The following is a 144,179-nucleotide window of genomic DNA, read 5'->3' as shown; positions in this document are numbered from 1 at the left end:
TACCGTTGTAAATAGTACCGGGAGGCCGGCTCATCCTCAGAGGCCTAGCCTTTTGAAGGGGAAAGCTGCTGCAACTGGGAGCCCAGCCTCACCTCCACCCAGGGTGCCCTCATAACTCCTGGGACTCTACAGCCAACCCTGCCAGGGACCTGCTACCTTGGCTGTGGTCCCACGGTCAACGAGTCTCCAGCCACCCTGGGCGCAGGCTCCTGTGAGTTCTGAAGCGTGCTCCCCTCTGACCGGCCCAACGCCTTAGCCCAGAGCATTGCAACCATGCAAGCAGCAGACATGTGAGCAGCCCACTCCTGTCCAAGGAGCAGCAACCCCATGAGCAGCCTGTCCCAGGCCTAAGAGCAGAAGCCTCACGTGGCCTGCCCCTGTCCAAGGAGCAGCAGCTGTGTGAGCAGCCCACTCCCTTATCCGAGGAGCAGCAACCACATGAGCAGCCTGCCCTGTCCGAGGAGCAGCAGCCTGCCCACAATTAGCAATGGCAGCCCCACGCAGCCCGCCCCCGTCTGAGGAGCAGCAGCCACACAAGCAGCCTGCCCCCATCCGAGGAGCAGGAGCTGTGTGAGCAGCTCACACCTGTATGAGGAACAGCAGCGCTGCAAGCAGCCTGCCCCCATTCGAGGAGCAGTAGCTGCCCAAGCAGCCTGCCCCAGTCCAAGGAGCAGCAGCCACACAAGCAGACCGCTCATGTCTGAGGAGCGGCAGCCCTATGCAGTCCACACTGGTCTGAGGAGCAGCAGCCACATGCAGCCTGCACCTGTCTGACGATCAGCAGCTGGGTGAGCGGCCTGCCCCCATCAGAGGAGCAGCAGCTGCATGTGCAGCTCACTCCCACCCGAGGAGCAGCAGCCACACAAGCAGCCTGTCCCCAGTCAGAGGAGCAGCAGCCACGCGAGTAGACTGCCCCCATATGAGGAGCAGCAGCCACACGTGCATCTCACTCCCACCCGAGGAGCAGCAGCCTCCCGAGCAGCTCGCCCCTGTCCGAGGAGCAGCAGCCACATGAGCAGATCGCCCACATCTGAGGAGCGGCAGCCCTGCGCAGCCATCACTCGTCTGAGGAGCAGCAGCCACACACAGCCTGCACCTGTCTGATGAGAAGCAGCTGGGTGAGCAGCCCACCCCCATCCGAGGAGCAGCAGCCACATGTGAAGCTCACTCCCACCCGAAGAGCAGCCACTACGCAAGAAGCCCATCCCCCATCCAAGGAGCAGCAGCTGCACGAGCGGCCCACACCTGTATGAGGAGCAGTAGCCCTGTAAGCAACCTGCTCCTGTCCAAGAAGCAGCAGCCTCACAAGCAGCCCACCCGATCTGAGAAACAGCAGCAGCATGCAGCCAGCCCTGATCCAAGGAGCAGCAGCTGTGCTCAGCCTGCCCCCATCTGAGGAGAAGCAGCTTCGTGATCAGCCCACCCCTGTCCAAGGAACAGCAGCTGTGTGAGCAGCCTCCCCCACCAGCCAGAGGAGACACCACTGCTGCGAAAGGCACCCACCAGAGAAGCTGCTGCCAACTGAGGAGCAGCCACTTCCGGGACCACCCAAGGAGCAACTGCAGCCCAAGAAGCCATTGCCACCCAAGGAGCAGCCCCTGCACTACTCAACATCTAGATCAGTCGGTGAGACCAAAAATGGGTAAACAAAAAAACCCCAAAGGAAAGAAAAGGAAGAATTGTCAGAAAAGCAGCTAAGTGAAACAGAGGCATGCAAAATGTCAGAAAAAGAATTCAGAATAAGGGTCATACAGTTCATAAACCGGATGGAGGAAAAAAATCAACAACTTATGTAAGAATCAAGAAGAAATGGATGAAAAAAATCAATAACTTATGTAAGAATCAAGAAGAAATGAAGAGTGATATAGCTGCAATAAAGAACACCATGGAAAGTTTCAACAGTAGACTAGGAGAAGCAGAGGACCGAATTAGTGAATTAGAAGACAGGGAAGCAAAACACACCCAAACTGAACCGCAATTGGAGAAAAAAATTAAAAGACAAGAGGAGAGCCTAAGGGAGCTATGGGACAACATGAAACGAAGCAACATACGAATAATAGGGGTGCCAGAACAACAGGAAGAGGAACAAAGGTTAGAAAACCTATTTGAAGAAATAATGTCAGAAAACTTCCCTGAGGTGGGGAAGAAAAAAGTCACACAAGCACAGAGACTTCCAAATAAGGTGAACCCCAAAAGTCCCACACCAAGACATATCACAATTACCATGGCAAATGTTCAGGACAGAGTGAGAATCTTAAAGGCTGCCTGAGAGAGACAGAAAGTTACACACAAGGGATCTCCCATTAGATTATCAAATGATTTCTCAACATAAACACATCAGGCCAGAAAGGAATGGAAGGAAATTTACATAGTGATGCAAAGCAAGGGACTAAATCCAAGAATACTCTATCCAGCAAGGCTATCATTCAAAATTGAAGGGGAAATAAGAAGCTTCACAGACAAAAAAAAAAAAAGGCTCAGGGAGTTTATTACCACCAAGCCAGCAATTGCAAGAAATGCTAATGGGACTGGTGTAAAAAGAAGAAATAAAAGCTAATAAAGAAAACAGGCACAAAAAATAATAATGGCTACAAACAAGTATCTTTAAATAATAACTTTGAATGTAAATGGACTAAATGCTCCAATCAAAAGACACTGAGTGGCTGAATGGATAAAAAAAAAAAAAAACATGACCCATTTATATGCTGTCTACTAGAACCCACCTCAGAATAGGGGCCTCACACAGACTGAAAGTGAAGGGATGGAAAAATATCTTTCAGGCAAATGGAGATGAAAAAAAAAGCTGGGGTAGCAATACTTATAGCTGACAAAATAGACCTCAAAGTGAAGGCCACAACAAGAGATAAGGAAGGCCATGTCATAATACTAAAGGGATCGATACAACAAGAGGATATAACCCAGATAAACATATATGCACCCAATGCAGGAGCACCCAAACACATAAAAACACTCCTGGAAGATATCAAGGGAGAGATCGACAACAATACAATCATAGTAGGGGACTTTATTTTATTTATTTATTTTATTTCTTAAAGTATTACACAGGTCTCCTTTTTGTCTCCCCCTTGACATTCCCCCGGCTTCCCCCACCCTCCAGTGTCTTGTGTCCATTAGTTATTCTCGTATGCATGCATATAAGTCCTTCGGTTGATTTCCTACTCCCCCCAACCCTCCCCAGGTTTCCCACTGTAGTTTGACATTCTGCTCAATGCTGCTCTGCCTCTGTATCCATTTTTGTTCATCAGTCTATAATGTTTCTTATTATCCATAAATGAGTGAGTTCATGTGGTATTTTTCTCAGCTTCCCAGGGCCCCTCTCAGTCTCACAGGGGCCATCCCAGCCTCCTGGGGGCCGTTGCAGGCTCATCGGGGCTGTCTCAAGCTCACCGGGGCCGTCTCAACCTCACCGGGGCCGATTCAGCCTCACCGGGGCCGTTTCAGCCTCACTGGGGCCGTCTCAACCTCACTGGGGTCATCTCGACCTCACCGGTGCCGTCTCAACCTCACCGGGGCAGTCCCAGTAGGGAACTTTAATACACCACTGACATCACTGGATAATTCCTCTACACAAAAAATCAGCAAAGAAACAGCAATCCTAAATGACTCACTAGATCAAATGGACTTAATTGACATCTTCAGAACATTTCACCCCAAAGCCATGGAATATATGTTCTTCTCAAATGCACATGGGACATTTTCAAAAATAGATGACATATTGGGTCACAAGCAAAGTCTTCCCAAATTCAAGAAGATTGAAATCATATCAAGCATATTCTCAGACCACAATGGCATAATATTAGAAATAAACTACAATAAAAACAATCCAAAAAATTCAAACACTTGGAAGGTGAAAAGCATGCTATTAAACAATGATTGGGTTACCAAAGAGATCAAAGAAAAAATTAAAAACATCCTGGAAACTAAGGACAATAAAAACACAACAATCCAAAATCTATGGGACACAATGAAAGCAGTCCCCAGGGGGAAGTTCATAGCTCTCCAAGCCTACCTCAAAAAAACAAGAAAAAATGATAATAAATCATCTAACTCTACAACTCAAAGAATTAGAAAGGGAGCAAAAAGAAAAGCCCAGAGTGAGCAGAATAAAGGAGATAATAAAGATCAGAGCAGAAATGAATGACATAAAGATATATATACACATACACATATATACAGATCAATGAAACCAAGAGCTGGTTCTTTGAAAGGATAAACAAGATTGATGAACCTCTAGCCAGGCTCAACAAGAAACAAAGAGAGAGGACCCAAATAAACAAAATCAGAACTGAAAAAGGTGAAATAACAACAGACCCCACAGAAATAGAAAAGATTGTTAAAAAATACTATGGACAACTCTACCCCAACAAACTAGACAACCTGGAGGAAACGGACATATTCCTAGAAAAATAAAACCTTCTAAAACTCAATCAGGAAGATTCTAAAAATCTGAATAGGCCGAAAACTATGGGAGAAATTGAAGCAGTCACCAAAAAGCTTCAAGCAAACAAAAGCCCAGGGCCAGACGGCTTCACAGGGGAGTTTTACCAAACATTCAAGGAAGAACTAAAACCTATCCTCCTCAGACTATTCCAAAAAATTCAAGAGGAAGGAACACTTCCAAGCACATTCTATGAAGCCAGCATTACCCTAATACCAAAACCAGATAGAGACAACACAATGAAAGAGAATTATAGGCCAATATCCCTCATGAACATAGATGCCAAAATCCTCAACAAAATTCTAGCAAATCGGATCCAGCAGTAGTACATCAGAAAGATCATACACCATGACCAAGTAGGATGTATCCTGGAGATGCAAGGATGGTACCATATCTGCCAATCAATAAACGTGATACATCACATAAACAAATTGAGAGATAAAAATCACATAGTCATATCAATTGATGCAGAAAAAGCATTTGACAAACTCCAACACCATTTCTTGATAAACACTCTCAGCAAGGTGGGAATAGAAGGATCATACCTCAACATAATAAAAGCCATATATGACAAACCCACAGCCAACATCATACTCAATGGGCAAAAACTAAAACCATTTCCCCTAAGAACAGGAACAAGACAGGGATGCCCACTCTCAACACTCCTGTTTGACATAGTGCTGGAAGTACTAGCCATTGCGATCAGACAAGAAGAAGAAAGAAAAGGAATCCAAATTGGAAAAGAAGAAGTAAAACTGTCCTTATTTGCAGATGACATGATACTGTACATAGAAAACCCTAAAGACTCCATCAAAAAATTATTAGACTTAATAAATGAATTTGGCAATGTGACAGGATACAAAATTAATGCCAAGAAATCTATGGCATTTCCATACACCTAATAATGAACTTACAGAAAGAGAGACTAAAAAAGCAATCCCATTTACCATCACACCAAAAAATTAAGATACCTAGGAATAAACTTGACTAAGGAGGTAAAAGACCTATGCGCAGAAAACTACAGGACACTGAAAAAAAGAGATAGAGGAAGACATAAACAGATGGAAGAACATACCATTTTCATGGATTGGTAGAATCAACATCATCAAGATGTCCATACTACCCAAAGCAATCTATAGATTCATTGCACTCCCCATTAAAATACCAACAGCATATTTCACAGACCTAGAATGAACTTTCCAAAAATTCATCTGAAATAAAAAAAGACTCCGAATAGCTGCATCGATCCTGAGAAAGAACAAAGTAGGTGGGATCTCAATACCAGATATCAAGCTGTATTACAAAGCCACTGTTCTCAAAACTGCCTGGTACTGGCACAAGAACAGACAAACCTATGCTCAATTAATATTCGACAAAGGAGGCGTGAACATACAATGGAGCCGAGACAGCCTCTTCAATAAATGGTGTTGGGAAAATTGGACAGATACATGCAAAAAAATGAAACTAGACCACCAACTTACACCATACACAAAAATAAACTCAAAATGGATAAAGGACTTAAATATAAGACAGGAAACCATAAAAATACTAGAGGAATTCACAAAATCTCAGACATATGCCGAAGCTATTTCTTCACTGATACTGCTCCTAGGGCAATGGAAACTAAAGAGAAAATAAACAAATGGGACTACATCAAAATAAAAAGCTTTTGCACAGCAAAGGAAACCATCAACAAAACAACAAGAAAGCCCACTGCATGGGAGAACATATTTGCAAATGTTATCACCGATAAGGGTTTAATCTCCAACATTTACAGAGAACTCATACAACTTAACAAAAGGAAGATAAACAACCCAATCAAGAAATGGGCAATGGACCTAAATAGATACTTTTTGAAAGAAGACAGAAGAAAGGCCAAAAGACATATGAAAACATGTTCAAAGTCACTAATCATCTGAGAGATGCAAATCGAAACAACAATGCAGTACCACCTCACACCTGTCAGAATGGCTATCATCAACAAATCCACAAACAACAAGTGCTGGCGAGGATGTGGAGAAAAAGGAACCCTCGTGCACTGCTGGTGGGAATGCAGACTGGTGCAGCCACTGTGGAGAACAGTATGGAGTTTCCTCAAAAAGTTAAAAATGGAACTCCCATTTGACCCAGTGATCCCACTTCTAGGAATATATCCCAAGAAACTAGAAACACCAATTAGAAAGGATATATGCACCCCTATGTTCATAGCAGCACAATTCACCATAGCTAAGATTTGGAAACAGCCTAAGTGCCCATCAGTAGATGAGTGGATTAGAAAACTGTGGTACATCTACACAATGGAATACTAAGTGGGAGTAAAAAAAAAGGAGGAGTTCTTACCATTTGCAACAGCAAATGGAACTGGAGAGCATTATGTTAAGTGAAATAAGCCAGTCAGAGCAAGATAAATATCACATGATCTCTCTCTTTTAGGGAATATAATGAACAACATAAACTGATGAACAAAAACAGATCCAGAGACAGAGAAGCATCAATCAGACTGTCAAACCTCAGAAGAAAGATAGGGAAGGGTGGGGGTAAGGGGGAGAGATCAACCAAAGGACTTATATGCAAGCTTATAGGCCTAACCAATGGACATAGACAACAGGGGGTGAGGGCATGAGAGGGGTGTGGGGGGTAATGTGGGGATAATGACACATATGTAATAACTTAATCAATAAAAAATTAAAAAAATAAAAAGTTGTTCTACTTTGGCAATCCTAAGGATTTTAGGCAATTTAAATCAGCCCCATTGCCAGAAAGCCCTATTATAATCACCAATATAATTGGATAAGTTATCAGTAGGCATGGATTTTTCTGCTAATCAGTGGTGACTGGACTGAGAGGCTGCACTGTTGTATTAATGAGCATGTCTGCATGATCGTAGGCTATATATACTGCATATCTGTACCCATGCTTTATAGGAGTGTGAGGATGCCCTCCCCTCAGCTGCTGCCACGCCCACAGGTCAGAGCACAAGCTTCCACATTCTCCACACCCGGGTTTCAGTACCAGCTCCATCACGCATCTTGCTGTGAGATCATGGGCTGCTTGTCTTCTAAATCTGTCTTCCGAGATATAAGACTGGGATAGTAATGACTGCCTTATCTGAGTACAAAAAGGATTAAATGAGATTCTGCACATAAAATGCTTAGAATCTAGTGCTTGGGTAACTGCCACCAGTAAATAGTAAGTATTCTTGCCATTGCCTCCTAGGAATAGCGATCAAACCATTTCCAAGCTCGCCAATGCCTCTGTTTTGAGCCCAGCTTTGTAACTCCACTCTTTTTTATGTCATCTGAGGAAGACCTGTGTGGTCTGTTTCTTCAGGCATCTCTTGCTCACCGCACTGTCTACTCTGAGCATGCTGGGCTGAATGGAGTGAATGACACCAAGAAGGAGAAATGGGACACCCATAGAGCAGGGCAGGAAACAGCAGCTCCATGTGTGGCCATGGTAAGTCAGAGTCCAAGTGCTCTTGTTTTAGTGTAAGAGTTTTGCTGTGTGTGTATCCGAGTTGGGAACATTGTTTCTATATTTTTTTATCTTTTCATAGAGCCCAGAACCAGCTGCACCAGGGACTTCGTCTGGTCAGCAATGCTGAAGCCCAGCAATGCTCCACCCCAGATGGGTGGAGATGCTCAGAGGGAAGTTGGGTCACTCTTGGGTGTTAATGGAAAAGACCCGTTTCTGCCTGAGGAGCTGAAGTATGGAGCCCTTGAAAGACTGACTGGATTCTCTCCCTACTTTGCATAACAATCTTGAACTTGGCATTTCCACTTTCATAAGAGGGGGAAATACTGGAGAGTTCTGAGGGATAACACAAATCTTCCTTCCTCAGTAGCTCAAGAGTTTCACTTGAGAAGTAGAAGGAACCAGAATGTTCACATAAAACCAGGACAAGCTCACCTGGACATTGACTCGGGGCTCTAAAAGTCATCTGCAACATCAAGTGGTTGCTCAGATTCCCAGATGGGCGTTGTCTGTGTCCATGTATTACCTTTTCCATGTTCGTCCTCTTCCTCCTAACTGGCAATGTGCCCCGGAGTGAGCCAGGTGCTTTGTGTTCCATTCATCCATCTGAGTTCTCAGCACCATCGTATTAACATGACCACTTTACAGATGGGAAGCTTAGGGCCAGAGAAATAAAGGGATCTGCCAAAGGAGGAGGAGGCAGCAGCATGTAGGAGGACCTGGCTCCAAAGTTGGCTTTGTCCATTGTCTCATGTGGCCATTCCACCACCAAGCCCTGGGTCCTGCTTCTCCAAGTCTTGGAAAGCCCAATCAGGAGATCAGTGCTCTAGGCTCTTCTCCTCTGACTCACAAACTATGAGCTCAGGGAAGTCCCTTCCTCCACTGGGGCTTGGCTTCTTCAGCTATAAAATGAAGGGTGTATTAGAGGACCTCTAGGGCTTCAAGGATTCTTAACCAAGTTTTAGGAGAACACTCATTTCTGCCAGACTGCCATGGAATCTCTTCACCTCACAAACCCTCACCTGAAAGTGTCAAGATAGAATGCAGGAAACTAGTATTTATTAAGAGCTGACTTTGCACCAGAATTGTGCTTGGTGCCATTAGCCAAAGTTCCTGATTTTCATTAGGCCTGATGCTAATCTCCTTTAAAATGATTCTGGTATACTGCACAGCAAAAGAAACCATCAACAAAACAACAAGAAAACCCACTGCGTGGGAAAACATATTTGCCAATGTCATATCTGATAAGGGCCTAATCTCCAAAATTTATAGGGAACTCATACAACTTAACAAAAAGAAGATAAACAATCCAATCAAAAAATGGGCAAAGGATCTAAATAGACACCTTTCAAAAGAGGACATTCAGAAAGCCAAGAGACATATGAAAACATGCTCAAAGTCACTAATCATCCAAGAGATGCAAATCAAAACAACAATGAGGTACCATCTCACACCTGTCAGACTGGCTATCATCAACAAATCAACAAACGACAAGTGCTGGAGAGGATGTGGAGAAAAAGGAACACTTGTGCACTGCTGGTGGGAATGCAGATTGGTGCAGCCACTATGGAAGACAGTATGGAGTTTCCTCAAAAAACTGGAAATGGAACTCCCATTTGACCCTGTGATCCCCCTTCTAGGAATATATCCCAAGAAACCAGAAACACCAATCAGAAAGGATATGTGAACCCATATGTTCATAGCAGCACAATTCACCATAGCTAAGATCTGGAAACAGCCTAAGTGCCCATCAGTAGATGAATGGATTAGAAAACTGTGGTACATCTACACGATGGAATACTATGCTGCTGTAAAAAAGAAGGAACTCTTACCAATTGCCACAGCATGGATGGAACTGGAGAGCATTATGCCAAGTGAAATAAGCCACTCAATGAAGGAAAAATACCACATGATCTCACTCATTCATGGATAATAAAGACCATTACAAACTTTTGAACAATAATAGATACAGAGGCAGAGCTGCCTCAAACTGATTGTCAAACTGCAGCAGGAAGACCAGGGAGGGTTGGGGGGCAGGAGGGACGGGGGTAAGAGATCAACCGAAGGACTTGTATGCATGCATATAAGCATAACTAATGGACATAAGACACTGGGGGGTAAGGGAGGCCAGGGGATTGTCAAGGGGGGGGGGGGGGGAAGGACACATATGTAATACCCTTTGTAATACTTTTAGCAATAAAAAAAATAAAAATAAAAAAATAAACATGCTACTATTGGTTCTCGTGAAAAAAAAAATGATTCTGGTACTTATAAACTCTTCCTCATTTCTGGGATTTGTTGTGTTTCCACTCCTCTATGTCTACAATGCTTTCTTCCTGTCCACTTCCTGCAAAAGAACTCAAGCAAGAACCATTTACTTTGGATGGCATTGCACAAGAATGCCCTACTGTGTTGATTTTGGGTAAAAAGCTGTAGAAAAGAAGGCTGGGAAGGAAGGTTGGTTTAACAAGAATGAGCATAGATGATTTTTCTCTAAAGGGCTGAACATAGTGTTCTGACTTCCCATTAATCTGGACCTTTTGAAGGACCTCCAGGGCCATGAAACCTTGATTCTTTTTGTGCACAGGGATAAAAAGATTTTTCTCTTATTTCTATAACTTCCCAGGAATCTTTTTGGCATGTGGGAGTGTCTTGCTCAATCATCACTATTCATTCAGGATTAGAATTCATGGATAACTAGGAATCATGAAAGAAGCTGGGTAGAGAAATATCTCAGAAGACTTTGCCCTTGGCCTTTAGATACTTCAAAGTGAAAGTGGCAGTTAAGAACCTTGTAAAAAGTCTTAGAGACCAGCCTTCAAGAAAATTATAGCCCTAGCTAGGTGGCTCAGTTGGTTGGAGTGTCATCCCATACACACACAAAAAAAGGTTGTGAGTTTGATCCTCTGTTGGGGCAAGTACGGGAGGCAATTAATTCATCTCTCTCTCTCTCTCTCTCTCTCTCTCTCTCTCTCTCTCCACTCCCCCCTTCCTCTCTCTCTAAAATCAATAAACATATCCTCAGGTGAGGATTAAAAAAAAGAAAACTATTTGAGGAGGCCACACCCACCCATACTTGGCAACCCCCGTGGTCATGGTTGGGACTCTGGAGGCTTCCAACTTCATATTTTATTGAAACATATAGGCTGAGAAGCTCCTAGGAAGACTAAAGCTTTAGCCCTTGCTAGCTACAACTCCTAGAATTCAGTTAAATTTACATTAATTCAACAGATTTATCAAAACCTTGCTATTCGCATTGCTAAACCCTAAAGTTTCTCTGGCTTAGTACAACTGAAGCTGATTTCTGGGGGAGGACAAGAGGTTGGGTGGGAGTTGAAGGGATTTCCTCACAGTCCTCCTGGAACCAGGCTGGGGTTCTGCCATGGCCTCGCCCTGGGTGACTACACCCAGTTGGGGGAAGGAGGAAGAGAGTTGGACAATCTCTTAGGAAGGTGCAATGGGCAGTTATGCCAGCACACTCTGGGTGGCCCAAACTCACCCACATGGGTCCAGCTACTGTTAAGAGGACTGGGACATGAAGTTCCCAACTGGGCAGTGTGCATGCATACTGTGTGTATGGCATTGCGCTTCCAGAGGGCTGATAGTGCAGGTGGAAGTGACAGTCACTTCTCTTGCTCCCTGCACCCCTTTGCCACTCCCTAAGCACCTGTCCTTCATCTCACCATTCCCTCCATATTTTCTTACCTCCAACACACACACACACACACACACACACACACACACACACATACACACACCCTTATTGCTTCAGGCCTAGTGCTATTTTCTCACAATGTAATTTTCATCAGTCACTGCCTTGCCTAGAACTCGAGGGGACACCTTGCTGCTGCATTAAGGATACACTCCTTTGCCCTTTGCTTTAGAACCCTTATAATAAGACCCCCACTCTTTAGTCCCACATTCTATGAAGCCTCCCAACAGCTCTCATCTTAATTGGAACTTCCACTTGGTTACGGGGAGTCCTGCAGTTTTTACACATTTCCCTCTTAATTTTGTATGTCTGTTTTAGTGTTCTTTGTTAGATTGTACATTCCTTCAGCAGAAAGAACAAGCCTGATAGGGACAGCTCCTGCTTCTCACTGCTCAGTGTTCTGCTATCATCCTCCAACTTTGCCTCTTCAGAAAAGCTGAGTGTAGTCCTAGGCAATGTTCTTATTCATGTGTGAGTGCCATCTGGTGGTGAGAGTCACTGTGGGCTTAGAGAAGACATTTCCTGACCAATCAGGACCCACTCATGAGTATTAATTTTTTTTTCCTTGTTAGTGTCTTTTCTGACAGAACACCAAGAATCCATTTCAGCCAGAGATCCATGCTTTAATTTAATATCCATCATGGACCAGGCTTTTATTTATTATGCATTCACATATATTATCTCAAATTGTCCACAGTTTAGTGCCATAGATATGATCATCCCCATTTTTTTTCTAAAGAGAAAACAGGGGCTTCCTATCAAGGATGAGGTGAAAATTATGGACCAGTGAGTAGAAGAGCCAGGTCTTTGAATTCGAGTCTCTTGGCTTCAAATCCTATGCTTTTTTTTTTTTTTTACTATTAATTGATAATAATCATTGATGTTTCAACATTGGAACCCATGTAATTGGGACTTAAGGGTTTGGGAAAGAGTTATTTGACAGACCTAGGTTTTAATTCTGAATCAGCAATCGACTTCATTGAAGCCACCAACCTTCTGGAGCCTTCCCCGTTTCAATCCCAACCTGTGCAGATCAAAGAAAGTCTGTGCTCCTCTGGCATATTCTTTTGCTAAAAGCTTTTTTCTTTTCCTTATTTTTTAAAGAATATGTTCCAAGGACAAGGAGAAACCAAACTTGAACTCCACCTGTCTCCAAAGCACGTGATCCAAGTTTCTTTCAGGGTGTTGCTATCTTCTAGACCAGTGATTCCCAAAGTGGGCGCTACCGCCCCCCGGTGGGCGCTGCAGCGATCCAGGGGGGTGGTGATGGCCACAGGTGCATTTGGAGGCGATGAGTAACTGCTATTAAAATTTTTAAAAAATTAATTTCCAGGGGCTGAGTAATATTTTTTCTGGAAAGGGGGCAGTAGGCCAAATAAGTTAGGGAACCACTGTTCTAGACAAGTGTATTCTGATACCGAGAACTCTAAACCAGCCTGGGAATTTAGATTGCAAGCTCAGTGCGTTCTGGCTCTGCCTCAAGTTTGGCACCAGAGTTCAGGGCGACAGCAATGGATGGCAGCACCCAGCAGCAGCAGGAAATGCTCCCAGCCCATCAGCCCAGGCAGTTTCTCTTCTCTTTTCATGTTGCAACCGAGCCCAGAAGGTGACCCTGCTTCCTCCATTGCCTGGGAGTGCCCACAACAGAGACTACTGATATTTGCGTAATGCTCTATGGTTTCTGCAGTGCTTCTTAGACACAGCTAAGCATTCAGTCTTTGCAATAACCCATGAGGTGGGTGGGTTATATCGCCCATTGTACATCTGTGGAGTCAGAAGGTCAGATATTGAATGACTCACCAAAGATCCCCCAGTAAGGAGCAAAACCCAGCTTCAAAGCAGCTCCTTGGATGCAGGTCGTGCTGTGCTCAGCACACCCCCATGTGTCCCATCCTGCACCAAACCATGGTTCTCGAACATGCTTCCTTCCCAGCCTCCAGGCCCTGCTCTCTGCCTGGGAAATTCCATCTCCTTCCACTATCTCCAACTGCAGAATCCCAACTTCAAGATTCAGCTTCAGTGTCAATTTGTTACAAGGGTTTTCCTGATTTCCTCTTGGACTCTTCCTCTCCTGTGTCTCATGCACTTAAGAAAAAAGTCACTGCAGCCTACTGAGTGTTGTAGTTACTGCATTCACGTCAGCCTGTGGTTTGCAGAGTCTAGAAGAATGCCTTATTATATGTGGCATGATCTCAATAAAGTGGTTATCCAACTGAATTCTTATTATGCACCAAAATAAAATAGTAACACTGAACATTGGTTGGCACTTTCTGCATGCCAAGCTTTGCACATCTCACATAGTCCTCACCTCCAGCCTATAAGGTAGATCCCATCAGTGTCCATATCTCAGAGGTGAGAAAGCAAAATTTAAGTTTATGTAACATGTCCAGGGTCACCCTGCTAGTAAGTGGTAGAGCTGGGTTGAACCATTTTCCCCACTGCCTATAAGGCGGGGACAAGCTCCTGGGCCCTAAGAATTATATGTTTATTTCCTCCCCAAAAAAGAAGACTTGTCTCCAGGATGAGGCTAAATTAAGGCAAAATTGTCCTTTGACTTTGCTAGTCTGCCTTTTGGTCAGAGACTGGCAGCCATCTGTGGAAGGTTGGCACTCGCCCTCATCCTCAGCCCAGAAAGAGCCTGGAAATAGAAGCCAAATTCTCTTGAGCTCTCAGGTGTGAAAGAAAGGGAAGAGAGGGCTCATCCTGGCACTTGAAGTCAACTCAGGATCTCTGCCCGCCTTTCATATTAGGGGTAGGACCCCTCACTTTCCACAATTTCAGAGCCTCCTCAAAATGAAAATGGTAAACCAACCAGCTTGCCATTTATAGAATGCCAGTTGCACACACGGAAAGCTCAATGCATAGTATTTCTAATTCTGAACAGCACAAGCATTGGGAATCACCCTTGTCTTACTGACGGGAGACTGAGGTGCAGAGAGGTTAAGTCACTTGCTCCTTGCTGCTCAATCAGGAGGTGACAAAGCCAGCAGTGAGCTGGGGTCCAATGCAGGCTGCAGCTCTGCCTTGTAGGAGAGGGAGTCACAGTCCTGGGACCCTGAGGGGAGTTCCCATTTGTCCCAGGCTCATCTGTGTGTGAAATGCAAACACCTTGCCTAGGATGGAGCATAAGCATCTTTCACAGCACAGGCCCTTCCTGCTTCTCTCTGTAGCAGGTCCTTTCCCTTTGTAAAGCCACCTGCAGGGGCTGCCAGGATTGCCCACCCCAGGGATGGCTCTGCTTCAGTCCCCTGACCTTCCTGATACCTTAGCAGTGATTGGAGGGCAGGCTTGGAGGCTGGACTGTCCTTGGCACATGAGAGCTAAGAGTTAATGTTGTCAAAAGCACTGGGAGAAAGGAATGCAGGGCGGGATGAGAAAGGGCTATGACCCAGGCCCTGCTGAGTTTTGGGACTGTCCCTCCTTTGTAGTAAGGGAGGCGCAGGCAGGGAGCTCCCCCAGACACGGAAATGCTGAAGGGTTTTCCCCAGAGACACTACCCATGCAGGGAAAATGACAGGCCTTCTTTACTAAACTAGCTGAGGCCCAGGGCTTCACCCTGAGGGACATGGGGGGTCACTGCAGAGCCAGCCCCATACCTGGGGCTCAGTCAGGACCCACAAGGTTCTCTCTAAGAAGGAGTGTCTTACTGCCAACAAAAGCTAAGTAGGAGGCAGCGTATGAAGTAGAAAGAAAGGTCACTTCTTAGTACTATAAGTTATCTTGTGGGTTCAAGTTCATGAAAGTAACTTACTATAAGTAGCCAATGAGAACAAGAAGGCTCTTCTGCCAGATACAAACATTTTAAACAGGAGGTATGGGTGGTGTTTGCTGAGATTCATGCCAATGTCTCATTTATATTTTTTGGTGGCGTATTATTGAGAAAAATCCATGTTCATGTGGATCAACTATTACACATTCCCAAAGTGTCTTGCTTTGCAATTACAGAATATTTTATAATTAGAATGGGCAGAAGACTTATTTCAGAGTCTACATTCAAACACACTAACCTAGCAGCTGAAGTTAAAACTTTGTGATTTCCAATGATTTATATGTTGGCTGTTACATCTTTGAATGTATTTTCTGTATCAGAAAAAGTTAAGAAATTATACTTAGGACGTGAAGATAAATCCTTGTACCTCTCTGACAGCAACCCAGGGTGGACCCTTGGTTTCTGCAGAGGGTGTGTGGGAACCACGACCCAACCAAGTCAAAGATGACTTCCTGTAGAACTCTGGCACCTGCTGGGCTGCTCATTACAAATTGTGTGTAGAGTTTAGTACAATCCCGGTGAGCCTGTCGCTGGGAATGGCTGCATTATAGTGCTTAAGAACATGGGTTTTGTTGCTAGACAGAATAGGAATCCTGGGTTTGAATAGAAACCCTGTTACTTAGCAGTGCATTTCTACTCTCTGAACAGAAAAGGTAATATTTCTGTAGAAATTGAACAAGATCACGTATCTAAAACTCCTAACCCAGACGGTGGTATTTAGAAAGCACTTACTAAGAGGGAGTGGGAACAATTACATGGGTGGCTGCCATGGGCTGAGCACTGTGCAGGCTGTTGGGCGCTATATGGAGTCAAAGTTGAGTCACGGGCTCTCCTGTACCCAGGTCCACACACACAGCTTGTACTGGATTAGGGTGTCCAGTAGCAGCTCACGCTCAGAAACAAACGGAATTCATTACCACAGACTATATTAATCATTATTATGGCTAATGATCTTAAAATAATATCCATCTTCCTTACCAGGGCAAATGACCTTGGACTCAAGCTGATGTCCACAGACCAGCATCCTGGCGTCCATCCTGGAACGTGTTATAAATGCCGATGCTCTGGCCCTCTAAAAGCACATGGTGTTAGTTATGTGCTGAGCCCACTTCCCCGTCTGAGCTTTTCAGGGCTCACTCTTCTCTTGATGCAGGATATCTGGCCAGCCACTCCCCCTCCATGGTTCCCTCTGAATGAAGGTTGAGCTCCACATCTACTAGCTACTCTTATAGTTGATTTAGGACTCTCAAAAAGTGGCCCTGGGCTCAGGTCAGGGTGAACGGGCGCCTACTCCAGCTGGCTCTTTCCAGGCTGATCCTTCAGACCACAGGCATGACCCCTCCCAGAGGCCACTGGGAAGCAGTTTGAGAGCTTGTTTGGAGGTTCTAGCAGGGGAGCGCAGCTACTCGTATACCCTTGACCGAAGACCGGTCCTCTCCTCGGGGGGGGGGGGGGGGGGGGGGAAGGTTGTCCTCTTCGACCGAGCGCGCAGCTTCGGGAGGGACGCACATGGATCGGTGAGAGAGGAGGGGGACACCCGCCTAGCCAGCCAGATCAGCTGAATCAACCCTGGCAATCAATGGGGTGACAGATGTCGCAGCCAGATCGCCCTCACATCCAAAGCAGTTTGGATACACAGAGAGCTGCCTGGAGGCTGGGTTAGGGGGTGGGGTTGGTGCTTTTTTTTTGCCTGGAGTGGGGAGTGGCCTTCCTTCTGTCCTGGCCCAGGGACTTGCTGCTACTAAAAAGGATAGTGGTCACTCACCTCTATAGAGAACAATGATGAACATTTCAGAGAAGGTTCTACCAGCCAAAAAAGCAAACACCAGCTGGCGTTGAGCAGACCAACTCTTCTCACTTTGTGCCCTAGTGAGGACTTCGGCCTCTGTGCAGCTTGTCCCTCCTCAATGCCTGGAGCTCTGATTGTAAGATCTCATGGGTAGAAGAGACTTTGGAGACTTATAACCCCTACTGCAGTGGCAGCTTCTGAAGTGTGGGAAGTATGACAGGGGTGGCCACACTAAGACCCAATGAGAAGCAGGGAAGGCCTGCTCCTCCAGGCCCTGTGCAAATAACTGCTTGAGACCCCCTGGTTTGCTCCTGGAGCACAGCTCCATGGAGGGGCCTATACACTTCGACCAAACTGACAAGATGTCAGAGTCCAGGTGTGGCTCGATCTGGCTGCTGTGAGGGCTGGGTGTCTTGACTCTATACTGGCCGTTAGAAGAGGTGAACGCGATTCTGTGGCCTGGCCATGGGTCAAGGAGCTCTATCTGGGGAAAAGAGGGGAGACACTGGAGCCAGGCTTCCCTGGGGCTTCAAGACACTCACACCCCTACTTCCTCCCATGGTTTCCTCTTCCTAAATTCAGGATTCTGCCCTGATTTTTTTGGTCAATACCTTGCCTGCTCTTGCCTCTTTCCACCCACCTAACTAACCTTGCCCCTTTCCAACCATGCTCGTTTCACACCCCACAAGGCTTGGGTTTTAGCCCTTCCTTGAAGTTATTCCAAGGCCTCTAGCCCTGGAGCTCACTCTCCCTTACCTCTGAGTGCCTTCCTCCATCCTACTTTGTTCACCAGGCTTCCACTCACTTCTGTGCTGTTTTTTCCTACACAGTTTCCCGTGAACTGAGGTGGCCCCATCATGACTGTGATTGAGGTACAGACTCAGTGATAGGAATGCATATTGATTTTCTCAACTTGTGTGATTTTATTTTCACTTCAAAGGATCACAGACAGAAATCAGCATAAACCAAGGCCCAGGTTTTGAAAAAAGTCTGAGTGTGTCACAGAGACCGGTGCACACACTCCTGGTCCCGGCAGCCTCTCAGACACCCACTCCTTCCTACCAGGAGTGAGCAGATTCACCCGGTCATGTTCTCTGTGAAGAAGGCATTCCTACAGATGGCCACCGCAACATCCTGTGTGACTCAATGTCTCCCCAGGCACACGTGCCGCCATCTGCCACCTGGAAGAGCAGGGACAATTCCCACACCAGGTCTTCAATCCTCTGAGCTAGCTGGGCCCTCCTCACCTTTAGCATCAGGGCCTGGTCGCTCTTTAGGACCCAGGTTCCTGGATGCCCTCTGTCTGGGCCACCTGCCTCCACTGGGTTAGGTCTGTCTTCTTGCCACACAGAAGGGAAGATGCTGGGAATCACCTGAAAAGAACACAAATGGAAAGAGGAGAGGTGACCCCAAGAGAGTTCTGAGCTCACTCTACCTGGACCCACCATATGACCCTGGCATAACTGACAGTCTCTACCCATCAGAACACTTGGGCAACAATACCCATCAGAACACTAGGGAAGATGCCAACAAGTTACTCCAGGGACTGACCTCATGAGTCATTAATAAAGACATTGTGTTCCCTGATTTTATGTTGCCACATTAATGCATAACAACAACTAATTATATCATTGCTCAATCATCATGTTTAATAATTTGAAGCAATTATTGAATAATTAAATCTTCTTACATTTTATAGCCCCTTAACTCATCCTGTGTTTTCCTTCCTTAATAGCAAGGATATTTACATAATGTCTCTTTAAGCATGAAGTTTTCCTGTTACTTTATTGTCACCAAATCACTGTCATCTGAGTCCCTTGATACATCCGATGATAGGTCTCTGTCTGCACCTGGTTCTTCCACAGTGAAACTGCCATAAAGCTTGGGGAAGGAATGCGGGGTGTGTTGAGACTAGAACACAGGGGAGGCTGGCACCTGCACTTGGATTTCACCAGGAGGATCAGCCTCGGGGGTTCAGGGGTTCAGGGACCCTTTGAACCTCAGGAGACACAGCTCCTGCAGCCCTGCTGGGAAGGGCATCTATGTATTTCCCACCATTGTTTTGTGGCACAGATATCTTTCTTGTCATTTTTGTCTTAAGAGAGAGGTCAGTTTAGTCAAAACTAACTGATTTTCCAGACCCTCCCCCCAACATGAAGACCCGGGCACACATGATGTTCTCATGGAACTCTGAATTCAGGGAGCAGTACAGCAATCCCTGCCCCAGCCTTGCCTGGGCTCCCACTCCAAGAGTAACTGCAGCAGGTGGCCTCTCTAGTCCTGAAGAGGGGGCTCCTTGGTGACATGAGCATCCTGGCACTTGCCCATTCTAGGAAGCCTAGAGTAGGTAGTGCCCACCCAGCCCTCTACCACCCAGAGTGTCACCCGCCTCAGCAGGGTGGGAATGAGGGTGAGATGAGGGGGCACTGGGCTCAGGTTCAAGGGTCAGGGGGCCACACACACACAAAAAAAAACAGCAACCCCTCAGGCCAAGAGAAATAGTACTTCAATGCAGTATTTTAAAAAATCAAACTGGCAAACTGAGGCCCATCAGCCAGCTGCAGACACGACATAATGATTACTTTTATCTCTTGTCTTTTTCCCCTCCAACCTTCCTTATGTCAATACCTCCAGAACCTGAGTGAAGATGGGGAGCAATCCAGATGGGAGATGCTTCTCATGGACAATTCCTTATTCCAGAACGAGGCACTATTAATCAGGCTGCATCTAGAAGAGCTGTTTTTATTGTTCCCTTTTCATGTCTTTCCTCAATCTTTCCAGGCCATCAATTTGCTTAGACACCTGCAAGCCCAAGCTGACTGAGTGTGCTTCCCTATCTCTATACCCATTTGCCAAACCAAGCAGGCAAAACAGGACTTTGACTTGTGAGCTTTCTGGTCAGAACTGGTTGTTCTGGTCCCAACCCTTTCTATTGAAGGGGCTGTGACTCCCTGGGTACCACACTGTGGACAGCTCAGGAGCTGAGATGGTGATCTGTTGGGCTTACCACGAATGTACTACCCTCACTTGTGGATGGTTGGCCTGGCTTGTCCTCTTCTCTCTGGAGCTCTATGGCATGAGCAGTGAGCTGGAAGAACTCCTCATTCAGCTCATCCAAAGTGTCTTCTACCTGCCATATCTTTCTCTAGAAACAAGGGACATGTGGCCTTCATTATTTTCAGTTTTATGCTAATTTCAATAAAAATTCACAGAGCTCTTGCTTCACCATAGAAAGTGGGATCAGAGCTGGACAAGAGCTGAAGTCAGATCTGCTCTCAAAGAGCTCAGAGCCTAAAGACAAGTAAACCCAGACACACAGTCCTGCACAGTGAAGGCTACCATGGAGACTGCAGGAGCAGGTCATCTAACCCAGACAGGTATGGTTAGGGAGACCTTGCTGGAAGAGGGGACATCAAAACTGAATCTTAACAGATGAATAGTAATTAGCTGGTGGACAATGTTAGAAAGGCATGCTAGGCACAGGGAAAGCACGTGTGAAAACACAGAGGTATGAGAGAGAATTAGGAACATTCGTCAGCTGTCAGTCCATCTACCCATCCATTAATCCCATAAGCAAAGATTTATTGAGCACCCAGCATGTGTCAAGCCATTGGCCAGTTCTGGGACTCATAAACTTCCATGGGGTTTCCAGTCTATCAAGAATGGCAGGCATGGAACAAGGAAGTATGAGTGACAAGCGTTACCTGAGGGGAGTGTCAGGTTGCTATGGGAAGTAGTCAAAGCTCAGCTTGGTGATAACATGTAATTTGTTAAGGAAAATGGAAGGAGATTATGCTGGGAAAATGGAGGTGGTGTAGGAGCTGGGGAAAGCAGGCCATGAAGTGCCTTATGTGCTGGTCTTGGCTATTACGGCTGAGACTTTCTTTTCTTTTCTTTTTTTAGTTGAGACTTTCTTATTAAGAGAACCCTCAATTTTTGGGGAGAGTTACTGTACACAGCTAAAAAACTGTTCTTCTCAGATTCTTTTATAGTTAGAGATGATCATGTGACTAATTTTGGCAAATGAGATATACAAAAAATTATTGAAGAAATAAATTCTGGAAACTTCTTTGAAAAAGAGCTGACATGATTGGCCTGTGCCCTTTTACCTTCCCACCTTTCTAGCAGCCATCGTGTCAACAAGTGACCATGAAGATGAAAGCTGTGTTCTATAGGCTGTGAAGCAGAAAGACAGAAGCATCCTGGAGTTGGTAAGACACCATGGGTGCTATGGGTTTTCTTTTGAGCATGTTGATTTAGGCCCCTGAATTCATACACTGTCTAACTGCATGGTGGACTCAGCTGTCACAGAAAGGCTACCTCTTGCTCCATAAATGAAATACCATGTAAAATACAAATTCAAGTGCAGAGACATGTTTGAATGGGGACTCTCCCAAAGCCAGAGATGAATAGGTTAGTCAGGGGTAGGAAGGAGGGAGCTGAAGGTACGTGGCTCGCAGTTGGCATCTGAGGCCTTAATTCCCAACTTGGGAAGGTGTTGAGGTCACAAGGCAATCATGGTGGGGGAACTGGTCCAGTGCTGCCTGAATCAAGTCTGAACCCAGGAGGTGGCTGTCCCTTCCCTTAATTGGAATGCTAGCTTGGCCATGTCCTTCTCATAGTGGTGGCAGAATTGCAAAAGGCCTCTTGAAGCTCTTAGCAGGCATCTTGCTCAGGGTTGAGGATGGAATAAAATTGACAGGAGAAATTGGAACCATGAGGCTGTGCAACCACTGCAAGAGGCTAGAACCCTCCACCCAGATGAGAGACACAGAAGCCAATGTACCCCACTGTATGTGAGCAGAGATAACCACAATTGCTCCACAGGGCACCTGCACGCTCATGCAGGGGACAACCCCACTGGGCACAACTCATAGACAAAAACACAAAACAGAGGGAAATCCAACAGCATGAGGGCCAACAGACAATGAAAATACACCCAAGAGACTAGAGAGTGCAGTGAGATTTGAGCACAACTATCATATAAGCATGTTTAATTGTGAGGAAGACAAAAGAAGAACTATAACCCATAGGCAAGACTAGGAACATTATGGAGAAAAAGAGGAATCTAGAAGTAAAAAAGAGAAGAGTGATGAGATTAATGGATTGCAAATGGACCAAGCTGTGGTGAGTTTATAGCAACTTGTGAGGGAATTATGTGGGATGGAGCTTGGAGAGGCAAACAGATGGCAAATGTAAGGGAGAAGTGAAGAAATACAGATGTAGACATTTTAAGTCTGGTCTGGCAGTATCCAGACAAGTATGTGCTTTTTTGCATACATATTTCTACCGGTGCCTGTATTAAGTGTGTAGTTTACTATTACACCAGCCTCTGGGACACCCTGCTGAAATGATGTCAGTTTCTGGAGTAGGGCACTAGGTTTGTAACATCTGAATGCCCTTCTCCCTCACCTAACCCCTCTCCTGTAAACACTGGTGGAAAGGGACAGGGCGAGATCTCCTTCCTCTGATTCATCTATGTCTCTTGAGCACGAGAGTGAGAAAATAAAATGGACTCACTATAGTCAAGCTGCTAACTTACTAAATCAAGTGAGCTGAGTCATGAGGAAACAATTCTGTTCTTGTTCTAACTAGTCTGGGAACATCAATTTTTGAACGAGTGTGGTAATATTGCTAATATTGTCATGGCCACTGAGGTAGATCCCCAGGGTCCCCATTCTCCCCTTTATGCTTGTGCCTTGCTCTGTTTTTTTACAGGCAGGGCCCTCCCTTGGGGGAGTGAGGGAGTGGAGAGGGCTTTTTTTCTCACCCTTTGCCACTGGGCTCCACTATCTGACTTGCTTTGGCTTTTAGGACAAGCAGATGTCACCCTATGCCAGTCCTTAACCTGGACTTCAAGAGGCCTTTTGCAATTCTGCCACCACTATGAGAAGGATATGGTCAGGCTAGCTCACTGGCCCTGGGAGGGGGAGGAGGGATTCAGAGCACAGTTGTCCCTATATAGTGTCACAGGCAAGTCCAAACCAGAGCTGGGGCACAGGCAAACCCCAGACAACCAGAACTGCTGGAGAGAGTCAGGCCAGATCAACTGAGCCCCCAAAACAGGAGAAAAAAAGGCTTATTGTTATCTGCTGTTTATCCTGCAGCAAAGCTAACTGATATGCCCAATAATCATTTCAGTTTCTCCCTCTCTTCCACAAGCTGGTCTCACTCCTGCTTTTATGGCCCCCTCTATCTCTGTTGTTCCCTTTGTAAGAAATTGCATGTACTCAAAGATGACATCCTGTTGTGCATGCAATTCTCCATCTTCATCTTTTATTTTAATGGCATTAAAAATTCTCTACAGACAATCCTGTAGGTTGCTTAGTGTAAAAAAAAAATTGTCTACATCATTTTTAGGAGAGATTAATATTTCATGACTAGAGGCCTGGTGCATGACATTCATACACGGGGAGGGGGGTTGTCCCTCCGCCTGTCCTGCACTCTCTCCAATCTGGGACCCCTCAGGGGATGTCCAACTGCTGGTTTAGGCCCAGACATCCCTCTCACAATCTGGGACCGCTGGCTCCTAACCTCTCGCCTGCCTGCCTGCCTGCCTGCCTGATCGCCCCTAACTGCCTCTGCCTCGGCCCTCACCACTGTGACTTTGTCTGGAAGGAAGTCAGACATCTGGAAGCTGTCTGGTCAACCTGGTCTAATTAGCATATTACCCTTTTATTAGTATAGATAGGGCTCTCCCATAATTCAAGTAACATATTTTTAGAAATTTAGGTCATCTCCATTTTCTTTTCCCCCCATTTACTTTTATATCATAAAAAAATTACAAGGAAAATGTTTCTTCCTGTTTGCCTGTATTTAAAATTACTTTCCTTAGATTCTTGGAGTTGGAGATATTGAGGCAAATGGAATGAATATTTTAGAGGCTTTTGATGCAAAATTGCCAGATAGTTTTCCAAAAAGGTTTTAACTTTTTACCTTTAACCAGCTGGATATGAGAATGTGGATCTCTTTAAATCCTCACAATTACTTAGGACTTCAGTTAAATGTTTTAAGTAGGTAAAAAGGGCATTTATGCCTGGCTGGTGTGGCTCAGTAATTGAGCATTGACCTATGTACCAGTAAGTCATGGTTCAATTCCAGGTCAGGGCATATGCCCTGGTTGTGGGCTCAATCCCCAGTAGCGGGCATGCAGGAGGCAGCCAATCAATGATTCTCTCTCATCATTGATGTTTCTATCTCTCTCCCCCTCTCCCTTCCTCTCTCTGAAATCAATAAAAAAATAAAATTTACATATATATATATTAGTTTAAGTAACATTTCTCTGCTTCTTTAAATGTTTTTCATATAATTTTACTGGTTTCTATTTCCTTTCTCTTAGAGCCATTTACACATTGTTCTAATAGAGGAAAATAGGTTAGGGGTAAATTTCTGACCTAGAGAATCCTGTTTTGTGTTATTATGGAATCATGTCTGTTGGTGCTTTCCTTTGGGTTCCTCGCCCCCCCCCCCCGACCTTGTTTTAGAGATTCTTTTAAAACTTCACAGGCTTTTACCTGCCCTCCAAATATTGCACAGCACCCTCAGAGGTGGCAATGAGAGCAGGTGGCCCAGCGCTCCTGCTGTGAAGGGGGCTTTGGCCTCAGAGCTGGCTCCTTCTTACCTGCAGCTCAGGAAAGCCTCGGTGTATGTGCCGATGTCCAGAATCTGGGCTCATGGTTCCTCCTTTGCTGTCATCCTGGGGTGGGGGGGCGGGGTGCGGAGAGGGCAGGGGACTGTCCAGGTCCCTGGCCCTGCTGGAGGCTGGGAATAGAGGAATGATCCTTTAAGGTCTCTGCTGCCCAGTAGCACATCCCAAAACCCCACAACCAGAATAAAAAAGACATTGGCTCCCTGGCTGGTGTAGCTCAGTTGGTTGAGTGTTATTCCATGTACCAAGAGGTTGCCTGGTCAGGACACAGGGCTGCATCCCTAGTAGGGTGTGCAGAAAGCAGCCCATCAATGTTTCTCTCTCACATCAATGTCTCTCTCTCTCTCTCTCTCTCTCTCTCTCTCTCTCCCTCTCCCTTCCTCTCTCAAGTCAATAAAAACATTAAAAAATACATTGGCCACTTTTAACTTCTCCCTGAGGTGCCTGAGACTGGAGAAGGATTCGATATTTATGTGATGTTAAAAGTGACAAACCCTCAGATTTCCTGAAGCTGGACTAACCACCCACACAGCCTCCCTGACACCCCAAATATGCTGTATGGATTATTTTGAGCTAAAGATAATGAGAAGAAACAGATACAAGAATAGCTCTCTGCTTCCCCCTATTTGTCTAAAAACAGGACATAGCATTTCAAGGTGTCACCCCTTTACCAAGGAGAACAGAAGTTAATCACCTGAGGTGACACTAGATCCTTATCAGCTCAGACACTAGCAGGGAATTTACATGAAGACCTCGCTAAAACTAGCCTTCATCGACCATTGTTTCCTTTTCACCATTCGCCACTCTCAACACTCAACATTCTTTTTATTCATCTTGTCACATCTCTAAAAATGTGTCCTTTAGTGAAGGTGCTGTATGCCCCCCGTTCTAACCACTCCTCTGAGCACCTCGTCCCTGAGGCTCCAGGTTCTGTTGGTTTTTCTCTTATTGATCAGTCTTTGTCAATCTCATTACAGGACCCTGTCCAGATGGGTAGAGGAAAAGACTTTTCCTTCCTTACATCTGGCTGACTGTGAGCACCTCCAGAAGGCTGCACTGGTCAGGGCCTCTCTGCACGGTGCTTCTTCTGTGGTCCAGTAACTGCTCTCTGTCCTCCAGGCTTAGGAGGGCAGAGGTGGTGGCCCAGCGAACTGTGCTAACCTGTATGGTTATAGGTACCTGCCACACCTTTATATGCCATCTCTTATTACACCCCCCTCAGATTTCCATCTAGAATATCCCATTAACTTCCTGCTCAGACCCTGGTCGGTACATTGCTGTGCTGTTCAATGCCCCTTGGGCAACTCAATTCTGGATCTCATTTCTGCACCTTGAAATGAGAGGGCTGGACGTCCCCTGGAGCATTGGGGCCCCTGGGACTGGCCTGTTTCTGAGCCATATCTCCATGTCTCCATCAATGCTGTTCCCCTCCACACTGACTACCCTTCCCAACCTTCGTAAAGCCTTTCTCAAATGAAACTATGCCACCAACCTTTCCTGATCCTCACAGGCTTAGTTAAGCCTCTAGAGCAGCAGTTCTCAACCTGTGGGTCACGACCCCTTTGGTGGTCAAATGACCCTTTCACAGGGGTCGCCTAAGACCATCCTGCATATCAGATATTTATATTATGATTTATAACAGTAGCAACATTACAGTTATGAAGTAGCAACGAAAATAATTTTATGGTTGGGTCACAACATGAGGAACTGTATTTAAAGGGCCAGAAGGTTGAGAACCACTGCTCTAGAGCCTTTTATTATAATCATTTGTCTTTTCTAACTCCTCAGCCTGGCATCAAAGGCAGCAACAAACATCCTCAGGTTGTAGCTTGAGCCACTGGCTACAAAGTGTTTACTCAAGATTTACAAGGTTCAGGGCAGAGATCAGGCTAGATCCAGACCTCTGAATTCCAAACCTGCCTTCCCCTGTGTTATCCTTCTTTCTGAAGTCTTAATCCTCCAGGCCCTGGGACTTCAGCAAGAGAGTCTAGATCCTCCTCCCTTTGCCTTCAGGAGACTTGAATTATTTGGATATGCTTTCTAGTCACCATCAGTAAGAAAACCAATATGAGAGATGTTTCTGGGAAGAAGGACTGCCCACCACCTAGCTGTGTGGCCCCAGATGTGCTCCGTAATTTTCAGGTCCTATAAGTAATACACCTTTATCTTTTCAAAGTTTCCTGATGTTTATTGCTGAGGGCATCATGTATTGATAATAAGAACCACAAGGGCTGGTCCCGCCACAACATTGGTTATTAATGGGCTGAGACCAGCAAGCTCCCAACATGTGGACAGAAATCAAGTCAACATAAGCAAACAAGTTCATCTCAGCCTCAGGTTGACTTGGGAGAAGAATAAACAGGTGGGACCAACCCCAATAAATGACATGAGTTCTAATGACTGACTCAAATGAGTGAACTCCTTGGCAACCCAGAGTGGCCATGACAGTTACTGTGGGCAGAGAGCCCCTGAAAACTTGAGCTGGATTTAAGTGGGTTAAGGCTTTAAATCAGATTCTTGTTATGCGCAATAAGATTACCAGTGCGAGGGAGCTAAGGGCTGCACCCTAAGTACACAGCTGCTGCGTGAAAACCTCAGTGCGATGCCTGTCCGTCCCACCATGCACTTTGGTTCCTCATATGAGGGCAGGACCAGGGGCTTTGGGAGCACATCATTCGCCAGTTGAGGGTCTTGTTGACAGGCGGAGAGAGGCTGTTCACCAACCTGACCAGAGGCCTTGAAAGAACAGATATTCTTGTAACTTTCCTTCAGTTCTGGGCCCAGGAAAGGATGTGGTGGACAAGGGTAGTGCTGCTAAATCAACCTGGGCACGTGCACTGATCTGAGTTGGGAGTCCCCATCTCTGTGTGGCCTGGTGCCTGATTACCTGGTCCTCTTGAGGGCTCCAATCTTCTGCCCTGTAGTAGTTAAGACCCAATATGGGTTGTGGCCTCCCTTTTAATACCTTCAGACATCCAAGGGACATGTGCCATGGCCATGAATTCTGCCTTATTGCACTGGGGGTTCCATGCCCTCTGTGTCTACCCTTCCTTTGATATGCTGAATTTAGGGCAGGATCTGTGCCTGGTGCCCCCCTGAGCTCCATATGAGGGGCCAGATCACAGGCACACTGGGGAGTTTGTCTCCACGATCTCTTGGAGGTGATTGAGAGCTGAAACTAAAGGCTAACCTTTGAGCACAGACCATGCACCTGGGTTTGTGACCAGAGTGCAGAGTCACCCGCAGAATCCTGGGTGTATGTGAGTGTGATATGTGACTATGTGATGTATGTACATGTGTATGCACATATGTCAGTGTGTGAGTGTAAATGTGCTCAGGTTTGGTTGAGTATCTGTGTTTGTGAGTGCCTATTGTGTGCACTGCACACAAGTGTATATGAGAGTGTCTATTTGGCCTGAGTATGTGGCATATTGCATGTGTATAGTGTGTATATGCATGTGAGTGTTGTGCATTTGTGTGTGGTTGTGTGTACATGCACATGAGTGTGTGTATGCATATGGGTGAGTGTGTGTGAGTGCATGTGTGTGGGCGCACCTAATGAGTCTCCATGGGTCAGGCAGAGCTGCTCTACACAGGTGGGCTCTGTTGCCTGGGGGCTTTTCACCTTCCTGCTGGTCCCAGCTGGTGGCTCACATGCATGAGAAAGTGCAGATGCCAGGGCCATAATCACTCGGTCAAGCTCTAGCTGAAAGCTTAGGGGAGAGACACTGGGGGTGCAGCCTGGGAAAGAAAAAAATGAACAACCTCAGACACATTCATGTCATTTGACCACAGACACCTGGCCTGATATCCATTCACTGTTCCCCAGTTGTGAAGCCTGTGTGCCTCTCGCCCTTTATTCTGTCTTTGCCTCCTATTCCAGAACCCACTTCCAAATCTCTCTTTCCTCTAGGCAGCCGCTCCAGTGTAGACTTTTGCTTCCTGTCTGTAGACTCTTTTGTGCCTACAGAACTTTTGTGAGGAGTCCTTTAGAAAAACAAAACCAAAGATATAAACTAGGGAGACTGTCAACAGCCTTAGGATTCTGGTCACTCACATCCCACACATGACCAGCCCTAAAACATGAGGGTGGATGTGCTTGCAGGAGAGCTGAGGGGGGACTTTGCTATGCCATGTGTTACCTGAGTCTTCCTCTCTTCCTAGCAAACAGTATCTCTGCTTGGGCCCGGGACCATCTGTGATCAGGGTCAACATTATGGCACGGAGCACTGAGCACAAAGTGAGAAGGTAATCCTGAGATGCATAGCTAGGTGCTCCTCAAATTTAGAGTTAATATAATGACTTTCCACCTGCCTACACAGCCCCACCCCTGCACCTGCCTCTCACCTGAAGGACGCTGCCAGCACTCCCTGGGAGAAACTCTGGTGTGGCTCCAGATTCTTTATGCTGTCTGGTGTCTGTCCTGGTGGCAGCTTTGGACCCTGTCTTAGTCAGGGTGCTAGAAGTCAGGATACTTAGAAGGTCCTGGAAGAGCCAAGGCTGTGTCACTCACTCAGTTATGAGTGTCCTTCTTGTCTTGGGCAGTTTCCAGGAGGGGTGTGGCTGACCTCTGGGGCCATGGGGATGTCTCACTGTGAGTCCCCAGAGCTGCTGGCTGGCTCCCCTGTAGAAGGCCAGTGCATCGCTCCCGTGCTTGCTCAGCTGGGCCACTCTGGTCTTCGAGCTTGTTTGAGAGTGTTTGGATGCTGAAGTCTTCCAGGGCCCTGGCAGGGAGCGGCCTCCCTGTGGGAGAGGCCTTGGAGGGAGATGGTGGAATGGGCAGGGCCCTGGGTTGGGGGGTGGGGGGTGGGTGAGAGCTCTGAGGGTGGGGGTGCTGCCTGCAGGAGGAAGCACACTCAGGATGCTCAGGGGTAGGGGTAGCACTGGAGAAGAAAGGTGTGATCGGGCTTGGTGGATGTGGGAGAGGAAGTAGCAGTGGCTACAGAGAGAGCCTCCTCTGAGGGAGTGTGACCGACAGGGGCCCCTGCAGCCTCTGACTGTCCTGTCCTGAGTCCTGGCATCACTCTGCCTTGCTGAGGGGGGTCTCCCTGTCTTGATGGCCCATCAGCCACCTGATGAGGCTGTTTGCTGGGTCTTCCAGGCTGTGTCTGACTTCTATTCCTTCCTTCCACCTGAATTTGTTTCGCTGTCCCCACTTTCCCATCACTGTCTTGTGCTTCCCCATGGTAGCTCTCGCCCAACTGCTCTGTGGACTCCTGTCCCACCCCATGAGCTTCTTTGAGGGGTGTCCACAGTGCTCCCCACTATGCTCATAGACAGCAGGCACTCACTAGGTGCCTGTTTGGCTGAGTTGTCTCCTCCAGCCTTCAGGCCGGAGTGTGGCTCAGACTGGCACCAGGAGAGCAGGTAACTTTGAATCAGGTCTTAGACCCCTTGACCTTTCTCCCTCAAACTCTGCTCTGATAGAAGGATCTATGAAGGAAAGAAGGCCTTCCTCTGGGGAGCTGTGTCTTGAGGAAGAAGGAAGGAAGGGGGTGAGGCCTCATGCTGCCCTATGTTCAGTGAGGCAGGCCCTGCAGGAACGTGAGTGTGAGGCTGAGTGGGTGTCCACTGCAACCCCCATGCCACCCTTAGTAGGCCAGGTGTGTGGGGGGGAGAAGGGGAGCCCCATTAGCACTGGCAAAGTAATGTGGCTCATTCTGAGCAACACCCAGGGCCCCTGCCTATGCAGAGTCTGTTTTGCCTTTCTGTTCTCTGTCTGTGGCCAAAGTGGGGTCCATCCCCTGAGCCAGTCAGGTGCGGTGGCGGGGGGGGGGGGGGGACTGTATCGGAGGGCAGCTTTTCAGAAGAACTGGGACCTCCCTCCATCAATATCCTCTCTTCCACCTGTGCTGGACACATGCTGCAGTGAAGGGCTCTTCACCCTCCCCTAAAGGACTAGTCCTCCCCAAAAGAACCGTGCCCCAGCACCCCAGGGAGGCCTGCCTAGCCCACCTCCTCCTGAGAGAGCTCCTAGCACTGGGCTCCTAGCACCCAGCTCTGGGCCTGAAAGGAGGCTGCATTTAGGGGTTAAAGTGCTGACATCCATCCCTGATTCTCTGTAGCCCCTCCCTATGTCCTCACCGCATAAGCTCAGCACATGCCCATAACCCACCAAGGTGACACATGGTAGGAAGGGCAGACTTGATCTAAACCCAGTCAATCTTCTCTGTCCCCTGGGAAGGCCCTGTCCTCCCTGTTTGGAGCCTTCACCAAGAAAGCAATGACTGGCCTCTCAGCCCCATGCCAAGGCCCACCCTGGATAGTGTGTGAGTGTGTGTGTGTGTGTGTGTGTGTGTGTGTGTGTGGTGTGAGGAGGCCTGTGTGCAAGTTCATATCGCTAGTAAGACTCCGGTGCTAGTTTGAACCCATGACCATGCTCATGCCCACCACCTTCACTGCCTCCTCCAAGGCCCCTGCCCATTCGGCTCACTTCTTGGATCCCCGCAGCTCTGCAGTTAAGAACCTTTACTTGGCACATAGTAGAAACTTGATAAATATTAATTTTACTTCTTTAAAAACAAAACAAAAAACAATGAAGGCCACTGCTAAGCTGTGTGACCCCAACCAACAAAAACTACTGGGTCCTTTCTCTGTCCCTTTATCTGATGTTGCCTGAATTGAGGCAGCCCAACTGTTCCCCCAGCAAGTGAAGAGTCTCCGCACCATGGGGCCTCTTCTCCATGCCACTCTGCACGCGCTTCCTGCTCACAGTGGATGCTAGTGGCCAGGTGAGGCGGGGAGGTCTGGGTCCCTGGTTCTCCAGGTGTGAGGAGGAACTAACAGGGTAGGGAGTAATCCCATAAAGGGACCCTGTGGGCAGTTCTCGTTCTGCCCCATAGTAAGCAAGGGCCAGTTAGCCAGGACTTGACAGCCCTTTGGTCGCCCAAAACTCCTGACCTGCACAATTCTTCCTTCAAACCTAGCAGCACCCTCTCTTCAGCCTTGACCACAAGGGAACCCTGGACAATCCACTTATTCCCTGAGCCTCAGTTTCTTTGTCTATGAAATGGGGGCAGTGCACACCTGGAAACATCCACCTATAGGTGCTATTGTGAGGACCACATGGACAGCATGAGTGCCCCTCAGACTGTCAATACTGTAGAAATATGAGATGTAGCCCAGAGCATGTACCTGGGTGAGGAGGAGGTATAGGGCAGGTGGACAGAGAAGGGATGTGCTTCACCCCAGTGTGGTACCTATCACATGGATAATGGCTTTCTCCTGGGAATCAGCTCTTTCTCCAGAGCCCCAAGGACCCTGGACTTCATGGAATAGAGAGCTGGAAAGAAGCACCAGCCTCAGTGCATAGGCGGCACAAGGCTTGCACGGTCCCGAGTGCCAGAGACAAACCCAGATCAGCCCAGGAAGGCACCGGGCTCATGGCTGGGGCAGGGCTGGGAGAGGTGTGAGGGACATAAGAGGACTCACCTGTCCCTGAGTGGTGCATACTCAGTGGGCACATGAGGCTTCCCCAGGCCCCCCCATTGAGGCCTTGGAGCTCTCATAAGGCAGGCCTGGGCCAGCGAGGGTCTCAGCTTCAGGCCCAGATGCATCAGCAGTGTGGTTGCCAAGCCAACAGCTAGCAGCACCCCTGCACAAGGTGGGGAGAGGGATGGGGGCCACATGGTATCCACTTAGAACCTCCCCAGGCTGCTGGGCCCTAGATTGCTCTGTTTTGCATTTGCCTCCATGTCCTTGGTTTCAGTGTTCTGCTGCCTCATAGCCCCCTATAAAATAAGGTCCTGCTCCACCTTGCACCCTTCGTGTGAAGGCCCCTCTAAGACACTGCTGCTTGGCCCTCCCCTGCATGTTCCAGCACCAGGCCTGCTCCATGTGGTGTACTGGCTGCCCTGTGCCCAGGTAGCTTTGTGCCTCAGCCACTACAGGGCTGCCTTCTCTTGGCCCACTGGGCAGGGGCCATGATTGTCCCTCTGCCTGGGGCTCAGCCTGCAGAGCTCAGTTCAGACTGAAAACCAGAAGGAAAGAAGATGGGGAAACCCACAGAGGTGAGGATAGGCATCTCTGCAACCCTGTGATTCCACCTGGGGTCCTGTTCACCATGGAGGGATCCTATTCACGGAGCAGGGACTCTGCATCAGGGCAGGTCCCAGGACTGAGGGGAAGGGAGGCTGAGGAAGATCACCCCTGGGAAGGAAGTCCAATTTTCTTTTTTTCTTCTTTTTTTTCCTTTTTTTCAAGATGTTTACAACATTCTCTTGGGTTTCAATCCTACTCAACTACATGCACCTGAACTCTATCAAGCCTACATCACTCAGGCACATGGGGCCACTTGTTTGGACCATAGGTTCAAGCTTACAACTACAGCTGTTGGCAATAATTGTGCTGGACAGGCCCTGCCCTCCAAGCTGGGACTTGCACGTGGCAATGAGAGGACTGTGCCCTCTCCTCAGTCCAAGGCTTGAACCTGTCCAAAACACTGTAGCGGCTCCCCACAATAAAGTTTTTTGTTAATTAAATCTTTATTGTTCAGATTATTACAGTTGTTCTGCTTTTTCCCCCCCATAGCTCTCCTCCACCCAGTTCCCACCCCACCCTCTGCCCTTACCCCTCCCACTGTCCTCATCCATAGGTGTACGATTTTTGTCCAGTCTCTTCCTGCACCCCCACACCCCTTTCCCCCCAAGAATTGTCAGTCCACTCCCTTTCCATGCCCCTGGTTCTATTATATTCACCAGTTTACTCTGTTCATCAGATTTTTTATTCACTTGATTTTTAGATTCACTTGTTGATAATATGTATTTGCTGTTCATAAATTTTATCTTTACCTTTTTCTTCTTCTCTTCTTAAAGAATACCTTTCAGCATTTTATATAATGCTGGTTTGGTGGTGATGAACTCCTTTAGCTCTTTCTTATCTGTGGAGCTCTTTATCTGACCTTCAATTCTGAATGATAGCTTTTCTGGGTAAAGTAATCTAGGTTGTAGGTTCTTGCTATTCATCACTTTGAATATTTCTTGCCACTCTCTTCTGGTCTGCATAGTTTCTGTTGAGAAATCAGCTGACAGTCGTATGGGTACTCTCTCGTAGGTAACTGACTGTCTTTCTCTTGCTGCTTTTAGGATACTCTCTTTGTCTTTTGCTCTTGGCATTTTAATTATGATGTGTCTTGGTGTGGTCCTCTTTGGATTCCTTTTGTTTGGGATTCTCTGTGCTTCCTGGACTTGTAAGTCTATTTCTTTCACCAGGTAGGGGAAGTTTTCTGTCATTATTTCTTCAAATAGGTTTTCAATATCTTGCCCTCTCTTCTTCTGGCACCCCTATAATTCAAATGTTGGTACGCTTGAAGTTGTCCCAGAGGCTCCTTACACTAATCTTCATATTTTTGGATTCTTTTTTCTTTTTGCTTTTCCGGTTGGGTATTTTTTGTTTCTTCGTATTTCAAATCTGACTTGATTCTTGGGATCCTCTTGTCTGCTGTTGGATTTCTGTATATGATTCTTTATTTCAGTCAGTGTATACTTAATTTCTAGTTGGTTTTTTTTCATAGCCTCCAGGATCTCACTAAATTTATCGGCGGTTTCCAGAAAATTCTTGAAAAACCTTATAACCGTGGTTTGAACTCTATATCCAGTAGTTTGCTTTCCTCCATTTCTGTCATTTGTGACTTGTTTCTTTGTCTCCACATTTTTTATGCTTCCCTGTGTTGGTAGAGTGGCTTTGTGTGCTAGGTGTCCTATAGGGCCCAGTGGCTCAGCCTCCCCAATTACATGATTGGGGAGGTGGACACTCTTGGTGCACCCCTTTGTGGGCTTTGTGCACAGTCTTGTTGTAGTCTTGTTGTAGTCTTGTTGTAGTTAAGCCTTGATTGTTGTAGGTATCACTGGGAGGAATTGACCTCCAGGCCAATTGGCTGTGAGAATCAGCTGTGTCTATGGTGGGAGAACTTCTGTGCTGGAGACACCCTTCTGGGGCAAGACTTGCTTCAGTGGGGCTTTGGTGCTCACTGAGTCTGCCCCCTGAGTGTGTCCCTTATGGATCAGAGGAGTTGTAATCTGGATGGTCCCACTCTGACCACTGGGTACACTGGCACTTGATCTCTAAGGAGGTGCTAATTTAGCCTCTGCCTGAGGCTACCCAGCAGGAGCTACGAAGAGATCTGCAGATTCCCCTTCCTTTGTTGGGGTTTGGAGGTGCCCAGATGAGGCCCAGCTGTGAAGCAATGCAAGCTGCTGTGAGGCCTTGGGCCTTCTCTTGGAAGTTCTCAGTCTGTCTGGCTCAGCCTCTATTTGTTAGGTAATTCTCAGATTGCAAAGGGCCAGGGCATTCATATGCAAAAGCCTCTGCCACAGCCTGGGTCGGGTGGGGTCTCAGGGAATCAACAGGGAGGAGCAAGCAGCTATGTCTGATCCTCAGCCCTGCCCTAAGGAGCCCCGCGTCTCAGTGTCCCTGTAATTGCTGCAAGCACCTCTGAGGGAAAGCCGCCCTCAAGTTCCGAGTTCTGCCCACTGCCAGACAGTCCAGTTTCTCCCCGTATGAGTCCTGGGTCCCCAGAGACTTCCCGGAACTAGAGTTCAGAGCAGTCGGGAGCTTGTGACTCCCTCCCGATTCAAAAAGACAGCCGCGTCGTCAGGTGCCAGCCCCTTTCTACGCACGCTTGAGCCTCCATACCTCTGCACTTTACTTCCGCAGCTCCTCTGAGTCTCAGTGTGCTTTTCTCTTTCCTTCTAGTTGTAGAATTTCCACTCAGCCAGCCTTCCTGTAGTTCTGGATGATGTCTGTTTTGTCTTTTCGTTGTATTTTTGAAGTTGTTGTGGGAGGCAGCAATTTCCAGTGTTTACCTATGCTGCCATCTTGGTTTCTCTGGAAGTCCAATTTTCTTTGCCTGGTAACAAAGCCCAGGTTGAAGGACAAGTTCATTCTTATGCACATATGTCATCTCTGGGACAGTGCCAAAGTCACAGAGGAGGCTGGGTCCTGGCTCCTCTGACCCAGTCCATACCTGTGATTGCTGTCCAGTTGGGACCGAGGTTTGGCAGCTTGTGCCTGAAGATGCTGTGCCTGGCAAGCTCATATGGGGAGGAGGGCTGTATGGGGGCTCAACCTGGGTCACAGGCCACCCCCTTTTTTTTCACCAGCACCACAATCATGCTCTCGGGCAACCCATTGTCTTGAAACATGTACATGCCTGGATCTAGGAACTGGTAGGCAAACCTGGGGGTAAAGGCCAGAATATGGGAGAGGTGGCTGCTAGCACCAGGAAAGTCTGGGTGGCTTCTCCCCACACACAGGTAAATGGTCCTAGGGAAGCTGCCTGTAAGCCCCATTCCTCCCACCCAAGCACTCAGGAGGCCACACTTGCTCATGATCTGCAGATTCCCTTCCTCCCATGTTCCTTATCACCCTGAGGAAGAGGCTGTGACCTAAACTCAAAAACCCAGCCAGCCCCTCGGAGCTCCCAGACAGCCCCACTGCATTTACCTGGAGAAGTTGAGGTGAGTCTCTCGAACCAGGTGGCCAAGTTTCCTGAACGCCCCAGAGTCCTAGTGGGGGGTTGCTACTGAATAGGTGCTCTCTTTGGTACACAGGGTAGTGACTAGCTGAGCGATCTGGGGGTCCCCAGGCTGCAGCTATGGGTGGCCCACATGAAGGGAGCTTAGTGTCATGTCCTCAGTTTCCATCAGATGTTTCTTTTTTTTTTTTTTTTTTCGCTTAAAGTATTACAAAGGGTATTATATAAGTGTCCTTTTTTCCCCCCCGCCCTTGACAAACCCCTACCCTCCCTTACCCCCCAGTGTCTTATGTCCATTAGTTATGCTTATATGCATGCATACAAGTCCTTCGGTTGAACTCTTACTCCCCTCCCTCCTGCCCCCCAACTCTCTCTGGCCTTCCCACTGCAGTTTGACAATCAGTTTGAGGCAGCTCTGCCTCTGTATCCATCATTGTTCAAAAGTTTGTAATGGTCTTTATTATCCATGAATGAGTGAGATCATGTGGTACTTTTCCTTCATTGACTGGCTTGTTTCACTTAGCATAATGCTCTCCAGTTCCATCCATGATGTTGCAAATGGTAGGAGTTCCTTCTTTTTAACAGCAGCATAGTATTCCATCGTGTAGATGTACCACAGTTTTCTAATCCATTCATCTACTGATGGGCACTTAGGCTGTTTCCAGATCTTAGCTATGGTGAATTGTGCTGCTATGAACATCTGGTTACATATATCCTTTCTGATTGGTGTTTCTGGTTTCTTGGGATATATTCCTAGTAGTGGGATCACAGGGTCAAATGGGAGTTCCATTTCCAATTTTTTGAGGAACCTCCATACTGCCTTCCATAGTGGCTGCACCAGTCTGCATTCCCACCAGCAGTGCACAAGTGTTCCTTTTTCTCCACATCCTCTCCAGCACTTGTCGTTTGTTGATTTGTTGATGGTGGCCATTCTGACAGGTGTGAGATGGTACCTCATTGTTGTTTTGATTTGCATCTCTCGGATGATTAGTGACTTTGAGCATGTTTTCATATGTCTCTTGGCTTTCTGAATGTCCTCTTTTGAAAGGTGTCTATTTAGATCCTTTGCCCATTTTTTGATTGGATTGTTTATCTTCTTTTTGTTAAGTTGTATGAGTTCCCTATAAATTTTGGAGATTAAGCCCTTATCAGATATGACGTTGGCAAATATGTTTTCCCACGAGGTGGGTTTTCTTGTTGTTTTGTTGATGGTTTCTTTTGCTGTGCAGAAGCTTTTTATTTTGATGTAGTCCCATTTGTTCAGTTTCTCTTTAGTTTCAACTGCCCTAGGAGCTGTATCAGTGAAGAAATTGTTTTGGCATAAGTCTGAGATTTTGTTGCCTTTGTATTCTTCTAGAATTTTTATGGTTTCCTGTCGTACATTTAAGTCCTTTATCCATTTTGAGTTTATTCTTGTGTATGGTGTAAGTTGGTGGTCTAGTTTCATTTTCTTGCATATATCTGTCCAATTTTCCCAACACCATTTATTGAAGAGACTATCTTGGCTCCATTGTACGTTCTTGCCTCCTTTGTCAAAAATTAATTGAGCATATTGGTTCGGGCTACAGATGTTTCTAATGAAGTGACATTTTATCCTTCCATGTATGTAATAGGTCATTGATAACCTGGGTTCCAGGACAAGATCTGTCTTCCCTCAGCCTACAGAGGGAGCACACTACATGATGACTTGCTCTGAGCAGGGCCACCAGGCCCTGATGCCCCTTGTGGATAAACACAGACAGATTCCCTGGCACCTTTGGAGGTGGGACCTACTCAACTCTGTATCCCTGGCAGGTGACACAATACATGCTGAGAGTGAACAGCTAAGGGGGTGGAGAGGGCTGCTGATAGAAACACAGGCGGGTGTGGCATGGCCTTTCCTGTGCACAGGTGTCAGCTCCTTGTCCTACACAGCCCCCATGCCCTGCTACCTCCCCCACTGTGTGGAGAAGGGGGTTAGGGTTATGGTTAGAGCTAAGGTGGACCTGAGCCTGGGTGCTGGAGGGCGGGGGGGGGGGGGGGGGCGGGGCGCGGCGGGAGGCCCTCCACTGTCAGTGAAGGCCATCTTGTGGAGAAGACTCAGGCTTATCCTATGAGTTCCAAGGAGAGGGACTCAAAGGGAGGGGAACTATCCTTATAAATCAAGGTGTCCTAGAGGGAGGGGCCTGCTAGGAGGCTGAGGGTCTGGTCTTGTTAAGGCTTTAGGCCCTGGCAGGACAACTGCCTGGCACAGAGCAGGCCTGCAGGGGTACTGGAACCCAGGTCAGAGGTCACCTCAGTGAGTTCCCTCCTCTCTCCCTGCCCCCCACCAGGCACAGAGGTCTAACACAGCCATGGGCTGAAGGGAGGGGTCACGGAATGTTGGAGCTATTCCAAGATGTGAAATTGAGGTCTATGGTGAAGTGGCCTATCATGTGGAGACCAGAGGGAGGGCACAGGCCTGGAACTGGCTACTTTGAAGGCATGATCTGTATGCAACCTCACTGGACGGCCAGACAAGGGAGGGATGAGAGCCCAGGCTGGAAGTAAGGTATGAGAGGCATCACTCACTGTGGGGAAGAATAAGAAGCTGGAAAAGAATCATGTGTCCTTCTACCAGGCAGATCACTGGGTTTAGAATCTGGAGATGAATGCTGGGGTCCTGGGAGATAGGGTGCTCTGGGCCTGCAATTGGATAATGCCTTTGTAGCTGGGGGCTGGACACAGGTGATCCTGGAGAGTTTGGGGAAGGAAATATGGAGGACCTGGGCCTATATGGGGGACACCACACCTACATATTGACCCTATCCTGTCTTCCTTTCCATTTAGGATCAGTGTTGGCCCTTCCTCAGCTCTTGCTTTCCCACATGGCCTTTCCACATGGCCAGGTGCTCATCTCCTGAGGCAAAGCTAGAGGTTTTCCCCAAAGCTCCCTATCCCAAGCTCTTCCTGGAAGAGTGCAACCACACCCCTCACCCATCCCACCCTCTCTGGGCAAGCCTGGGCTGCATGCAATCTGACTGCTGGGATCTCCTCTTACTGAGGAAAGAGCCAAGTATGTCTTCTCTGGAGATGACAAAGCCAAAGATGCCATGGGATCACACTGGGCCAGATGAATTGGGGCACTCCTCTGGAAGACCTGGTCTGGGCCTAGAGTGCTCACTACCTCCTGAGAACACACAGCACAACATATGTGCCCAGGAAAGGGAAGAGGGGCAGGGAAGCTTCAGAGATGGATGAACAAAAACCCAGACTGATCCCTCAGCATAGCCTTGGTCAGCCTTTCTCTGGACATTTCTCCTTTCTCACTACAATGTGCCCAGGTGGCCTTCTGCACCCTGGGCCCCTCCTCATCTTCAGAAAACACCCCTGTCTCAGCTCAGGCCCCTGTATTGGGTCATCCTTTGCCCCTCCTTCTCTCTACTTGCAAACATCCTACATAACAAAACAACTTAGAAGTATTCCCCTATCACCCCAAATCTGTCTAGTCCTCATCCTTTCAGTAGCAAGCAGACACAGCTGCCCAGAACCTTCTGACAGACGGACAAACAGGGTGAGCCAACAAACAGGCCCTGGTCCTCTCCCACTCCCATCTCCACAAAACTTTGAGGCCGTGAAGACAGCCACAGCCAACACTGAGATGGCCAAGAGATGGCCCTGTCCTTTGGCTGGAGGTCTGTGCTAGGACTAGAGGCTCACAATTTCTGTGACTATGATGAATAGTTTTATATTCCTGGGTTGATGCTTTCTAAGGTCCCTTTTGGCATCAAACTGGATGGTTAACATTGACATGAATGGCACTTCCATCTTCCTTCCTGTCCTTCCTCTAGCCCAGGGGTGGGCAAACTTTTTGACTCGAGGGCCACAATGGGTTCTTAAACTGGACCGGAGGGCCGAAACAAAAGCATAGATGGAGTGTTTGTGTGAACTAATATAAATTCAAAGTAAACATCATTACATAAAAGGGTACGGTCTTTTTTTTTTTTTTTTAGTTTTATTCATTTCAAGCAGGCCGGATCTGGCCCGAGGGCCGTAGTTTGCCCACGGCTGCCCCATAGAATGGAAATCTACACAGAGAACAGATTACTAGGCAGGGAAAACCAGTTATCACATGGGCCTTCCTTTCTGATAACTGGCTCTATCTCCCCTGTCCCCAGCAAATAAAGGCTGCCCTCCCACCTAGCCTTTCTTGGAACTGGGCTCACCCTTTGGGTGCTGTTTCCAGCCTCATCCTTCATGCTGAGGACCAGCTCTCTGTGGGGGCCCCAGGCCAGGGAAAACTTGGGGACCCTGGCCAGACACTGGGTGTCACAGAGCTCTTCTGCTGAGACATTCCCAGCACTGGCAGCTGTAGAAGAAGAAAGTGGGGAGAGCTGCCCTCTCCCAGATGCCCCCCCATCCAAGGACTGAGCTGTCAAATCTTCCTAAGTAGTGACTGCACTTGTAATGGAGGACCACGAATGATGTTACCATGCCCTTTCTTGCTCTTGCTTCTGTGCCAGGAGGCATGTCCCAGAATGGGAGCCATGCCTGGGACAGAGGGCCTGGCCTGGTTGAGAGGCCCAACATTTTTGCTCTGGGCATCCTGCTGCGGCAAGAGTGAGGGCAGAGAGCTGTTCAGCCTGGAACAGTCCTGTTTATTTAGCAGACTTCCTGGCACAGCAGTCCACCCCTCCCCTGCTTGCTAAGGCTACTCTGTCCAGGCCAAAGGTCAGCTGGAGCACTAGAACTCAGGACAAAATCGGGGTCCCCTGGGTTTAGCATCTACTCAGGGTCTGTTTCTGGCAGCTGACTCAAGGCCCATGGTGTCGACCTCGCTGTCCCTCTATACAGCACCTCCTCAGACGTGGCTGCTGGCCCCCTGCTGGTTTGCCTGGCTCCCTTCTGGAAGGAGCTTGCACTCAACTTTGGTTCCCATTACGTGGGGTCCTACCAACACTCACTGGATGGGCCTCTGAGGATGGTCAGGACCTGTCTGGAGATGGTGACTTCATTCTGTTCTGAGTGGCTTTTTGTCACTCACATGCCCAGTTCAGTGCTGAGCTCCCTGCCCACCAGGTGACAGAAGGAGGAGCAGTCGTACTGCTGGGGGGACACACACTTGCCGGGGGCAGCCAGGTGAACATCTCCAGGTGAGCAGCGTTCGATGACCTGTACCTTAATAGGTCCTGGAGGAGAGTCTGGAGTGGGAGCTGGCTTAGCATCAGAGAACATTCTAGACACAGGGGCAGGGCCTCTGGGGAACCAGGCCCCTCTGAGAGGCCATCTAGTCAATGTGCTAAGATGAGGGTTAGGCTTGAGGGTAGGGGGGACCTATAAACATAATAGAAGACAAGTCTGTTGCCTTGGGGAGATAATACACAGCAGCTAAGATCACTTCCTAGGAAGTGAGGGAGGATCAGCTGGAGTGAAGGTGGGAGCTAGTCAAGGAAGGCTTCCTGTAGGTGATGGTGAGACTGGTTTTGAAATAAGGTTATAAGGGCAGGACACTGAAGAGGTCAGAAAGACCACAGCATGTCAGAGTTTTCTGTACCACAAGGCTAGCTGGATAAGGTGGCTCCCTCTAAAGATATTGCTAGAATTTAAAAAGAAACCGGCCATAACTGGTTTGGCTCAGTGGATAGAGCATCGGCCTGCGGACTGAAAGGTCCCAGGTTCGATTCCAGTCAAGGGCATGTACCTTGGTTGTGGGCACAGCCCCAGTAGGAGGTGTGCAGGAGGCAGCTGATCAATGTTTCTCTCTCGTCGATGTTTCTAGCTATCTCTCTCCTTTCCTCTTTGTAAAAAAAATGATAAAATATATTTAGAAAAAGAAAAAGAAACCAGATACAGAGCTGACTGTGGTGGGAAAACTGAGAGCCTGCTGCCACCAGGGCTGTGTGCCTGGGGAGGAATGCTGTGCTCTAGCCCCTGGTTTTACAATGCTCCAAAGGCACCATTTGCCTATTGATGCTCACCTTGTGGACCCAGAGCCATCCTGACTGCTGTAAGCTTCCACAAAATGCTCCTTGATTCAAACAAGAGACGGGAACACGGCAGGAAACAGTGAATGACCTAATCACTCCACCATTCTGCACAATACCGTGACTCTGGCTCTATAAAAAAGGGCCTGTGTCTTGTCAGGACGTGAACTCTTGGCACAAAGGACCGAACATTAACCAAACAGCCCAGGAAAAGTGCCTGGCACACAGAGTACTCCACACATACTACCTGTTCTCACTCCCCTCAGGTCTTTCTTCCTGCAGTTGCAGGGTGATGGGTATCTGGGGCTGACAGTCCTCGTTGCTATTGCTCTCGTCATTCTCCAGGCCCCTCTCTGTCGTAGGACCCATCTGACTTCTGGAAGACCCTGTTTAGGCCACTACATGTGCAGTGGGAGGAACCTGGACACAGATTGGTCCGGTCACCTGTCACAGGTCCCTGACAGTGAGCCAGAGACAGAAGTCAACTCTCCATCCCTGTCCACAAGGAGTTTGTGATGCAGACACCTTTACCAAACCACTGGCCTTAGGATCTTTGAGGGAATTGAATAAGATCTTCTAAATCAGTGATTCTCAACTTTGACTTTGCATTAGATTCATCTGGGAAGCTTTTATTTTATTTTATTTTATTGCTGCAAAAAGCTTTATTGTCTCATTTGGTCCAATGCATGGGAGAGGGCTCCAGGGTGGTTAAAGGAATGGCTAGTAGTTTCGGGAAGAGGCTCAGGTAAAAGCCAGAGACGCGGGGGCGGGGGGGGGGGGGGGGGGGTGGCGCAGGGGGGGATGAAGTGGCGGGGGGGCTCGAAAAGGCCTCTGGGCTCCAAAGGCTCCTAGTCGTACTCAAGGGCAAGCCTTTCGAAAGGATACTCGCCCAGCCCAGCCTAGGGGGCGGCCAGCCTGCGGATGTTAGTCAGATGGTCGCCCATCTTCTTGATGAGTTTCACCTCTTCATCCAGGAAGTGGTTCTCCAGGAAGTCACAGAGATGAGGGTCTGCACGGGTAGAAGCCAGAGCATGCAGATCCAAAAGGGCCTGGTTCAGGTTCTTCTCCAAGGCCAGGGCGGCTTCCATGGTGTCCTGAGCTTTGCCCCACTCATCCTGGGAAGGCTTCTGCACGTCCTGGAAGAGAATGCAGCTGCCATGCTTATTTTGCAACTTTAAGAGATACTCAGCGCCCTCCCGCTTCTTCTCCGCCAACTCACGGAAGAAGTGGCCCACATCCTCCAGAGCCACATCGTCAGGGTCGAAATAGTAGCCCAGAGAGAGGTAGGTGTAGGAGGCCCGCAGATGCAGGTTGGCCAGGCGATTGACCGCAGCCTCCACCTCGGTGGAGTAATTCTGACGAATTTGGGAGCTCATGGTTTCGGCAATAAGGAGTTAAGGTAGAAAAAAACTCAGTGTGTTGGCTGTTATCAGAGGTGGTCCTGAAGGTGGTGAGTGGATGAGACGCAGGAGAGTGGCTAGAGTTTGGAAGAAGGGGCATCCCTGGGTCTGTTCCGTCCAAACACTGTTGAAGCAAGAGACAGATCCAGGACCTCTGAGTGCGCTGCCTGGGAAGCTTTTAAAAAGCATTAGTGTCCAGGTCCCCTTTAGACCAATTAAGTAAAAATCTCTGAGGTGAGACAAGGCATCTACTTTTAAAAAGTCCCTTGAGGGCTTTAAGGTGTAGCCTGAGCTAAGAACTATTGAGGTAGGTGAAAAAGTTGATGTCTTGTGAAAGGTGTGGTTCCTGTTCACGATTAAACAAAGTCATGTGGGGCCAGTCCTGGAGGATGGGCAAAGGCCTGTCTCCAGGGGACAAGAGGAGAGAGCTCTACAGAGACTGAGGCCTCTCCAGAAGCTTGAAGGATGGACTGGACTGGAGGGGAGGAGCTGGGAAAACAGAGATCCTCAGCAGAGAAGAAAGTAGTGGGAGGGGAAGTTCAAGTTTTATTTGGGAGACAAGAGTGCAGGTAGATGTTTTTCTGGGAGAGGGAGCTGGGAGAGAGGTGTGATTGGGACCTCCTAGTGGAGTAGGGCCCATTGCAATTCTGGACATGATGGCATTTGTGTCTGTCCATGGAAAAAAAAAAACATTCATGTGAAGTTTAGCCCTTGTCAGTTTGGTACAGGTAACCGCTCATACCCAGTGGATAGTGACCAGTGGAACTGCAGCAGAATTATTTGAATGAATTTATTGAAAGTTGACTTTTTTTCCTAACATGGTCATATTCACTTCCCAAAAGAATTCAGGGACCATTAGTAAGAGAGGTAATTATTTCCACTGTACAGAAGGAAAGGACTTACTTAATACTAAAGTGACAGAGAATATTCTCCCACCGGCCAGGTTCTAGATGGTCAAGCCCTCTCTAATGTTCTGTATTCTAGAATGTTCTTTGGCTTATCTGGACCAGCTCCCTGCCAAAACCCTAGGTATGACCACAATGTAGGAGTCTTCCATGTCTCCTTGTTGTCCAGAGCACTGGACTTCAAACTTGGTTTTTGGAGCTCTGTAGTACCACAGAGGTGTATTGGGCACTTCCTGGGTATAGGAGTGACTAAGTGGAAGTTGTTATGAGACCTCACTCTTGGTTCAATCTGAACCACTTTGCTTTTACATGTTTTATATTAATTCCTTAAATGAGACCTCTTTTGAAAAAGTATTCTGTTGCTAAAGAATACTTTGAACAAAAGTCTGAACTATTGGTCTGGCATTGATGACTATGGAATTAACCAAAGATCTATATAAAAAGCATCATTTAAAAACTATCTTCCTCCCACTATCTCAACCCAACAAGATTTTACTCATCCTCATTCCTGCTTAAATATAACATTTTCCATAAATTTTCCTGATCCTGACATGCAGAAGCAATTTCTTTCTATTTTGAACCATACAGATTTCCTTCCTGGTGGCACTTGACACTTCTGCCAATTTGTTATATATTTTTGCTTTCTTTCTATTATACCTATCAGTATATTCCAAAGTGCCTTTGTAGCACTAACAACAATAATTGGAGGTTAGCGTTTGTGAGATTACCTTTAAAATAAATTAACTAAAAAAATTATCCACCTCATCCCCAAAGTGGAAAAGGCTGTTTACAAAAGTGTATATTCTTACAAGACTTTTTTTCTACCTTTGGCAATGGCAGACTCACTTATTTCAGGCCAATTTTCTGATGAGTTACAACCAGAGAAGAAAAAAAAAAAAAGATACATATATATATATATATATATATATATATATATATATATAACAACTATTTGAAGGAGTAAAGAACTTAATTGAGAACTTGGAAAAAAGATTCTGGACAGAAAGGAAATCCAGAGGGATTAGTCCTACATATGGGACTTCAGGATGTTCCATAAGGCCATGAGGGCAAAAATTGGGCCCACCAAGGAGGGTCTCTGGGAAACTGCACAGGCTTTCAGTCAGACCACTGAAGGGCTACCCCCTAGTAAGTACTGACTGCAAGTAAACCAACTCTGTCAAAATCTGATTTTCTGAACCCCTAATTGAAATGAGCTGGTTTGTTCTCACTGTAATTGCCTTTCAGAAAGTAATTCCTCTATGGAGGAAGGTAATGGCATCCAGAATTTCAAATGTCCTCTAAAATTTTCATTCATAATGTCTGGCATTCAATAACAAAAATAACTAGGCATACAAAGCATTCCCACAAGTATTATGAAATCAAGAGGAAAACCAAATAATAGATGCAGGCTCTCATGAGATCCAAATGTTGGAGTTATAAGATATGATATGCACTTTAAACTGTCATTAGTTTGTTGGATAAATCAAATGACAACATGGGGAATTTCAACAGAGAACAGGGAACTATAAAAGACTAATAGAAATTCTAAAACTAAAAGGTTCAATAGCGAAAAATAAAATATCAATAGATACATTTAATAGATTTTATGGAACTGAAGAGAAAATTAATGTAATGGAATTGAAAAAATATCCATATTGAATCTCAGAAAGAAAAACTAAAAGATGAAAAATGCAGAAAATAGTGCAAGACACATGTGCATGGTAATATCCTATATAATAAAAGCCTAATGTGCTAAGTGTCCGACCATTTGTTCAACCTTCGACCAGTCACTATGACGAACACTGACCACCAGCAGGCAGATGCTCCGATTGGTAGGTTAGCTTGATGCTGGGGTCCGGCTCATCGGGACTGGGTGAGATAGGCTGAACACACCCTGGAGCCCTCCCGCAATCCCTCCACAGCCAGCCAACCTCCCTTGGTCCCTCCCTGGCCAGCTGGCCCCAATCAGCCCTTATCAGGACTGGGCTGGTTTCAGCCCGATCCCCGCAGGCCAGGCTGAGGGACCCCACCAGTGCACAAATCCACCTACCAGGCCTCTAGTATATATAACATGTATGTAATTGGAGACCCAAAAAGAAAAGGAGAAAGAGAATAGGGTACAACAAATATTCTAAAATATAATGGCTGAGAATCTCACAAAATTGATGAAACATCAAACCACAGATTCAAAAGTGCTAAAGAAAATCAAATAGGGTGAGAGGAAACCAAGATGGTGGCATAGGTAAACACCGGAAATTGCTGCCTCCCATAACCACTTCAAAAATACAACTAAAAGACGGAATGGACATCACCCAGAACCACAGGAAGGCTGGCTGAGTGGAAATTCTACAACTAGAAGGAAAGAGAAAAGCATGCCGAGACTCAGAGGAGGCGCAGTGCAGAAGTAAAATACTAAAGTGCAGAGGTGCATGTGGAGCGGGCTGGCGGCTGAGGGCACGGTTGTTGTTTTCAATCCGGAGGGAGTCTCAGGCTCTGGGCTCCAGTTCCGGGCAAGTCTCTAGGGACCCAGACTCATGCGGGAGAAGCGGGACTGTGTGGCATCGGTCGGAACATGAGGGCAGCTTTCTCTCCAAGGGGCTTGCAGAGATTACTGGGAAACTGAGAAGCAAAGCCTCTGAGGGCTGGACTGAGAGCAGCCATAACTGTTAGGCCCACCCTGTTGATCCCGTGGGACCCACCCCGCCCAAGCCCTGCAGGGAGGCTTTTGCTAGATAGCCCCAGGCAAAGGCTAGATTAGCACCTCCCTAGAGATCTAGGAGCCAGGAAATCCAGAGGTGAGAGTGGGACCATCCAGTTTGCAGCTCCGTGGAACCATAAAGGACACACTCAGGGGGCAGACTCAGTGAGCACCAAAGCCTCATTGAAGCAAGTCTTGCCCCAGAGTGGTGTCTCCAGCACAGAAGTTCTCCCACCATAGACACAGCTGATTCTCACAGCCAATTGGCCTGGAGGTCAATTCCTCCCAGTGATAACTACAACAATCAAGGCTTAACTACAACAAGACTGTGCACAAAGCCCACAAGGGGGTGCACCAAAAGTGTCTACCTCAGGTAATTGGGACACTTAGCACAGAAAGGCACTCTATCGACACAGCGAAGCATAAAAAATGCCGAGACAAATAAAACAGGACACAAAGGACAGAAATGGAGGAAAGCAAACTGCTGGATATAGAGTTCAAAACCACACTTTTAACGTCTTTAAAGAACTGTCTAGAAGCCGCCGATAAATTTAATAAGGCCCTCAAAAAGACTGGTGAGACTGCCGATAAATGTAGTGAGATCTTCAAGAAATCTAGTGAGACCCTCGATGTTGTGATAAAGAACCAACTAGAAATTAAGCATACACTGACTGAAATAAAGAATATCATACAGACTCCCAACAGCAGACCAGAGGATCGCAAGAATCAAGTCAAAGATTTGAAATACGAAGAAGCAAAAAACACCTAACTGGAAAAGCAAAATGAAAAAAGAATCCAAAAATACGAAGATAGTGTAAGGAGTCTCTGGGACAGCTTCAAGCGTACCAACATTCAAATTATAGGGGTGCCAGAAGAAGAGAGGGCAAGATATTGAAAACCTATTTGAAGAAATAATGACAGAAAACTTCCCCTACCTGGTGAAAGAAATAGACTTACAAGTCCAGGAAGCACAGAGAACCCCAAACAAAAGGAATCCAAAGAGGACCACACCAAGACACATCATAATTAAAATGCCAAGAGCAAAAGACAAAGAAAGACTCTTAAAAGCAGCAAGAGAAAGAAAATCAGTTACCTACAAGGGAGCTGATTTCTCAACAGAAACTTTGCAGGCCAGAAGGGAGTGGCAAGAAATATTCAAAGTGATGAATAGCAAGAACCTACAACCTAGATTACTTTACCCAGTGAAGCCATCATTCAGAAGTGAAGGTCAGATAAAGAGCTTCACAGGTAAGAAAAAGCTAAAGGAGTTCATCACCACTAAACCAGTATTATGTGAAATGCTGAAAGGTATCCTTTAAGAAGAGGAAGAAGAAGAAAAAGGTAAAGATACAAATTATGAACAACAAATACACATCTATCAACAAGTGAATCTAAAAATCAAGTGAATAAATAATCTGATGAACAGTATGAACTGGTGAATATAATAGAATCAGGGACATAGAAAGGGAATGGACTGACTATTCTTCGGGGGGAAAGGGGTGTGGGGGGTGCGGGAAGAGATTGGACAATAATCGTGCACCTATGGATGAGGACAGTGGGTGGGGAGTGAGGCTGGAGGGTGGGGTGGGAACTGGGTGGAGGAGAATTATGGTGGGAAAAAAGAGGAACCTATGTAATAATCTGAACAATAAAGATTTAATTTTTTTTTAAATTAAAAAAAAAAAAGAAAGTAACTGTCAAGCTACAATTTTCTGCTTAGTTAAAATATGCTTCAAGAATAAAGCTTTAAAAAGACATTTTAGGCAAACAAAGTATTATAAAATGAAATTTTAAATCCTTCATAGCTTTTTAAATAATATTAAAATACATCTAATAACAAAGCCAATGAGATATATACAAGGGCTCTACCTAGAAAATATAATAAAACAAAAATCATTACTTAAAAAAATAAAAAGACCTAAGTAAGAGGAAAGTTAAGCCACGTTCAAGAATTAGAGGAGTCAATATGATAAAGATGTCATTTCTCTCCCAAAGGATCTGTTGTTTCTATGCAATCCTATAGAAATTCCAGCAAGTGTTTTTGTGGATCTAATTATATAGAAATTTAAGGGCTACAAATAGCCAAGACAATCTTGAAAAAAAGAACAAAGTTGGAAGACATAGACTACTATATTAAAATTTATTTTGAAGCTAAAGTGTTTAGGACACGATGATGTTTATAGAAGGACAGAAAAGACCAGTGCAACAGAACAGAGATTCCCAAACAGACCCATGTGTATATAGGATGCTCAATTGATGATAGACATGAGTGATCTTTCAATAAAGGACACACACACACACACACACACACACACACACACACACATACACACACTGGGACAGTGGAGTCTCAGAAAAGTCCATTCTCTCACTTGTAAACAACTACTTTCAACAATGAGGTCTTTCTCCAAAGCCCTACACCGCTGACTCTCAAAGCTGCAGGGCCCAGGAGAGATGGTGTATTGGGACCCTGTATCTGGACACAAGGGCAGTTACCTATTTGGGGGAGGCGGGAATGGGTGACATTCACTAGGGGGAGAGAAAGCAGAGTTCCCACAGGGAAAGCAACCAGTCTGGCCAGGCTGGGCACTGAAGGTGCCAGCAGGGCATGGCAGGCATTCTCCGCTCTCCAGCCCAGCTGCTGTTTCTGAAGGTTCCTGCAGGGCAAGGCCTGGGGCTGTGAGTCCCTGAAGGACAATAGTGCCCCCACGGGGCATGGCTGGCTGTAGTACTGCTCTGTCCCTGCAGGGAAGTGGAGTGAAATTCTGAGCCATGGACTCTGGTGGCAGTGGAGAGCATCTGTGAGAGTAAGAATAAGCATGTTGGGAGAAGGGGGTAAGGGGTGGGGGAACAGCAAAGCAAATACAGGGGAGAGTCTGGATTGTAGGGAGAACAGCAGCGGCTCTGTACCCCACCCTACCCCAGCCTGCTCCTCAGAGCACACTTCCATCTCAGCAGACATGGGCGGCATAGCCAGCACTGCTGACCACTAGGTAGCAGTTGTCTTATTTTCAAGAAGACCTGGGCTACTGGCTCCAAATAGTAACTTGCATGGTAGGTACATAGCCTGTAATTCACAGGTTTTTAACTCTCACATCCAGACAGATGTGGCACCTACCTGCTCTGTACCCTCCTTCTCTGCTGTTCTCCCCACATTCTTGAGTCTTTTTCTATCAGGTGGCTGACCCACTTGGCATGCTCCTTGGCATGCTCCTGGGGCTCTGCAGGTAGGTCCCTCTCTGCCTGCTGCATCTACCCTCCTCACTAGGCTCTGGCCATTCCTGCCTTGAGGCCCAGGCCCCCAAACTCACCCTGTTGGCAGCTGAATCCAGAGGGGCAGGACTGGCAGGACAGGGCATTCAGGGTCTGGCTGTGGTAGGTGCCTGCATCACAGAGTCGGCAGCAAGTGTCCTCGTAGACTCTGAGGTCACTTCGGTTCGGGGCCTCAGAGCCGCCAGGGCACACATGTGGATGGGTACTGCCCAGTCTGGGACCCACAGTAGGAGCCAGCCCTGCATATGACCTCAGCCATAGTAGGGAAACACACAGCTGCACAGAGTCACAGCCCCCCAGATCCCTTTAATGCTGATGAGGTCTGTGTGTGTCTCATTGCACTAGGAGGGTCCTCTGATATTCCTAGGCTTTGTCCTTAAGCTGGTGGGGTGGGGGGGTGCAAATTTCTAATATTATCCCAGATGGGGGCCCTGGATTGCCTTGCATCTGATGGGGCCTAAGCAGGTCAGGATGCCTTCCTGGAGGAGGCTGAGACATACTCAGGTGGCCAGGCCATAAAATAGAGTCCAGGCCTGTGCTCACTGCCCACCTCACCTGGGCAAAGGGATATTTAGCCTGGATCTAATTGTCTAGGGATGGGGGACACAGTCAGGAATGCTGAACATAGGCTTGGAGTCACCAGATGAAGTCCACAATACCCAGTCATAGTGGAATTTCAGATAATCAACAAGTAATTAACAATGAATAAACAGAGTATAAGTACTCCCAAATCTTGCATGGCCACATGTATATCAAACATGTACTTGTTGAAATTCAAATGTAACTGGATTTCCTATATTTTTATTTGCTAAATCTGGCTGCCCAACACAGGATTGCCCTGGAGACTGCTGAAGGACCTTTCAGTGCAATTTGCTTCCTTGTCCTCCTCCCTGGACAGAAGCAGGAGCTGGGAAGCCAAAGCAAGGTGCACCCCATACTGGTTTCTTTGGGACACTGAGTGGTTGACTCCTGTCTGGAGAGCCTGGAGGCTGAGATGAGGGGGTTCTCTGACTCACCCAGATAGGGGAGGGCACTTACAGCTGCCCTGGGCCAGTGTAGGTGGAGGAACCAACAGGGCAGGCATAGCCTCCAGAGCAGAGTGGGGGGGGGACCCCAGTCTGGGACCTACAGTAGGAGCCAGCCCTACATATGACCTCAGCCACAGTACCTGAGGGAGATGGGGCAGAGCAAGGCACCTTGTCCTTGGGGAGATCAAGGTGGCACAGACCCAACCAAAGACTAGGTGAGCCTTGAGAGCCTATGTGATGTGCTTGGTGCTAAGTCTCAGGGGTGAGGGCATGGGGACAGGATAAGGGCACTCCTGGAGGAGAAGGGCTGGCAGACTCACCTGCAGGGCACTCAGATCCAGCTCTGCATGTGATTGCAAACACGTTTGTATGGCCTCTCAGCTCAGTCTCTGGGCAGTAATAACCAGGGGGACATAACTCACAGTCTTCCCGTGATGCTGCCCCTGGCTCTGTCCAAAAGGTACCCAGTGAACAAAGAAAGGCACCCTGACCACCTGGACACCAGTGGCCTGGAGGACACAGGTGGCCTTCAAAGGAAGAGAGGCCTAGGGGGAAAGCATCAGGCAAATAAGGGATGCTGCATAGGCCTCTCCTCTCCAAAGCCCTCAGCATTTGGCCTGGAGGCAGCATCTCACCTGGGAATGGGCAGTGGTACCCAGCGGGAGAGGGGTGGCACTCTGCTCAACTCTAGCCTCCTTCTTCTGCCAGGTAGGTGTGCTCTGGGCAGGCCTGGCGGGCTCTTGTGTGGGTCTCCCTCCTTCCAGGGCAGTAGTGGCCAGCAGGGCAGGGGTGGATGGCTGGATCTCCTGGAGAGCAAGGATTGTGCTCTCTTTCCATCCTCCTCCTCCTGCTCAAAGGGCCTCCCCCAATGCCTTTGTCAGGACCAGTACCCTTCAGACTGCAGTACGGGTGTCTCACTAGCTTTGCACCAGTGCCCATGGGGGCAAGGTTCACAGTCCTTTTGCTGCTTGGCCCTAAGGGCAGCTGCCACAGTGTGAGGTGGGCACAGGGTGGGCTCTTCACCGCCCTCTGGGCAGTAAAAACCTGAAGCACATGGGGTCATGTTGGGCCCTGTGGAAGGCAGGGAGGCTGCCCCATTGTGAGGAACATGTATTCAGGGGGCCTGGGGACTCTACTGGTCCAGAAGTTGAAAGGTCTGGATGCCAGTCTTGGCTCCACCTGCTTTTGTGTTTGTCAAATCAGTAACTATCTTATTGCAGTAGATGCATATTCATATTACATTCATGCCATGTATATAATCACACACGCGTGCATATTCATATACATATTAGATGTACAGCAGTGTGAGTCAGCTATTTTTAGAGTCTGTTTTGCCTTGGTGGCAGTTGAACAGCCTTGCACTCTGCCTCTTTCACACCCCAAGGGCAAGAAATCAGCTGTTTCCTGGCAGGCATGGCTTGGCACACAGCTGTCCCTGGGGACACAGGGTCTGGGAGTCCATGGGACCTAGTGTTGGCAGTCCATCAGTCCCAGGTGGGCAGAAATAGCCAGGAGGACATTTCACCCATACCTGTTCGCCTCTAACAGCCAAGGAGAGCAGACAAGAATGAGAAGAACAGGATGGAGGGCTGATCTGGGCCTGGGCCCCAGGTGATCTCACTATAACCCACAGTGTAAAGTACCTTGGACCTGGGCCCCAGGAGAATGCAGCAATATACCCATGTACACAAGAAAACAAGATAAGACACTTTACCTAGTGGTAAAAGAGGCATGAGGCCCATGTGCCTATGTGCCCTTTAGCAAAAGGTAGACTCCTAGACTTCTTTCCCCTGAGTTTGTGGAGCTCAGTGGATAAAGAGCGGTACTTGAGGCTTCCAACAGCAGGACACACCCCTCCAGAAGAGCTCATGAGCCCTGCTGTCCTCACTGTGGGAATGAGGGGAGAGGGAACCAGCTTTCCACCTGCTTCCTTCACTGCCTCAGGGAATGTCTCGGGCCTGCTGAGCCTGGGCTCTGAGGGCCATCGATCTGATCTCCAGCTCTGCAGCAGGAGAAAGCAGGCTATACCTAAGGGTGAACTTCCTAAGATTGGGAGATGAATCTCTATGAGAATCTGAGGAACCCTCTGCTATCACGTTTTAAGTAGAAAAGATTCTGCTTTGAAGCAGGTTCACCTCTGCAGGAAAAGTGAAGCAACTCTTCTGTTGACGACCCTATTCCCAGTCTTAGGAAATTGTAGTCTCATGTGCCTTCAGCAAGTGTTGGGAGCTTTCCCTGAACTAGAGTCCCCAACGTGCTTTCCTTTGTCTGGCTACTCTGGGGACTTGGGCCCTGGGCCTGTCTCTACAGTCTTGAGAAAGGATGGAAGCTGGAGGGTCCCCACTCAGTCCTGGAGGCTGTGAATCCCTGAATCTCAAGTACAGCATGCTCCCAGTGACTTCTGTTCCTTCAAGAATGTCCTCTCTGCCAGATGTGGAAGACAGGCACAAAACACACACTGAGTGGGTGTGGGGCATTCAGGTGGAATTTGGGTGCCTCAAGGCCTGCTCTCTGATGGTACTATTTAAAGGTACTGTGTATTGTCTGTCCAGCCCAACCCATTACAAAAGCTATGCATATTGTAGAAAATTCCAAAACAGAGGTGGAAGAAAGAATCTTTTCCCCTGAGTGTATGTGCAGAACACTGGCATCACCTAGAAGCACAAAGAATTTTGCCTTTAAGAACTTACCCTGTGTGTTTAGGCTGAGACTGAACAAATATTTTCATTTCATACTAATCCTCCCCCGGTTTGTTAAAATCTAGGTCTGTGCTAACTGTCCTGGCTCTCTTTACTTCATTGTCAGGCTTCTCTCTCCCTGCTCAGGCCTGTATGGCTAGTGGGGCTGTGGTAATACAGCCAGCCCCTCACCCACAGGCCAAGGGCTATTGGGCTTCTCCCCTAGAGGGCGCAGTCTGACTGCAGCAGCCAGAACTGAGTGACGGCTGTTACTGACCTGCAGTAGTGGCCAGGGGTACACACAGAGCAGTCACTCTCTTCGTGGAGGCCCACGGTGTCCTGAGGAGTGAAGGTTCCTGGAGGACATGGCAGAGGGGACCACATTCCTGTAGGAGGGGAGCAACTAGTGAAGATGGACAGCCAAGGGCTGGGGTCACATCAGTGCCTGGACCTGCCTGGACAGGCTGATCCACGAAGTGTTTCTGTCCCTGCTGCCCTGGATGGTGTGAGTTTTTCGTGCTGCTTTCTCAGAGATGATGGAGTGATAAAATGGTGGTGACTCAGTCTGTCTCCCTAGGATCATCATCTTTTTACAAAAGAGTAACTCCCTGGTGGGGGATTTTCAGACAGCAGTGAAGCTATTTTGGAAGAGGGGTTATTTATGTAGCCAATCGGCTCAATGAGGCACCTATACTGCCAGCTCTCAGGCTGAGTTGGAAGCCTGTTGGGTGCATCTCACTTGGGAGTCACCCTGCTGCCTTGCCTGGTTGGACAGGATGTGCCTCCTCCTCCAATTCCCACTCCCCATCCCACCCACAGCTTTCATCCTCCTGGGAGCCTGAGCGTTTCCTGGTGCACATGGGGTGTGTTGGTAAGTGCCAGGTGTACACCAGTGTGTATATCTTCAATGAAAAGTAAGGGAAGAAATCCCTCGACAGGGAAAAGGTTTAAAGGAAGTAGCTGGATCTACTTTGGGGAAAAAATATGACCAGGATTAAGAGGCTGAAAGGTGCGAATTTAGTGAGAGGGGGTTGAGAGTGAGAGTCAGAACCTCAGCACCTTAGCAAGAAGGGGCCTGGGAACCCAGGGGAACAGTGCTTCCCAAAGAGGGGCCATATGTCCAGTACAACACATAAGTAACCACGGGGGGTGGAGGGGGCAACAGTCCAGACTCTTTTTTTAAATCCTCACCCAAAGATATGTTTCTTAATTTTTTAGAGAGAGAGGAAGGTAGAGAGAGAGAGAAACATTGATTGGTTGCCTCCTGCACTCGCCCTGACCAGAAATCAAACCAACAACTTAGGAATGTGTCTTGGCTGGGAATCGAACCCGAAACCTTTTGGTGTATGGGATGATGCTCCAACCAACTGAGCCACCTAGCCAGGACGGCCAGGCTCTTTGAAGTTGGAATGTCCTGAGTATTCTGAGGAGAAAGGCCACTCATTTAAAAGGGGCACATAGCCCTGGCTGGTGTGGCTCAGTTGGTTGGAGTATTGTCTTATATACTGAAAGGTCACATGTTCGATTCCCAGTCAGGGCACATACCTAGGCTGTGGGTTTGATCCCCAGTTGGGGTGTATATAGGAGGCAACTGGTTGATGTTCCTCTCTCTCTCTCTCTCTCTCTCTCTCTCTCTCAAATCAGTGGACATATCCTCAGGTGAGGATTGAAAAATCTTACCTAATAATAGACGGAGCGAAGGCCTGGGTCCGGGTGCCAGAAGAGAACTGGTGCTGGCAGCCAGGGGAAGGGAAGGCCTATTGCACGAATCTCTTGGTGCAACAGGCCTCTAGTAAATAAATAAAATAAAATAAAAGGGGCACATATATCTTTCATACCATAGTCCTGGGGAGAACCATCACCTGTGGATCAAATACATGCAAAGGTAATACATGTACAACTCCTAAGCCATGACAAAGACTATTAACACCTATTTGTGGACATTTATTTGTCTGCTAGACTACTTGGGGACCACATATATGTGTGTACATTTCTGTGTGTGCAATTTGCATGTACCTGTGTATAGCGTGCATGTATGTGAATCTCACATAGTGTGCATGTGCGAGTTTGTGTGTGAGTGTGAGCTCATGCCCAGTGTTTTCAGGATGACTGGACTCAGACTCATGGACAACAAACTTGTGTTCACAGTGAGACCACCGCAGAGCCCTGTTTCATGCGGTGCACAGGGAGCGATTTCCAGATTATCAACCCAGACTTTGTTGTCTTTGTCTTTGTCAAAATGGGTAGGGTCAGTCATCTTCGTCGACCCCCTATCAGTCAGGCCCACTCCGAGCAAGTGGAAGGGGAGCTGGATCACCTCCCGGGAAGCCATAGAGCTCCTTCAGGAATTGGGAATTAGTTAGGAATTAGGTGGATTGTTTAAACTCTGAGTGAATGTCTGGTGAAAGTGTGTGAGTGTGGAGGGAGGGGGCCTGCTCTCTCCTCTCCTTTATGTAGCTCCATGACTTTGGTTACGGAGTCCAAGTGGGCCCCAACCTGTGGTTCTGCGATTCATCATAAGGCATAACGGTGACTCACCCCCACGTGGAGGTGACCAGGCCTGGGGTTTATACGGGTGCACCTTAGCTAAGGCGAATCTAAGCTCCCAAGGGACGCGGCCAGGTGAGCATCTGCATGAGGATCTGTCACCCCCTCCCTTGTCTGTCTCTCGCCACCGATCATCATGGGGTCGGGACAAAGTAAACCCACTGTTCTCAATTGCATGTTAAAAGAAAAAAAAAGGACCCGATTGAGGAATTATGAGTAAACAGCTGTTTGTGTGGGACTAGCCAATTTACTACAGAGAAGGGGGACTGGATACAGCTCCAGCCTGGGCTAGTCTACTGAGAGAGTGTAAGTACGGTTGTTTGTCTGCCTTGGCTGCTCATTAACTGGTCTCTGTGAAGTGAAAGCTACTTTGATTTGTTCTACATTTCTGTTGATACGCCTGGCTCGTTTGGGCTGGACCCGTGATAGTCTGCAAAAGTTTCTTGCAGCTGCGAGAATTATTTTTCTCAGAGTCTTTTGCTCACTATAAAAGGGGAATCAGCCCACTTAGCTAATAAAAATTTCTGTCTTTCAGTTGCTCTTACCTAGGTTGTAAATTTACTGTATTAAATTGAAGTTCTGGGGTAGATTTAAAGGTTATTATGTTAATGCTTTTGGTTTGCAGAAATTCTGTGAACGGGAGTGGCCTGCTTTCCAGGTGGGATGGCCGGACGTAGGGACTTATGATATGACCACTGCTTATCAGGTTCACCATGTTGTCTACGGCGGGCTGGGTCACCCCGATCAAATTCCCTATATTCAAGTGTGGGTTGATATTTTGACTAAAAAACCAAGGTGGTTAAAGAGTTGTCAGAATAAGGAAAAGAAATTGGGACAGAGACGGACAGTCCTCTTGGCTTCAGCCCAGAAGGGCAAACCTCCCCCTGTTTTCCAAGGTCCAAGTGAGGAGGCACACCCCGGGGTCAGGCCTCCCCCATTTGCTCCCCCACCTGCCAGTCCGATGGTGACAAAAGACCCCGATCCGGAACCCCTGCCTCCTCCACAGCTGGTTTCCCTTCCTCCGGAAACACCAGTCCAGGACCCAGCTCCATTCTCCCCTCCTGGCACTAGGCAAGGGACAGCGAGCATATGGAGACAGAGAGAGAGAGATGGGGAGAATCTGCAGGACCCTGCAACATCCACCAGTCCCGCAGTTCCTATATTGCCACTATGGCAGACAGGCTCTCTGGATCTGGGTCCAGACAAGCAGCCTTTCATGGTCTATGTCCCCTTTTCTACCAGTGACCTGTACAATTGGAAGAACCAGAATCCTTCTTTCTCCCAGAATCCACAGGGGTTAATCTCTCTTTTGGAGTCCATGTTTTTTACCCATCAACCTACCTGGGATGACTGTCAGCAGCTGCTGCAAACCCTTTTCATTTCAGGAGAGAGAGAGAGGGTCAAGGCGGAAGGGAGGAAATTTGTACTGGGTCCGGATGGACAGCCTACATCTGACCAAGACAGATTAGAGGCTGTGTTTCCCTCCAGGCAACCCGACTGGAACCCCAATAGTGACAGGGGAAAGGAGGCTCTCGATCGGTATCGCCACACTCTATTGGGGGGCATGCGAGCTGCTGCTCAGAGACCCACAAACCTCTCTAAGGTGACAGAGACAGTCCAGGGGCCTAACGAGAGCCCGGCAGCTTTCCTCGAGAGGCTGCACGAGGCCTATCGGGTGTATACCCCCATTGACCCTGATGCCCCGGAAAATTGGAGGGCTGTCAATGTTGCATTTGTTTCCCAGTCGGCCCCAGATATTAGGAAAAAAATTGCAGAAGTTAGAGGGCTTTGAGGGGAAATCAATCTCTGAGTTGGTTGAGGTGGCCCAGAAGGTTTTTAACAATCGGGAGGACCCGACGGCAGGTTTAAACACCCGGATGGCAAAGGTCCTCCTGGCCATAAACGAGAAAAAACGCCCAAGGGGCTGGAGAGACAACAAGGGCCAAGAAAAGCCTCGTGGGAGAAAAGGAGTCCGATCCCGGCTTGGGAAAAATCAGTGTGCATTTTGCAGAAAGGAAGGACACTGGAAAAGGAAGTGCCCTGAACGTGCAGGGGAACCGACTCCCATATTGGCGGAGGAGGTGGATTAGGATTATCAGGGCTCAGCTGGCCCCCGAGAGCCCAGGATAACCCTGACAGTGGGGGGCCAAAAGGTGGACTTCCTTGTGGAACTCATGGCACTCACTCAGGCCCTCTGATGGGGAAAGGGAAAAAAGAGTAAACATTTCAGCTTCCTGAAAACAGCTGCCCTGAACCCGGCCACACTCCTCCCTGGTGAGGAGGCAGAGGCCCCTTTGCATGACTGCGAGGAGACACTGACTACCCTCACTTCCCTCCATGAGGACCTTGTGGACCAGCCCCTGCAGAATCCGGATGAGACCCTCTACACAGACGGGAGCAGCTTCGTAGAAGAAGGTACCCAGTATGCGGGGGCGGCAGTAGTGACATGAGGAGGAGCCAGGGGAGATCTACAATCTGCCAGGATTAGAAAGAAGCCCTGGTGAGCGCCCCGGCACTCGCCCTGCCAGACCTACCCAGGGACTGCAGGGATATATCTCCTCACACTACCCTTACAGGAGGACACGGGAGCCACCTTAAAGAAGTCTCCTGACCTCAGGAGGAAAGGAAAAAGTTCCTGAGATACTTAACCTCCTGGCAGCCATATAGGGGCCAAGGAAGTGGCTAAAAGACCAGTAGGGCCCCTAGAAGTTCTCATAGCCCTGCCAGCACGAAGGCTCCCAGAGAAGCCTACTCGTCTGCCAGAGGAGCAGAGGCTAGCTGAGAAACTAAGGGCCTGGGAAGGAGAGGCTGGATGGCTAATTCTGCCAGACAGGAGGCCTATAGTGCCAGAAGCCCTGGGGCAGACCATCGCTTCCCAGACCCACCAGAGTACCCACCTGGGGGGAACGACGCTATCAGAACTACTAGGAAGAGAATTTTACATCCCAGGGCTCCAGAAAATATCCCAAGACTTGGCTAGAAGGTGCCAAGTGTGTGCCCGGGTGAACCAAGGGCCCCCTTTTGTGGCCGCGCCGGGGTAGCGATTCCAAGGTCAGAACCCTAGAGAACACTGGGAAGTGGACTTCACCGAGATACCAGGAGGACAAGGAGGGTATAAATACTTGCTGGTTTTCATTGATACCTTCTCTGGCTGGCCTGAGGCATACCCAACCAAGGCAGAGACAGCACAGGTAGTAGTTAGAAAACTCCTCACTGAAGTTGTCCCCTGGTTTGGCCTGCCACTATACATGGGGTCCGATAATGGCCCAGCGTTCATCGCCAAAGTTACACAATCCATAGTTAAAGCCCTGAGGGTTACCTGGAAATTGCATTGTATTTATAGACCACAGAGTTCTGGACAGGTAGAGAGGATGAATCGGACCTTAAAGGAAACATTAACTAAGTTAAAATTAGAGACTGGCGAAAACGGGGTAAGTCTCCTTCCTTTTGCTCTCCTCAGAGCTAGGTGCACCCCATATGTTTGGCAGGCCACCACCTCTCCTTCCCCACCTAAGTGAGGAAGATCTTTCCCGGCTATCTATCCAAAATTTGCTTAAGTCCTTACAGGCTTTGCAGAGCAGTGCCACGTCAGCACAACGGGTGGTGAGAGCCGTACAGGAGGAGGACGTACTAAGATCCAGTCCAACGCAGCCTGCCTTCTCTCCGGGTGATCTCGTCTGGGTGAAACACCACAACCCTGGCAGCCTAGAACAGCCGTGGGCAAACTACGGCCCGCGGGCCGGATCCGGCCCGTTTGAAATGAATAAAACTAAAAAAAAAAAAAAAAGACCGTACCCTTTTATGTAATGATGTTTACTTTGAATTTATATTAGTTCACACAAACACTCCATCCATGCTTTTGTTCCGGCCCTCCGGTCCAGTTTAAGAACCCACTGTGGCCCTCTAGTCAAAAAGTTTGCCCACCCCTGGCCTAGAACCTAGATGGGATGGACCCTACCAGGTGGTACTAAGCACTCCAACCGCCATCAAAGTCGCAGGAAAGAGACACTAGAAATTGTAACCCCGTCCTCCTCATGCCTCTCGCCTGGTGGACTGACCAATGGGGAGGGGAAAGACGTGGGGGGTAAGACTCTATGTCAGTGGCCGAGACCCTGGCCAATTCTTCACCATCCAATGCCGGACTCTTCCCCGGCAGCTCAACAACTACCCTGCTCTCCTCCTTGGCAGGACCAGTCGTTCTGCTCCTCCTCAGGCTACTATTCGACCCCTACATTGCCAAATGCCTCCTCAAGTTCATATCGTAGAGGAGGGCGCTGAATCAGAGATTTGATTCGGGCATAAGACCAGTAGGGAATGTGCTAGGGGGAGGGACTGTGGCATGGAAAGATTACTGAGTGTGCTAAGGGGCAGGGACCATGGCATAGAAAAATTACTGTCTTAGAAAAACAATGTATTATGATTAAACCCAGCCAGGTGTGACCCCGTTTTCCTCCCATTTGTACTTGTGAACTTTTTGTGAACTTTTTACCCTGCCAGTACTAGGAACAGCTTTGTAGTTTTTGAAATGCTTTGTAGTTGTTGCAAATAAAAGCTTTGCTGTACCCTTGGTCACTGCTGCAGCTGTGAGGCTCTCTGCGAAGAGGTACGTGCTGTACTCAGCTGGCCAGCTTAATAAAAGCTCTTAAATTTAAATTCTGAGTCGGTGGTCTATCTCGCTGATTGAACCCATAACACTCTCAGCCAGAGCCCGGATGACCCCTTCTATCTCCCTCCGGTTAGTGTGCCTGAGTGATGGGCTGTGTGGTTCATGGTGCCTTGCCAGAAGCCAGTCCATCCTTGCTGCTTGACACAGTCGCTGCAGGGAAGAAACATCTGCACAGCATATGTTTCAAGGGACCTGGCGTATATGGCATACTGTTCTTAATATGTTTGCTCCCCTTCTTGGCGCTATGTGTTTTAACCAAGGTCACCTCTCCGAGAAAGGTTCTTTCCCCTGGTAGGGATTTTTCCCTGAAGTTAGGGAGGGAATAAAACCCCTTAACTAAGTGCCAGGTGGGTAGTTAATCACTTTAACTATGAACAATCATGGTTAAGCTACATAATCTTTACTCCCTGGAATGGAGATAAGAAAAGCCCTAACCTTTGGAATAGAAATTGATAGGATTAAAATCAACTGGTATAAATACAGATGTAACAAGACAATAAAACACAGAACCTGGCTGGAGATCCTGGCTAGAACCTGGCTAGAGAACCTGGCTAGGCTGCTGATCAACTGAACGCTGTCTCCGTGTCATTCCTTCTTTGCCGACTCCGTCCACACCTTTGGGAACCCCTGATCCTGCTGGGGTTAGACCCAACAGTGTCTCTGGTGGATCACACTCCTAGGTCATTGCGTTCTCAATTTATAGTTGAGAAATGAGGCCCCAGAAGACAGAATTGTGCTGGTTCTGCTCAGGGGAACTCAAATGCACCCTTGTCCTTGGAGTCTGACCTTTGGTGTTCTGACTCAAAGCTCACCCTTCATCCCTGGGCCAGGTGTCACAGGAAGGGTGAGGACCCTTCCTGTGCCCTCACAGTGTGTGGCCTGAGAATACATTTATTCCCTCCCCCAAAGACCTGTTTATCCATCTTTGTCTGGCTTTTCAAATATTTCTTTTTCTTCCCTTCCTCTCACCTTGTCCCAAGCATGTCTGTCTCCCTTTCTGAACTCTTAGCCCCAGAGGCACCTGCCTTGCTAACACATGGTATTTCTGTCCTTCCCACAGACAGTCCAGGTTACAAGGGGTATGTTTCCCTCCAGTCCAGCCCACTGGTAGTCCCACAGGAGGGCCCTCCCCTATGTAGACTGTGTCCTGAGACTGAGGCCCTGGGGCAGAACCAGCCTCCTTCACATACAGCCTCCAGAGTGCTCAGGCCGGCCCGGAAGCAGAACCAGCCAGCTGGGCAGGGCTGGCAGTCATCCAGCGATATGGCTCCAGGGGTGGGCAGGAGAGAGCCTGCAGGTCCACACACTGTGGCCACCTCCAGGGCCCAGACACTGCTGCCAACCCAGGCAGTAGACAGTAGGAGCCTGCAGGGGAGAGGAAAAGACAGGGTCTCTAGGGATTTTCAGGGGGGTGTAGGGATGGTGGCACCTCCCCCACCAGCAAATGTGGGCTAATCTGATTTTCACTGTGGGCTGTGGCTAAAGCACCTCCATCTGAGCCAAGCCAGAGTCCTGCCCTTGCTGGCCAGGGAGGGTAGGGCCTAATGTGGCTGGGGCAGAGGTGTGTCCCTGCCCCCTTACCTGGCTCGCAGCAGGTGAAGTCTGACTGCTGGACACACCCTCTCTGTGGCTTGTAGGTGCCCCTGGGACAAGGGAACTGAGAAGCAAAGGAGGTGGAGGTAGGGAAGTAGTGGTCGGCTGGACACTCATTCCCACCACAGAGGAGGTGTTCGCTGGGCAGAAGAAGCTGCAGGGAGATGGGTAGAGAGGAGAGGACTCAGAGGAGTGGGGAGGAAATGAGTGCTAGGCTCACCCTTTATCTCTGGCCTCAGGATTAGTTCAGGCTGGGGACACAGCTCTGCTGCAGCTCAAGCTCTAGTGGAGGGTGTGTTGAGGAGGCTAAAAGACTTAAATGGTAGCAAAAGAGATCCAGGTTTGAAATTGGGTGTGACTCGGTGACATCCAACACAGAGGTTGAGAGACATAAAGAAGGACAGCTGGGGGAAGTTGTAGAAATTCTTCTGTGTCTTCTCAAAATCACAGAAAACTCAGGTGGAAAGGAGTCTTAGTGAGCATCACCTGCAATAGCAGAAAAGCAAATGTGTGCCCAGTTGGACATGTGGTCCCAAAGGGCTCACAGCACTCACCCCTCAGGACAAGCCTCACAGTGGCCTTGGACAGCCAGGTTGTTATGGGTGCCTGCTGGGCAGGGCCTGGGGGTAACAGTGCCTGGGGGCAAAAGTGTCCTGAAAGGGAAGAAGACCAGACAGATCAAGGCCACAAGATGCTCTACTTCCTGGCACTCTGAGTGGCCTCATGCTCAATCCAGTTCCTGCAGGGCCCAGGGGACCTCTGGAAACCTCCTATGGCCCTTGGCCCCTGTCCAGGTGGCAGCCCTGGAGCTTGCTCATGCCCACCTCTTCAGGCTCCTCCTCAGATCAGCCCCCTAGGGTACCTGAAGGGCATGGGCCACCGGTCTGGTCTCCCAATGAGCCGTCAGGGACACGGGCCCCAACGAGGCAGAAGAAGCGTGGGCTGCAGAGCCCAGAAGGGCTGGTGAGGCCAAGGGAGTGGCAGTAGTGGCCTGGCAGGCATGGTGAGCAGGCATACTGTAGGAGAATCCCCATTAAGGTTCTGGCCCCCAGCTCCCTCTAGGACAGGGATGCAGGGGCCACACAAGATGAATTAAAAGGACCCCAGGCCAGAGAAAATCTCACCCTAGCTCCTGCCCCTCATCTACAACACCTCTGACAGGCCTCACTGAACCCTGCTTGCTCATTCTTCAGGGAGGGGGCACACACACTGCAACAGCGAATGGGCTCCTGGTAACCAGGATTTGACCCTCCAAACACTCCAAAACGCATTGTTCGTCTTGCCTTCTTTTTTCTCTTTGCTTCCATGTCCGTTTGTAGTTTAACTGGTAACACTAGGGGATGCCTGTTACCCTGATCTGTCTCCAGGCAAGGATGTGGAGGACAGAGCAACCCAGTTTGGGGTTCCTGTGGCCCTCTACAAGCCAGGAGTTTGGGGACTATTTCTAATAGGAGGGGCACTGAGAAGTGCAGTGCAAGCCATCATTTGGAGGAGCTTTGAACAGAACCAGATATTAAAGCTGCTTTTGGAACCTGGCAATTTCAATAGGATTTTGTGCATCCCATGGTGGCCTTTATAAATTACTAGAGGCCTGGTGCACAAAAATTTGTGCACTCGGGGGGGAGAAGGGGTCCCTCAGCCCATCCTGTGCCCTCTCGCAGTCTGGGACCCCTCAGGAGATAATGACCTGCTGGCTTAGGCCTGCTCCCGGGTGGCAGAGGGCAGGCCCAATCCCTAGGTGCAGCCCCTGGTCGGGCTCAGAGCAGGGCCGATTGGGGAGTTGGGGCGCTGCCCCCTGTCATGCACAGAGCAGGGCGGATCGGGAGGTTGCGATGCCACCCTAGTCACACTCAGGGTACAGCCAATTGGGGGGTTGGGGCACCACCCCCTGTCACACTCAAGGCAGGGTCGATAGGGAAGTTGCGGCGCCACCCCCTGTCACGCACAGAGCAGGGCCGATCAGGGGGTTGGGGCGTTGCCCCATGTCATGCACAGAGCAGGGCCCATCGGGGGGGGGCTCCGTACCCTGTCACACACAGAGCAGGGCCAATCAGGGGGTTGAGGAGCTCCCCCCTGTCACGCACAGAACAGGGCCGATCAGGGGGTTGGGGTGCCTTCCCCTGTCACGAACAGAGCAGGGCGGATAGGGAGGTTGTGGCCCCACCCCCTGTCACACACAGAGCTGCAGGGCGATCAGGGGGTTTGGGCGCTGCCCCCTGTCACGCTGATCCCAGTGCCGGGAGGCCTCGCGGCTCCGCTGATCCCGGTGCCAGAAGGCATGTTACCCTTTTACTATATAGAATAGAGGCCTGGTGCATGGGTGGGGGCTGGCTGGTTTGCCCTGAAGGGTGTCCTGGATCAGGGTGGGGGTCCCCACTGGGGTGCCTGGCCAGTCTGGTTGAGGGGCTGAGGGCCATTTTCAGGCTGGCGGGTGACTGAAGCTCCCAACCGCTCCTTTTTTTCTTTTTTTCTTTTTTATTCTGGGCCAGCTTTAGCTCTGAGGCCTCAGCTGCTGAAAGCAGGTTTCTGGCCTTTGTTTACCTTCTGTATTTGATACAATGTTGCGGTCCGACTGGCTGAAGCCTGGCTGACTAATGCAGGTTTCTGGGGTTTTGTTTAGCTTCTATATTTGCAACATAGTTGCTTAGAGTTGCAGCTGAGAGGCTGGCAAGTCAGGCGGGGAACGTTGGAGTCCGCCGTCACTGGAGCAAGCAAGCCTCCCTGTTCGCTTCAGTGCATGGCTGCCGGCCGCCATCTTGGCTGGCAGTTAATTTGCATATCGCCCTGATTAGCCAATGGGAAGGGTAGCGGATGTACGGCTAATTACCATGTTTCTCTTTTATTAGATAGGAAAATGAATGTAAGTCACAGAAAATGAGGGGAATGAGTGTCTCGTTACTTCTACTGCTCAGAATCCTCCTTTTGCTTTCATCTCTCCCAGATAGCAGCACCGGGCACTGCAAAGCTGACTCCTAGCTCCCACTGCCCCACCCACACCCAGCACCCTCCCTGTGCTCCCCACAGTCCCCAAGTGCACCCACTGCAAGGGCTTTGCTGCTCCCTCCAAGGCTCCAAATTTAGCTTGTACTAGTTATGCGAGTGTTCAGTAACACGTGCTGGGAGCCTGCTATGTACCAGGCACCATTCTGACTTTAGAGAAGTGAGCAAAAAGACAAACTGCCTAGTTTTATGTGTTAGTGGGGAATACAGACAATAAGTAAGGCCAAGAAGTAAAGCACTTTGTTAAGATGGGGCTAGGGAAGGCCTCCCTGTGAAAGTAACTTTGAGTCAAGACCTGAAGGTACCCTGTTCTCCAATCCCCATAGCAACCTTTGGCTTTGGGGGCTAGATCTAAATAGGGCCCTCCCCACACCCAGCCTTCTCCCTGGGCTGGAGTCTCCCTACCTCTGAGCCAAGCTTAATGTGTGTGCTGAAGGTGCCAGGTGGGCAGGGCTGGGGCATGGCCGAGCCCCTGGGGCAGTAGTGGCCCTGAGGACATGGGCCAGCTGCCTCTGGAACCAAGACAAATTGCCCCTGCCTTTGGGAAGCCCAGGGTGAGGAGTGGGTGTTCGAGCAATCCCTTCTGTGCCCCTGGTACAAGCTCTGGGCACAAGGGAATTGGGCAGCTAGCTCCGGAGGCACACCTGTGAGGTGTTCCTCTTGAGGCCACACCTTCTGCACCTACCCTCTACTGCAGCCCATGTTGCTGTCACTGAAGGGAAGAAGTCAGAGGGAGCTTCTCCTGACATGGGGAGTGGCACCTGGAAGGAGTACCTGAGGAAGGCAAGGCTCCCATGGAAGGCTCAAACCCTGCAATCTAGGGGCAGGGGCTTGAGCAGTGACCCCCCACTTCAGCTCTTGCCTCAGAGGCCTTTGGAGACCTCCCTGTGCTGTCTCAAGGACTAATGTTCTTCTGGTTTCTGGAGCTGCCTCGCTGTGTCTTCTCTCCTGCCCCCCACCACCCACATGGGCCCTGCCCCAAGTGGCTGGCCAACGGGGCTGTTTGGTCACTGAGGATGGGAGCTGGCTGGTTCTGGGCTATTACTGAGCATATGCAACTGTTGGAGCTGGCGGTGAGGATCTGAGCACCCAGCCTGTCTACTGACTATGTGTCTTTACACAAAGTAGACCCTCTTCCTGAGCCTCAGTTTTCCCTTCTGCCAGAGACAGGGGTTGGACTTGATCATTGGATTTTGTCCTTTGGTTTCTGGATTTCAAAGAGGACTTGACCCTCAGAAGATGAAAACGCTTGGAATGATCCCTCAGCTACACCTGAAAATCACTTGGAGAGGTTAATATGTTGACCAAATCTGGGCTGGTTCCTACCCCAAATACTTTGATTTCATCGACTGGCCCTTCCCAGACCCCAGCATCAGTATGTACTAGGCGACTCAAATATGTGGTCTGGCCAAGGAGCACTTTACCATGACCCCTACCATGAGCTTCTCGGGTCTGGCCTGGAATTTTCCCTCAGCCTGGGCAAATTCCAGGGCCCCTGGAGGTCCCACCCAGGATGGACAATGGGTGGAGTAGACAGAAGCCACTGCAATGTTAACTGCTGGGCCATGGTGTTCTGACTGCCAAGTCCAAGAGCCCAAGAGCACGGTGACCCAGAACAGGTGCCCTAGGTGTCCCTGAGAAAACAGATTCATCTATCTCACTGGTTGACCAGTGAGTGGCTAGACTAGAGGGTCCTGACTGTTCTCCACCTCCCAGTCATGGGCTCAGGAAATGGGGCCAGGATTCAGTATCCAGCAGGAGGGTACCAGTACCTTCAGTGCCATCCTCTAGAACAGAAAAAACCCTCCCAGCACTGTCTGCCTGCCTCTGTAGCATTGGCCCAAGGGCAGAGCTTGCCCCCATAACAGGTTTGACATCCAGTCAGGCTGCTCAGGCCAGGCACCTGGCCATAGGTGCCTGGGGGGCAGGGCTTCACAGTAGAACCTGTGAAAGGGTGGGCAAGGCTAATATTAGAACCTAAGAGGCAGAGAAGGTGGGGGCAGAAGGAGGCCAGAGAAGGGAAAGTGCTGTATGGTGGGCTAGGGTCTGGCATGGGGGCCTGGCCTCTTTATTGCAGGGGCTCCTGCCCAGGAAATGTAAACAGGGTTACTGACTGCAAATACAGGCCAGGCCTTTGTCTGAGGAAATGGGGGAGATCCACAGGTCTGTGACATTTTCTTGCGTGGGTGCAGGAAGTGTAGGAGCCGGGAAGACATGGAGGGAGGTCAGCCAATCCCAGACGATAGAAGTGCCCAGGGGGGCAGGATCTCCCAAAGAGCCACTCCATGGGGGTGGCAAGGACAGTCCCTCCAGTGCAGGAAACACTGGGAAAATGTGGGTCAAACACAAGGGCCTCAGCTGCAAAGTGTTAATGAGGGGCATGCAGCTGTGGACAGTGGACGGACTCAAAGCTCAGGCCAGGGACCCTTCCTAGCTTCTCACTCCTGATTCCTCCCACCTCAGAGTCTCCCACCCTCCAGCCTCGCCCCCAGGATGGTCAGCCTAGTCCTGCTCAGGGGTAGGATGGGAGGAGATAATGCTGTCAGGTCTGGACACTGATGTCCTTCCAGTGACTTTGTCTGCAAAGCAGTTAAGTCCTGGCATCCTGCACTCAGCATGGCCTGACCCTGCATGTCTGCCAGTGGCCTGAAGGTCAGTGGGGGGGGCTCCACCCTGACAGGCAGGGCTCTGTCCCTCCCACCCCTCCTCTACCCCCACCCCTCGTTGCTCTCTGTCTGGTTCCAGACTCTGGAGTGGAGCCAGCTCCTCACTCTGTGGTCACTGTTCCCTGTCCATCAGAAGAAACAAACTCTGCCCACCCTGGGTGGCAGGGTGCTGGCCAGATTGGCGAGTAGCTACCAGAGCAGAGCCACCTTCCAAGCAATCTTGACATCCTTCTGGGGTTCTGTTCCCTTCCCCAGACCAGGTGCCAGGTGGGCATAGGCTGGGACCGGAGCTCCTACAGAAGTCAGACATCCAGGCCAAACCCACGACTCCTGACTTTCTGGGATAGGGACACTGTTTCTGACATAAGAGCCTTATGTCAAAAGGCTGTGAAAACCCTCCCCTGGATTTTCTGACTCAGAGGCCAAGCCCATGCTGCTCTTCTCTCATCTCGACCAATCATTCAGGTCTGTATACTTTCTCCCTGAAGCAGCTCTTCCTCAGCCTGGATTGGGACCCACCAGTCAAGCCTACCAGCTGCCTATGGCCTTGCCTGCCCTCCAAGACATACCTGTTGGTGCCTTGAGTTCTGCAAGTGCACAGAATTTCCCAGCAGGGCCCAGCTGGCATTCAGTGATGCTCCTCAGTTCCTTCCGAGGACTGTAACTGGCCATTGGCCAGCTGTGCTGTGTGGCCATGGATGTGCCCAGGGGGCAGTAATAGCCTTGAGGACAAGGGTGCAGGCTGAAGTCCTGGATAGCCCTCGCACTGGCATCACAGTAATAACATGCCCAAGAGTGAGACATGCCACAAGGACCCTCAATGGCCATCCCAGGGGGCCCAGTGCCCAGAGAGCTGTGTTCCTTTGCCCACACCCCCATATCTTCGCTGCCTCTCACCTGCTGGGCACTGCCTGCTGGGGGCCTGGAGACCAGTCTCCTTGCAGGAGAAGCCATGTGGGCAGGCCTGGCATGCAGAGGGCACAATCTGCTTTGGGAGGCTGGAGAAGGTGCCAGTGGGACACAGAATGGGCCTGTGTGACGCTGAGGCTGAGGACACAGGGAGGCCACAGGTCTGGGGAGTGGGCTCTTCGCGGGCAGCAGGTTTGAACCCAGCCTCAGAGATGGATGGGGCCATAAGGGCTCTGCCTATAGGGCCCACCTCTGCTCAACCTCCCTGAGGCCCGCCCCTTCAAAACATGCAACAGGTGAAGAGACCCCAGACCAGCCCTCCCTGTAACTGAAGGGACTCATCAGGGCTCATAACACCGAGAGCTAATGAATCCCCAGTGCGACAAGGTCACTGCCATCGTCTGTCAGCTGTCTACACCAAACAACTCAAACCACAGCAAGCACCCAGTGCATTTTGGTCCTGGCCCTAATGCAGCACCTCTCAGCCTGGCACCTGTGGCACCTCCTTCCCCTCTGGCTTCCTCCCAATCACCCCAGGGTCTAGATCAGCCGTGGGCAAACTACGGCCGGAGGGCCGGATCCGACCCGTTTGAAATGAATAAAACTAAAAAAAGAAAAAAAAAAAAAAGACCGTACCCTTTCATTTAATGATGTTTACTTTGAATTTATATTAGTTCACACAAACACTCCATCCATGCTTTTGTTCCGGCCCTCCGGTCCAGTTTAAGAACCCATTGTGGCCCTTGAGTCAAAAAGTTTGCCCACCCCTGGTCTAGATGCAAACCTATTCTAGAGGAATAGGGCTGTTCCTGGACCAGGATGGGAGGGCAAGGCAGACTAGGGGTGGAGCCTGAGGAGACACTTATGGCAGAAGGTTCCTGGGGGTCAGGGGGCCCCTGTTAGCCTGTCCTCTGGAGTTGGGGATGTTGCTTTTTCTGCACAGAAGTAGCTGGCCTGATAGGGCCCACTGGGTGTGAAGAGGCCTGAAGAGGATAGCAGAGCCAGATTGGGGTTGATCTGGGGCAGGGTAAGTTCATTTTGAGGAGAGTTGGTCCTTCAGGCAGGTGGAGTCACATAGTGCCAGATCTCTGAGGATGCCAGGCCTCAGGTGGACTGGGCCTCTCCTCCTCCCAACCTGTGACATATGAGAGGACCACTCCCATCTCAGAGCTAGTCAGCAGGTGGCAGAGCTGCGATCTGAGCATAAGTTCAGCTGACTTGGCTGGGGTCTGACCTCACTGCACTCTACAGTCAGAAAGGGGGTCTAGAGTGTCTCAGGGACAGGAAGAGTCTAATTCATGTCTGGGTGGGTCACAGGGAGTGTCCAGCCACATCGGTGCTCAGGTCACTTAGACATGGGGGCAGTGAGAGAGGATGAGCTAAGAGTCACTGAGCCCTTCCCTCCTTAGAGAGATCTTTCTTGCTCCCTGAGTTATTCTGTGGTGACTCACCTGTGCTTCCATTCAACCATGAAGGCAACAGTGGCTGTTTACATAGCACAGCCCTGCCAGCTGCCAGTCAGTGAGCAAGCACCTTCCCCCGCTTCAAGGCAGGTACAGACATCAATTCTCACTTTACAGAGAAAATGGTAGCTGTAAGCCTGCAGTCACTCAGCTTGTGAGGGCAGGCTGGTGCTCATACCAGTTGTCTCACTGAGGTTCACAGTACAGTGGCTGGAGAGGGCTTAGAGTCCTTACCAGAGGTGGCACAGGGTGGCAATGGGTTCTTAAACTGGACCGGAGGGCCGGAACAAAAAGCCTGGTGGGCAGGGTGTGGGCTCTGGGCTACCTTCCAGGCAGGAGGAGCCAGCTGGGCACTTCCCTCTTATGGCCATAGCTGGACACAGGTGCTGGTGTAGTTGTCCAGGTCAAAGGGGCAGGGAGTCCATGCTGCTGACATGCAGAACCAGCCTGGGGTGGACACCAGCAAGGAGGGCTGGCTGGGATGGCTGGCTAGGTGATAGGGAAAGAGCAGGTAGTGATGCCGGGGTCAAAGGCAGAGGTCAGCCAGGACTCAGGCCCATTTCTCCCAGGAGACAGTCCAGGTCACCCATGTCTGGGGGCAGGGGTGGGTGACAGCATCTTAATGCGCTTTGGGAAATGCGCCTGCAGCACAGGGCACACAGGCCTGAGTCAGATTCTCCTGCTGCAGTAGTGGCCTGGGGGGCAGGGCAGGCTGCCATCCAGACTCTGGGCCAGTGGGTCTGGGTTGTAGTAGCCCCGAGGGCCGGGGAACTGGGTGGTGTACTTGGTGCCTGAGAAACAAAGTCCAAAGATGGGAACTCAGCCTGTTGTAGTCCAGCTGGGCCCAAATCTGGGGCAGGACACAGCTCAGCTGGTCACTCTGGCGCCCTCTGGCAGGGCCTGTGCTGGCAAACTCCTGACCTCAGCCACAAGAACTACCACCTCACCAATGGCTTACACAGGACTTCCCAGCCTGAATGGCCCTGGGCCTGGTGTCCATAAAGCCACAGAATAGGCAAAACTCACCTTCCTGGTGGTCAACTTTACTGAAAGGCATCAAGCCCCAAATGTTCAATGTAATTTAAAATCTTTACTTTTCAGACACTGTGAATATGCTAAAATAGCAAGTGAAATTCTCATAAATTTTGAAGATAAAACAAGAATTGTATGAAAATTGGTGCTCACAGCAGGCTGTTTGGGCTCAGCCCCAGTGAAGGTCACTTACTAGGCCTTTGGAATGAGTGGTGGGAGAGTCTCAAAAGAAAAGGACACCATGTGTTTCACAGTTGTCATGACAGTTTGTAAAGCAGCCCTGCCACTGAATGAGCAAGCACCAAGCCCCCAGCTGAGCCTGGAGTACCCATGCCACCCCCCATTGCCAGCCTCAGCCCTGGGAGCTGCAGCCCGGGCACTCACCTCTGGGCCAATAGAAGCCAGAGGGGTATGGGTGCCCACTGTAGTTGGTGACAGTTTCAGGGCAGTAGTAGCCAGCAGGGCAGGTGAAACAGGAGACTTGGCCAGTCAGGTTACTGTAGGAGCCAGCAGGGCAAGGCTGGGGGAGGCTGGTGCCCCTGGGGCAGAAGTGACCTTAGGGGCAGGGCCCCCACCCCAACCCCCACTCCAAGTAGTCTGAAGAGAGAAAGGAAGCTGAGGGGTGCAGGTCCTGTCACAGCAGCGCATGCTGGAATCTGGGGAGACTTGCGTGGTGCTACAAAGACCAAATGTGGACTTCAGTTGGGGTCAGGGATCCGAGGGTTTTACAAATTATGCCAATAACTAATATTTGTATAGCACCATCCAGATTTAAAAAACAACAACAAAAAAAAACACTTTGCTTTACACATGTGTTATTTTATTCAAACCTCAGAAATAATGATCCAGTGTTACTGGGGATGACATCCTGAAACAGTACCTGACATGCCTGTCCAGTATCTCTCTGTGCTTTCCCTGATTCAAAGCCTGGTTATCTGACATTTCCTCATTGCATGTTCAAGGATATAACTCTTGTTCAAGGATAAAACAGATTTAGATGCATTGCTTTCATGTGTGGTTGTATTGAACCAAAACAGGCTAGTTCTGCTTTTGGTGGCTTGATCTGACTGAGTAGCTCCTCTGTCCCCTCCTTCTCCTCATCCTGCGCTGGGGATGTGGCTCTCCACCCACCTCCCTGGAACTTAGTCTTCCATTTGAGAACTGGGCTGTTGTCTCAGATGTCTTCTGGACAAATGGAAGTGTTTGAGAAGAGGAGTTTTAAGGGCCCTGACTGAAGCTGCAACAGAGCTCCTAGGAAAAGGCCAGTGGTCACTAGAGGGAGCCAGGACCCTGACACCCCTCTGCACCTTGCTGGGAGTGTAGAGGGTCTGCCCTATCAGCCTGGCCATGCACCCTACCTCTCCAGTCCCCTGGAAAATAAGGGCCACACTCAGCTCACCTTTGGGTGGTCCTTAGGGTACCATTTGGGACCCATAGGCTAGTTTCCAGAAACCATGGTCCTCCCTGCCCACCTCCCTGAAAATCTATAATGTTCCCATCTTTAGGCCAGTGGGGATCTGATTCTGGAGGTTGGGTGGGACTGGGGAGGGTTTGGAGCTGCAGGTGTGACAAGAGCCAATGACCACAGTACAGAGGACAGTGAGCCACACTGAGAAGAGCTGTATGAGGATGAGAGGCCAGCTGTCCAGGAACAGCAGTCAGGCTCCTACACACTCTGGCTAAGGACCATCTCCAAAACCCCCTTGCTCACACACTTCCCCTCTGTCCTCAAAGTGTCCCACAGCTGGTAACCTCCCATCATTACAATGTCCACCTACCTCTGACATCTGGCCAGTTCAGGGGCACTTCTGTCCTGAGGCCCATTACCTGTTGGGGTTGGGGAGGTGACTCCTGCCAGACAGAAGTAGCCAGGGGAGCAGGGTCCAGAGGCGGCAGCAAGGCCAGATACACCACAGAAATGGCCAGAGGGGCAGGCCAGGCACTCAGGAGAAACATCCTGGGGAGATAGAGAGAAAGCTGGGGGTCAGTGGGACCAGGAGTCTCTTAAGGTGGAGGGAACATGCTTTCTGGGACTGCCTTTCCTATAAAATGTATACCTTAAATAAATATGTGAAAGATGGAAATATTTATTAATATAAAAACCCTGGGTGTAACACCCGTCACGACCAACCAAGGCTCGACCAACCGGAAGGAAGTCAGTCCTGCAGGGGTCGCCTTGGCAATGACTGTGCCCTCCCCGAGCTGTTTCCAGCGAGGGCAAGGTTTGAAGCAGGAACCCGCCCTCAGAGTGTGGAGGCACTGAGTCCTGGGTCACTGCGGCAACGGCTGCGCCCTCCCCAAGCTGTTTCCCCGCGGGGCCTGAGGGAAGAACCCACCCTCAGAGCGCCAGGAGTGCCCAGCGGCAGTCAGTCCTGGGTTGCCACAGTGTGGTAGAACTCTGGGTCTGGCCCAACAGGGGGCATGGCTGGCCTTCAAACCAGACCCTGACAGGAGGGAGGAGGGAGCCCCATTCCTCACAGAATCTGCTGTTGGATAGCTTGCTGTCAGTGGCCTGCCAGCCAGGAACCCCACTCACCTGTACCCCGGACCCTGACAGGAAGGAGGAGGGAGCCCCATTGCTCATGGAATCTACAGGTGGCCAGTTTGCTGTCAGGGGCCTGCCAGCTAGGAATCCTATTCACCTGCATATCTTTATAAAGTTTTAATTCATTATATTAGAGGTCGTGGTGGTACTGTTTTACCCATAGTGTCTACAGGAATTGCTGCAAATTTACTTCTCGGTGGAAGCACCTTTCATCCCCAATATAAATTACCAATTCCATTAAGTGAAACTTCAATTTCTAGACTTGATATAAACAGTGAAGTTGCTAAAACTATTAAAAAGGCCCAACTTCTCGTTATTGATGAATGCACCATGACATCCAGTCATGCTATAAAACGCCATAGACAGATTACTAAGAGAACTTATGAATTTGAATGTTGTATTTGGTGGGAAAGTTCTCCTTGTTGGAGGGGATTTTTGACAATGTCTCAGTATTGTACTGCATGCTATGCGACCGGCCATAATACAAATGAGTTTAAAGTACTGCAATGTTTGGGGATGTTTCAGAAAGTTGTCTCTTACAACAAATATGAGATCAGAGGATTCTGCTTATAGTGGATGGTTAGTAAAACTTGGAGATGGCAAACTTGATAGCAGTTTTCATTTAGGAATGGATATTATTGAAATCCCCTGTGAAAAGATTTGTAATGGATCTATTATTGAAGCTACCTTTGGAAATACTATATCTATAGATAATATCGATGTTTCTAGCTCTCTGTCTCTCTCCCTTCCTCTCTGTAAAAAATCAATAAAATATATTAAAAAATTATTAGACCTAATAAATGAATTTGTCAATGTAGCAGGATACAAAATTAAGGCCAAGAAATCTACGGCATTTCTATACATCAATAATGAACTTACAGAAAGAGAAATTAAAAAAACAATCCCATTTACCATTGCACCAAAAAAATTAAGATACCTAGGAATAAACCTAACTAAGGAGGTAAAAGACCTCTATCCAGAAAACCACAGGACATTGAAAAAAGAGATAGAGGAAGACATAAACAGATGGAAGAACATACCATGTTCATGGATTGGTAGAATCAACATCATCAAGATGTCCATACTACCCAAAGCAATCTATAGATTCAATGCACTCCCCATTAAAATACCAACAGCATATTTCACAGATCTAGAAAGAACTCTCCAAAAATTCATCTGGAATAAAAAAAAAACAACAAAAAACGAATAGCTGCTGCGATCCTGAGAAAGAAGAACAAAGTAGGAGGGATCTCAGTACCAGATATCAAGCTGTATTACAAAGCCACTGTTCTCAAAACTGCCTGGTACTGGCACAAGAACAGACATATAGACCAATGGAATAGAATAGAGAGCCCAGAAATTGACCCAAATCACTATGCTCAATTAACATTTGACAAAGGAGGCAAGAACATACAATGGAGTCAAGACAGTCTCTTCAATAAATGGTGCTGGGAAATTCGGTCAGACACATGCAAAAAAATGAAACTAGACCACCAACTAGCTCAAAGGAGGAAAATATACAGTGGAGAAACTGGATAACACCTTGATCAAGTGATAGAGATTATTATCACCTTACAATGGATAGACAGACATCCTGTGCCTCTGGATGTAATATCCAAAGAATGACCCACTTCATTTATATGGCTGTTTTGAGGGATGATGCATAACTGGAGTCTACTCAGGAGGAAATGTCAAATGATTGTCAATGTGGAAACTTGTTTTTTGAGGAAGAGTCTTTCTTTGTAAGGGAATGCAATGCTTCGCTGAGCCCTCTTGTTCATAAGGCTGTTAAATAACCAAATGCAAACATTCCGTAAGCTTTACATATGTCTTCTTTTCCCCCAATCTGTACTGTGATTTTAAATATTATATTTATAAATTAAAATACTATGACAACTAAGATTTATTTAACTATGAAGAGATTAGCAGTTACCCTGGCAGGAATAGGAAAGAATGCTGGGCAGGATGGGAGTCTAGGGAGAGGGGATCCTGCGCTGAACATTACCAGTTGTTCAGTTCGTATCTTTTTTAAAATTATTATTTTTTATTGATTGGTTTTAGAGAGAGAAAGGAAAGGCGGGGGGGGGGGGGGGGGGGGGAGAGAAGAAACTACAATTTGTTGTTCCACTTATTTATGCACTCATTGGTTGCTTCTTATATGTGCCCTGCCGCAGGTGGGGCGGGTGTGATCTAACCTGCAACCCTGGCACACCGGGAGGACGCTTTAAGCAAGGCCAGCATTTATTTCTAATTTAATAAATACATAGCCTTTCTTTTTACCAGGCGCTGTTCTAAGCGTCTTTCCCCATACTGTATTGACTTTTAAATGGGAAAGCTCAGTAATTGGTCTTTATCTCCCAAAACAAAACAGATATATGACACTACATGATTTTATCATAAGCGTTTTTATCAGTTGTCAAGGCTCTGCTGCAGCGATGTTCTCCTTCGGTGGAAGAACAGGAGACTACAATTACTGAATGGTTTTCGTGTAAACAAGGGCAGCTCTACTTTGCGATACCAAACGTTGAGTTTTATTTGAAAAACCTGATTCTTTGTAAAAAGTCTTAAAAGCAGAGAGGGCCGCTTACATATATTTTTGGGTTGCAGACACTCACGTTCTCCATTCCTTTAGGGGGGAATCCCACAGCACGACACCACCTTTTTTGGCTAAAGTTGGAGTTTTAAGTAACTTCCCCACTCTAGGAACCAGTTCCGGGTTAAGTTTGTTGCAAAATCAGCGGGTTCATGGCGCAATGGAGTCTGGGAGACCAGTCGTCCGCAGAGACGCGCAGCCCGGTGTGACGCTGGACTTCAATTCCAACAATGCCTTGCGCGAGCCCGCGATTTCTTCTGGGTCACTGTGAGGTGGCCGCCATTTGTGCGCTGCTGTGTGTGGCTCGTAGTTCTGGGCTGGGCTTTCAGTCCTCCAGGCCTTTGCTTTAGGGCCGTGTTCCCGCGTTTCTTTAGCGTCTCAGAAGCCCGTGTCTTTCCAGAATACGGTTTCATTGGGAGGTGAAGGTCAATGCGGAGCTGTCCGGTAAGGTGAGTAAACAGCCAATTTCAAGTGTGTGTGGGGCGAGGGGGGGGTGGGGGCGGGGAGTGAGGGCGACTTTTTCAGTTTCTTCCTTCTAACGTCGGCGACGTGGGTTCCCGGCCGTCACTTGGTCATGCCCTTCCGTTAGCCGTACTGTCCACGGATTCTCGGCAGAACCCGAACTTGTTTCCGTTGGGACCGAGAAAGCAGTGACGCACTTTTGCCCGGCCTCCCAGGGAGGCTGTGGGGCGGAGGTTGTGTGCAAGGCTGGGCTCCGCTACCACTACCCCCATCTCTTCTGGGACTCTTCTGTCCTTTCTAATGAGGAAACAAGAAGCCGAGAGGTGGCCGAGTTAGGGCTGTGGAGTTCGGCGTTCTTTACAGTTGTGTCTTTCTCGAGCCTCAGTCCTCTGTTCGCCTTTTTGCCTTTTTCTTCGTGTTGGGGGCCCCTCAGAAATGTCAAGGGAAGCAGTTTATCTTCGAGATGGACCGACCATCTAGAAAAGAGAAGCGCTTTGATGTGGGGAGTTGCCAGAAGTTCTTCGCTAAACAAAAATGAAGTTTGTATTTGCCTCATTTTCAGTGCAGCTAAAGTAGTTTTTTCTTTTAAACGATATCATATCATCAAAATGTATATTGTTTATTCAACTTTCCAAACTTACAAAGTTTCTTAAGTTCTCTAAGTTCAGAAATGTGTCATTTAGACCAGTGGTTCCCAAACTTATTTGGCCTACCGCCCCCTTTCCAGAAAAAAATATTACTCAGCCCCTGGAAATTAATTTTTTTTAATTTTAATAGCAGTTACTCAGATGGCCCCCAAATGCACCTGTGGCCATCATCGCCCCCCTGGATCGCTGCAGCGCCCACCGGGGGGCGGTAGTGCCCACTTTGGGAATCACTGATTTAGACTAAAGGAGAGGTATTTCTTTTTTTAAACGACATTCACTTACCTTCAATGAGACACCTTTCACATTATAACAATACTTAAACAGTAACTGACTATAAAATTACAAATTTATAATTTTTGTATTTTGGGAAAATGTTACCATTTATTATCACAAACTTAAGTGCCTTTTTCTATTGTTTCCGAAGATACTTTTGTTTAGAATTTTTTAAATATTAGCTATTAATTGTATGATTTATGTGCTCCTCAGATGCCTTATGGTGAAATTGAAGCTAAATCCTTGGGATATGGGGAAGATCTAACAAGTGAACCATGCCATAAAAAATTGAAGTTAACCCAAGAGTCTTTTGTTTTCCCCCATCATGGTAGTTCTAATTTTCACAGAGTCCAAGATAAAGTTGGAAATGATTGGATTCCTTTGACCATCATTGATGTCAGAGGACATAGTTCTCCTCAGGAGGACAATGCCAAAACTACAGATTTGCTGAAACCTATGCATGATGAAAGGCCTGCTGATAGACCAGCTGTTGAATCCATTGATTCACAAGTTTTACAGGCTGCAAGTCCTCCATTCGTATCCACAGATGATGAGATATATAGCACAAGTAAAGCATTTATAGGACCCATTTACAAACCCACTCAGGAAAAGAAATGTAAGGAAAGGAAGAATCAAGCAGACACTATCAATGGTATAGATGGCAAAGGAGGACAAGAAAAGAAACAGAAATTTAACTGCAAAAAATCAGAGATTGATAATGAGTTATTCCAGTTTTACAAAGAAATTGAAGAGCTTGAAAATGAAAAAGATGATTTGGAAGGCAGTTATAAGGAACCTGAACCCTCTGAGGAACAATTTATTTCATATTACCAAAGCCATAATAATGATCTGATCAAATATGAAGAAGAAAAGAAAAGAGATTTTACTAATGCTCTTCAGTCACATTGTGGTTATCAACAGTACACGGGAAATGAGCCAGGCAAATATTCTTGTCGTGGACAAGAAATACCTACATTTTGTGATGTGTCCTTTACTTCCTTCAGGCCTGAATGGCAATCAGTGCATTCTTTTATAGTACCCCGAGGTCCTCCTCTTCCCAGTTTTAACTATTTAAATATTCAAAGATTCAATGCTCCACCAAGTCTATCAAATATTTTCCATGCCCAAGATGGCCCTCAGATTCGAAATGGATGTTATGTAAATAATTGTCACATTAATTGGAATTGTTTGACTTTTGATCAAAACAATGAATATACTGACTATAGTGAGAATGTCATTAGTGATCTTCCCTATGGAAATGACTACACTGTACAAGATGGGTATGTGAATAATGGTTTCTGTGAAACCAGTGAAGGATGCTGGAAAGATCCTTTGATGGGCAAGCATAATAGAACAGACAGGTTTATGAACCAGCAGTTTCAAGAGGAAAAGTTAAATAAATTACAGAAGTTACTTATTCTTTTAAGAGGTTTGCCTGGTTCTGGGAAAACAACATTATCTCGGTAAGTAAAGGATACCAAGTGAATACTTGGCAATTCATTAAAATCATAAATGATAGTAGTGATAATTATTGACAAATGGTTTTATGTTTCTAGTAGAAAATTTTTGTTATTCATGAAAGTGGCATCTGACAGTGTAAATATTTTTAAAAGATGTTTTCAGATAGAGGAAGGGCGAATTGGCATATCTATATTAATTTGCAAAGGTCTTTAATAATAAATACACCATTATATTTTAATAATAACAAAAAATCCATGTGTAATTATGACAGTGGTGAAAGCAAATGCTATTTGAGAACTGTGCTGGCCATCACTTTTAAGTCAGATATTTAAGAAGAGTTGGGCTTTGACTCAGCTGTTTCACTTTATGACCATGGACAGGTTTTGCTGTCTGTCAATAGTATGAGTAATACTTGAGAAGCAAATGAGATGACCCAAGGAAAGTAATTTTGAGCATGTTTCAAGCACTGTGCTCTGTTCATACCATTGACTGGCAGAGGGAACCCTTTTTTTTTTTTGGTTTCTTTGGATTTAAGGAGTTTGAAGTGAGCAATATACAGGAGTGGGCAAAGAAGGTTTACAATTGTTTGGAAAAATAATACAACAATTAATAAATAATAATACAAGAATAAACTTTCTCATACAACTGTAAATCTACTTTTGCCCACCCCTGTGTGAATTAATGGAGTTAGAACTGGTGATGTTTTATCTGACAAAAAATATTTCAAATTCATGTTTTTGTTTACATTTTTTAAAAATATTGTTGCACACAAATAAATTTTTGCAGTTGTGAAAAATAACACAAAGAAATACAAATTCTTTACAATACAGGATGATGGAATGTTTATGCCAGAGAAGGAGAAAAAGAAAATTTATGTGGTATCTTTGGGGGAGGATAAAGAATTACAAGGAACCATTTTATAAATATTTTATATTTACTTGAAAGACAGACCTGAGCAGCCTAAACAAAAGTTTCTTTAGAAGCAAGAAATTAGAATAAGATTAAATTTATGATATAGACATTTCAAACTAGATTGTAAGCTATGATCATTGTAAGTAAATTTTAAGTTTATTTTAGGTCTTTACTTTTTGATTCCTCTTTAGTGAAGATTTTGTAAAGATGAAATTACAGTTCTTTGGAAAGGATAGAAATTAGAAGTGAAGTCACAAACATGGGCACTTTTCTAGATTTAGAATATAATAACAGAAAAAAGTACTCGTTGAAATTTGGAAATTTGATCAAGGGATCTTCTAGCTAGGGACAGCTGACTAAGATTTAGAATAAACATAAGAAAGATTAGGTTTGGGACAACATATTGGAATATGTTGAAACTGAAGATGAGTAAAATAGTGGTACTTCATTATAATTTCAGGGAGATGGTAGTAGTGGGAGGTGATAAAATTGATAATATGTAGTATGTATATTTTATTTAAGGGATTAGGTACGTATGTTATAAGAATGGAAGTTATAATAGAAATTACCATTTGTGTCACAATTTACAATTTGCAGAGTACTTTCATATATAAAAATCTTGAGATGGGTTGTATTCTTTTCATTTTATAGAATAAGCAGGCTAAAGAGAATAAATTCAACTTAAGGGACTTGGGAGAATTTTCTAAAACTGATAAAAGAACAAGCTAGGGATATCAATGATAGTGTTTCTTCCCTACTCCTTTACTTTAGTATCTGATGCCTGAATAGCCCTGTGTGTGACTCCTGACTTGGAGGAGCTTGGTTAAAGAACCAGGAATATCTCTTTAGGTCAACAATCTATACTAATAAAAGGGTAACATGCTAATTAGACTGGGTCGACCGGCCATCTTCTGGACATCTGACTTCCTTCCGGACAAAGCCATGGTGGTGAGGGCCATGGCAGAGGCAGTTAGGGGCGATCAGGCCGGCAGGGGAGGGCAGTTTGGGGGCGACATCAGGCCTGCAGGGGGTTAGGGGCAATCAGGCCAGCTGGGGAGGGCAGTTGGGGGTGAGATCAGACCAGCAGGGGAGGGCCATTGGGGATGAGATCAGGCTGGCAAGGGAGGGCAGTTAGGGGCGATCAGGCAGGCAGGCAGAGGGGTTGGGGCATTCAGGCAGGCAGGCAGGCAAAGGCAGGTAGGGGCAATCAGGCAGACAGGCAGGTGAGCGGTAAGGAGCCAGTGATCCCATATTGCTAGAGGGGTGTCCAGCAGTCAGACATCCCCCAAGGGGTCCCCGATTGGAGAGGCTGCAGGCTGGGCTGAGGGGAACCTTTCCTCCCAACTCCCCCACCCCCATGCACGAATTTCGTGCACCAGGCCACTAGTTTTTTAATAAAGCAGGATTGTTTGGTATTGGATATAAAGCTACATACTCTATGGTGAGGAATCTATTCTATATATATAAAAGTCTAAGCGACCAAACGTCTGAATGACCAGTTGACCGGTCACTGTGACATGCACTGACCACCAGAGGGCAGACACAACGCAGGAGCTGCCCCCTGGTGGTCAGAGCACTCCTGCAGTGGGAGCGCCACTCAGCTGACCTATGGGCGCCAGAGACAGGGCTCACAGCTGGCCGCTGCAGCGGGGAGACCACAGCGGAGCCCCAGCGAGCCTACCGAGCGGCGGCAGGCATAGCGGGGCCAGGATGAGTAGGAGCGGCAGGCAGCGTTGGACTGCCGGTTTCAGTCCGATCCCCACAGGCTACGCCAAGGAACCCCACCAGTGCACGAATCTGCACCAGGCTTCTAGTGGCTTTATAAATGAGTTAGCTTTCAAAATGAGTATTGAAGAAAGAAAGGTCCCTTGATCAATTTGGTAAATCAGAGTTGAGTTGATTTGGAGCATTAAATTAAAAGAGTAGTGTTTCATATTGTTATGTGGTAATTAGTGTAGGTAGATAAAATTCAAATTCTTTGGGGAATTATTCAAGCTCCTTCTTTAATTTAGTCTTTACCCACCTCTCCATCTTCATATCTATTTGCATTGAACTGGTACCTGACCTCCATTGCAAGAGACATAATACTTCTCCATTCATTGTTCTCAGGACTTTCATTATTCAAAGGTTCTCTTTAAATGTTCACTTTTTGAAGTTTTGGTTTAGCTCAGCCCTCAGTAATTTTTTTTCTGAACTCAATATTTGCCATTACCACTCTTTGCATTTAACGTAAGCTGCACAATACCTTTCTATTTGTTGATAATTGACCTAAGCCACTTGGTTAAAAGTGGCTGAGGCTTAGTTGTTTGTTTATCCACAACTTTACTAATACATTTTAATGAAATCAGTCTTGGGTTAAATTCTGACACAAGTACAGACTTTAAATATTTATGAGTAAGCTAAAGTGCCAGCTCTTTGTCCATTTAGGCAAACAACACTTTGATGAAAGGTTCATTTGAGGCAATTTCAACAATATTCTAGAGGTATAATTTTATTACTACTGTAGTTGGCAACAGCCAAAACAGAATCCTGACTCAGTGGATGACAAAGGACGGTTTAGGGATCAAACATTGAGTGCTATTCCCATAGTGTGGGCTATAGATTTTGCAAGCTTCTTATGCCCTGTTCATGCAAGGAGGAGAGGGGTAAATCTAAAATATTTTCGCTAACCCACATTTTCTTTAAAAATTTTTTTATTGATTTTTCGAGAGAGAAGAAGGGAGAGGGATAGAGAGATAGGAACATCAATGATGCAGGAGAATCATTTGATTGGCTGCCTCCTGCACACCCCCCTGTTGGGATGGAGCCTGCAACCTGGGTATGTGCCCTGACCAGGAATTGAACCAGTGACCTCTTGGTTCATGGGTCAACACTCAACCACAGAGCCACACCAGCTGGGTTAATCTTTACCCACTTTTTACACTCTACTGATTTCACCAATGAGAAAGTGTATTTTCATAAATAGGCCATTAATTTCATTATTAGCAAATGTCTGGAGTTGATCAGATATAAAAGATAATTGACACACTTGGGAGGAGAGAAGATGTTACACTGCTGGCTTTGAAGATGAAAGAAGGGACTGTGATCCAAGATACTTAAGGTGTTCTTTAGAAGCTGGGAAGGGCAAGGAGACAGATTCTCTTTTAGGGCCTCAAGGAGGAACGCCAGCCTGCCACCCCTTTATTTTAGCCAGTGAAAGTGATTTTAGACTTTGGACCTTCAGAACTGTAAGATAATAATAAATCTGTATTGTTTTAAGCCACTAAGTATGTGGTGTTTTGTTACAGCAGCATGGGAAACTACTATATCGTAGTTTAAGAAGAGATGGGAAGATGTTCTCCCCCCCACCCCCCACCCCCACCCCTGCTTTTGAGGGAGAGTTTAAACTCCAGAGGAAAGATTTACCTTTCCTTATGTAGGTTTCTATTCTTAATTCAAGGAGTGTGCAGAGAGTGAACTGCCCAAGTAAAGTTGTCTTGGGCTATGGATATGCAAGGCCACTCAGTACATAAGGAGGTAAAAGGTTCATGAAGTGTCAGTTTTTACTCAGATTTTTCTGGAAAGTCACTTATAGTTTTAAGTGCACATGGATGTATTTAAGAAAATAATATACAGTTCCTAGAAATTTCGTGACTAAACCATGAAAATTAGCTATCCTAGTAGACCGGGAATAAGGTTCCCAAAACAGAGTTTAGGGAATAGCATTGTTCCTTAAATGAAAAAACGTAAGCACATAGTGCATTAGTTATCCATGGCTGTGTAACAAATTACCCTAAAACTGAGTTGTTAAAGCAACAAACATGTATTGTCTCTCAGTTTCTGAAGGACAGGAATCTGTGCAATTATCTGGGTGCCTCTGGTTCAAGGTCTCTAACATCCTGTGATCAAGATGTTGGCTAGGGCTATGTTCTGATCTGAAGGCTTTGTCTTGGGGAGGATCTGCTTGGAAGGTTTCTCACGAGGTTGTTGACAAGACTTGGTTTTTCGTGAGCTTTTGGATTGAGGACCTAAGTTGCTGGTGGTAGGCCACAGACTCCCTCAGTTCTTTGCTACTTGAACCGATTCACAACTTGTTGAGGGAAACTGAGCCATCCCTGAGCCCAAGACAGAAGCTACTTTTTTCCAGTAATCTAAACTCAGAAGCAAAATTTCATCACCTCTGCCATATTTTTTTAATTAAATCTTTATTGTTGAAAGTATTACATATGTCCCCCTTCTTCCCCTAGTAACACCTTCTATCCTGCCCTCATCCCCACCCCAGGCCTTCAGCACCCTATTGTCTGTGTCCATGGATTATGCATATATGCATACAAGTTTTTTGGTTGATCTCTTCCTACCTACCCATCCCCACCCCATCTTGCCTCTGAGATTCCACAGTCTGTTCAATGCTTCTATGTCTCTAGATCTATTTTGTTCATTAGATTACACATATAAGAGATTATGTGATATTGGTCTTTTTCTGACTGGCATATTTTGCTTAGCATAATACTCTCCAGGTCCCTCCATGCTGTCTCAAAGGGTAAGAGATCCTTTTTTATGGCTGCATAGCATTCCATGGCGTAAATGTACCACAGCTTTTTTATCAACTCTTCTACTGATGGGCACTTGGGCTGTTTGCAGATCTTAGCTATTATAAATTGTTCTTCTATGAACATAGGAGTGCATACATTCTTTCTGATTGGTGTTTCGAGTCCCTTATGATGTATTCCTAGAAGTGGGATCACTGGGTGAAATGGCAGTTCCATATTTAATTTTTTGAGGACACTCCATACTGTTTTCCATAATGACTGTACCAGTCTGTATTCCCACCAGCCATGTACTAGGGTTCCCTTTTCTCCACATCCTTGACAGCACTTGTCATTTGTTGATTTGTTGATGGCAGTCATTCTGACAGGTGTGAGGTGATACTTGTCATTTTAATTTGCATCTCTCTGATCAGTGACTGAGCATTTTTTCATGTCTCTTGGCCATCTTTGGAGAAGTGTCTATTTAGGTCCTTTGCCCATTTTTTATTTTGGGTTGTCTCCTTTTGTTAAGTTGTACGAGTTCCTTATATATTTTGGATGTTAACCCTTTATCAGATGTATCATTGCCAAATATGTTCTCCCATACAGTGGGCTCCCTTTTCATTTTGTTGATGGTTTCTTTTGCTGTGCAGAAGCTTTTTATTTTTATGTAGTCCCATTTGTTTATTTTCTCCTTAATTTCCTTTGCCCTAGACCAGTCATGGAGAACCTTTGACACACGTGTCAGAGGTGACACGCAAACTCATTTTTTTGGTTGATTTTTCTTTGTTAAATGGCATTTAAATATATAAAATAAATATCAAAAATATAAATCTTTGTTTTACTATGGTTGCAAATACCAAAAAATTTCTATATGTGACACGGCACCAGAGTTAAGTTAGGGTTTTTCAAAATGCTGACATGCCGAGCTCAAAAGGTTTGCCAAAACTGCCCTAGACAGTGGTCGGCAAACTGCGGCTCGGCAAACCGCGGCTCACGAGCCACATGCGGCTCTTTGGCCCCTTGAGTGTGGCTCTTCCACAAAATACCACGTGCGGGCGTGCATGTACAGTGCGATTGAAACTTCGTGGCCCATGCGCAGAAGTCGGTATTTTGTGGAAGAGCCACACTCAAGGGGCCAAAGAGCCGCATGCCACGGTTTGCTGACCACGCGATATGTATCTGTAAACATATTGCTACGCGAGATGTCTGAGATTTTGCTGCCTATGGTTTCTTCTAGGATTTTTATGGTTTCATGCCTTACATTTAAGTCTTATATACATTTTGAGTTTATTCTTGTGTATGGTGTAAGTTGGTGGTCTAGTTTCTTTTCTTTCTTTTTTTTTTTTTTTTTTTTTGCGTGTATCTGTCCAATGTTCCCAACACCATTTATTGAAGAGACTGTCTCTGCTCCAGTGTATGCTCTTGCCTCCTTTGTCAAATATTAATTGAGCGTAATGGCTTGGGTCAATTTCTGGGTTCTCTGTTCTGTTCCATTGATCTATATGCCTGTTCTTGTGCCAGTACCAGGCTGTTTTGAGTACAGTGGTTTTGTAGTATAATTTGATATCTGGTATTGTGATCCCTCTAACTTTGTTCTTCTTTCTCAAGATTGCTGCAGTTATTCAAGGTCTTTTTTTGGTTCAGTATACATTTTTGGAGTATTGGTTCTAGATCTGTGAAATATGCTGTTGCTATTTTAATAGGGATTGCATTGAGTCTGTAGATTACCTAGGATAGTTTGGTTATTTTAATTATGTTAATTCTCCCAATCCATGAACACGGTATATTCTTCCACTTGTTTATATCTTCCTCTATCTCTTTTCTCAATGTCCTGTAGTTTTCTGAGTACAAATCTTTTACCTCTTTGGTAAAAGTCTATTCCTAAGTATCTTAATTTTTTGTTGAAATGTAATTGGGGTTGTTTACCTTCTCTTTCAGAGAATTAATTATTGGTGTATAAAGTCATTGATTTTTGGATATTGATTTGTTATCCATCTACATTATCAAGTTCATTTATTAAATCTAGTAGTTTTTTAGTGGAGTCTTGAGGGATTTCTATGTACAGTATGATGTCATCTGCGAATAGTGAGAGTTTTACTTCCTCCTTTCCAATTTGGATGCCTTTTATTTCTTCTTATTTTTTGTTCGCTGTGACTAGGACTCCCAGTACTATGTTGAATAAGCGTGACGAAAGCGGACATCCCTTTCTTGTTCCTGTTCTTTGGGGAAATGGTTTTAGTTTTTGCCCATTGAGTATGATGTTCCCTGTAGGTTGTCATATATGGCCTTTATCATGTTGAGATATGATCCCTCTATTCCACTTTACTGAGAGTTTCTAAAAAGAGGTGTTGGAATTTGTCGAATGCTTTTTCTGCATCTATTTATAAGATCATGAATTTTTGTCTTTTAATTTGTTTATGTGCTGTATCACATTTATTGATTTGCGAATATTGTACCAGCCTTGTGTCCCTGGAATAACGTCCACTTATTCATGGTGTATGATCTTTTTAATATATTGCTGGATCTGATTTGCTAATATTTTGTTGAGGATTTTAGCCATCTATGTTCATCAGGGATATTAGCCTGTAATTTTCTTTCTTTATAGTGTCTTTATCTAGTTTTGGAATTAGGGTAATGCTGGCCTCATTAAAGCAGCTTGGAAATGTTCCTTTCTCTTGTGTTTTTTGGAATACTTCGAGGAGGCTATGTGTTAATTGTTCTTTGAAGGTTTGGTAAAAGTTCCCTGTGAATCCTTCCAGACCTGGGCTTTTGTTTGATGGGAGTTTTTTTTTAATTACTACTTCTATTTCATCAGCTGTTACTGACCTAGTCTGGTTTTCTGATTTTTCCTGATTCAGTTTTAGGAGATTGTATTTTTCTAGGAATTTTTCCATTTCATCCACATTGTCCACCTTGTTGTCATATAGTTGTTCATAGTATTTTCTTACAACTCTTTGTACTTCTGGGTTGTCAGTTGTTACTTGACAGTTTTGTTTCTGATTTTATTTATTTGGGTCCTCTTTGTTTCTTGATGAGTCTAACGGGTCATCGATCTTATTTATCTTTTTAAAGAACCAGCTCTTGGTTTCATTGATTTTTTTTTTTATTTTTTTATTTTTTTGGTATTGTTCTTTTAGTCTCTATGTCATTTATTTCTGCTCTAATCTTTATTATTTCCTTCCGTTTACTTACTCTGGGCTTTTCTTGTTCTTTGTCTAATTCTTTAAGTTGTAGGGTTAAATAGTTTATTATTAGTTTTTTGTTGTTGTTGTTGTTGTTTTTGAGGTAGGCCTATAGTAGTACAAACTTCCCTCTCAGTACTCCTTTTGCTGTGCCCCTTAGGTTTTGGGTAGTTGCGTATTTATTTTAATTTGTTTACAGGAAGTTTTTTTTATTTCTTTCTTGATCTCATTGGTAACCCATTCATTGTTTAATAACATACTGTTTAGCCTCCATGTGTTTGAATGTTTTTTAGTGTTTTTACTGTAGTTGATTTCTTTTTTTAATTCCATTTTGATCTGAGAAGATGCTTGATATGATTTCAATTTTTGAACTTGTAGAGACATATTTTTTTCTAACATGTGGTCTATCTTTGAGAATGACCCATGTGCACTTGAAAAGGATGTATAATCTGCAGCTTTGGGGTGAAATGTTGTATAAATGTCAATTAAATCCATCTGATCCAGTGTGTCCTTTAGAGGTACTCTTTCTTTGTTAATTTTTTGTCTGGAAGATCTATCCAGTGAAGTCAGCAGGGTGTTAAAGTCCCCTACTATGACTATATTGCTGTCAATATTTCCCTTAAAGTCCTGTAGAGAAGAGGCCGCCAACCTTTCGGACCTCACAGACCACCAGTGGTCTGTGGACCACCGTTTGGCGACCACTGCTGTAGAGGTTTTTTTAAATATATTTACTAGAGGCCCAGTGCACAAAATTTATACACTGTAGCGGGAGTTCCTCAGCCCAGCCTGCACCCTCTCGCAGTCCGGGATCCCTTGGAGAATGTAGCAGTGTGCCAAGCGGCAGGCAGCCAGGGAGGAACCTGAATCGGGGCCCGCTGCGCCTGCTGCTGTGGAGTCGGGAGTGGTTCCCGCCATGGCAGCTGCGCTCACCAGCCGTGAGCCTAGCTTCTGGCTGAGCAGCGCTCCCCCTGTGGTAGCTCACTGACCACCAGGGGGCAGCTCCTGTGTTGAGTGATCAGTGCTGGTCAATGCATGTCATAGTGACCGGTCGACTGTCTGCCCCCTGGTGGTCAGTGCATATCATAGCGACTGGTCAACCAGTTGACTTTCCACCCTTGTGGTCAGTGTACTTTATAGCGAGCGGTTGAGTGACCTTAGAATATCATTAGCATATTATGTTTTGATTGGTTGAACAAACAGCTAGACGACCAGACACTTAATATATTAGGCTTTTATTATATAGGATGTGCTCTTATATTGGGTGCATATATGTTTACCAGGATTATATTCTCTTCTTGGATCAATCCCTCTAGTATTATATAGTGATCTTTTGTCTCTTATGATGGCCTTCATTATGAAGTCTATTTTGTCAGATAATGAGTATTGCTAACCCGTGTGTGTGTGGTTTTTGTTTTCATTTTCATCATGAAACTTTTTCCCCATTCCTCCTGCATGAGTTTTTGTTCTGAGGTGGGTCTCTTGTAGACAACATATTTATTTGGGTCATGTTTTTGTGTCTAGTCGCTACCCTATGTCTTTTGATTGGAGCATTTAACCTATTTATGTTTACGGTTATTGTTGATAGGTACTTATTTATTACCATTTTAATTTTTATGCCTATTTTTATCTCTCTTTCTTCTCATTACAGCAGTCCCTTTAGCACAGTGGTTCCCAAACTTATTTGGCCTACCACCCCCTTTCCAGAAAAAATATTACTCCGTGCCCCCTGGAAATTAATTTTTTTTAATTTTAATAGCAATTAAACCGAAAGATATATGTATTAATGTTTCTACCTTTTTCTTAAAATATAGTAAAGAAAGGTATAAATTAGAAACATTGAAGTTTGAAATTATGAAACTATTTATTGAACTCAGAATAGAAAGGTAATACCAAAAAAGTTAAAACAAATGCACCTGTGGCCATCACCGCCCCCCTGGATTGCTGCAGCACCCACCAGGGGGCGGTAGCGCCCACTTTGGGAATCACTGCTTTAGCATATCTTGCAGTGCTGGTGTGGTGGTGAAAAACTCCTTAGGCTTTTTATTTGTCTGGGAAGCTCTTTTTTTCACTATCTATTTTGAATGGTAGCATTGCTGGATATAGTAATCTTGGTTTCAGATCTTTGCTTTCCATTACCTTGAGTACTTCATGCCATTCCCTTCTGGCCTATAGTTTTTGATGAGAAATCAGGTGTCAGCTTTATGAGAGCTCCTTTGTAGGTAACAGTTTGCTTTTCTCTTGCTTTAAGCTTCTCTCTTTGTCTTGAAATTTTGGCATTTTAATTATGATGTGTCTGGGAGTGGGCATGTTTGGGTTCTTCTTGCTTGGGACTTTCCTTCATCAGGTTAGGGAAATTTTCTGCCATTATTTCTTCAAACATATTTTCTATCTTTTGCTCACTTTCTTCCCCTTCTGGCACTCCTATTTTGTGAATATTGTTTCATTTCAGGTTGTCCCACATTTCCCTTAATCTGTCCTCTTGTTTTTTAATTGATTTTTCTTTTTTCATTCTCTGATTTATTTTTTTCTACCATGTCTTCTAATTCACTGACCCAATTCTCAGCTTCCCCTAATCTGCTGTGTAATCCTTTCACCGTGTTCTTTATTAGTGCTGTACTATTCTTCATAATTACTGTATCTTTTCTCATGCTGTAGAGCATCTTTGCTATCATTATTCTGAACTCTGTCTAATAAATTTCTTCATTTCATTTAGCTTTTCTTTTGGAGAATTCTCTTGTTCTTTTGTTTCAGGTGTTTTTGTTTATTTCCCCATTTGGGCTGTCTGTTTGTGTTCATGTCTGTGTATTAGGTAGATATAATATTACTTCCAATCTCTAATGCAAGACAATGTCAGACACTGTTTGAGACTGTTCTTGAGTACCATTTGGAACAGCAATCCACAGCTTGTGGCTCCCTCTGCTGTAGCTGGATGCCTTTAAAAAGGACCAAGATGTGCACCACTGTCTGCTTTTCCCAGCCCTGGGCCCAGAAGGAGATCAGGCAAAGACTCAAAGCCTCCAGAGATTCTTTTCTGCCAGCAGTCTGATTGTTATCAGCCTTGATTAGCCTGAGGCTATCAACCAGTGGGAGGGGTGAGAGGTCTTCCAACGGGCTGGGATAACTGCCTTCCTTCCCAGTAAAAATCATCTGGATTGCAAATGTCCCTTGGAGAAATAGGTCCTCTGCAACATGAGGGCATGACTCAGCACAAGAAACCTGGGTGGCTGCCTTCAGAGCTCCAACCTCAAAGCCCCCAACCCTGGACTCTACTGACACAGCTCCAGTCCACTCTGTCCTCTCTCAACCATAGTCCAAGGTGCGTGGCTCCACACAGAATTTTGTGTGTTGACCCTTTAAGAGGTTGTCTGCATTTACAGCTCTCTCTCCCTGGCTGACATCAACCCTGTTGCTTTTCATAGCCACATGTTATGTGGGCACCTTCCTCAGTTCTTGTGCTCTGGGCTGGGGAGCCCAGCTTGGGGTTTAGACCCCAGAGTTCTCAGTGGGATCTGTCCCTCCAGGACTTCAGCTGCTGTCTGTGGGAGCCCAGCCAGCCCTTTTGCACCTCCGCACTTCCTACCAGTCTCTATGCAGCCTCCACTTTCCATGCTTGGTTATCAGGGTTCTCTCTAGCTAGTCCTCAGTTGATTTTTCAGGTTGGTTCTTCTGTATTTTAGTTGTATTTCCAGTTTGGTCGTGGGAGAGTGTCAGTGGAGCTTCCACTTACTCTGCCATTTTGGAATCACCTCTGCCATATTCCATTAGAAACTCTAGTCCCTGACTGCAACCTGTATTGGAGGAGGGGATTATACAAGGGTATGACTATCAGGAGCCAGGGATCATTGTGAACCAAATGGTTTTGGCGCTTCCACCTCTATTTATGTAACTCTGGGGGCCTGATTTCTGAAATTATTTTTGTTTCTGATTGGTTTAATATAAAATCACCAAGGTTGTTGTGAGAATTAGATAAGATCATATCTACACTAATAAAAGAGAAAAATGGTAATTGGCGTACAACCGCTACCCTTCCGATTGGCTAATCAGCATATCCTTATGCAAATTAACTGTCAGCCAAGATGGCGGCCGGCAGCCAGGCAGCTGGAAGCTAACGTGAGGTTTGCTTGCTCCAGTGACTGCAGATTCCAACGTTCCCCGCCTGACTTGCCAGACTCTGAGCTGGCAGTTTGAAACATTCTAACAAATATAGCCGGCTGGGATCTCAGAGCTGAAGTTATACATTGTTTCGATTATAGAACGGCAAACAAACCAGCAGCGGAAGCCTCAGAGCTAGAGCCAGAGCTAAAGCTGGCCCAGAAGAAAAAAAAAAAAGAAAAAAAGGAGTGGTTGGGAGCTTCAGTCAAAACCCCTAGCCTGAAAGCAGTCCTCAGCCCCTCACCCAGACTGGCCAGGCACCCCAGTGGGGACCCCCACCCTGATCCAGGACACCCTTCAGGGCAAACCAGCCAGCCCCCAGGCCTCTATCCTATATAGTAAAAGGGTAATATGCCTCCCAGCACAGGGATCAGCGGAGCCACGAGGCCTCCTGGCACCAGATCAGCATGACAGGGGGCAGCGCCCAAACCCCCTGATCGCCCTGCGGCTCTGTGTGTGACGGGGTGGTGCCCCAACCCCCCCCCCCCCCCCCACGGGCCCTGCTCTGTGTGTGACAGGGGGTGGTGCCCCAACCCCCCCCCCCCCCCACGGGCCCTGCTCTGTGTGTGACGGGGTAGAGCCATAACCTCCCCATCGGCCCTGCCCTGAGTGTGACAGTGGGGGCGCCCCAACCCCCTGATTGGCCCTGCTCTGTGGGTGACAGGGGGCGGTGCCCTAACTCCCCTATCGGCCTTACTCTGTGCGTGACAGGGGGGAGCTCCCCAACCCCCTGATGGGCCCTGCTCTGTGCGTGACAGGGGGGAGCTCCCCAACCCCCTGATGGGCCCTGCTCTGTGCGTGATGGGGGGGGCAGTGCCCCAACCCCCTGATTGGCCCTGCTCTGTGAGTGACAGGGGACAGTGCCCCAACCCCCTGATGGGCCCTGCTCTGTGAGTGACAGGGGACAGTGCCCCAACCCCCTGATGGGCCCTGCTCTGTGAGTGACAGGGGGCAGCGCCCCAACCCCCTGATTGGCCCTGCTCTGTGCATCACAGGGGGTGGCGCCGCAACCTCCCCATTGAACCTGCCTTGAGTGTGACAGGGGGTGGTGCCCCAACCCCCCAATCAGCCCTACCCTGAGCGTGACTGAGGGTGGCATCGCAACCTCCCAATCTGCCCTGCTCTGTGCATGACAGGGGGCGGTGCCCCAACTCCCCAATCAGCCCTGCTCTGAGCCCGACCAGGGGCTGCACCTAGGGATTGGGCTTGCCCTCTGCCACTCAGGAGCAGGCCTAAGCCAGCAGGTCATTATCTCCCGAGGGGTCCCAGACTGCGAGAGGGCACAGGCCGGGCTGAGGGACCCCCTCTTCCCCCCCGAGTGCACAAATTTTTGTGCACCGGGCCTCTAGTATATATATATATATATATATATATATATATATATATATATATATATATATATATATATACATATATATATATATATATTTTTTTTTTTTTTTTTTTTTTTTTTTTTTTGCTTGGTCCATAATAGATTCTCAAAACAATAGCTGTTTAGAAAATATACATATCAGGTGGCCAGCAGGCCTGTGTCTGAGTTTTTTTTAATTTTATTGGATACTTGATTTTTCAGAGTTCTAAATGTTGACATTCTGAGAATTCATTTTAGTATCTGACTTAACTTGTAAGAATTCTCATGGAATCTGACTATAAGAATTTTGAAAATACTCATATTCTTAAATAATTTATTGTTGTTAAAGTGTCTGGTATGACATCAGGTATATTTGGATTGATACAGACATTTTAATATACATATATACACACACATACACACACATGTATATATATATTTATGATTTCAGAGAGGAAGAGAGAGGGTGAGAGAGAGAGAAACATCAATGATGAGGGAGAATCATTGATTGGCTGCCTCCTGCATGTCCCCTACTGGGGATCAAGCCCACAACCCGGGCATGTGACCTCCTGTTTCATAGGCCAATGCTCAAACCACTGCACCACACTGGCTGGGCCTCTGACACTCTTGAATGCTTATTAATCTTGCTACTTGAAAATTTAACATAATCATATTGTGAGAATAAAGCTTGGTTGCCTTGTTCTGAGTGTATTCTTTTATTTAGTGTTATTTCACTTAGTAATTTAATGTCTTAAAAAACTGAAGTTTGATTATACTGTGGAGGATCACTGGTTGTTTCACAACATTAAGCCTCAAGCTATTTCTGAATCCTACTTGTTGGTTTTACATTTGTACTTCATGGAAATAAATTTATCAGAGCTATCCTGGTTTAAATACAGTTTTCCACAGGTGAATTGCTTGCTTAGGCTTACTTGCCCTTTAGGTTATCTGCTGCACTATATTTAGGCAATTTTAGACACCAAATACACATTCACTAAAGTAAAAATATGGACAATAGTTGACATAATTTTGGGATTGGTTGAAAGACTGTTTTTAAAAAGTTTTAATATAAATGCTGCTTTAAAAAGTTTTTGGAACTGGCTATAACTGTACATTTAAGTGTGAAATGATATTTGAAATCTGCAAGGTTTTGAAGGTTCAGCTCCTGTGCTATTCTGTTTGCAATATACTTACAGGTATGTACCTAAAATTCATTTACTAAGCTTTGCTCATGGCTATAAATTTTATAAATGGCACTTTATGATTTCTTTTATTAACAGAATTCTGCTTGGGCAGAGTCGTGATGGCATTGTGTTCAGCACTGATGACTATTTTCACAATCAAGATGGGTACAGGTATAATGTTAATCAACTTGATGATGCCCATGACTGGAACCAGAACAGAGGTTTGTTTGGGCCCAAGTCTCCTGTGATAGAATATTTGACTAGGAGTCAGAGGACCTGGATTTTTTTTTTAAATATATTTTTATTGATTTCAGAGAGGAAAGGAGAGGGAGAGAGAGATATAGAAACATTAATGATGAGAGAGAATCATTGATTGGCTGCTTCCTGCATCCCCACTACTGGGGATCAAGCCCACAACCCGGACATGTGCCCTTGACCAGAATCGAACCCAGGACCCTTCAGTCCGCAGGCTGACGCTCTATCCACTGAGCCAAACCAGCCGGGGCTGGATTTATATATTCCTGACTTGACTTCTACCAGCTGAATGACTTTCATAAGCCATTTGAACATCTTTGAGACCCAATTTTTTCATCTTCTAGAAGCAGTGATACTTGCAAGGTTGTTGTGAAAATCAGAGATTTTAGGTAAAATATTTTGTAAACTAAATAGTGTACCACCAATATAAACTGGTAAAATAAAGGGTGGGATATTTTGGTAGGCTTTATTTTATATCTCTTGAATAAATTCAGAGAACTGATACTATAGTTATGTATTTCAAAAAGTTATTTCCCTAAGAGTAATGTTATTGTTTTTTAAGGCTTAATATAATGCTGTGAATATTAAAAGTTTTTTTCATTGATATTACTCCATGAAAAATCTATTTAACCCTTTGCACTCCGCTGTCCCCTCTCAGGGGACATCGGAATTCTAGCATATCACTCGGATGTCCCCTCTCAGGGGACATTGCAGTTTATTAGTGATTACGGGGAATTGAGTTATTTCAACGCAACTTTTTGAGACATGCATGTTTCCCTGAAGTTTTATCTTGAAATGGCACAAGAAATTAAATCAAAATATCGTAAAATTACTAAGATATATACAAGAAATGTCAGCGGGTTTTGTGTCGGATTAAACAATAAACTACATATTCCCAATGTGGGACAAAGAAAACGGGACTGCATTGTGTGTTCTAACAGGAAAACACCTGGTGGCAGGCGTCAAACCACTTATTACTGTCAAACATGCACTAATCAGCCTGTAATGCATATTGGGGAGTGTTACAAAACTTATCATACTGTACAAAATTATAAACAATAAAATATTGGTTTTTTTGCAAATATACATTCCTCGATGTCACCCAATTCATATAAGTCCAGTATCATTATAATACGATACTTGGTTCCAAAATTATACTAAATAATACGAGGGTCTGTAAATGCACGTTTCCGCCGCAAAGTAGCGTCGAGTAGCTGGTAGCCAATGTCCGGAATGGTTCGGAGTGCAAAGGGTTAATACATTTATTAGAAACACATGGGTCAGTTTCTTTTCACCATGGAATAATGGTTCTTAATCTTGGCTGCACATTTTAATTACTTTGGGACCTTTTTAAAAAAAATCTATGTCTGACCCAGATCAGGTCGCTCAGTTGGTTAGAGTGTCATCTTGTACACCAGAAAGTTGCAGGTTCGATTCCTGATCAGGGCCATGTACCTAGGTTGTGGGTTAGATCCCCTGTCCAGTTTTATGTTTTAATTGTTAATGATTGGTCTCTCTCTCTCTTTAATTTCTCCCTCTTCCCCCCCCCCTTGCCCCCCATAAAAAAAAAAAAAAAAACACCTATGCCTGAGTTAGCCCCAGAGATTCTGGTTTAGTTGGTCTGGAGTGGATCTAAGCATTGGTATTTTTTTGAAAGTTACTCAGGCATTCTCATGTTGCAGTCAGATTGAAAACTTGGTCTAGAACTATGTAAGTAAATGCATATAGTATAAGTTAATTTATTTTTTAATAGATGAAGAATGAATTGATAATTAAACAAATTCATTTTATTAAGAGAAAATGTAAACCTAGAGTCAGGAGATTATAATGAATCCCATATACTCATCACTCAGAATTATCAGTTACCATATCAGTTGCTATATTGACCTTATTTTTGTTTTCACTCCTCACCTTTTCTAATTACTAAAGCATTTTGAAATAATTCTAGACATTATACTTTATGCATTTCAAATTAACCACCTTCTTACTTAATGTTATTTAAATATGGTATACCATCGTCACACCTAAAAAAAACGCATACAATTCCTTGACATCATGTAATATCCAGTCTGTAATCCAATTTCCCCTATTGTCTTAACAACTGTTTGTACTTACAGTTGTTTTGTGTGAATCAGGATCCAAACAAGGTCCTTGCAGTACATTTGGTTTTATGTTTGTTTTAATTGTTAATGTGTAGCATTTTCTCCTCTTTTAACCCTTATACCATTAATTTGTTGATGACATTTGGTTGTTTGTCCTGTAGAATATCCCATATCCTGTAGTTGTCTATTTGCTTCCTTGTTTCGATGTAAGAAATGTCCAAACTTGTAAGAATTTTTATGTTTATTTGAGCCAAACTGACTACAATTGCCAGGAACCAAAATCTCAACTTTGAGAAAATGCTCCAGAAAAATAGCATATTTACTACTTATTTTATACATCAGCATCAAAGGGGAAGGTGTATGGGGTTACATGAAATCCACTGCTCATAGATTAGGGAGTTGGGATAAAGCAAAGTGGGGAAATCTCTGAGATTGGATAAACAGTAAAACAGACACCACACTTCTTTTTTTTTTTTTTTTTTAAATATATTTTATTGATTTTTTACAGAGAGGAAGGGAGAGAGATAGATAGTTAGAAACATCGATGAGAGAGAAACATCGATCAGCTGCCTCCTGCACACCTACTGGGGATGTGCCCGCAACCCAGGTACATGCCCTTGACCGGAATCGAACCCGGGACCCTTCAGTCCGCAGGCCGACGCTCTATCCACTGAGCCAAACCGGTTTCGGCCACCACACTTCTTTTACATTGGTGGGTATAGGATGGCTAACAATTAACATTTACAGCACATAGAGATGGTATGTGGGAAAATAATATAACAAAGGGGTTCTGTGATCTGGTCCTCTGGTGGGAGATTGTGCCCTGAGGGGTCTGGGAAAAGGGGGATTATTCTGACTTTCCAAAGGCATGTTATTGTAGGTGCAAAGAGAATAAACTGGCTCAATTAAGGTAAAGATTGACCTTTGTCAAGGAAGATACTATCCTAGGATATGACTGCCTACCATGACTTGCTTTTAGTTAGGAAGTTTTAATTTCAGACCATCCTATATGGTTGCTTTAGATCTCTTGAGTTTGTAAGGCTGCCATGCAGGCCTCCCCTGAACTTGTTAGGTTTCGTTTGTGGCCCCTTTTCCGTCCACACATATGGTAACTATTTAACTTGTTTCTCTTTCCTCTATATTGCTTTAAATAGAAGTTAAATGTGTGCAGGATGCAATTGATCGATGTGTCTCTCTCACATAGGTGTTTCTCTCTCTCTGTCTCTCCCCCTCCCTTCCACCCTCTAAAAATCAATGGGGCCGAAACCGGTTTGGTTCAGTGGATAGAGCGTCGGCCTGCGGACTGAAAGGTCCCAGGTTCGATTCCGGTCAAGGGCATGTGCCTGGGTTGCGGGCACATCCCCAGTGGGGGATGTGCAGGAGGCTGCTGATCGATGTTTCTCTCTCATCGATGTTTCTGACTCTCTATCTCTCTCCCTTCCTCTCTGTAAAAAAATCAATAAAATATATTTTAAAAAATAAATAAATAAATAAAAATCAATGGGAAAATATCCTTGGGTGAGGATTAACAAAACACAAAAAAGAGGATTACTTATGTTCAACTTTTTTTGCAGGGGGTAAGCAAAGTCTGGTTATCTCATTTTTAGTGATGCTAAGAATGATCAGTGTTAACATTTTGGCAGGTGATGCTGTGAAAGAATTCACTACTAAAAGAAGAGATAGATGCAGAAAGTTTATTTTTACTTACCCGAAGGGAAAGGGCCAGTGCATTGCTAACCAATACAAGGGCAGGTAAACAGCTGCCATTACTCTTTTAAAGAGTAATGGCTGCTGTTGCTGGGTGACAAGGAAGGGAGGGTATTTGGGGCTGAGACAGTCGGCAGATGGACTAGGGTGGTGTCTTTTCAGTATTTTTCCTAAGCCCGTAAAACATGCTTAGAGTAAAAGTTATGAAGATTCAAAAGAGGCTTGTTTGAAGAGGAGGGTGAAGGGAACTTGCTACTAACTAAAGAATTCTCAGTGCAAATTATCCTTGAGTTGCAAAAATAGCAGGGAAGAGGGGTATGCAAGAATGTAGCCTTGAAAGTAACTTGTCTTGCAGTTTGTACAGAGGGGCTAGTTGAATCAGGAGCTAACAGTCTTGGGGTTTAACAGGTGCTTCTCATAAATTGTGGAAGGCTACAACAAGGAAAAAGAAAGGCTTTTTTTCTCTTTTTACAAGTAGCTTCAAAGGGACAACCTGTTCCCTCCATTACCAAGTTCTCTGTCAAACTTGTATCTAATGGGTTATCCAACAATGAAATGTTTCCTGAATTAGTTCTTTCATTAAGGGTTGCAAAATGGTGATTTTTCTAGGTCTAGTGTTCCTTCCCTGTTTAGTAGCTAGAATTCTTATGTAATGGGAGCTTCCTCTCAACTGGAACTAGCAACTAGGGTCACCCTAAAGTACAGTATGTACAGGAAAACAGGATAAATGCTATTATTATTACTATTATTATTGATTTCAGAGAGGAAGGGAGAGGGAGAGAGAGATGAGATAGAAGCATCACTGATGAGAGAGAAGCATTGATCAGCTACCTCCTGCACATCTCCTACTGGGATCAAACCTGCAACCCAGACATGTACCCTTGACTGGAATCAAACCCAGGATCCTTCAGACCTCAGACTGACACTCTATCCACTGAGCAAAACCAGCTAAGGCAGGATAAATGCTTTTTTTTCTTAATTTTCAAAATAAGAAATTTCAGGGAGGATATTTTTTATTAAAATGTTTCACTCTGTTGCAGTCCATGGTTTCATAGGAAAATTTATTAGTAAATGTCAGAGAAGTTTGATTTTTAAGACTATTTCCTACTATTGGTTTTATGACATTGTAGGATATTTCCAAATATATTAGTGGCATAAAAATCTCAAAAAAATTAATATTTTTAATTTCTAAAAAATTGCCATAGGATATTATTGCCCAAATAAAATAATGTTGATACCGCAATTCCCCAAAATGTGTGGTGTTATTGGCCTAAAGTTAGGGGAATGAGAATAGGTGATAAGTAGAATGAATATAGGCAGTGGGCAGAGCCGTATACCTTTGGTAGACTGGGAAGCTTTTGTTTGTGTGGGACATTTTTTCTGTTTGCAGAACTAGTCTAAAATTTTCATTATAAGGTTCATGCCACATGAATTATACTGCTGAACAAAACAGTGATTTCTAGATAAACTACTGGTTTTGTTAGTATAATAAATACTGACTTTTTAAAAGTAATTTCTACCTTTTTCAGGTAGAAAATTGAGAACTAGCAATTAGACATTTTGAAATTAAAGCAGGACTTATTTTATTTAGGGTAGAATTTCTCTTTTCAACAAATATTTATTGCATCCTTTAAAGGCTAGGCCATATTCTGAGAATGTCTGTCTGTCTCATCTTTATTAGAAGAATCTAAATTCATCTTAGACTGCTTATAAATTGAAAACATCTCCAAGGTATCAATATTCTCTTTCTTAGAATATGATAGTTAATTTGTTTAAGAAAATGACACTTATTATTTAGGTATTCAAACATTGTTTCTTTAGGAGCTCTATTTTCCTGAAGTGCAGTGCCCTGCAATGTGGTATTGGATGATGATGATTTAGGAAAGAGGATGATCTTCCCATTAATTTGTTGATAAACTCTTCTTCTGGAACTTAACACCTTGGAAGAGTAGGCCTAACTATCAGACATTAAGAGAGTTACTTTAAATTTTTCATCTAATTCACCTCCCTTGCTTTGCAGAGCCTAGAGAGCGGTGTGACCAACTAGGGCACCAGCATCTCATTTGAAGCACATCCTAGATTTATCATCACAGATTATTCTCCCTGCAGAGGACCTTAGAGCCCATGTAGCTCAAAAATTTAATTTCATGGATTGTGGATTGAGGCCCATGGTTTTTTTGGGTGTTATTTTTGTTTTGTTTTTAATGAAAGATTTGGTCACTTTATGATTGGGGATAGAGCAGTGGGCAGCATCTCGGTGTCCTATTTAATATGATCCAAATTCTAAATTTCTATTGGTATTTAGAGATACCTTCTTCCAAATATGTACTCAGCCATAGTCATTACTATTTAACTAACTAACCTTTAGAATTCTGTCTGCCCTGGACCTCTGTATAAATGTTTTCATTATGTAGAACTTACTAACTCCCAAGAAAACTTCTCTATCATTACATTTTGCCTCAGCCTTTTAAATTTTATTATGAGTTCTTAATTATATTTCTTGTCTGTTTATACTTAAGAGTTATACACTTCTGTCATAACAGTGGTTCACTGTGGCAGTGATTTTCACCTCATGGGAGAAGAGATGGTGTAGGGATAGGGAGACATACTTTTTAAAAGACATAAATTTAAAAATTTCAGCTCCCAGTTTGAGTCATAGTCCTAAGAAATATTAACCAGTTTTGCTGGGTAGAATAATCTTGGTTGTAGGTCCTTTTATTACTGTGAAAATTTCTTGCCACTCCCTTCTGACCTGCAAAGTTTCTGTTGAGAAATCAACTGACAATTTTATGGGAACTCCCTTGTAGGTAACTAACTGCTTTTCTCTTGCTGCTTTTAAGATTCTCACTTTGTCTTTTGCCTTTTGCATTTAAATTATGATGTGTCTTGGTGTGTGCCTCTTTTTTGGTTTCTTTTGTTGTGTGCCTCTTTGGGTTCATCTTGTTTGGGACTTTCTGCGCTTCCTGGACTTGACTCTAAAAAAATAATAATAATAAACAAGCAGAACAGAAATTGACTCATAGATAGAGAGAACATTTTGAATGGTTGCCAGATGGGAAGGTTGTAGGGATGGGTGAAAAAGGTCAAGGTAAGAAGTACAAATTGGTTGTTAGAGAATAGTCATGGGGATGTAAAGTACAGCATGGAGATTATAGTAAACTAGAGGCCCGGTGCACAAAAATTTGTGCACTGGGGGGGGGGGGGGTTCCCTCAGCCCGGCCTGCGCCCATTTGCAGTCCAGGACCCCTTGGGGGATGTCCACCTGTCGACTTAGGCCCACTCCCCGGGGGATCAGGCCTAAGCTTGCAGTCAGACATCCTTCTGGCAGCCAGGGAGCCCTCAGGGGATGTCCAACTAAAGGCTTAAGCCCCCAAGGGAGCTGTGATGAAGAAGCTGGGGTGACAGAGGAGCCATGCTGTCCCGCCCTGCCGCCCTGCGTCAGGTCGCACACGGGACACCCAGGTGGGCCAGCGGATCGCTGCTGCTCCGCCCAGCCACCCCGGGTTGGATCGCACACAGGACGCCGGGGCGGGCCGGCCAATCGCTGCTGCACCGCCCGGCTGCCCCGGGTCGGGTCTCACATGGGACGCCCGCCACCCCGGGTCACAGATAGCAGGCCTGGATGGCGGCAGGGCACGCAGGGTGGGGCAGGCAGGATGGTGCTGACCCGCCCTGCCTGCAGTATGCAAATTAGCCGCCATCTTTGTTGGTGGTTAATTTGCATATCTTGCTGATTAGCCTATGGGAGGTGTAGCGAGGGTATGGTCAATTACCATGTTTGTCTATTATTAGATAGGATATTATAATAACTACGTCTGGTGTCAGATGGATACAAGATTTATCGAGGTGATCACTTAGTAAGTTCTGTAATGTCTATTTCTAATCACTGGGGTATATACATGAACTAATATAATACTGTATGTCAACTGTAATTGAAAAATAAAAATAATAATTTAAAAAAATAACCACAAAGTCTGTTGAGCTGTTAGTATATATACCAACTGGTTAGTTGGTATATAAAGTTTTGCTGGTAAGGAATAATAAATCCATAGCATTTTTTTAAAAGCATTATTTGTACCCTGGCTGGATAGCTCAGTTAGTTAGAATGTCATCCCAATACTCCAAAAGCATTATTTGTAATTGTAAGAAATTGGAAAATACAGATAAGCATAAAATGGCAAATATTCTTACCACCTATAGAATGCTACTTTTGATATCTTAGCAACTCTTCCCAGATCTTTATATCTTGACCAAAGTAAGATCATACTTGCATATTATCTTGCAACTTGCCATTTCCAGTTAACAAATCTCCATCTTTCCATGTCAATAAATGTTCACCTCTTTCCATATTCAGACCATATTCAAATGTAACTTATTCCTGTATTTCCTATAAATGAAAGTTAGTTCTAGACTAAACTCTTCACTAGGTATAAGCACAAAGTATTTTCCCAAAAATGTCCTTTACAGTTAGTCAAAACCAATATCTGGTCTGGAGAATACACAGGGCATGTGATCGTGTCTCGTAATTCCTTTTAATCTAGCAGAGTCCTTTTTTCCATGGCAATAAAGAGATTGCATAGGTTTGGTTTTCAGTATGGAGATGTAGAAAATTTCTTAGTAATGAAAGTTTAAGTTTTATTTGTGTATTTTAACCCTAATAGTTCTTTGTTTTTATTTTTGTTTTTTAAATTCATTTTTTATTTCAGCTAAACAAGCTATCAATCAGGGGAGATCTCCAGTTATAATAGACAACACTAATACACAGGCTTGGGAAATGAAACCATATGTGGAAATGGTAAATATGAAATATGAGAGTATTTTTATATTTTATTCTTACTAATTTTTTTATATTCTGAAATTTTGGTTACTTTGATCTTTATTATTAAAACATTGTCCTTGTTTTCTAAAGAAATATGAATGTTTACTTAATTTAAAAAATGTGGGAATGGTGCTTATTAAGGAATACGATTATCTTGTTAGTTTTGCCTGGACTTGAAGATAGTAATTGGAATTTTACCATTAAGTGGTCTTAAAATTTTTGTAAACCATATTATTTTAAAAGTAAAATTTTTCTTGGTGGAGCAAATTTAGAAGTATTATCTAAATGAAATTTGTATCTGCCTTCTTTTTACCTTATAAGAAGTATTCTCTGGGTTTGTGTTTTCTTCCTTTCCTCTGTGTAGGCCATAGGAAAAGGATACAGAGTAGAGTTTCATGAACCTGAAACTTGGTGGAAATTTGATCCTGAAGAATTAGAAAAGTAAGACACTCATTTATTTTGAATATTTTTCTTTTTTCTTTCTTTTCTCCTTTACATGATCAGTGTCCACTAGCTTTGCTTGTCATGTCTTTACTGCTTATGATTAGGAACCACTACTTCTTACTTTCTGTTAAGAGCAACATTGACTTTAATTCAGTGTTTTTAAGACACCTTGCTTGTTAAACTTTATTAACTTTTTGTTGTAGTTGTTAAGAATGTTTGAGGAAAAAATTAGAACTTTCCCTCTGGTTTTGAGCAAGGCCACTTCTCTGCATATTCCTTCCAACTTCATTGCCTTCCCATTTTAGGTCCCATAACGTTTTTACCTGGTACTTTCATCTTGCTCCCTCTTTTCATCTTCACTACTACAGCTCTATAATCCCATAACCAAGATTGTTGGAATCAATGTGTTTTGGAAATCAGACTTGAGGGTAGCGGGGTGTTAGAAAGGTAATATAGTGATGTCAAAACACCTAGTCAAAACACCCCCTCGCAGAGTTTGGGCAGCTCGTCATAATCCAGTATCTTACTATATCTATGGCAAATCATGACTAAGCAGTCTAAATAGTTAAGAAACACTACATAATCTATTGTCAGTTCAAGAAGATCGTGCTGCCAAATGAGTACAGGTCTGGTTATGTTTTGCTGCTATGAGTCAACAAAACCCTGAGTTTTCAGAGCATTTTATGTTTCAGAATTTGTGTTGAGGAATTGTAGACTTGTATTACTTTCAACCCTGCTCTTCTGTTTGTGTTGACCTTTTATCTCTTTCTCCTCACAGTACTGGTTTTCCTGACTGTGACTTTTTTTCCTTCATTTTCACACCCCTCCCTTTTGATAACAACTTTGAGATAAAATTCACATAGTTTACAATTTACCCATTAAAAGTGTACAGTTCAGTAGTTTTCAGTATATTCACAGAGTTGTGCAACCATCACCTCCCTTTTTTTAAAATCATTTTTATTTGTCACACCTCAGTTTGCCCTCTTCCAGCTTTAAGTGCTATTCTGTGTGGTATCCAACTAATTTAATTATTTTCCCCTTGTCTTTCATTCCTTTGATTACCTTACTTTCCCTTTCTGACCTATATGCCATGTGTTTATATATAAATAAATAAACAGATAGATTTACTAATATATGGTATTATTTACCTGCTCTGTGTGTATTGCACCTCAGGTAAAAGAGAAGTTTAAATAATAAAGATATCTGGGTTATGATGAACAAATGAGTTGATGAAATATAATTAGACTTTTTTTTCATTTAAGGGACTGTTGAAATTTATTATAATTCTTAATATAAATTGAATTTACAAACTAAAATCAGTTTAACTGATGTCTGGTATAGTTTGCTTTTTTGTATAAAATTGATTGAATCATCAAATTTGTTATCTTGCCACCCTAACCGGTTTGGCTCAGTGGATAGAGCGTCGGCCTGCGAACTGAAAGGTCCCAGGTTCAATTTCGGTCAAGGGCATGTACCTTGGTTGCAGGCACATCCTCAGTAGGAGATGTGCAGGAGGCAGCTGATCAATGTTTCTCTTTCATTGATGTTTCTAGCTCTCTATCCCTCTCCCTTCCTCTCTGTCAAAAATCAATAAAATATATTTTTAAAAAATTTGTTATCTTGCCAATTTCCAACCTGAGGTTTCTTTTTTAGTCTTCTGTCTTCTCTTTCTTTTGCTTTGTCTTCTTATCTTTAACATAAGCACCACTATTTTTGAAAAGTAAACATTCCTTCTGTGTCCTTTTTCTGGGAAAAGTGAATTAGTAAATCTAGAACTATAACATTAAATGTGTAATACATTTCTGTGTGTTTTGCCATGTCCAAGTCAAGTTATAGAAAACTGCGAGGATAAATTATAAAAAGTTCTTTGAGGGTCAAGAATAATTTTTAAACTGCTTCTTGTTTTCATAAGTAAATTCACAGAAAAGTACATAAAATACAAACATGGGACATGTCCTAAAATAAGTTTTAAAAAGTGATAAATATTTGATGTGGATTTTTGTAAGTCCTACAGGTCCACTCAATTCTGTAATTCTCAAAACTGACTCTCTCGCCTGGCAGATGTTGCTCATTGGTTGAGTGTCAACCTATGAGCCAGGAAGTCACGGTTCAATTCCCAGTTGGGGCACATGCCCAATTTGTGGGCTTGATTCCCAGTGTGGGGCGTGCAGGAGGCAGCCAATCAATAGTTCTGTCTCACTGTTATTTCTCTCTCTCTCCCTCTCCTTTCCTCTCTGAAATCAATTAAAACTATATATCAAAAAGAAAACTGACTCTCATAATATTTTATTTTATTTTTTTAAAAGAAGGGAGATTAATTCAGTGGTTCAGTGAATCAGTAGTTCTGTGTCATGAAGGTATAACTATTTAACATTTTGCTCCGATTTATGGTATCTTTAAACCTTTTAAAAATACTGTTGAAGTTTTTGAGAGAACCAGTATAAATTCTTTGGTATAAAATGCAGGTAAATGAGATGTACCTTCTAGTATTTATTTGCTAAATATAATTTAGAGTTGGTACTCTTACTCTAAAGCAACTTACTCTCTAAGCCTATAAATTCTAAAAAGAATTAAAATCTTTCTCTTTTTTGTTAGGAGGAATAAACACGGTGTGTCTCGAAAGAAGATTGCTCAGATGTTGGATCGTTACGAATATCAAATGTCTATCTCTATTGTAATGAATTCAGTAGAACCAGTGCACAAAAGCACACAAAGACTTCCTCCCTCAGAGGAGAAACAGAGGTGGGGAGGCTCTCTAGGCTCACACAATCAAGTATGTGTCACATACAATCAATAAGGTGGCTATTTTCAGCTAACACATTTGTTGCTTGCCCTTAAAAAACATTAATGAGCCTTTCTTGAAGTTTAAAGTTTTAGATTAAAAAAAAAAAAAAGACTACATTGCCCCACAGAAAATGTTCCCAGCAGTTGTTTAAATTCTAAAGTGTAAATAAAAATTATGTAAAATTGTATTTTAAATGTTTTTATAATCTTTTGTTGTGATACCTTCGGTTATAATGAAGATACATGCATGACTAGAAGGTTTTCTACAAATGAATTTTAAACAAATTTTATCTATTCTGTAAATAGTGTTGAACAGTTTTATAGTTCATACTCCAAACTGACTTTTCATAAAACTTTAGTATTTTTCCTTAAGCACCTTAAATATATAAGAAATACTTCCCTAATTTGTTTGGCTCAGTGGATAGAACATTGGCCTGCAGACTAAAGGGTCTCGGGTTTGATTCTGGTCAAGAGCACGTACCTTGGTTGCAGGTTCGATCCTTGGCCCTGGTCAGGGTGCGTGTAGGAGGCAACCATTTCATGTGTCTCTCTCCCATTGATGTTTTTTCTCTCTCTCTCTCCCTCTCCCTTCCACTCTCTAAAAATCAATGGAAAAATATCTTCAGGTGAGGATTAACAACAACAAAAAATAAAATAAAAAAATACTTGTGTGTTTTTTCTTACTCATAGTATATTCTGACCTTTTATTTTATTATTTATTTTTTGTTTGTTTTATTAATCCTCACTCGAAGATATTCTTTCCATTGATTTTTTTTCCCTCCATTGATTTTTAGAGAACATGGAAGGGATGGAGGGGTAGAGAAAGAGACAACAATATTTGGAACATAAGGAAGCAGAAAACACCCAATTAGAACAGAATAAAATGATAGTATAAGGAGCCTCTGGGACAACTTCGAGTGTACCAATACTCGCATCATGGAAGTGCCAGAAGAAGAAATTGAAAACCTTTAAAAAAAGAAAATAAGAGAAACTTCCCCAACCTGGTGAAAGAAATAAATATGCAACTCCAGTAAATGCCGAGTATCACAAACAAGATGAACCCAAAGAGGCCTACACCAGACATGTCATAAATAAAATGCCAAAGGTTAACCCTGGCTGATGTGACTCGGTTGGTCATTGTCCTGTGCACCAGAAGATTTGACAGTTTGATTCCCATTCAAGGGCACATGCCCAGGTTGCAGGCTCAATCTTTGGTGGGGGAATGTAGGAGGCAGCCCATGTATGTTCCACTCTCACATTGATACTGTTCTCTCCCTCTCCTTTCCTCTTTCTAAAATTCAAACTATTATTTTTTTAAAATGCCAAAGGTTAAATATAAAGAAACTCAAAAAATGGGACATCTATAATACTTTCAACAATAAAGATAAATTTTAAAAAGAGGGAGAATCTCTAAAGCAGCAAGAGAAAAGCAGTTAGTAACCTACTTAGGAAGGTCCCAGAAGACTGTCAGCTGATTTCTTAACAGAAACTTTGCATGCTAGAGGGGATTGGCAGGAAGTATTCAAAGTGATAAAAAGCAAGAACCTACAATCAAGATTATCCAGAAAAGCTATCATTTAGAGTAGAAGAACTGATAAAGAGCTTCCCAGACAAGAAAAAGCTACAGGAATTCATTGCCACCAAACCAACGTTACAAGAAATGTTAAAGGGTCTTTAAGAAGTAGAAGAAAATTACTCAAAAATATGAATAATAAAGTCATTAAAAAAATGAAGTCTTACCGTTTGTGGCAACATTGATGAAGCTAGAAGGTATTACGCTAAGTGAAATAAGTCATTCAGAGAAGATAAATACCATATAATTTCACTTATATGTGGATCTAAAGGACAATATAAATGAACAAACAAAACAGACTCCTAGATACAGGAAAAAGATTAAGTATTGGCAGAGGGGAGGAGTGTTGGGACTGAGTGGAAAATGTGAAGGGATTGAGAAGTACACTGGTAGTTACAAAATTTATGGGAATGCAAAGTACACTGTAGAAAATATACTAATACTGGAATAACTATGTATGGTGCCACTTGATACTGGAAATATCAAAAGGGAACACTTTGTAAAGTATGTGATTAACAACTATGCTGTATTACTGATACTAACAAAATGATATTGAATGTAAACTGTAATTGAAAAAGATTTTTAAAAATAAGTTAAAAATATATACTGTAGGAATTCATTAAATACTAGCTGAAGGATTTTATACTCACTCTATTATTAACAGTATTGACCCCAAGTGTATTTTCTTCTTAGACCTGTCCTCTGAACTCCACTCTTTATAATATAATTGACTACCTGCTATTTCTACTTTCAAGCCTGAAAAATTGAACTGCGATCTTCTGTCTTGTTCCTGGATCTCCAGGATTTTCTTGCATAGCAAGTGGATCTACCATCCATCTGTTCATTTTTATTTTACTTTAAATCTTTACTGTTGAAAGTAATATGTCCCCTTTTTTTCCCACATTGACCCCCTCCAGCCCACTCCCAGCCCCACACCAGGCCCTCACCACTCCACTGTCTGTGTCCATGGGCTTATGCATATATGCATACAAGGTCTTTGGTTGATTACCTCCCACCCTCCCCGCCTTCCCTTAGAGATTTCGCTCTCTGTTCCATGCTTCCATGTCTCTGGATCCACTCTGTTCATCAGTTTTATTTTGTTAATTAGATTCCATGTATGAGTGAGATCATGTGATACCTGTCTTTTGACTAACATTTTAATTAGCATGATGCTCTCCAGGTCCCTCTGTGCTGTCTGAAAGAGTAAGAGATCCTTCTTTTTTATAGTGGCACTATAGGCCTGGTGCATGAATTCAGCCTGGTCTGCAGGATCAGGCCGAAACTGGCTCTCAAACATCTCCTAAGAGGTCCCGGATTGCGAGAGGGCACAGGCCAGGCCAAGGGACCCCACCAGTGCATGATTGGGGCTGGGAAGGGATGCAGGAGGTTGGCCAGCTGGGGAGGGACCAGATGAGGGCTCCAGGACGTGTCCGGCCCATCTGGCTCAGTCCCAATCGGCCAGACCCCAGTAGTAAGCGAACCTACTGGTTAGAGCATCTGTCCCCTGGTGGGTCAATGCATGTCATAGCAACTGGTCAACCAGTCAAATATCTGCCCCCTGGTGGTCAGTGCACGTCATAGCAACTGGTCAACCAGTAACTGTCTCCCCCCTGGTGGTCAGTGCACATCATAGCAAGTGAATGAACAGCCTTAGCATATTATGCTTTGGTTAAATGGCTGACTGGACACTTAGCATATCAGGCTTTTATTATATAGGACTAGTGGCCCAGTGCACGAAATTCATGCACAGGGGAGGGGTGTCCCTCATCCCAGCCTGCACCCTCTCCAATATGGGATCCCTCGGGAGATGTCTGACTGCCCAAACCAGCAGTCAAACATCCCTCTCACAATCCGGGACCACTGGCTCCTAACTGCTCGCCTGCCTGATTGCCCCTAACTACTTCTGCCTGCCACCCTGATTGCCTCCTAACCACTCCCCTGCTGGCCTGATTGACACCTAACTGCTCTTCTACCAGCCCAATCACCCCAACTGCCCTCCCCTGTCAGCCTGATCACCCCCAACTGCTCTCCCCTGCCAGCCCGATTGCCCCCAACTGCCCTCCCCTGCAGATCCAATCGCCCACAACTGCCCTCCCCTGCCAGCCTGATCACCCACAACTGTCCTCCCCTGCCAGCCTGATCACCCACAACTGTCCTCACCTGCCACGACCCACTTCCTCCCCACTGTGCAGAGCCACGGGACCCCCAGGCTTCACTGCATGGAGCAGCCGCTGGGCACCACCTCTTATGTGCGTGCGGCCATCTTGTGACGATGTCACACACGAGGGCACGAGGATCACCTAGGCTTTTATTAGTATAGATCAGTGATGGCAAACCTTTTGAGCTCGGCGTGTCAGCATTTTGAAAAACACTAACTTAACTCTGGTGCCGTGTCACATAGAAACTTTTTGATATTTGCAACCATAGTAAAACAAAGATTTATATTTTTTATATTTATTTTATATATTTAAATGCCATTTAACAAAGAAAAATCAACCAAAAAAATGAGTTCGCGTGTCACCTCTGACACGTGTGTCATAGGTTCGCCATCATTGGTATAGATAGTATTCCATGGTATACATGTCCCACAGCTTTTTTATCCACTCCTCTACTGATGGGCACTTGGGCTGTTTGCAGATCTTAGCTATTGTAAATTAGGCTGCTATGAACACGGGTGCATACATTCTTTCTAATTGGTGTTTCGGGTTTCTTAGGATATATTCCTAGAAGTGGGATCACTAGGTCAAATGGCAGTTCCATACTTAATTTTTTGAGGAAGCTACATATTGTTTTCCATAATGGCTGTACCAGTCTGCATTCTCACCAGCAGTGTACTGGGATTCCTTTTCTCCACATCCTTAATAGCACTTGTCATTTGTTGATAGTAACCATTCTGACAGGTGTGAGGTGACACCTTATTGTCATTTTAACTTGCATCTCTCTGATGAGCAGTGACTTTGAGCATTTTCTCATATGTCTCTTTGCCATCTTTGGGAAAATGTCTAAGTCCTTTGCCCATTTTTTATTTGGGTTGTCTTCCTTTTGTTAAGTTGTACAAGTTCCTTATATATTTTGGATGTTAACCCTTTAACAGATGTATCATTGCCAAATATGTTCTCCCATACAGTGGGCTCCCTTTTCATTTTGTTGGTTTCTTTTGCTGTGCAGAAGCTTTTTATTTTTATGTAGTCCCATTTGTTTATTTTCTCCTTAATTTCCTTTGCCCTAGGAGATGTATCTGTAAACATATTGCTATGTGAGATGTCTGAGATTTTGCTGCCTATGGTTTCTTCTAGGATTTTTATGGTTTCACACCTTACATTTAAGTCTTTTGTCTATTACTAGTGTCCCAGTGCACGAAATTTGTGCACATTAAAAGGGAATTAATTAGAGGAAATATTTTAACACTACGGTGTCGGGTGAATTTCCCGCTAAAATATAAGATGGCACGGGCAATTATTTAGGTTTCCCGCGCAAAATCAGAGTTAGTTTAAAATGCCTATATCTTTTGAAGTATGGGTTCGATTGAAATGAAATTTTCGGTTTCTTGTGTAAAAAATGAAAATTTATTCAATCACAGACATTTTTTTATCTATTCAGTATATAAATAATTCGATATATATAAACTAAATACGAAAAACCCAAAAAATACTTATTACCTAAAAATATACACATATTTTTAAAGTTTAAAATAAAATTTTCATAATAAATCAAAACAAATAGAAATTAATAGTTTTTTAGCGTATGATATTTTTCAAAACACGCCCCTTTATGTAGAGGTATATTGCAAAATTTGCACATGTAGCGTGTCTCACTGCGCAATTTATGAACGGAACATACGCGACACCTTCTCAAAATGTTTTTCTTTTTTCCACTTCCGACAATTGCCTGTAACGTATGCTTTCTCATGTCCATCGATAGCCTGCATGGTGGATCAGATGTAGGTGGTTTAGCCCGCATTCCAGAAGTAGACGGTACTGGTTGAAGGTCTGGAACAATGTCCATGTCCTCTGGAATATCATCCGTCAACCAGTGGATAGCTGTTTGTTTCAAAAACATTTTAAAACCCATTTTTCTTTGCCTCACTGATTTGTAAACTGCATAAGAATTAAATAATGTGCAATTTATCATATACATTGCCAACCTTTTTGTCCATTTGACCGTCCTCCACAATATCGAATAATATGAAAGGTATTGGTTGGCCCGGTCAACACCTTTCATATGTTTATTGTAGTCAATGAGTGCATTCGGTTTGACAATTTTCTTTTTTGATGTTCTGTCAATATTCTGACTTTCTTCCATCTCCACAGAATGAATCGAAGAAATCAGGTATACAGGCTTTTTTGATTGCCACACTTGTAACAATATATCATTTTTCCTTATAAATTTTGTTTCACCTTTTTTCAAAGAAATTGTTTGAAAATCTTTAGGTATACCTCGATTTTTCCGGATTGTTCCACATATTCTGAATTTGTTTTTCATAAGTGCTTCACAATTTGCGACGCTATTATAATAATTGTCCATATATATATGGTACCACGAATCAGTGTATGGAGACACTACTGTTTGTATCGTTTCCAATAATCGCTTTCCTTCGCCGCAATAAATTTCCATGTTACAGATATATCCTGTATCACTTTCGCACAACAAACGAACCAATATTCCATATTTAACGATCTTGCCAGCATTATATACCCTAAAGAATAATCTTCCCCTCCAAGGTACGATCCCTTCATCTAGTGATAATTGCTGATGAGGTTTGTAAATATTTATAAATTTAGGCACAAAATAATCTAGTACTGGTCTCACTTTGCAAAGTCTATCTGATTCATTTACGATATCCGCATTATTATTGAAGTGCCAAGCTTTCCATATCTGTCGGAACCTGTCTCTCGTCATCGTTTTACCAAAATATGGCGTCTCCGTCCATGGCTCCGTGGTCCAATAGTCATCTCTTCTATCTTTGCGCACCTGTCCCATGAGAACAATTAACCCTAAAAACTTCTTCATCTCTTGAGGGGTTATATCTTTCCACTTTAGCTTTTTTTTGAAAGTTTGAAATTATTCCTATTTTGATTATAATACCTGTTTGACTCCTCTACAAGAAATTCAAAAAAATCATCTCCGATAAATAATTTCACGGCATCTTCTATATTATTTATAACAGCATCTGTGTTTAATCCTTGATGCCCTAAAAAATCTTCTAAGACCGGTGGATTATCAACATGCGACCATTCTTCTCTCCCGCCTTCTATATCTGACTCTGAGTCAGAGCTGGAGCTCGAAATTCTTCGTCGCCTCAATGTCCTGGGACGCACCATTACTTCATCATCACTAGAATCTTCATCACTTGTACTCGCATTTTCAAGATCGCTATCACAAGAATAATTGGACAACTTGTCTGCACAAAACTCATCATCACTATAGTCTGAATGCTGCGACATTCTAGGTTAAAGCAAATAAAAATAATACTAACTGAAAATAGCGGTACTCCGATAGATATCTGATATAAAAAAATAATTATTATGCGAACACTTTGCGGAACGATTTTATTTTATTTGGTTAAAAAATTCTATATGAATGTCTTTATCACAATATATTTAAATATTTAAACACGTAATAATATTCACAAAACTCAAAACTAAAGACGTCCGGACACAAGAAGTATTTCTCAATAACTATTCTCTTTGCATGGTGAGATATCCAGGGATATCGGTTATAAAATGAGAAAACAATACATTGGTACCCTAACGGTATTGTACTCGACCAGCGCCATAAAGTGTTCTCTACTTACAAGGGATTTTTATGATACCTATTACCCCAATGGGTATGAAACGGTTCGCATACGCAGGTAGGTATCTTTGTGAATGGCAAACAAACAAATATTTGGTAATACGCAGTTACAATCGGCCCGAGTTTACACGTTTCCTGCACTCCACCGCAAATCTATATGAACCGAGTTAAGACGGCTCCCGCGGAGTACGCGCAATTCACGCGAGCCGACTTAACTCGTTTCCCGCAATCCAAGTGTTAATATTGCTATTTGCCCTTTCTCTATAATAGAAGTGTCAGAGATGAAAGAAAATTAGTAAAATGTATATGAAAATCTCCCTCCTGTCAGTCTGGGGTGGGCCGTGGGATCCAGAGTCAAGTCTCTGCTCACCAGCACACACTTCAAAATTGCAGGAGACTCAGACCCAGCTGGCCCCACCCACATTGGGCAAGACCCAGAACCGGCTGGGCCCCGTCAAGCCCCTCCAGGCGGGGGGTGCATAGCCTCAGATCCCCCGCCCCAGCACCAGATAAGGGGCACAGTCTCAGGTCCCCCATCAAGCCCCTCAGGGCGGGGGTGCAGCCTCAGGTCCCCCAGCCCAGCGCCAGGCGGGGGGCACAGCCTAAGGTCCCCCGGCCCTGCACTGGGTGGGGGGCACAGTCCTGGTCCCCTGTCAAGCCCTGCTGGGCGAGGGGCGTAGCCTCAGGACCCCTGGCCCATTGCAAGGGCGGTGGGAGCAGCCTGAGGTCCCCTGTCAAGCCCCACCAAGTGGGGGGCACGGCCTGAGGTCCCCTATCAAATCCCATCATGCGGGGGCGCAGCCTGTGGTCCCCAGCCCAGTGCTGGGGCAGGGGGCATGGCCTGAGGTCCCTGTCAAGCCCCACCGGGCGGTGGTGCAGCCTCAGGTCCCCTGCCCCAGCCAGGTGCCATGCAGCCTCAGGTCCCTGCTGTTCAGTCATTACGTGACAGCATCCTGAACAATTTGCATATTATCCTATTATTAGATAGATGAGTATATTTTTGTGTGTGGTGTAAGTTGGTCTAGTTTCATTTTTTTTTTTTTTGCGTGTATCTATCTAATGTTCCCAACACCATTTATTGTAGAGACTGTCTCTGCTCCAATGTATGCTTTTGCCTCCTTTGTCAAATATTAATTGAGCGTAATGGCTTGGGTCGATTTCTGGTTCTCTGTTCTGTCCCATTGATCTATATGCCTGTTCTTGTACCAGTACCAGTCTGTTTTAAGTACAGTGGTTTTATATTATAATTTGGTATCTGGTATTGTGATCCCTCCAACTTTGTTCTTCTTTCTCAGGATTGCTGCAGCTATTGGGGGTTTTTTTTTTTGGTTCAATATACATTTTTGGAGTATTGGTTCTAGATCTGTGAAACAGCTGTCAAGTTTTAGATGTTGATTTTGTATCCTGCTACATTGCCAAATTCATTTCTTAAATATAGTAGTTTTTTGGTGGACTCTTTAGGGTTTTCTATGTATAATATGTCATCTGCAAATAATGAGAATTTTACTTCCTCCTTCCCAATTTGGTTGCCTTTTATTTCTTGTTAGATCGCTGTGGCTAGGACTTACAGTACTATCCTATCTAATAAAAGACAAAAAGGGTAATTAACCGTACCTCTGCTACACTTCCCATTGGCTAATCAGGGCGATATGCAAATTAACTGCCAACAAAGATGGCGGCCAGCAGCCACGCAGCTGAAGTGAACATGAGGCTTGCTTGCTCCAATGATGGAGGAAGCCAAAGTTCCCCACCTGCCGTGGCCCGGCTCTGAGCTCCGGAAGCAACAAAGTTTCAATTATAGAAGCTAAACAAACCCCAGATACCTGCTTTCAGCTGGCCACGGCCTCAGAGCTGGGAGCGCCAGTGACGGCAACAGAGTTTCAATTATAGAAGGTAAGTAAATCCCAGAATAAAAAAAAAAAAGGCTGGGAGCTTCAGTTGCCCGCCAGCCTGAAAATGGCCCTCAGCCCCTCACCCAGACTGGCCAGGCACCCCAGTGGGGACCCCCACCCTAAAGGGGGTGTGGCCAGCCTGAAAACAGCCATCAGCCCCTCATCCAGGCTGGCCAGGCAACCCAGTGGGGACCCCCACCCTGAAGGGGTTGTGACCAGCTGCAAACAGCCATCAGCCCCTCACCCAGGCTGGCCAGGCTCCCAAGCAGGACCCCCCACCCTGATCCGGGACACCCTTCAAGGCAAACTAGCCGGCCCCCACCCGTGCACCAGGCCTCTATCCTATATAGTAAAAGGGTAATATGCAAACTGACCCTAACAGCAGAAAGACTGGGAATGACTGGTCACTATGACACACACTGACCACCAGGGGGCAGATGCTCAATGCAGGAGCTGCCCTCTGGTGGTCAGTGCGCTCTCACATGGGGGAGCTCTGCTCAGCCACAAGCCAGGCTGATGGCTGCCAGTACAGCGGTGGTGGTGGGAGCCTCTCCTGCCTCCTCAGCAGCGCTAAGGATGTCCGACTGCAGCTTAGGTCTGCTCCCTGTTGGCAAGTGGACATCCCCCGAGGACTGCCGGGCTGCCAGAGGGATGTCTGATTGCCATTTTAGGCCCAATCCCCTGGGGAGCAGGCCTAAGCCAGCAAGTGGTCATCCCCCGAGGGGTCCCAGACTGCGAGGGGGCACAGGCCGGGCTGAGGGACTCCCCTCAGTGCACAAATTTTTGTGCACTAGGCCTCTAGTCCTAATAAAAGAGAAACATGGTAATTAGCCGTACGACCGCTACCCTTCCCATTGGCTAATCAGGGTGATATGCAAATTAACTGCCAACTAAGATGGCGGTTAACCGCCAACAAAGATGGCGGTTAATTTGCATATGTAGGCACAATGCTGGGAGGCGAAAGGGAAAGGACGGAAGAAGCCCCCTGCCACTGACGGTGATCGGGGGGAGCTAAGAGCTGGGGGGGCAGGGCAAAGGCGGCCCTCAGTCCCAGGATTAAGGGCCTGTGATCAGAGAACCAGGTGCCTTTGCCACCCCAGCCAGTGATAGCGGGAAGCAGGGGTGGAGCCAGCAATGGGAGCTGGGCAGGGACGGAGCCGGCAGTCTGGGGAGCTAGGGATCCCTTGCCCAGGCCTAAAGCCTTGGCCAAAGACGTTAGGCCTGGGCAGGGGTGGAGCCTGCAATTGTGGGGAGCTGGGGGTCCCCTACACAGACCTAATGCCTTGGCCAGAGGCGTTAGGCCTGGGCAGGGGCAGAACCAGCCATCGCAGGGAGCAGGGGCAGAATCAGCAATCCTGGGCAGCTGGGGGTCCCCTGCCCAGGCCTAAGGCCTTGGCCAGAGGCGTTAGGCCTGGGCAGGGGTGGAGCCTGCAATCGCCTGGAGCTGGGGGTCCCCTGCCCAGGCCTAAGGCCTCGGCCAGAGGCATTAGGTCTAGGCACGGGCAGAGCGGGAGATTGCGGGGAGCTGGGGGTCTCCTGCCCAGGACTAATGCCTCCACCAAAGGCCTTAGGTCTTGGCAGGGGTGGTGCCAGAGATCATGGGTAGCAGGGGCGGAGCCGGGAATGGTGCGAGCTGGGGGTCCCCTGCCCAGGCCTGACACCTCTGCTGGAGGCCTCAGGCCTGGGCAAGGGGCCGATCCGGTGATCGGCGATCGGAGGATGATGAGGGTCAACTCCTCTGGCCGAGGCATCAGGCCTGGGTGGGGGGCGGAGCCGGTGATTGGGGGGATATGAGGGTCCCCTTGCCCAGGCCTGAAGCCTGGGTCAGAGGCGTCAGGCTTGGGCAGGGGGTGGAGCAAGCGATCAGAGGGAGATGGGGGTCCCCTGCCCAGGCATGATTCCTGGGCCAGAGGCATCAGGCCTGGGCGGGGGTCAGAGCCAGTGATCGGGGGGAGTTGGGGGTCCCCTGTCCAAGCCTGACACCTCTGGCGGAGGCGTCAGGCCTGGGCAAGGGTCCGATCAGGCGATCGGAGGGTGATGGGGGTCGACGCCTCTAGCCGAGGTATCAGACCTGGGCGAGGGCTGAGCCGGTGATCGGGGGGTGAGGGGGGTCCCCTGCCCAGGCCTTAATCCTGGGCCAGAGGCATCAGGCTTGGTCAGGGGGTGGAGCAAGCGATCAGAAGGAGATGGGGGTCCCCTGCCCAGGCCTGACGCCTGGGCCAGAGGCATCAGGCCTGGGCGGGGGGGCAGAACCAGTGATCGGGGGGAAATGAGGGTCCCCTGCCCAGGCCTGACACCTCTGGCAGAGGCATCAGGCCTGGGCAAGGGGCCGATCCTGCGATTGGAGGGTGATGGGGGTCAACGCCTGAGGGCTCCCAGTATGTGAGAGGGGGTAGGCTGGGCTGAGGGACACTCCCCCCTCCCCACCCAGTGCACGAATTTCGTGCACCAGGCCCCTAGTTTATATATATAAAAGGCTAAGCGACTGTACGACTGGTAGCTATGACGTGCAATGACCACCAGGGTGCAGACGCTCAATGCAGGAGCTGCCAAGCTGTGGTGACTTGGCAGCAGCGGTTCTCAGTGACACATCCTGGAACCAGGGAGGAGGGAGCCCGATTCTGGGGTGCATCATCCAAGAACCACCCTCTCACAATCTGGGACCCCTCAGATGTCAGAGAGCCAGTTTTGGCCTAATCCCTGCAGGCCAGGCCAAGGTACCCCACCTGCCGGATGGACCCCACTCACTCTGCAGACACCCTTTGAGTTGCGGTGCCGCCCCAGGTGCAGCTGGCCAGGGAGGACCACGGGAGATTGGCTCCAGGGTGTGTATGGCCCATCTCACCCAGTCCCACCCCACCGGCCACCTTCTAATTAATTTCCTTTCATTGTGCACGAATCCATGCACTGGGGCACTAGTGTTGAATAAGAGTGGTGAAAGTGGACATCCTTGTCTTGTTGCTGTTCTTAGGGGAAATGATTTTAGTTTTTGCCCATTGAGTATGATGTTCACTGTATGTTTGTAATATATGGCCTTTATCATGTTGATATGCTTGCTCTATTCCCACTTTGCTGAGAGTTTTTATCAGAAATTGGTGTTGGATTTTGTTGAATGCTTTCTCTGCATCTACTGATATGATCATGTGATTTTTGTCTTTCAGTTTGATTATGTGATGTATCCCGTTTATCGATTTGCAAATATTGTACCAGCCTTGCATTCCTGGAATAAATCCCACTTGGTCATGGTGTATGATCTTTTTAATATATTGCTGGATCCGATTTGCTAAAATTTTATTGAGGATATTAGCATCTATGTTCGTCAGGGATATTGGCCTGTAATTCTCTTTGTAGTGACTTTATCTGGTTTTGGATGTAGGGTAATGCTGGCCTCATAAAAAGAACTTGGAAGTGTTCCGTAATCTTGGATTTTTTGGAGTAGTTTGAGGAATATAGGTATTAGTTCTTTGAGTGCTTGGTAAAATTTCCCTGTGAAGCCATCTAGACCTGGGCTTTTGTTTGCTGGGAGTTTTTGATTACTGCTTCTATTTCATCAGTTGTTATTGACCTATTCAGGTTTTCTGATTCTTCCTGTTTCAGTTTTGGGAGATTGTATTTTTCTAGGAATTTTTCCATTTCATCCACATTGTCCAGCTTGTTGGCATGTAGTTGTTCATAGTATTTTCTTACTATCCTTTGTATTTCTGTGTTGTCAGTTGTTACCATGGCTTTCATTTCTGATTTTATTTATTTGGGTCCTCTCTCTTTGTTTATTTATGAGTATGTTTAACAGTTCATCAATTTTGTTTATCCTTTTAAAGAATCAACTTTTGGTTTCATTGATTTTTTGTTTTGTTTTGTTTTTAGTCTCTATGTCATTTATTTATTTATTTATTTTTTTTTTTTTGATTTGTATGTCCTTTATTTTTTTTTTTTTTTTTTTTTTTTTTATTTTCCTCTTAAAGTATTACAAAGGGTATTACATAAGTATCCTTTTCCCCCCCCCCCCCCCGCCCTTGACAAACCACTACCCTCCCTTACCCCCCAGTGTCTTATGTCCATTAGTTATGCTTATATGCATGCATACAAGTCCTTCGGTTGATCTCTTACTCCCCTCCCTCCTGCCCCCCAACTCTCTCTGGCCTTCCCACTGCAGTTTGACAATCAGTTTGAGGCAGCTCTGCCTCTGTATCTATTATTGTTCAAAAGTTTGTAATGGTCTTTATTATCCATGAATGAGTGAGATCATGTGGTATTTTTCCTTCATTGACTGGCTTGTTTCACTTAGCATAATGCTCTCCAGTTCCATCCATGATGTTGCAAATGGTAGGAGTTCCTTCTTTTTAACAGCAGCATAGTATTCCATCGTGTAGATGTACCACAGTTTTCTAATCCATTCATCTACTGATGGGCACTTAGGCTGTTTCCAGATCTTAGCTATGGTGAATTGTGCTGCTATGAACATCTGGGTGCATATATCCTTTCTGATAGGTGTTTCTGGTTTCTTGGGATATATTCCTAGTAGTGGGATCACAGGGTCAAATGGGAGTTCCATTTCCAATTTTTTGAGGAACCTCCATACTGCCTTCCATAGTGGCTGCACCAGTCTGCATTCCCACCAGCAGTGCACAAGTGTTCCTTTTTCTCCACATCCTCTCCAGCACTTGTCGTTTGTTGATTTGTTGATGATGGCCATTCTGACAGGTGTGAGATGGTACCTCATTGTTGTTTTGATTTGCATCTCTCGGATGATTAGTGACTTTGAGCATGTTTTCATATGTCTCTTGGCTTTCTGAATGTCCTCTTTTGAAAGGTGTCTATTTAGATCCTTTGCCCATTTTTTGATTGGATTGTTTATCTTCTTTTTGTTAAGTTGTATGAGTTCCCTATAAATTTTGGAGATTAAGCCCTTATCCGATATGACGTTGGCAAATATGTTTTCCCACGAGGTGGGTTTTCTTGTTGTTTTGTTGATGGTTTCTTTTGCTGTGCAGAAGCTTTTTATTTTGATGTAGTCCCATTTGTTCAGTTTCTCTTTAGTTTCAACTGCCCTAGGAGCTGTATCAGTGAAGAAATTGTTTTGGCATATGTCTGAGATTTTGTTGCCTTTGTATTCTTCTAGAATTTTTATGGTTTCCTGTCGTACATTTAAGTCCTTTATCCATTTTGAGTTTATTCTTGTGTATGGTGTAAGTTGGTGGTCTAGTTTCATTTTCTTGCATATGTCTGTCCAATTTTCCCAACACCATTTATTGAAGAGACTATCTTGGCTCCATTGTATGTTCATGCCTCCTTTGTCAAAAATTAATTGAGCATATTGGTTCGGGCTAATTTCTGGACTCTCTATTCTATTCCACTGATCTATATGTCTGTTCTTGTGCCAGTACCAGGCAGTTTTGAGAACAGTGGCTTTGTAATACAGCTTGATATCTGGCATTGAGATCCCACCTACTTTGTTCTTTCTCAGGATCGTTGCAGCTATTCGGGGTCTTTTTTTATTCCAGATGAATTTTTGGAGAGTTCGTTCTAGATCTTTGAAGAAGGCCATTGGTATTTTAATGGGAAGTGCGTTGAATGTATAGATTGCTTTGGGTAGTATGGACATTTTAATGATGTTGATTCTACCAATCCAAGAACATGGTATGTTCTTCCATCTGTTTATGTCTTCCTCTATCTCTTTTTTCAACGTCCTGTAGTTTTCTGAGTAGAGGTCTTTAACCTCTTTAGTTAAGTTTATTCCTAGGTATCTTAATTTTTTTGGTGCGATGGTAAATGGGATTGTTTTTCTGATCTCCCTTTCTGAAAGTTCACTGTTGGTGTATAGAAATGCCTCAGATTTCTTGGGGTTAATTTTGTATCCTGCTACATTGCCAAATTCATGTATTAAGTCTAGTAGCTTTTTGATGGAGTCTCTAGGGTTTTGTATGTATAATATCATGTCATCTGCAAATAAGGACAGTTTTACTTCCTCTTTTCCAATTTGGATGCCTTTTATTCCTTCTTCTTGCCTAATTGCAATGGCTAATACTTCCAGTACTATGTTGAACAGGAGTGGTGAGAGTGGGCATCCCTGTCTTGTTCCTGTTCTTAGGGGAAATGGTGTTAGTTTTTGTCCATTGAGTATGATGTTGGCAGTGGGCCTGTCATATATGGCTTTTATTATGTTGAGGTATGATCCTTCTATTCCCACCTTTCTGAGAGTTTTTATCAAAAATGGGTGTTGGATTTTGTCGAATGCTTTTTCTGCATCAATTGATATGACCATGTGGTTTTTTTCTTTCAATTTGTTTATGTGATGTATCACATTTATTGATTTACGGATGTTGTACCACCCTTGCATCTCTGGGATGAATCCTACTTGGTCATGGTGTATGATCCTTCTGATGTACTGCTGGATCCGATTTGCTAAGATTTTGTTGAGGATTTTGGCATCTATGTTCATGAGGGATATTGGCCTGTAATTCTCTTTCATTGTGATGTCTTTACCTGGTTTTGGTATTAGGGTGATGCTGGCTTCATAGAATGAGCTTGGAAGCGTTCCTTCCTCTTGAATTTTTTGTAGTAGTCTGAGGAGGGTAGGTTTTAGTTCTTCCTTGAATGTTTGGTAGAACTCCCCTGTGAAGCCGTCTGGCCCTGGGCTTTTGTTTGCTGGAAGCTTTCTGATGACTGCTTCAATTTCTTCCATAGTTATTGGCCTATTGAGGTTTTTAGATTCTTCCTGATTGAGTTTTGGAATGTTGTATTTTTCTAGGAATTTGTCCATTTCCTCCAGGTTGTCCAGTTTGTTGGAGTAGAGTTGCTCGTAGTATTGTTTAACAATCATTTGTATTTCTGTGGGGTCTGTTGTTATTTCGCCTCTATCATTTCTGATTTGGTTTATTTGGGACCTCTCTCTTTGCTTCTTGGTGAGCCTGGCTAGGGGTTTGTCAATCTTGTTTATCCTTTCAAAGAACCAGCTCTTGGTTTCATTGATTTTCTGTATTGTTTTTTTGGTCTCTATTTCATTGATTTCTGCTCTAATCTTTATTATCTCCTTCCTTCTGCTCACTCTGGGGTTTTCTTGTTGCTCTCTTTCTAATTCTTTGAGTTGTAGAGTTAGATGATTGACTACCATTTTTTCTTGTTTTTTGAGATAGGCCTGTAGAGCTATAAACTTCCCTCTCAGGACTGCTTTCATTGTGTCCCAGAGGTTTTGGATTGTTGTGTTTTCATTGTCATTAGTGTCCAGGATGTTTTTAATTTCTTCTTTGATGTCATCGGTAACCCAATCAATATTTAATAACATGCTATTCAGCTTCCAAGTGTTTGAGTATTTTGGGTTGTTTTTATTGTAGTTTATTTCTAACATTATGCCATCGTGGTCTGTGAAGAAGCTTTTTATGATTTCAATCTTCTTGAATTTGTGGAGACTTTGCTTGTGACCCAATATGTGGTCTATTTTTGAATATGTCCCATGAGCACCTGAGAGGAATGTATATTCCGCAGCTGTGGGGTGAAGTGTTCTGAAGATGTCAATTAAGTCCATCTGATCTAGTGAGTCATTTAGGATTGCTGTTTCTTTGCTGAGTTTTTGTCTAGCGGATTTATCCAGTGATGTCAGTGGTGTATTAAAGTCCCCTACTATGATTGTATTGTTGTCGATCTCTCCCCTGATATCTTCCAGAAGTTTTCTTATGTATGTGGGTGCTCCTGCATTGGGTGCATATATGTTTACCAGGGTTATATCTTCTTGTTGTATTGATCCCTTTAGTATTATGAAGTGGCCTTCCTTATCTCTGGTTATGGCCTTCACTTTGAGATGTACTTTGTCAGATATAAGTATTGCTACCCCAGCTTTCTTTTCCTTTCCATTTGCGTGAAAGATATTTTTCCATCCCTTCACTTTCAGTCTGTGTGAGTCCCTTCTAATGAGGTGGGTCTCTTGTAGACAGCAGATGTATGGGTCATGTTTTTTTATCCATTCAGCCACTCGATGTCTTTTGGTTGGAGCATTTAGTCCATTTACATTTAAAGTTATTATTGAAAGGTATTTGTTTGTAGCCATTTCTTTTTGTGTGTGTGTGTGTGGCTGTTTTCTTTCTGAGCTTGATATTTCTTCTTTTTACACCAGTCCCTTTAGCATTTCTTGCATGGCTGGCTTGGTGGTGATAAACTCCCTTAGCCCTTTTTTGTCTGTGAAGCTTCTTATTTCCCCTTCAATTTTGAATGATAGCCTTGCTGGATAGAGTATTCTTGGATTCAGTCCTTTGCTTTGCATCACTTTGTAGATTTCCGTCCATTCTTTTCTGGCCTGATGTGTTTCTGTTGAGAAATCATTTGATAATCTAATGGGAGATCCCTTGTATGTTACTTTCCGTCTCTCTCTTGCAGCCTGTAAGATTCTCTCTTTATCCTGAACATTTGCCATGGTAATTATGATGTGTCTTGGTGTGGGTCTTTTCGGGTTCACCTTGTTTGGGACTCTCTGGGCTTGTGTGACTTTTTTCTTCCCCACCTCAGGGAAGTTTTCTGATATTATTTCTTCGAATAGGTTTTCTAATCCATGTTCATCTTTCTGTTGTTCTGGCACCCCTATTATTCGTATGTTGTTTCGTTTCATGTTGTCCCAAAGCTCCCTTAGGCTCTCCTCCTGTCTTTTAATTTTTTTCTCCATTTGCCGTACAGTTTGAGTGTGTTTTGCTTCCTTGTCTTCTAATTCACTAATTCGGTCCTCCGCTTCTCCCAGTCTACTGTTGATACTTTCAATGGAGTTTTTTATTGAAGCTATGTCACTCTTCATTTCTTCTTGGGACTTACTTAAGTTGTTGATTTTTTCATCTGTTTCTTCTAGCTTCTTGCATAAGTAGTTGAGTTTTTCATCTGTTTCTTCTTGCTTCTTGAACATGTGGTGCATGTACTCTAGGAACCTTATTCTGAATTCTTTTTCCGTCATGTTGCATATCTCTGTCTCACTTAGCTGCTTTTCTGGCGAGTCCTCCTTTTCTTTCCTTTGGGGGTTTCTTTGCCTACCCATGTTTGATCTCGCTGACATATGTAGATGTTGAGGTGTTCAGTGGCTGCTCCCTGGGTGGCAGGGGCTCCTTGGGTTGTGGTTGCTGCTCAGACGGTTGCGGTAGCAGCTGCTTTCCAGTTGGCAGCAGCTCCTCTGGTGGGTGTTGTTCACAGCTGTGTTGGCTCTTCTGGCTGGTGGGGGGAGGCTTCACGTACAGTTGCTGTTCCACAGACAGAGGGTGTGGTGATCAGGAGGCTGTGGTGATCAGGAGGCTGCGGTGATCAGGGGGCTGCTGTTGCTTGGATCTGCTGCGTTGATTTAAAGGCACAAAATACAACAGAGCAAGGCACAACGTACCAGGCACTGAACACAAGTATATTCACAATATTAATAACTCCAAATAAAGGTGACCAACCGAATTAAGAGAATTAGGGGATAAGGGAGAAAGAAGAGAAGAAGATAAAAGAGAGAACAGAAAAGAAAAATAAGAAAAAAACAAACAAAAAAGGAGTGCAAAAATAGAATTGGGAAAAAAGAGGGGGGGAAAAAGAGAGCGAAAAAAGAGAATGAAGTAGAAGTGGGGAAGAGACTCCCCGTATGAGGAGCAAACTCCAATAGAACTGCCACTAATCTCAACAAATTCCAGCAACAGATCCCTGGAGATGAATGCAAACTACAAACCACCAATAATATCCAGAGGGGTAAGGGAAAACAGAAGCACAAAAATAGCTGGGGTGGGGTGGGGGAGGGAAGGGAAAAACCAGCAGAGAAAAAAAAAAGAAAAAGAAAAAGAAAAAGAAAAACAACCTCACAACCAGTCCTAAAAAAGAAGAAAAAACACAAAACAAAACAAACAAACAAATTTAAAAAAAAAAAAAAAAAAAAAAAAAAAAGCCCAATATATTCAACAATCAAGAAAACAATAGAAAGATAAGAGAGAAAAAAAAATGGTTGGAAAGTGAAGAAGGATAAAGAATAGGTGTATAAGGATTTAGAGCAGTAGATTGGAAATAGGATATATAAGTAGGGTGGAATTAGACAGGGGGTAAAAAGAGGGAATTGGGAAGGTCTGGAGCAGGAATAGGGTAAGAGAAACAGGACACCAAAAGGGGAAAAGTAAGGAAGAGGGTTTTAGCAAAGAGGTGGAATTGAGATAGGGAAAATTAATGCTAAGGGAACGATGAAAATAGAATGGAGAACACTAATCCCAAAAGAAAATAAAGAGAAAATAAAATGGCACTTTAAAAAATGGTAAAATGGTAGGAGTAATAATACTGGTTAAAAATAAAAATGTGGTAATTGAAAGGGTAAAATCAGGTGATGGAAAAAGAAGAAAAAGAGAAAAAAAAATTGGTTTCTTAGTAAAAAGGTGAAAAAATTAAAAAGAAAAAGAAAAAATTTGCAGTAGTGATGGTCTTTCGGTTCTTCTACTCTTCAGCCTGGTTCGCCTTGGTCCTGCCAGGTATTTAGGAGAGTGTTGCCTGCATTACACTGTTCCTCCGTGTTGTAAATCACAGTCCTGATTTTAAAGCAGGCCGTATTTGTGATCCAGTCTGCCTTAATTTGTATTCCCCTAAGAGTCAGTTTGTGGCTCAACCTCTGGGTGGCAGTGTTTTTGGGTTGGCCTCTGAGGCTATACAGCTTCTCTATCCTTTTTTAATCCTTACCCTGCTCTGTGTTGTTGGTGGGACTGAAAATCCCTCTATAGGCCAGACCCTGGTAACTCCCAGGGACTAATCAGCTTGTTTTAGTCCTTTATCTTATACAGGGTGGAATCTGGGTGTGGCTGTGCTCCTTGCCTGGGGGGCTGGGGGGAGGAATTCCACCCTCTGGAGGAATGGCTGCCCCAGTCCTGGGCCCAGGGGGGTCTCAGCACTCAATTCGCTGCCACCTCCTCCGGCTCCCCCTCTTTCCTCAGCCTCTCCCCAGATTCCCCTCGTCTGCACCTTCACCCTCTCTTCAGCACAGGTGAGTGTCTGTATCCGAACTGTCCTATGAGCAGGGTTCAGTGAAAACAAAGAAACAGACAAACGCCGGCCGGCCGCGGAAACGCTCCTCTTACCGGTCTGGGAAACGCTCCTCTTACCAGCACTGCATGGTCTGGGAAACGCTCCTCTCTTATGGGCACTGCACGGTCTGATCAGTTCCTCAGGATGCCCCCTTTAGTCTCAGTTCTCCGCAATCACAAAATCCAAATCTCAAATCTCCTGGCGCCAGCAAACCCGCGGAACTCCTTACCCTGGTCAGGGTCTGTGTCTGTCCCAAGAGACGCGGCTGTCTGCCATGCGGTCTCCCTCCGACCCTCCATTTATTTATTTTTTAAAAACATATTTTATTGAGTTTTTACAGAGCGGAAGGGAGAGGGATAGTGAGTTAGAAACATTGATGAGAGAGAAACATCGACCAGCTGCCTCCTGCACACTCCCGACTGGGGATGTGCCCACAACCAAGGTACATGCCCTTGACCAGAATCGAACCCGGAATCCTTGAGTCTGCAGGCTGACGCTCTATCCACTGAGCCAAACTGGTCAGGGCAATATTTCTGCTCTAATCTTTATTATCTCCTTCCTTCAACTTAATCTGGGTTTTGTTACTGTTCTCTTTATAGTTATTTAAGTTGTAGGGTTACATAGTGTATTATTAACTTTTCTTGTTTTTGAGGTAGTCCTGTAGTGCTATGAACTTCCCTCTTAGGACTGCTTTTTCTGTGTCCCAGATTTTGGGTTGTTGTGTGATCATTTTTATTTGTTTCCAGGAAGTTTTCTATTTCTTTCTTGATTTCTTTATTAAGCCCATTCATTGTTTATTTAATCTCTATGTGTTTGAATGTTTTGGGGTGTTTTTACTGTAGTTGATTTCTCATTTCATTCCACTGTGACCTGAGAAGATGCTTAATATGATTTCAATCTTCTTGAACTTGTAGAGACTTGTTTTGTGGCCTAACATGTGGTCTGTCTTTGAGAATGATCCATGTGCACTTGAGAAGAATGTATATTCTGTTGCTTTGTGGTAAAATGTTGTATAAATGTCAATTAAATCCATCTGATCCAGTATGTCCTTTAGAGTCACTGTTTCCATGTTAAATTTTTGTCTGGAAGATCTATCCAGTGAAGTCAGCGGGTGTTAAAGTCCCCTGTTATGACTATATTGTTGTCAATCTCTCCATTAAAGTCCTGTAGAAGTTTGTTGGTTTTTTTTTGTTTTTTTTTTTTTTATATATATTTTATTGATTTTTCACAGAGAGGAAGGGAGAGAGATGGAGAGAGTTAGAAACATCGATGAGAGAGAAACATCGATCAGCTGCCTCTTGCACATCCCCCACCGGGGATGTGCCCGCAACCCAGGTACATGCCCTTGACCGGAATCGAACCCGGGACCTCTCAGTCCACAGGCCGACGCTCTATCCACTGAGCCAAACCGGTTTCGGCAGAAGTTTTTTTTTTATATATTTAGGTGCTCCTATATTGGGTGCATGTATGTTTACCAGGGTTATATCCTCTTGTTGGATCAATCCCTTTAGTATTAGGTAGTGACCTTTGTTGTCTCTTGTGATGGCCTTCATTTTGAAGTCTATTTTGTCAGATATGAGTATTGCTACTCGAGCTTTTTTTCTTCTCCATTTGCATGGAAAACTTTTTTCCAGCCTTCACTTGCATCCTGTGTGAGTTTTTGTTCTGAGGTGGGTCTCTTGTAGACAGCATATAGTTGGGTCTGTTTTTGTATCCATTCAGCTGCCCTATGTCTTTGATTGGATCATTTAATCCATTTACATTTAAGGTTATTTTTTATAGGTACTTATATATTACCACTTTAAATCTGTATGCCTAAGTTTCTCTCTCTGTTTCTTCTTATATAGCAGTCCCTTTCATATTTCTTGTAATGCTGGCGTGGTGGTGATGTACTCCTTTAGTTTTGTGTGTGTGTGTGTGTGTGTGTGTGTGTGTGTGTGTGTGTTTTGTCTGGGAAGCTCTTTATTTGACCATCTATTTTGAATGATAGTGTTGCTGGATATAGTAATCTTGGTTTCAGATCCTTGCTTTCCATTACCTTGAGTACTTCATGCCATCCCCTTCTGGCCTGTAGAGTTTCTAATGAGAAATCAGGTGTCAGCCTTGTGGGAGCACCTTTGTAGGTAATAGTTTGCTTTCCTCTTGCTGCCTTTAAGATTCTCTCTTTGTCTTTAATTTTTGGCATTTCAATTATGATGTGTCTGGGCGTGGGCCTGTTCGGGTTCTTCTTGCTCGGGGTTCTCTGTGCCTCCTAGCTTGTGTGACTTTTTCCTTTATCAGGTTAGGGAATTTTTCTGCCATTATTTCTTCAAACACATACTCTATCCCAGTGGTTCTCAACCTTGGTTGCACATCAGAATCACCTGGGAATCTTTAAAATCCTGATTTTCCCAGGTGATTCTGATGTGCGGCCAAGGTTGAGAACCACTGCTCTATCCCTTTCTGCCTCTTCTGGCACACCTGCTATGCTAATATTGGTACGTTTTACAGCTGTCTTCCTGTTTTTTAATTGTCTTTTTCTTTTTTGGTTCTCTGATAAGTGATTTTTTCAACCCTGTCTTCTAATTCATGTATTCCTTCCAGTGTGTTCTTCATTTGTGCTGTGTCATTCTTTATTTCTGTTTTCGTAGTTACTATATCTTTTCTCATGAGGTTGAGAATCTTTACCATCATTATTCTTAACTCTATATCAGATAAATTTCTTAATTTCATTTATCTCTTCTTTTGGAGAATTCTTTTGTTCTTTCATTTGTAGGTTGTGTCTTTGTCTCCTTATTTTGGCCGCCTGTTTGGGTTTGTGACTATGTACTAGGTAGATTTGCTATGCCTCTCAATCTCTAGTGCAGGTCAGTGCCAAGCGCTGTTACTGATTTACTAAATCAGGCAAAGAGTCAAAGCCTCCAGAGACTGCATCTGCCTACAGACTGATAGGATTCTGTCTTGAATTGCCCTCAGGCAATCACCCACAGGTGTGGTGAAAGTGTTTCAACAGGGTGGTGCAATTGCTTCTCCCTGAAGCTAATTGTTATTCTCAGATACTCTGCACTATGTGACAAGGTGTTTTCCAATATGGTGGTTCAGCTTTCTTCCCTCCAGGCAAAACCGCCTAGATAGCAATTGCCTGCATGAGAAAGATGACCTCCACATTGGAGTGCCCTATCCTAACTTCTGCACAGCTCCAGTCCACTCTGCCCTCCCTCTGCCAAAGCACCAGGTTAGGGAAGTGAGTGGCACCACAGGAAATTTTGTGCATTGGCCTCTTAAGTGGGTGTCTGCATTTCCAGCCCTCTCTCTCTCTCGTAGATAGCAACCTGGCTGCTTTTCCCAGCCAGATGTTGTTTAGGTACCCTTTTCAGTTCTGGTGCTCTCTGCTGGGGTGCCAGCTTGGGGATTAGACCTCAGAGTTCTCAGTGGCAACCCCCCACAGCTGAGATATCTCTCCAGAATTTCAGTTGCTATCTGTGGGAGCCCGGCCAGCTTTTTCACGCTTCTGCTCCTCCTACCAGTCTCTATGTGGTCTCCACTTTCCATCCTCGGTTATCAGGGTTCTCTTTATCGAGTCTTCCATTGATTATTTAGGAAGTTTTTCTGTTTTAGTTGTGATTCCGGTTTGGTCCTGGGATCCTGTCTGTGCAGCATGCACTTACTCCACCACCATTTTCAGTCTCTCCCATCCATCTATTTCTGCAAGCCAAAATCTTGGGTGTCATCTTCAATGCCTCCTTTCACCCTTCATATTTAATCCATCAACTGGGCTCTGTTGATTTTGCTTCTTAAATATCTTTTGAGTCTATCTCTATTTTTGACTGCCATCTTTCTAGTTTGAATTATCTTTAACTGAGACTGGTGTTCCCACATCAATACTAGTTCTGTTCTAGCCCTTTATCTCCACATTCTAACAAAACTGAGTATAAAGTACACATAGGAAAGTGCTTAAAGAGCGCAACAAATTTTTACAATGTGAACATATCTATGTAACCAGAACCCTGGTCAAGAAATAGAACATTATCAGCACCTTAGAAGCCCTTATTGCCTCCTCCATGCCTGAATAATCTTTGTAATCATGCGAAAAACCTTCACAAGCTTCCCATTGCTGTTAGGATAAAGAGCAAAAACCATAACATGATATTTAAGGCCCTGGTTGATGGTAGCTTCTATGTTTTGATTCAACCTCATGTTTATTACTGTTCTTACTTTCTGTATTCCAGCCCTAATGGGCACTTCTCATTCCTTAATGTGCTATCTGTTTTCTCTTGCTGGAAAATTTAATGTGCACATATCCCTTCCATACTCATTCTTCAATTTCGAGCTCTTCAAGGAAGCCTTTTTGGACATACCTGGTTTGGTGAGGTCCAAATTACATGTTATATGTGCTCATGTACTTTTCTGTTATTAATTTGTGTAAAGGCATAAACCTCATTTTATTGTGGTTTGCTTTATTGGTCTTTGCAGAAACTGTGTTGTTGTTTTTTTGTTTTTTGTTTGTTTGTTTTACAAATTGAACGTTTGTAGAAACCCTGCGTTGAACAAATTTACCAGTGCCTTTTTCCCAGCAGCATTTGCTGACCTGGTATCTCTGTGTCACATTTTAGTAAATCTTGCAATATTTCAAACTTTTTCATTATTTTTGTTATGATGATCTGTTATCACTGATCTCCAGTATTAATATTGTTATTGTTTGGGCCACCACAAATCGCACCCATATAAGAACACAATTGATAAATATGTGTGTTCTGACTGCCCCACCAACCAGCCATTCCTCTGTTTCTCTTCCTTTCTTTAGGCTTTCAACAGTATTGAAATTAGGCCAGTTGATAACCCTGTAATGGCCTTTAAGTCTTCAAGTGAAATTAACAGTTGGGTATCTCTAACTTTAAATCAAAAGCTATAAATTGTTAAGCTTTGTGAGGAAGGCATGTTGAAAGCCAGGATAGTCTGAAAGGTAGGCCTTTCACACCAAACAGCCAAGTTGTAAATGCAAAGGAGAAGTTCTTGAAGGAAATTAAAAATTGCTATTCCAGTGAACACATGAATGATAAAGCAAAAAGGCCTTATTGCTGATATGGTGAAAGTTTTAGTGGTGTGGATAGAAGCTAGCCACACCATTCTCTTCAGACAAAACCCTAAGACTTAAATTCTGCAAAGGTTGGGAGAGGTGAGGAAGCTGCAGAAAAAAAGCTTGAAGCCACCAGAGATTGGTTCATGAGGTTGCAGAAAGACACAGTCTCCATAACAGAAAAGTTCAAGATGAAGCAGCAGGTACATATGCTAGCTGCCAGAAGATGTAGTGAAGATAATTAAGGAAGGTGGTTTACACTCAACAACAGATTTTCAATGTAGCTAAAATAATTAATGAAGGTGGTTACACTTCCAACAGATTTCTTATATTGTGAGGAGATGCCATTTAGGACATTGATAGCTATTGAGGTGAAATCAATGTCTGGCTTCAAAGCTCAAAGTGCAGGCTAACTTTCCTGCCAGGCGCAGCTGGTGACTTTTAAGTGGAATTCAGTGCTTCCATTCTGACCATCTTAGGGACCCTAAGAATTGTGCAAAATCTACTCTGCCTGTGCTCTCTCTATATTTTTTAAAAGCCTGGATGACAACACATTGTTTACAATATGGCTTACTGAATATTTTAAGCAGACTATTGAGATCTGCTCAGGAAAAACAAGACTTCTTTCAAAATATTACTACTCATTGACAAGGGACCTGATCACTCAAGAGCTTTGATAGAGATGTACAATTAAACTAATGTTTTCATGCCTGCTAGCATAATATTCATTATGCAGCCCCTGGATCAAGGAATGGTTTTGACTTTAAAGTCTTACTATTTAAGGAATACATTTTAGGAGACAGCTGTAATAGAGTCAGCAATTTTAAAAAAATACATTTTGTAAGACAATTGCTGCCATAAATAGGGATTCCTCTGATGGATCTGGGCAAAGTAAATTTGAAAACTTTCTGGAAAGAATTCACCTTTCTAGATGCCATTAAGAACATTAATGATTTATAGGAAGAGGTTAATATACCAACATTAGCAAGAGTTTGTGAAAGAAGTTTATTCCAATCCTCAGGGAATAACTGAAGGGGTAAAGATTTCAGTGGAGGAAGTAACTACAGATGTGGTGGAAATAGTAAGGGAACTAGAATTAGAGGCTTGATGTGACTGAATTGCAAATCTCATGATAACACTTTTTTAAAAATGAAATTTATTGGGGTGACATTGGTCAACATGAACATAGAGGTTTCAGGTGTGGGTTTTTATTTTACAAGGTATGTATGTTTCACCATGAGGCCACCATCCAAAGTCAAATCTACACATATCAGGACACCCTTTTCCCTTCACCCCTTCCCTTTGGCAACCACCACACTGCTGTTTGTGTTCACAATTTTCAATTTTATTTCTCACATATGAGTGAAATCATGGTTCTTAGCTTTTTCTGACTGACTTATTTCACTTAGCATAATGTTCTCAAGGTCCATCTATGTTGCAAATGGCGCCATTTCATCCTTATTTATGGCTGAGTAGTATTCCATTATGTATGTGTACCACATCTTTATGCAGGCTTTATTTGCTTGGAGAATAATTTTACACCATTTTACTTTGAGTCTACCTTAATTTCCTTAATTGCATGCTTCATTGACAGGATTTCTGATTGGTTCTTTTTAATATTTCAGTCTTTTTGGTAATGTACTTGTTTTGTTCATTGACTTATTTCCTTTTTTTTTTAATTAAATCTTTATTGTTCAGATTACATTTGTTCCTCTTTTTTTTTTCCCCATAACTCCCCTCCTCCCAGTTCCCTCCCCTCCCTCCGCCCTCACTCCCCACCCACTGTCCTCATCCATAGGTGCACGATTTTTGTCCAGTCTCTTCCCGCATCTCCCACTCCCCTTTCCCCCCCAAGAATAGTCAGTCCATTCCCTTTCTATGTCCCTGATTCATTATAATCACCAGTTCATTCTGTACATCAGATTATTTATTCACTTGATTCTTAGATTCCCTTGTTGATAGATGCATATTTGTTGTTCATAATTTGTATCTTTACCTTTTTCTTCTTCCTCTTCTTAAAGGATACCTTTCAGCATTTCGTATAATACTGGTTTAGTGGTGATGAACCCCTTTAGCTTTTCCTTATCTGTGAAGCTCTTTATCTGACCTTCAATTCTGAATGATAGGTTTGCTGGATAAAGTAATCTTGGTTGTAGGTTCTTGGTATTCATCACTTTGAATATTTCTTGCCACTCCCTTCTGGCCTGCAAAATTTCTGTTGAGAAATCAGCTGACAGTCGTATGGGTACTCCTTTGTAGGTAACTGACTTTTTTTCTCTTGCTGCTTTTAAGATTCTCTCTTTGTCTTTTGCTCTTGGCATTTTAATGATGATGTGTCTTGGTGTGGTCCTCTTTGGATTCCTTTTGTTTGGGGTTCTCTGTGCTTCCTGGACCTGTAAGTCTATTTCTTTCACCATGTATGGGAAGTTTTCTGTCATTATTTCTTCAAATAGGTTTTCAATATCTTGCTGTCTCTTATCTGCTGGCACCCCTATAATTCTGATGTTGGTACGCTTGAAGCTGTCCCAGAGGCTCCTTACACTATCTTCATATTTTTGGATTCTTTTTTCATTTTGCTTTTCCGGTTGGGTGTTTTTTGCTTCTTCGCATTTCAAATCTTTGACTTGATTCTTGCGCTCCTCTGGTCTGCTGTTGGGTGTCTGTATAATATTCTTTATTTCAGTCAGTGTATGCTTAATTTCTAGTTGGTTCTTTATCACAACATCGAGGGTCTCATTAGATTTCGTGAGGCTCTCATCAAGTTTATTGGCAGCTTCTAGCACATTATTGAAAGCCCTCAAAAGTGCATTTTTTAGCTCTATATCCTCCATTTCTGTCATGTTTTTTTGTCTCCGCATTTTTTATGCTTTCTTGGTGCACCCCCTTGTGGTCTTTGTGCGCAGTCTTGTTCTAGTTAAGCCTTGATTGTTGTAGTTAATACTAGAGGGATTTGACCACCAGGCCGACTGGCTTTGAGAATCAGCTTGTCTGCCTGGGAAAACTTCTGTCCTCTGGGGAGGTGCTAACCTAGCCTTTGCCTGAGGCGATCCGGCAAATGGCTCTGCGCAGGGCTTGGGCGGGGCGGGTCGCAGGGGATCAATAGGGTGGGCGGAGGGAGCAGTTATGGCTGCTCTCAGTCCCGTTCCCAGAGGCTCTGCCTCTCAGAACCCCAGCAACCACTGCAAATCTCAGAGAGAAAGCTGCTCTCACATTCCGACTGATGCCAGACAATCCCGCTTCTCCCATTTGAGTCTGAGTCCCTAGAGACTCACCTGGATCTGGAGCTCAGAGTCTGAGACTCCCTCCTGATTGAAAACGACAACCGCGCCCTCAGCCACCAGCCCACGCGCACCTCCGTACCTTTGTATTTTCCACACTGCGCCTCCTCTGAGCCTTGGTATGCTGTTCTCTTTCCTTCCAGTTGAAGAATCTCTCCTCAGCCAGCCTTCCTGTGGTTCTGGGTGATGTCTGTTCCATCTTTTAGTTGTATTTTTGAAGTGGTTGTTTGCAGCAGCAATCTCCAGTGTTTACCTATGCCGCCATCTTGGTTTCTCCTCCAGAGGAATTCGACTTATTTTCTAAGTGCATTGAATTGCCTGTCTGTATTTTCTCACATCTCATTGAGTATTTTCAGAACTGCCATCTTGAAATCTTTGTCGTTTGTATCACATATCTCCATGTGTTCCTGCTTGCTTTCTGGGGATTTTTATTTTCTTTCTGATCATCCTCATTACCATGGTGATTCGTGGTATTTGCTATTCTCCTTTGCCTAGGCATGTAGCTTTCTCTGAAGAGGTCTTTCTACTATTTTCTAGTAGATGGCACAGAATCACAAGATTTTTTTTTTACCTCCATGATCTCCCAAACTTAACCTTCAGTGCTTCTTTAAGACAATACAGCCGTGCTGCTAGGTGGTGGTATTTGTTTTGCCCTCATCATAATGGCAACCCCTTACCTCTGTGGGGTCCCACCCCAAGGACCCCACCTAAGGATCAGTCCCAGAGGGAAGAGCATTTCTACTGCAATATACTAAGCTTGGGAAAATTTTTACAATTTACTGTGTGACTTTTATTTTTTGATATTTTTTAATTGATTGCATATAGAGGAAGGGAGAGGGAGAGAGAGATAAAAACATCAATGATGAGAAAGAATCATTGAGTGGCTGCCTTTTGCATGTGGCCTACTGAGAATTGAGCCCACAAGCCACACTTGTGCCCTGACCAGGAATTGAACTGTGACCTCCTGGTATATTGGTTGACACTCAACCACTGAACCACATCAGTCAGACCTGTGTGACTATTTGTCTCAGGTTGTGAGTGCCTGGCCAAGGTACAGAGTAGAGGATTGGCATTCTCAGAGGCTAAGAATGGTGTGAAATTCCTGATGGGCACAAATTGGGATTGACCTTGAATAAGGTCAGGAAGAAGCCTTCTAGCATTTGGCAGTCATGAGAACATGGAAAGTATGTAAAACATCCAAGCTTCTGCCTAGTGCACATGAGAATGCTTTGTTTTCCCAGGTACATCAGGCATATCTTGACTCTTGGGACAATCTATGCAGATATGTAGTAGAAGTGCTTGGGGCAGAAGGAAAATACAGGTGGAAGCTTGTAGGTACTAGGGGTAGAATGGTGTTTCCTGATTGGAGGACTGTGGTTGAGAAATGTGAATCAGCAATGAGAAGAGGTAGTAAAATGTTTTCCACTTTTCAATTAATGAATGGAAATGTGAAGGACAAGGTTCAGTGAAGGCTTCCTGGAGGAGTTTAAACCTAGCCTAAAAGTGGGATTTAGCAAGAGACAATATGAGAGAAGGGCCTGTAAGCAACATCAGCTAAAAAGGATCAAAGGCAGAAAATAGTAATGCATTTACTCATACATGCTATGTATCTACTCAACAGTACTTCATGAGTGCCTACTATATGCCATTGTTGTAGGTGATTATACAGCAGTGCAGAAACTAGGCAGACCTTCTACCCTCCCACAGTCAGTGTAGGGAAGCAAACCCTAAACCGACAAATAAGTGTCTAGTAGGCCAGTTGGTAAGTGCTGTGGAGAAAGTTGAAGCAAGGTAACATCTGAGCAGAGACTCGAAGAAAGGGAGCAAATTAACAAAGAGAGCAGTGAAGGAAGAGTATTCTAGACAGGGTCCTACAAGTGAGAGCCCTGATGAGGTGGTCCTGTGCTTGGTGTGGAGAAGGAATAGCAGGAGGTCAGCTTGTCTGGAGCCAAGTGAGCAAAAAGCAAAGTAGTAGGAGAGAACAAAGAGGGCAAAGGAACCAGATAATATGGGCCTTGTAAATTATTGAAGGAATATAGGCCTTTACTCTGCTTGAGATGAGAAGCTACTGGAGAGTTCTGAGCAACCAATGACATGATCTGATGTGTATTTTAAGTTACACCAGCCATTTCTGACTGCTGTCCTAAGAATCAGTTTTAGAGAGGCAAAAATGGAAGCAGGAGCTAGTTAGGTAGCTCTTGCAATAATCCCAGTGAGAGATGATTGTGACTTCAATCAGGGGGTAAGGTGGAGGTGATGAGAAGTAGTTGAAGCCAGAACTGACAGGATTTGCTGAATAGGTATAAAAAAAATGGTTATGAAAGGGAAAGATGGAGTTGCCAAGATGTAATGTATTGTGGAAGGTTAATAAGTGTTCAGTTTTAGACATGTTAAGTGTGAGATGCCTTCCAGATATCCAAATGGATATGTGGAATATGTATTGTGTTTAGAGTTCAGGGGAGATGTCTGGGTAGGAAATACAAATTTGGGTATGGGTGGGAAAGCAGGCTTTTCATTGTCATTAAAACATAAAATTTTGTATATACGTAGTGGGAGATAGCTTTAGACATCAGTGCTTCTCAATCTTTCCCATATTATGACACAGAAAACAAAAGGTATAGAATTTGCTGGATTAGATAGACTAGGCTACTTGTCCAAGGCTACTTGGTTGTTAAACAGAAACAATAGACCCAAAATGGTCACTATGCTAAGCCCCACCGAGACTCAATACCTAACTTGATTCCCAGGAGTGGAATTTTAAACTAATGAGTCTGGAGTTCCCTGGTCAGTGCTAGGTTCTGTTTCATAAAACCTGTCCCCTGGCTGAAATAATCCATAATACACTTTATTAACTTCTTAGTCCCACCCTCTTTAGACCTATGAAAACCTTCCATTTTGTACAATTCATCAGAGTGTCTTTCTAGCTACTAGATGGGATGCTGCCTGATTAATGAAACGTTTAATAAAACCAGTTAGATCAGTGGTTCTCAACCTTCTAGCCCTTCAAATATAGTTCCTCATGTTGTGACCCAATCATAAAATTATTTTTGTTGCTACTTCATAACTGTGATGTTGCTACTGTTATGAATTGTAATGTAAATATCTGATATGCAGGATGGTCTTAGACGACCCCTGTGAAAGGGTCGTTCAACCGCCAAAGGGGTCGCGACCCACAGGTTGAGAACCGCTGAGTTCGATCATCAAATGAACTTGGTTGAATATTGTTCTATTACATGGTTCTAAGGCTTAGAAACTCTACCTGCTACAGGCTCCAGTCAGTGGTCTTATTATCTGTAACCATTTGCATTTGAAGCATTGCCAAGCACAGTAGTGGAGAAGCTCTGCTCTAGAGGACAAGTCAGGGTCCAAATCAAGGAGCCTGAATACACAATGTTAATGAAAAAATGATTTGTCTTGCAGATATAGGGGATCACCAAAGAGTCAGCAAAAATCTATCATAGTCACATTCATTTTTTATAGGCACTTTTTAAACTGTTTGTGATGAAGGAAGTTTAAATTTTTTTCATTCCATCACAGCCTGATGCCTTAGTAAAGTATAAAAAAGTGAGTTACTAGAAAAAAAAAATTTAAGTACAAGTAAAATATTTTATCATTAAATTCAACAGATATAAAAATTACTCTGTTAGATTACTATAAAAGTTTTTTAAAACCCTCAATTATTGTACTACTGTTGTAGACTAGCAGCAAACTGCATGGATAACACTTTTGGTAGCACTGTTTGGAATGGGACGTATTGACAGCAAGGATAGTGATAGAAAATCTTCGGACATCTTATCAGTTAGTTGGTGGGCCACCAAACATTTTATCATGTTTGTTGAATACCTTGAGCATCCTGAGGCAGCCTATCCATCACTGGTTTGACGGAGGCATAAAGCATCTGTGGGGCTTACTGTACTGATAAGGGCCTGACCATTCTGATAGTGTCTCCTTCTCCTCCAGCATTTTGTTCTTTGGGAGTCACCTCAAGGTGGCTCTGACCTTGGTCAAATGTAGATTATGTTTAACCATCTCTTAGTTAATCAAATTTGATTATTTGTTTGAGTGTCAATCATGACCAGCAGGTTACAAAGGGCTTGGGGTGGAACATCTCTCAGGATAGAGTGACCTTTGTTTTTGCCTGGTTTTCCAGATTGTGTGACAAAGAATCAGCTGGGTCATTTTAGCTGTCCAATACATAGGCTATAAGAAACAAAACAGCCAAAACCGGTTTGGCTCAGTGGATAGAGCGTCAGCCTGCGGACTGAGGGGTCCCGGGTTCGATTCCGGTCAAGGGCATGTACCTGGGTTGCGGGCACATCCCCAGTGGGAGATGTGCAGGAGGCAGCTGATCAATGTTTCTCTCTCATCGATGTTTCTAACTATCTCTCTCCCTTCCTCTCTGTAAAAAATCGATAAAATATATTTAAAAAAAAAAAAGAAACAAAACATTTTGGAGCATGGGGCTTGTCTGAATTGACTAAAATTAAAAACAAGTTGATTAGCCCTCTACACATTAGTGTGTAAGGCCACCTTTGTCCTGGTAGAACCAGTGTTCCCTTTACCCTTGTCTTTGTTTTTGTTCCCAAACTAAAAGCAGCAGCATTTATCAGGAGAAGATGGGGTTCTCCTGAACTCACGTTATGGTCCTCTCTCTGAATTCTGGAGGACCTGAACTGCACCCATCTGTCATGGGTGCAAGGTCACCAAGTATGTTATTTGACCAAGCTTCCCTTTTTCTTGATTAAAAAAGGCCTTATTTGTCTATGATTAGCAGAAGTCCACTTCCATTTATATAGACTTATTACCACACCCTACTATACTAACATAGGCTGGCCTATCAAATCTTGGGCAATAAGAGTTTAAAGGCACTATTAGAGCCCATATTCTTAAGGTAGCTGAAAAATTCAAGAGTTCTTATCATTGGAAATATATTCTGAGTGAAGGGTCATTGCAAGATGGCTCTTGAATATGCAGTTGAAATTTGAGGGCATGTCTTTTGGCACAATCAACAATTTTCTTTACTAGGGATAAAGGTCTGATATGTCAGGAGGGTGGTGAAAACCCAGAGGTTACTAGGTTGCATGTGCATGTGCCAGCTGGCACATCTCTCTTTCTGGCTGTCTAGGTCAAAATCCCAGGGAAGCTGCAATTCCCACAAAAGGCCACATGAAGACAACCCTGGTGCAGTCATTGGTGAGTTGTCAACACCTTTGTTCAGGCACCAAATTTTGCATGCTGGGGTGCCGGTGACGCTACCACTGGCATCTTATCTCCCACTGTGTGCCAGGCCAGCTCTGCCAGAGAAGACATGAAGGAACAGGCAGGCTGATTGCTGTGGTGTCTAGTGCCAGCTCTGTTCCTTACCAAGACTCACTTTTGTTTTTCCAGGGCCAGTGGGAAAGGCAGGAAAAGCACAGACTAGCCCGTAGTGCAGTGGGGGTGTAGTGGGGGGTAGGAGAAAGGAGTCCCTGAAGGGGATGCAATGGCAATGTCTAGGAGGCATGATGTTTGGGGCATTGATTGCATGGCCACTAACCAGTCAAAATTGAGGCTGGGTTACTGTGCTAGAGATAAAACCTATAGGCCCTTTTGGATACCAGTCATTTCATTAGTTGGGTCGATGTGGGCCCTGGAGAAGGGTCTGGGCTGTGAATTAGGAGGGGGCTTAGGGTGCCAAATGGTACAGAAGAATTTAAGTGTTTTAACAAGCTGAGTGGCTACAAAAGTATACTGACTGATTGTTTTAGCCCTTTTACTTCTGAGAATCATGCATGGCAGTTTTTACATGTATAGGAAACCATGAGGCTTCTCCAGTTTTCTCCTGATTCTTTTCTGGGATCTGTAGAGTCCCAGAAAGACTGTGAGATAAAAGTGTCTGGTAGGTGATAGTGCCTCCCTCACCTTTACTATTGTCAGGAACTGATTGGAGGTTGAATTTACCCTTCTCCCCCTCCTTCCTGGATACAGGGAATAGAGTGTGGCCTCTGACTTGTACGTGTTGAATTAACAGTACATGTGTCTCTGTGTCTGATGGTTTTAAGGACAAGTCTGATAACTTAAGCAAGTGTACTTGGTTGAGGTTCTGGTTAGACAGGTTAGTGATAAGGCTCAGGTCTAGGTGACCACAGTGAGGGCAAGATGTTTTGCTCAGGGAAGCCAGGAGTGGGAAAATGCAAAAGAGGCATTCAAGCCAAGTCTTTAGAGAACTTGGGAAACTAATTTTATTCATTGATTTCAAGGACCAAGAGCCATTGGTAATTATTCTGATGATAGAATTGAAGAGGGAAGAGAATTATATGGAGATTTACAGCAGTAAGAAATTGAGCAGGGGCTCTAGCCGGTTTGGCTCAGTGGATAGAGCGTCAGCCTGCAGACTGCAAGGTCCTGGGTTCAATTCTAGTCAAGGGCACATGCCCGGGTTTCAGGCTGTATTCCCAGTAGGGGGCAGGCAGGAGGCAGCCAATCAATGATTCTCTCTCATCATCATTTCTGTCTCTCTCTTCTTCTCCCTCTCTGAAATCAATTTTAAAAAAGAGAAAGAGAGAGAGAGAGAAGAAAAGAAAAGAAAAAAGAGAAGGAAGGAAGGGAAGGAAGGAAGGAAGGAAGGAAGGAAGGAAGGAAGGAAGGAAAGGAGGGAAAGAAAGAGAAAGAAAGAAAGAAAGAAAGAAAGAAAGAAAGAAAGAAAGAAAGAAAGAAAGAAAGAAAGAAAGAAAGAAAGAAAGAGAAAGAAAGAAAGAAGGAAGGAAGGAAGGAAGGAAGGAAGGAAGGAAGGAAGGAAGGAAGGAAGGAAGGAAGGAAGGAATTGAGCAGGGGAGCTTTGAGTACATTCAAGAGCAAATTGGCTGATAGGGAATGAGATGGATTAAAACACATTGCTTTTTGAGTATAACAAAAGTAGCAACTAAGTATAGTGGAATAGAATACTGCAACCACTGTCAAAAATTAGTCATTGTTCTCATTAGGCCAGTTTTGTGACCTTTTCCAAGTTGCTGTCCCAATTTATAGCTCAAATATCACATATAAAGAGAATACCTTTTTTATTACTATGAATATTAAGAAGATGCTATTTATGATATACTCTGGATTCTGCAAAAAATACTAAATGTATACTGGTTTCTATTTGGCAGAATATTTAATATGTTAAAAAAAAAAAAAGGAGTGTTAGGGCTAAAAGGGATTTATAGGGCATCTAGCTCAAATCTTACATTTCATAGATGAGGAAACGGAGGCCCGAAGAGTTTAAATAATTTACCACCTAAATTTAATGGAAGAACTAGGACTAGCATCTAGGACTCAGGACTCATCTTCCTAGTATGCATTTATGGTGAATAGTATTAGCTTGTATTGTTTTGATAATTCATCAGTAAGTCTGAATCCTTGGCAGTTGCCAAGAGAAATTCATGGATAGTCTCAGGCAGTTATATGAAAGTTGTTTTCCTTCTTAATTTATAAACTAAAAGTAGCATAAAGCATGATTGAAAATAGGCTCAGTTTAAGTCACTTATTTGACTATAATTAACTTTTAATAAGAAACCTGGACAAGAGACTTACCCAACTCAGCAATGCTAGGCATCCTGAGTTCTTCAGATAGTCACACAGAAATGACAAGTTATGTGATACTTTGTAAATTGATTTGGTGAATGATGGTGGGGTTATTGGCTAAAGATAAAGCCTAAGGAGGACCAAGATCATGTACCAGTTTAAAACATGAATGCACTGTACTTACACAACTTAAATTTAACACAGTTCTACATGTACAACAAAATGATGCACAGAATAGATAGATAAATGCTGAATCAAAGAAGTCAAGTTGTAGGCTGCCTAGAAGACAGAAAATATGTTGTGAACCATCTCTTTATAAAAAAAAAAAAGAATAGCCAGAGGTCTACAAAACAATAGCCTTGTCTGACCTTTATGACCATAGACGGACCCACAACAGATTCCATTTATTTTGGTGTGTGTTTCTCCTTTGGAAGATAATACTGAAGGAACAAATAAAGGCACTGCTGAGGTCCAGGAATGCAGCCAGCACATCACAAAGGGAGTAGAGTCTGGATCACAACTTCACTATTGGTATATGCACC

General features: G+C 45.1%; 2 protein-coding genes across 4 annotated transcripts; one reads left to right on the top strand and one right to left on the bottom strand.

Annotated features, from left to right (window-relative positions):
* Positions 1–42,914: 42,914 nt before the first annotated feature.
* LOC139005186 (ferritin light chain-like) lies at positions 42,915–77,355 on the bottom strand. The gene is made up of 3 exons (XM_070407526.1): positions 77,285–77,355; positions 73,952–74,081; positions 42,915–43,402 (listed from the first exon to the last, which is right to left on the bottom strand). Exons 2-3 carry the CDS (start codon positions 74,078–74,080, stop codon positions 43,166–43,168), a joined length of 366 nt encoding a protein of 121 aa, XP_070263627.1. The 5' UTR covers position 74,081; positions 77,285–77,355; the 3' UTR covers positions 42,915–43,165.
* A 182-nt stretch (positions 77,356–77,537) lies between these two features.
* On the top strand, positions 77,538–109,721 carry N4BP2L2 (NEDD4 binding protein 2 like 2). 3 transcript variants are annotated; one of them, XM_070409346.1, is made up of 6 exons: positions 77,540–77,711; positions 78,858–80,107; positions 95,491–95,615; positions 104,165–104,253; positions 104,642–104,718; positions 107,317–109,721. In XM_070409346.1, exons 2-6 carry the CDS (start codon positions 78,858–78,860, stop codon positions 107,516–107,518), a joined length of 1,743 nt encoding a protein of 580 aa, XP_070265447.1. In that variant the 5' UTR covers positions 77,540–77,711; the 3' UTR covers positions 107,519–109,721. The 3 variants fall into 3 exon arrangements, with proteins under 3 accessions (XP_070265448.1, XP_070265447.1, XP_070265449.1); XM_070409347.1 differs by lacking the exons at positions 104,165–104,253; positions 104,642–104,718 and having other exon boundaries at positions 77,538–77,711; positions 107,317–107,492; XM_070409348.1 differs by lacking the exons at positions 77,540–77,711; positions 78,858–80,107 and having other exon boundaries at positions 95,496–95,565.
* Positions 109,722–144,179: the final 34,458 nt, after the last annotated feature.

Source organism: Myotis yumanensis, unplaced genomic scaffold (assembly GCF_028538775.1).
Source record: "Myotis yumanensis isolate MYYU_CA2020_CCGP unplaced genomic scaffold, mMyoYum1.0.hap1 SCAF_3, whole genome shotgun sequence".
Taxonomy (NCBI): Eukaryota; Metazoa; Chordata; class Mammalia; order Chiroptera; family Vespertilionidae; genus Myotis; species Myotis yumanensis.
This window is presented reverse-complemented; position numbering and strand designations above follow the sequence as displayed.

Bases quoted from the DNA above. Each gene is read 5' to 3' on its own strand.
- LOC139005186 (XM_070407526.1), bottom strand. From the start codon at position 74,080: ATGTTTCTCCTGAGTGCCTGGCCTGCCCCTCTGGCCATTTCTGTGGTG. The intron at 43,403-73,951 runs GTAATGGGCCTC...ATTCTCTTCCAG, and splicing joins CACCTCCCCAACCCCAACAG to GACGTGCAGAAGCCTTCCCA.
- N4BP2L2 (XM_070409346.1), top strand. From the start codon at position 78,858: ATGCCTTATGGTGAAATTGAAGCTAAATCCTTGGGATATGGGGAAGAT. The intron at 80,108-95,490 runs GTAAGTAAAGGA...TTTTATTAACAG, and splicing joins GGGAAAACAACATTATCTCG to AATTCTGCTTGGGCAGAGTC. The intron at 95,616-104,164 runs GTTTGTTTGGGC...TTTTTATTTCAG, and splicing joins TGACTGGAACCAGAACAGAG to CTAAACAAGCTATCAATCAG.